At 39.4% G+C, this 108,885-nt stretch overlaps 2 protein-coding genes across 4 annotated transcripts in view; one reads left to right on the forward strand and one right to left on the reverse strand.

The window, feature by feature from the left end:
• The first annotated feature begins 21,023 nt into the window (after positions 1 to 21,023).
• Positions 21,024 to 94,552, forward strand: TNPO3 (transportin 3). 2 transcript variants are annotated; one of them, XM_019751530.3, is made up of 23 exons: positions 21,024 to 21,494; positions 46,230 to 46,430; positions 48,317 to 48,390; positions 49,713 to 49,869; positions 55,255 to 55,398; positions 57,777 to 57,952; positions 58,479 to 58,617; positions 59,825 to 59,971; positions 61,873 to 61,980; positions 63,701 to 63,792; positions 65,843 to 65,982; positions 67,205 to 67,396; positions 70,123 to 70,214; positions 71,024 to 71,100; positions 72,580 to 72,640; positions 74,856 to 74,996; positions 77,193 to 77,309; positions 78,208 to 78,302; positions 79,639 to 79,795; positions 82,630 to 82,797; positions 85,960 to 86,072; positions 92,643 to 92,734; positions 94,246 to 94,552. In XM_019751530.3, the coding sequence occupies exons 1-22, from the start codon at positions 21,375 to 21,377 to the stop codon at positions 92,701 to 92,703; spliced, it is 2,772 nt and encodes a 923-aa protein (XP_019607089.1). In that variant the 5' UTR covers positions 21,024 to 21,374; the 3' UTR covers positions 92,704 to 92,734; positions 94,246 to 94,552. The 2 variants fall into 2 exon arrangements, with proteins under 2 accessions (XP_019607089.1, XP_088656048.1); XM_088799922.1 differs by lacking the exons at positions 92,643 to 92,734; positions 94,246 to 94,552 and adding an exon at positions 88,965 to 89,099 and having other exon boundaries at positions 21,232 to 21,494.
• Positions 94,553 to 102,257: 7,705 nt separating this feature from the next.
• The window catches only part of IRF5 (interferon regulatory factor 5), a 10,851-nt gene continuing 4,223 nt past the window's right edge, over positions 102,258 to 108,885 (reverse strand). Inside the window, exons 2-9 of one of the 2 annotated variants that reach the window (XM_019751562.3) lie at positions 107,611 to 107,816; positions 105,687 to 105,876; positions 105,208 to 105,266; positions 104,706 to 104,739; positions 104,248 to 104,517; positions 103,617 to 104,009; positions 103,410 to 103,528; positions 102,258 to 103,104 (exon numbers count right to left, since the gene is read on the reverse strand). In XM_019751562.3, coding sequence (XP_019607121.1) covers positions 102,874 to 103,104; positions 103,410 to 103,528; positions 103,617 to 104,009; positions 104,248 to 104,517; positions 104,706 to 104,739; positions 105,208 to 105,266; positions 105,687 to 105,876; positions 107,611 to 107,805 — 1,491 coding nt within the window. In that variant the 5' untranslated portion in view covers positions 107,806 to 107,816 and the 3' untranslated portion in view covers positions 102,258 to 102,873. The remainder of the gene's footprint in view (positions 103,105 to 103,409; positions 103,529 to 103,616; positions 104,010 to 104,247; positions 104,518 to 104,705; positions 104,740 to 105,207; positions 105,267 to 105,686; positions 105,877 to 107,610; positions 107,817 to 108,885) is intronic. The other variant, XM_088799923.1, reaches the window with a different exon arrangement.

The raw sequence follows: 108,885 nt of genomic DNA on the forward strand, positions 1-108,885 counted from the left end.
TTGAGAACTTACAGTAGTGGAATGAGCACTTGACTAAGAAACAGTAAAACTTTGATGGAGGATCTTCGTTCTGTCATTTATTTTGAGCATGTAGCAATCTTCCCAAGACTGCCTGCTTCTCTAAAACAAGCATGGTTTACACCTACTTTTCAGAGTGCTTTTTGTATTAACCAAATGACATCATGTAACTAACGCACAAGAGTAATGAATAGCCCTCATTTGGGATTAAGTTTAATACTGAACAAGGCTCTTATTATTCATGGTGGGTAAATGTAGGCTTTAAAATTGTTTGCCTTAAAGCCTTGAATAGGCACTAGACAAAAGATATCCAAACCAAATGGCTGATAAGCTCATGAAAAGATGCTCAGCTTCATTAGTTATCAGGGAAATGTAAATTAAAACTAAAAGGTAATACCATCACCCACCCACCAGGATGACTAAAGTGAAAAACAATATATAAGAAAACTCTCACACATTGCTGATGAGAATGTAAATTAGTACAACACTTTGGAAATCTGTTTGGCAGTATCAATTAAAGCAATCCAATGAATGACCCAGCAATTCCACTCCTAGTTATAAAGCCAACCGAAATGTATAGGTATAGTCTCAAAAGCTATGTACAAGAATGTTTATAGAAGCATTCTTACAATAGCCCCAAACTGGAAATACCCCCAAATGTTTATTATTAATAAAATGGATAAATTGTGGTATATTTCTACAGAGGTATACTACAGCAATGAGAATGAACCATATGTAACAACACAGATTAGTTTCACAATGTTAAGCAAAAGTCATATACAGGAATACATATTGTTTGATTCCATTTATATGAAAATTAAAAGCAGAAAAAATTAACCTGTGGCATTAAAAGTCAGAGTAGCGGTGACCTTAGGGATGAGTTGTGACTGGAGGGGAGATATGAGGAGGCATTAGGGGTGCTGATAATTTTCTGTTTTTTAATCTGGATGCTGGTTACACGGATGTGCTGAATTCTAAAATTACTTGAACTATATAAATTTATGATTTGTGCATTTTCTATTCTTTTTTTGCATTTTCTATTCTTATTATAATTCAATTAATTTTTGAAAAGTTGATGAAATTTAAAAACCACATTGTTTATCCAGCCATGGACAGCTTTGATCAGATGCTTTGCTCTCTCTTCTTTTAGTGAAGAAGCCCTGGCAAGTTTAAGGCTCTATTTGTGACCACAGAGCAGAATAAAGTTAATAGGCCCCTACAGGGGTTAAGGTCATGACCTCAGCTCCAAGGTCCTGCCTCCCAAGAATAAGGGTGTGGTCAGGTCTACCCTTATGCAAAACACAAGAAAGGTATTTACATAGGTTGTCATTTTTCAGTTTTTCCTTTTCGTTTTTGAAGGGGAGTAGAGGTGATGTGAAAAGGGAATGAGAATGGATCACAGGCAATGATGTTTGTAAAAACACCTTGTAAGCTGCAAGGCATTATGGAAAAGTTATCCATAGAGTACAAGAATACGTGGGAGGACCGCCTTTGGGAGGCAGAAAGGAAAGGTAAAGGAGAAAACAATGAAGGGTTTCTCTGGTGGTTATTTTTTTTCCCCTGCGGTCTTTTACCCCTTTTTGGATCACGGAAGAGTTTGGGGTCCTTGTGAGTTCTTTCCGCCCCGCCCCTGGCGTTTTGTTCTCCTCACCAGGAGGAGTCCCATTCTCCGCCGCAAGAGGGCGGTATGGCAACACCGAGCTGGGCCCTCAACTGCAGAACTGAGAGGATTCTGCCCCAGTACTGTGAGTGACCAGGGTTTAATCTGGTTGTGAGGACTAGATCAAATCCTCATTTGTCCTCCCCTGCTCCAAGAGACCCATGGAGAAACTATTGAGCAGAAGGGCAGGGAGGCATTTGCACGTTGCATTTTATCCCCTGTGTATTCAAACATGGGGCATGGTTGTGGAAGTTTGCGAATGCTTTCTTCGGTGTGCTGGTGAAGAAAAATGTGCATTGCCTTTGCAGAGAGCTAAGAGACCAACGACAGGAATCCAAGTCTCTCTTGATCAGAGTTGTGGGGGCTCTCAAACTATTGATACAATGGGCTTTTTTTTTTTTTTTAATTTTTTTATTGGGGATTATTGGGGAACAGTGTGTTTTTCCAGGACCCATCAGCTGAATGTCAAATCATTGTTTCTTCAATTTAGTTGTGGAGGACGCCCCTCACTGGCCCATGTGGGAATCGGACGGTGACCTTGGTGCCATGAGCACCGCGCTCCAACCACTATACCAACCAGCCGCCCCACAATAGGCTTTTAAAGACACTTTCCATCAAAAATTTCCCCGTGGAGTGATTTCCCCTTCTGCTTTTCCTCTCCCCATGCTCCAGCCCTTGACTTCACCAACTCCACCTGAATGACAGACACAGGCCAGAGCCAGAAGGGACCTAAAAGACTGTTTACTTCTGTGTTTCCCAAATCATGCACGTGGTTCACCAGCATCAAAATCAGCTGGGTGCTTGTTTAAAATGCATATTCTAAGGCAGGACGCCAGACTTATTGCGTTAGAACCACTGGGTGGGCCAGAACTGCATTTTTAAACAGGCACACACACCGCCGCCCGCTTCATTGCACACTGCTGGTAGTGCACACTAAATACTGAGAAGTTCCTGTTTAGTTCCGGATCCTCAGTTTGCAGAGGAAAAACAACTCGGACAAAGGTCACGTGACTTGCCCAAGGTTACCCCGCCGGTTGGCAGTATCGCTACCACTTAAATCCAAATCCTGAACCCTGACCTCACGCCAACAGTTTTGCTCCATGTTTCTGAGAGCCTTAGAGTTTTGAAGAGGTGCTTGAAGGGTTCTGCAAATATTATATTGTAAAGTAACCCGCTTCAAAGAAAACTGTTAGCGTTGCAACTTCTTATGGTGTGAATCAGGATTTTTAGAAAGATCGTGTCAGTAGTTGTCATTCATTTATCCCCATGTAATATTACTGAGATGACCACGCAAGTCCCACTGTTAGTACTGACTGACTAAAATAAAGTAAACGATTGAAAGCCACTTTTATCTGTTTTATGTATTGGGGTTCTGTTTAAAATTTCATGTGACAAAACAATTCTGCTTCTCTATATAAAATGTATTGGGCAGCCCTTAAACTCCAAGGACACAGTGTTAAGCAGAGTGGAAAAAAACAAAGATTACCCAAATGAGAAGAAATGAAGCTGTTTATTCAGAGCTTTGCTAGAGCCAAGGAATAGGCCACCATTTCTTGCATTAAGCAGAGATTCAAAGGCAGGCAGGGGAGTGGAAAAGTTTTACAGTGAAAAAAAGGGAAGGCTTCAGGTGTGCTCTATTGGGTGTTGGCATGGAAGCTGGAGGTGGACTGACTAGAAAGGGGGTATCCTATAGTTTGGAGAGAATATTTGGCTTCTTCTGCTTGGTCCTGAGTTGTAAGTAGAGGCAAAAATTAGGGAAGCTGGCCCTTATTGACTCAGTCAAGTGCTGTCTGTTCTGAGCCAGTTGCTTGCAGAGATTGTGGTTTGACTTCCTGGACTATTGGCTGCAGAGGCTGGAAGTCCCAGTTCTACTGTCATGTATGTTCTGGCCATTGTCTGTATTTTCAATCTCTTGGCATTATATACACTTTAATGTAAGCCCCATCACAACCTCATGAGATTGCTAATACTATCTCAACTTTATGAATGAGAGATAGAGATGCAGAGAAGTTAGTAGGGAACGTGTCCAAAGTCAAACGCCTATGAAGAGGTAGAGCTGGGTCTTGAACCTAGGCACACTGACCTCTGAGCACTAGGTTTTTCATTAATATGCTATATTTCTGCCTCTGCCCTACAGAAAAAAATGCAGAAATTGACAAGCTCTCTAAAATTCAAATGAAAAGGCAAGACCTAAAATACCCAAAGCAACTTTGAAGAGAATAACAAAGTTGGAAGGCTAATATTACTGGATTTTAAGACTTCTTATAAAATAATAGTAATCAAGATAGCGTGCTATTCAGCGAGCTCCCAGGAGACAAAGACTTTAAAGATCATTGACTGACACCTGACGATTTTGTTTATTGAGAAAAATCATCAAAGACACTCTTCAACCTCATTGGAAGGGACCTTCTCAGGTGAATGAATGGACAGCTACCCTGTATGTAGACATCAAGGACTCCTTGAGAATGAGAAGCCACTGACAGCAAAAGTAGACAGCTATCTCAAGACACTGACAAAGCCTATATACCTATGGATTGATATTGAACCCAGAATCCATTTTGTTTGGTTGTCTTTACCTGTCTGCTAATGATATCAGTTATAATAATAGTTACACTTGTTCTTTGGGTTTTTCTGTTTTTGATTACTGAATATATATGAGTAACTGTTAATACTCTTTTCCTGGTTTATGTAAATGTTATACTAGACACCAAATACAGAACAATGAGACAGAAGGCAAAATTCAGATCATGATAGTTCACAGGATAGAAATGATACAGAGTGTTGTTGTTGTTTTTTCAGTGAAGGCCATAAGACCTGACTGCCTATCATTTGCCTGCCATTCTTGTTTTGGAAAAATTCAGCCTCAACTCAGATCCCATGGTTGTGGTATTTCCCCATCTTCAATGGTCAATAAGACTTTGTTGATACTGAGACTTCTTAGGAATGAGCCTTCGTAGCCCAGTGAGGCTGCACTATCTGACCGAAAGGTTGGGCATCAATGCATCCTTTGGGTTGATTTATCACCAAAAGGGGGGACTGTGGATGAAAAAAGAGGTTCTAGGGAGAGTAACTTCACAGGGTGATCTGATCATAAATTCCTAACTGGTCAGGGCATGATGGGTAGTCCTGCCCCAGGCATGTAACTCCTTTATTAAAAGACTTATCTTTGCCTTAAGCAAGTCTTGTACATTGTTTCTGTGCGTCCAGGTTACACCCTTAAGAGTGCACATAATCATATTTCATGATCTTGTAATCCGATCCCCTTTTTGCTTTCTCCCATGTCTGTTATCTTCCTGACTTTTCCTTCTTAATTTCAAATTCATAAAAGAAGCCGCAAAACTGTTATTCTCGAGGGCATTTGAACTCTTGCTCCCCACCATATGTCCTCAATTTGACTCAAATAAACTCTTATAAAAACTTGGAAACAACAACAATAATGACAACAAAATAGTGTGCTATTGACAACAAGAAAGACAATAGAACTAAATAGAGAGTCCAGAGATATATAGATATATATAATAAAAAATGGATTTTGAAAAAAAGACCCAAAGTAATTCAGCAGAGTAAGGATAGTTGTTTCAATGAATGAGGCTGGAACAATTGGATATATGTATACAAAAAAATGAACTTCAATCCGTACTTTATACCATAAATAAAAATTAAGTCAAAATAGACCTAAATCTAAAATCTAAAACTATTAAACTACTGGAATAAAACAGGATAAAATCTCTGTGACTTTTGATTACACAAAGATTTTGCAGATGACACCAAAAGCCTAATCAATAAAAGAAAAATTTGACAAATTGAACTTCATCAAAATTTAAAACTTCTGTTCTAGAAAAAACACTGAGGAAAGAATGAAAAGACAAGTCACACACTGGGAGAAAATAACTGCAAAACACATATCTGATAATATACTATTTATGTACCCATGCCTAACTCAACTCATTTGGTTTTCCTAAATAATACATGTATACAGTGATAGGCCTTTTTCCTTCTTTCATCCAGGTAGGAAATGGGCTCTTCTAGTTCTTTACCATTCATTCATTTACTTTGGCAGTGATGCCAGAAAAAGAAATAAAAGCATCTACAGTGTAAAGGAAGAGGTAAAATTGTCTCTATTTGCAGATGACATGATCTTGTATACAGAAAATCCTAAAGAATACACTAAAAAACTATTAGAACTAATAAATGAGTTCAGCAAGTTTGCATGATACAAGATCTATATACAAAATCAATTGTATTTCTATACACTTGCAATGAACAATCCGAAAATGAAATTAAGAAAACAATTCCATTTACAACTGCATCAGAAAAAAACCAAAATACTACTTAGGAATAAACAACAACAAAATGCAAAATTTATACTCTGAAAACTGCAAAACATTGTTGAAAGAAATTAAAGATAAGACCGAAATAAATTGGAAGAACTTCCCATGTTCGTGGATTGGAAGACTTAACATTGTTAATATGGTATTTTTCCCCAAATAATCAACTGATTCATTGCAATCCCCATCAGAATCCCAGCTGACTTCTGTGTAGAAATTGACAAATTGATTCTAAAATTCATACCGAATTGCAAAGGACCCAGAAGAACCAAAACAGTCTTGAAAAAGAAGCAAAGAGGAGGACACACTTCCCAATTTCAAAACTTATAACAAAGCAATGACAATGAAAACAGTGTGGTATTAGCAGAAAGATAGATGTAGAGATCCATGGCATAGAATTGAGAGTTCAGAAATAAATCCATACATCTATGGTCAACTGACATTCAACAAGAGTGCCAAGATCATTTAATGGGGAAAAAAAATAATCTTCTCAATAAATAGTGCTGGGGAAACTGGATATCCACATGCAAAGCATCAAGTTCTCACACCATATACAAAAATTAACTTAAAATGAATGTAAGATCTAAAATTATAACACTCTTAAATGAAAACACAAGTAAATCTTCCTGGCCTTGGATTTGGCAAAGGATTCTTAGGTGTGACCAAACGTATGAGCAATAACAACAAAATCAATAAATTGGACTTTACCAAAATTAAAAAAATTTTGTGCTTTGAGGGACACGGTCTTAGTTCTTTCGGGTTGCTATAACAAAATGTCACAGACTAAGCAGCTTATAAACAACAGAAATTTATTTCTCACAGTTCTGGAGGCTGAACGTCTGCAGTTAGGGTGCCAGCATGGCCGGGTGAGGGCCCTTTTCTGGGTCATGAACTTCTTCTATCCTTATGTGGCAGAAGGGACAGGGAGCTTTCTGGGGTCTCTTTTTTTTTTTAATTAAACTTATTGGGGTGACAATTGTTAGTAAAATTACATAGATTTCAGAAACTCATAGACACAGACAATGGTTTGGTGGTTGCCAGAGGGTAAGGGGGGTGGGGGGTGGGGGGTGGGAGATGAGGGTAAGGGGGATCGAATATATGGTGATGGAAGGAGAACTGACTCTGGGTGATGAACACACAATGGGATTTTATAGATGATGTAATACAGAATTGTACACACTTGGGGTCTCTTTTTATAAAAGCATAATCCTATTCATGAGGGCTCCACTCTCATGACCAAATCACCTCCCAAAGGCCCCACCTCTAAACACCATCACACTGGGGATTAGGATTTCAACATATTGATTTGGGGGACACACAAACATTCAGCCTATAGCAGACATCATCAAGAAAGTGGAAAAACAACCTATCAAAAGGGAGAAAATATTTGTAAATCACATAGCTGATAAGGGAATTTTATTCAGACTATATAAAGAACTGTTGCAACTCAGTAATAAAGAGATAATAACCCAATTAAAAATGGGCAAAGGATCCGAATAAGAATGAAATACTGGTCCATGCTACAATGTGGATACATATGGAAAACACGCTAAGTGTAAGAAGCCAGTCACAAAAAACTACATATTATATGATTCCCTTCATATGAAATGTGCACAACAAGGGACTCTATAGAGACAGAAAGTAGCTTGGTGGTTGTTTAGGGCTGGGTTGGGGACAGGAGGGCAAGGAGAGAAGAGATGACTAAAAGGTCTGAGGTTTCTTATGGGAAATTGTGGTGATAACCACTAACTACGGAGATCGTTGTACAGATCTGTGAAGCTACTAAAAATCGTTGAATAGTACACTTTAAATGGGTGAATTGTATGGTATGTGCACTGTATCTGCAAAATTCTGTTTAGCAGTAAAAAGGGAATTTATTAGAAAGACACAGATTCTTGTAACCTCAGGGCAGGACTGGGCCTATTGGGCTCTCACGACCTGGAACTCAGGCCCAGAGCAGAGTCTTCACAGCTTTCCCTAACTTGCCCCATCAACACCACCTTCGAACTCCTTAGAAAAACAAATCCTTGAGCCACACCCAGACCTACAAAAATCAGAAACTCTGGGGGTGCAGCCCCGCTTTAACTAGCCCTCTAGGTGATGGGTGATGATGCCTGCTCAAGTGTGAGCATCACCGGCCTAGAGCATTGTGGGAAAGCCGAGAAGATGCCCTCTTCCTCTGTTCCTTCTGGGCATGTGTGTCCTCAGTTGCTACAGACAGGCTTTCTGCATGGCTCATCCTCTCCCACACCCCACAGTAGTCTTCACAGTAGAAAGTGGCCATCAACCATTTCCAACAGTACATCTCTTGTGGTACACGAGGCAAATTGAGATTGGCATCCAGTTCCAAGTGCAAATTCTGGGGGAGGACCTCAGGTGGCCCTGCTTGGGTCAGCAACCTCCTTGAGGTTATTCCCAATGTCAGCCTTGGATGGAGGAAGGTTGGGGTTAGGAAGGGCCAGTTCCCAGAAAAGAAGAAAAGAAGGCAGAAAAAACAATGAGCATCGCTTATGGGCAGCAATAGAAGCAAATCTAGGGTTACTAACCTCACAGTTTGTCTGGGACTTTCCTAGTTTTAGCGCTGAAGGTCTCATGCTCTGGAAAACACCTCGGGCCTGAGCAAACTAGAACATGGGTCAAGTGAGAACTGAAGGGTGGGGCGGGAAAGGAGGGCTTTCACTTGGGGAGTGGTGCCCAAAAGGAAGAGAAAGAGTTGGTGAGATTCTCAAGTAGGGTATTTGGACATGGTTGGTGCATTTTTGGTTGTCACCATGGCTGGGGGGACAGGGGGTGCTAGTAACATTTCACACACTTGGATCAGACCCGCACAAGGAGCTCTTCTGCTGAGAAACTCTTCTGTAACCAAATGAAAGCATGGCTAATAACCTAGTTGCATAGTAGAATCATCTGGAAGCTTTAAAGGACCTAGATTGAGCTCTACATCTAGCCCCAGTGTTTCTGACTTAACTGGTCCAGGGAGGTTCTCAGGCATTGGTAGTTTTAAAAGTTCCTCCCCAGGTGATTTTAATGTGCAACAGGTTGCTAGGCACCATTGAGAATCAAAGTGACATTCAGAGAGGGAAGAGCCACAGAAGTTGGAGTCCTGCGAGGTGAAGTATTTGGAAAACGAGGGAAGAGGGAAGTTGGAATGTCTGAGGCTGTAGAGAGTTCCAGAAGCCTGAAGGACAATGACGAGGGCTTGGGGCTTGTTCATGGAAAAAGGCCCTGGAGTCCAGATCCAGCAGCATGGAACCAGAGCAGCTGTGTGCTCAGTGTCTGCTGGGTAGAGTGGCAGGGAAGGTGAGAGTCATACTGGATCTAAATATCTAAAATCTTCAGGAAGCAGGAGCTGGCTGGTAAGCACTTTGACCCTGGGAAACGGAGAAGCAGGCAGGCGGACAGTTGTGATAGTAGTTACAGGTGCCTGGCTTATTTACTGCCTCGGAACCTCAAATACTGTTGCTCCTGTATTTGAAAAGCCTGTTGGTTTTAGGTAAAAACCTGTGATTTCAAAATATCTCAATAAGCCCAGAAGCGACTGTTTGACTCCATATATTTGTAAAAATGAATTTAATTATGTGTTTACACTGAGCCAATTCCAAGGCACTTTCACTGATCTTACTTGATCCTTTTTGTTTGTTGGATGGATAGGTATCACGACTCCTTTGGACAGGTGAATCCAGCCAAGGAAGGTAGTTACTTGGCTTGAGTCACATGGCTAGAAAGAAGTGGTGCTGGGACTGGTCTGATTTTTAGAATAGCCCTCTTTCCACTACACCATATAAGAGAGTTATTTCTTTCTCTCTACAGAGAAGTGGAGCCTTCTGCATTTGTGATGGAAGTGCATTCCCCAGCCAGCTTGGGCAACAGTTTGGCCCAAATCACACCAGCCCCAGTGCATTGCCTAATACCCTAAATAAAACTGGTTTAAGGCTCAATAAACTGTGGATATAATATGATATCAAAATTAATCTTGTTGGAAGAAAGCTACTTTTTCCTTCCTCTGAAGAGAAGAGAAGAACCTAACAGAGGAAGGGATAAAAGGAGGGGTCAGGGGACAGCTTGGTGGACCTTTACTGACACATGTGTTTTTTCTCGTCCATTGTCCCTGCGTTCTCTGTACTGTATTTCCTTTTCTTAAACGAACTTCACCTTGCTAGTGTTCGGAAAAATTCAAATGTACTCAGTGCACGCGCACTCCAGCATATCAGAAGTGTACTTCAGAACACTTTTAAACAAGGCTCCTTTTGACTATGGACAGCTAACTTGTGCTCTCATATTCCATAGAAATTTGTGGTCTCTATTCGCCATCCTCCTCTCCCAGTCCCTCCCACCAGTTAGAATTTGCTTTGCAAGTGAAATCAGATGAAAAGCTAGCCATGAGTGACGGCAGTTCTGGACTGGAGGGACAGACAATGGCTGATGCTGTCCTCAGCATTGGAGTCCTGAATGTGGGTTTAATTGAGGGAAAAGAGATTTGTTGGGTGCTGGGTTTCAGGCTGTCTCCTGCTGTGCAGCTGGAGGAATTTGGTCTAGTATATGTACCTTAACAGTTGAGTAGTCATGAGAAGTTGGGCCAGAGAAGCATTTTCTTGGAAAACAGCCATCTAGATTCAGTGAATACTGATCCCTGAAGGTTATGGCTTCTTCAAGTTTATAGTGTCGTTATTTTGGGGGGAAAAAATTAGCTGTGCTGTTTTTAATAAACTATGTTTCTTAAAAATGTAAATGATTGTTATGAATGAAAGTCAAATAATATCAATATTAATGCATTTAACAAATATTTATTATGTGCCTGCCACATGCCAGGCACCTTTCAAAGCACTGTGGATATGACAGTGACTGAAACAGTCCCTATCTGCATAAAGCCTACGTGTTAATGGAGGGAGTAGCCAAAAACAAACAAACACAAAAAAACATGGAATATGTCAAGTGGTGATAAGTGCTAGGAAGAAACACACACAAAAATAAAGTATAGGGCCAGCCCGGTGGCTCAGGTGGTTAGAGCTCCATGCTCCTAACTCCGAAGGCTGCCGGTTCGATACCCACATGGGCCAGTGGGCTCTCAACCACAAGGTTGCCAGTTCAATTCCTCGAGTCCCGTAAGGGATGGTGGGCTCTGCTCCCTGCAACTAAGATTGAACACGGCACCTTGAACTGAGCTGCCTCCCGGATGTTGGAGCGCGGGCTCTCAACCACAAGGTTGCTGGTTCGAATCCCTCAAGGGATGGTGGGCTGCGCCCTCTGAAACTAGCAGTGGCAACTGGACCTGGAGCTGAGCTGCACCCTCCACAACTAAGACTGAAAGGACAACTTGAAGCTGAACAGCACCCTTCACAACCAAGATTGAAAGCACAACAACTTGACTTGGAAAAAAGTCCTGGAAGTACACACTGTTCCCCAATAAAGTCCTGTTAAAAATAAATAAATAAATGAATAAATAAATAAACAAATAAATATATAAATAAAGTATAACACAAACCACTCCGTATCCCATCACCAGAGACAACCATTGTTAACATTTTGTCAAGCATCCTTCCAGATGTCTTTCTTTGTCTATATACAGAGGGTGCCAAAAAAATGTATACACATTTTAAGGAAGGAAAAAAATATTAAAATTGTAATACTTAATATCTGATATTAACAAAAGATAAATACAAGCCATGTTTGACTTCTGCAACTACAAAAGGCGCTCAAAGTGGTTACCATCAGGGTAATTTTAATACAGGTCTTTTTCTTTCTTAAAATGTATATACATTTTTTTGGTACCCTCTGTATAAATATTGATAGACTTTCATATCAAGTCATTTTCACATGCTGAGTCATAATCTATGTCTTTTTCCAATAATATTTTCTGTCATATTTTCATGTCAATAAATAAAAATTGACTTCAATTTTTTTCCAGTTTTAATTTTTTTATCAATTTGGAAAATTTCAAACATATAGACAAGTAGAGAGAATGGTATAGTGAACACATTTACTTATCCCCTACATTTAACAATTGTTAACATTTTGCCATATTTGCTTCATCAATTGGAGGGGGCAGTAAAGTTTATATCTATTCAACTAAATTACAGACTTCACAAACATCTTACTTGTTCCGTTTCTACCCCAAGTGGGTGAATTGCAATTCAATGCTGACAGTAACTACCTGAAGTTAGTATCAGACTCCAGAGGCTTAACGGATCAGTTCCCCACAAGGCTGCCCTCACTTCAGATGTCAGTCTTATTTCAGGGATTCCCCAGGCCACCTGCATTTGTGGCCAACTTGCTGCAACTTCAGGGGTTCCCATAGTCCCCATAGGTTCAATAATTTGCCAGAACAATTCACAGAACTCAGGACAGCGCTATAAGTATGATTAAAGTTTTCATATAAAGGCTATTACATAGCGTGAGTTCTTGGAGGAAGGCAGAGTTCTCATTTCCTTTCTTGGTGGAGTTAGGGTGTGTCACCCTCCTGGCACATCAATGTGTCATCCACTGAGCTTCAGTGTCCAGAATTTTGATCAGGATTTCATTACTAGGAACAATTGAGTAAATACGTGGTCACGTGATGAAACTCAATCTCCAACTCCTCTCCTCCTGGGAGGTCAGTCTGGCCCAAAGTTATTGCCCTCTAATTGGTCTTTCTGGTGATCAACCTCCATCCTGAAACTAGGGGCAGGCCCACCTTGAGTCACTTTATTACAATAACAAAGACATTCCTGTCACTTAGGGAATTCCAAGAGTTTTTTAAGTACTATGCCAGAAACTGGGGGGCAAAGACCAGATAGTTCCTTTATGATACCACGTCGCTCCTAAATAGTATGTATCTCTAAATAAATAAGGACATTTTTCTATATAACCAAAATACTACTATCATATGTAACAAAATTAACAGTAGCCTGACTTGATTTTTAATGGCTATCTCCTATCTATCTAACGTATGCATTCACGTACACACTAATGTTCAGTTTCTTTAGTGATAGATATTCAGGATATTTCACTAAGCCAAACCACATAAGGGTGAACATTCTTATATATATACCTCTTTAACCCTACAACTTTCCTTTTACTACCTGAAAATTTTGTCACTGCTTGTTTCCAGCAGGGAGCTGTGAAATCCAACCTAAGGATATTGTCCTCTGTTGAAGCATGGCATATTCCTGCCCCTGGAGCAGTCAGCCCAGCTGTGCCTGAGTTTTTATTATCATTTGTGTGCCAAAGAAGTCTGATGTTATCTGATTATTTTGGGTGAAGATGAGGGTCTCCTCCTACTCCCCAAGGTCAGTGAAGGTAATGGCAGATGCTATAGACTGAATTGCATTCTCTCCCTGTCCCAAATTCATATGTTAAAGTCCTAACCCCTTCACCATGAGAATATCTGGACATAGAGTCTTTAGGAGGTAATTAAGATTAAATGAGGTCATGAGTGTGGTGCCCTATTCCAACAGGACTGTGGCTTTATAAGAGGAAGAGAGATCTCTCTCTCTCTTTCCCTCTGCCATGTAAGCACACAGTGAGAATGTGGTCATCTGCAAGCAAGGAGGAAAGCTCTCATCAGAGTCTGACCATGGTCTTGGAGTTACAGGCTCCAGAACTGTGAAAAAATAAATTTCTGTCACTTAAGCCACCCAGTTTTTGGTGTTTCTTTATGGCAGCCTGAACTAAGACAGCAGAGTATTCATCAAAACTATTTTGGAAGAGAGATCCAAGATGGTGTAGTAGATAAACGCTGTGCTTGCCTCATCCTGTGAACACTAACTTACAGAACAATCGACCTGGAGAACCATCTGAAGTCTAGCTGAACAGAAGTTTTATAACTAAGGATATACAGAATAAGTCACATTGAGACTGGTAGAAGGGGCAGAGATGAGAAACGAACTGGCCCCAAACTTCCATGTGGTGAATGAAAATTAGGAGGGATATCTCAGCCACAGAGGTTCTCCACAGAGGAGCAAAGGATCCCAGCCTCACACCAGGCTCCTCAGCCAGGAGTACTGATACCAGGAAGAGGAGCCCCCACAACATCTAGCTGTGAAAAACAGCAGGGATTCTGACTGACCAGGTGGAATGGAAGACTTTGGGGAAACCCAGACATTCTCTTAAAGGACCCACACAGACTCACTCGCAGGCACTCACCCTGGCTCCAGCAGAGGGACAGTGATTTGAGGGGGGTGTAGGAGACATATGGGGAAAGACTGAGTTGTGTAGCTGCAGGGTGAGACTGGAGGAACAGTTGCCATTTTCCCTGTGTGAGGTTCTTCTCCCGTGCAGCCGGCAGGCAGGCGCCACCTTTCCTGTGTTGAGCCCATCCTACACATTCCAGATCTGAATCTGATTGGTCTGGTGAATTCTGCTCGCTCTACTCTGGTGACTCATTGAGATCCCACCATACCCAACTTCATACCACCGCAGGCTTTATCAGCAGCTGAACCTTATGGGAACCAGCAGGTGGCATCAGGCCTTGGAATGTTCTGGCTTTTTGTGGAGCTACCCCAGACCCAGTACTGGTGGCACGGTCCTCTCCATGTGCCTCCAGGTCCAGCACAGGCAGAAACCAAACATGGATTACTTTGTACCTCCTACCAGGTAGTTCCTGGTCAATCACAAGCAGTGTATAACCTGACTCTGCACTTGAACCCCTCCCAAAAGGTCCCAGAACCAACATACTTGGAAATTGGCTTCAGACCACAGCACAGCACCACCCAATTAGTCCCACAAGTATCACACCCAAAGAGCAGTCTCAATAGGCACCAGAGCCCACTGGGGGGAATCCCACTCTGTGTGGTAAGCTCCCCACCACCCCACCACAGCCCATATGCTGTGGACATGGCCAAACCCCACTGCCAGTCAGCCTGAGGGTCAATCAAACCCACTGACGTGCCCAGAGCAATCAAGGCTCAACTATAACAGGAGGGTACACACAACCCACACAAGGGACACTCTGGGAGCACCCAGAGCAGGTGAACAGGTAGACTGTGCCAGTGGGCCCCACAAAGCACCTGCTACATAAGGCCACCTGGCAAGACTGGGGGATGTAGCAGATCTACCTAATATATAGATGGCAGCCAAAATGAATACAGAGAGGCTGCCAAAATGAAGACACAAAGAAATACATCCCAAATGAAAGAAAAGGAGAAAACTCCAGAAAAAAAACCCCCACAAAAACTAAATGAAATGGAGGCAAGCAACCTACCAGAGACAGTTCAAAACACTGGTTATAAAGATGCTCAAGGAACTTAGGAAGAACTTCAACAAAAAGATAGCAAGCATAAAAAAGGACATAGAGACCACAAAAAAGAACCAGTCAGATGTGAAGAATACCATACCTGAAATGAAGAATGCACTAGAAGGAATCACCAGCAGACTAGATGAAGAAGAGGATTGAATCAGTGACTTGGAAGACAAGTTAGCAGAAAACACCAAAATGGAGCAGCAAAAAGAAAAAAGAATTTTAGAAAATGAGGACAGTTTAAGAGAGCTCTGGGACAACATCAAGCAACATTCACATCATAGGGGTACCAGAAGGAGAAGAGAGAAAGCAACAGATTGAGAATGTGTTTGAAGAAATAATGACTGAGAACTTTCCTAGCCTGGTGAAGGAAATAGACAAACAAACTCCGGAAGTGCAGAGTCCCAAACAAGATGAACCCAAACAGGCCCACACCAAGATGCATGATGATTAAAATGGTAAAGGTTAAAGACAAAGAGAATACTAAAAGCAGCAAGAGAAAGGCAACTAGTAAATTATAAGGGAACTCCCATAAAAATGTCAGATGATTTTTCAACAGAAACTTTGCAGGCCAGAAGAGACTGGCACAAAATAGTTAACGTGATGAAAAGCAAGGACCTACAACCAAGATTACTGTACCCAGAAAAGCTATCATTTAGAGTCAAAGGACAGAAATAGAGCTCCCCAGACAAGAAAAAGCTAAAAGAGTTCATTACCACCAAACCAAGGAATGTTAGAGGGACTTCTTTAAAATGGAAAATATTTAAAAATCAAAAATATGAATAATAAGATGGCATTAGCTACATATTGATCAACAATTACTTTTGATGTAAATGGATTAAATGCTCCACTCAAAAGACATAGGAGGGCTGAATGGATAAGAAAACAAAACAGTTACCTATGCTGCCTACAAGAGAATCACTTTAGACTGGAAAATGCACAGAGATAGAAAGTAAAGGGATGGAAAAATATATATCATGAAAATGGGGGGAAAAAAGCTGGGGTAGCATACTTATACTAGATAAAATAGACTTGGAAACCACTTCAGGGTATTTATATGAAGAAACCCAAGCGCTACTTCAAGGGGACATGTGCATTGCAGCATTGTTTACAATGGCCAAGATGTGGAGGTAGCCTGGGTGTCTGTTGATGGAAGAATGGATAAGGAAGAGGCGGTATATATATACAATGGAATATTGCTCAGCCATTTGTGGCGACATGGATGGACCTGGAGGGTACTGTGCTGAATGGAGTGTCAGACAGAGAAAGATGCGATGCGATTTCGCTTATGTGTGGAATCTAAATAACAAAACAAACAAACGCATACATACAGAGAACAATTTGATGGTTGCCAGATATGAGGGGGGTTGGGAATGGGTGAAAAGGGGGAAGGGATTAAGAAACACAAATTGGTTGTTACAAAGTAATCATAGGGATGTAGGGTACAGTACAAAGAATATAGTCAATAATATTGTAATAACTATGTATGGTGTCAGATGGGTACTAGATTTATCGGGGTGATAGATGGAAGGGAGGTTGGGAGACAGGGTGAAAAAGGTGAAGGGATTAAGAAGTACAAATTGGTAGTTATAAAATAGTCATTGGGGATGTAAAGTAAAGCATAGGGAATATAGTCAATAATATGGTAATAACTATGTATAGTGGCAGGTGAGTACTAGGCTAGTCAGGGGGTTCACTTCTTAAATTATACACATGTGTAACCACTATGCTGTATGCCTGAAATTAATATAAAATAATATTGATGTAACTGTAATTGAAAAATTAAAAAGAGGGAAAAGTGAAGGGCAATAAGAGGTTAAAACAAATAAGCCACGGGGATGTAATATACAGCACGGGGAATATAGTCAATGATATTGGGATAGTGTGGTATTGTGTCAGATTGTTGCTGGACTTACCATGCTGATCACGTTTTTAGGTATGTAAATATTGAACTACTACGGTATACACCTGAAACTGATATAATGTTGTATGTTAGCTATATTTTTTAATAAAAATCTTTTGAAAGCTTTTTTGGTGGCAAGTGACAGAAACACAATTTGAATTAGGGAAAAAATACTCTAGGAAGGTTTTGAACAACCCAATGAAGAATAGGTATTGGAGGAATACCATTAGCCTCGGCCTCACTGCCTTTGCAACTTCCCCCTAAAGTGCACCTCACCCTGGGGTTTGGAGAAGCAGGGGTCAGGGGATGAGAGAAGAGAAATGAGGATTCTGTGAAGGTACAATCTATGCTTAGTGTAACCTGAAGTTCACCACAAGTCACAAGCACCATCTCATAGCAGATTTGAGGTTTTATGGAAGTTCCCTTGGCAGCACCATATGAAACTGGAGAGGACCTTGTTCATTGAGGTATGATATTCATATTCAACCTTTGGGTAAGCTCACCACAAGTGATTAAAAAAAACCACGAATGCTCTCTTTCCTTCTTTCCCTCAGAATATCATCTTCTTGCTTAAAGAAAATGTGTTTCATTTTCTTGAGGGTGTGGGGGCTCTTTTTGTTGCCAGTGGAGTTGAGCACATCAAACTTTGCATCAGAGTTCAGTGTTCCTAGTGTGCCATTGTACCTAAGGATTAAGAGTTATAGAGCTTTGGGTATTTCAAATATTTTATTTCAAATTTATTATTCTAACAATATTTGACCTCCCTGGAGCATTTGATGCTGCTTCCAGATGAGTAACGTGTTCAAGATAAATAAATGTATTCACTATACCATTTGCTCTACTTTTCTGATCTGTCCACAGCACATTCTTCTGATTCTCCACCTTCCCCTCTGGCTACTTCGTCCTAGTCTCTACTTCCTCTGCCAGTCCTTTAAATAGTGTTTACCTGTAGAGACCTGCCTTGTTCCCTTTTCTGCCTGGATCTTCTCAACCATCTCCTTGCCTTCACCTACCATCTTTATATACACTGATGACTCTCAAATCTGTATCTTCAATCCTGTCCCTGGCTTCATTCTCACACGTTATTCTGTCTGCTGACCTTGGTTGTCTCATCAGTGCCTCAATACTCAACATGGCTAAGATTAAACCGATCGTCTTTGCCCCTGCACCCCTCCCCACTACCATAAAAGCTGTTTCTTCTTCATTTCTCTCCTCTCCTCATACCCTACAGCACAATTACTACATTAAAAACCTTCCTAAATTAACCTGGGATACCTCTATGTCTATCTGCCAGCAGTTGACTCTCAGCCACCTGTACTCCTCACTGGGATTATTAGAACAGTTTCATAATTCTGTGCTTGCCACCTGGCCCCCTGCTCAAGCCATTTTGTGTTGCAGCTAGAATGATTTTTCTAAGACTAAAGAGCTAAGAGAAAAGTCACTTAAGATACTTACTATGCACCCACTATGTATTAGACAGTGACTTGAGGGCACAAAGATAAGTGAGACACTTTTTTTGTTGCTGTTGTTATTTTGCTTTTTTGTAACTGTTGGCCAAATGTCTATGTGGTATTTTAAAAATTCCTACTCATAGAACTTTTTAAAATGATGGTTTCATTGAAATGTAATTCACATACATGAAGTTGTATTCTTGTTTTCTTCCAAGTGTCTTTAGTATAGTCACAAAGTTGTGACTATCTAATCTAATTCTAGAACATTTCATCTCTCCTCTCTTTTCTGGCAACCATTAATTTACTGTCTCTAGAGATTTGCCTTTTCTGGACATTTCATATAAATGGAATCATACGGCATGCAGCCTTTTTTGTCTGGCTGCTTTCACTTAGCATGCTTTCAAGGTTTATCCACATTGTAGCATGTTATCAGTACTTCACTCCTTTAATACTTAATATTCCATTGTATATATACCACATTTTGTTTATCCATTCATCAGTTGATGGACTTGGGGTTGTTTCCACTTTTTGGCTATTATGAATAATGCTGCTATAAACATTCACATACAAATGGACTTGTTTTCATTTCTCGTGGTATTTACCTAGGAATGAAACTGCTGGGTCATTTGGTAATTCTATGTTTAAACTTTGGAGGAGTAATTGTCAGACTCTTTTCTAGAGTGACTGCACAAATTTGCAATTCTACTAGCAGTGTGTGAGGATTCCAGTTTTTCCATATCCTTGCCAACATTTATTGTCTCTCTTGTTTTAGCCATTATAGTGAGTGTGAAATGGTATCTCATTATGGTTTTGGTTTGCATTTCCCTGATGACTAATGATGTTGGCATCTTTTCATGTGCATTTTTGTATGTTCTTTGGAGAAATATCTTCCCAAATTCTTTGCCCATTAAAAAAATTGTTGAATTATGAGAGTTCTTTATGTACTCTGGATACTAATCCCTTATCAGACATATGACTTGCAAATATTTTCTCTCAGTTTGTGGGTTGTCATTTTGCTTTCTTACAAGTCCTTAGAAACCCAAAAGTTTTTAGTTTTGATGAAGTTCAATTTATCTATTGGTGCACTTTTTGTGCCATATCTAAGAAAACCATTGCTTAATTCAAGGTCATCAAGACACGTTCCTGTTTTCTTCCAAGAATTTCTTACATTTAGGTTCAAGGATTTTTATTTTATTTGTTTGTTTATTTGTTTGTTTATTTATTTAGTATATGGTACAAGGTAGGTCCAACATCATTCTTTTGCTTGTGGATATTCATAGAACTTTTTAACTGTGCTGAATTGCTTGTCTTTCTTTGCAATTAGATTGTAAATTCCACAAGGGCAGAGACCAAGGTGGTCTTACTAAATCTTTTTTTAATGAATGGATGAAGCCAAAGTATGAAGTTTCGTTTCTTTTCTGAAATTGTATCAACTCTACAGTAACACTATTTTCATCGTGGTGTTGGCAGTGAAAATCCCTTGAGAACCACAATTTAGAAACAAACTAAATCACAGGATAATAGGGATTGTAACTATTTCACAGGCTTTGGAGTGAAACTGATTTGGATTCAAATGCTGACTTTCATTTAAGAACTGTATTACATCACCTACTTCTTATTCTGTAAAATAGGGATTTAGTTGGTATATTTCTTAAAAGGATTGAGATCTTGTAACTACAGTGCTTTACACATTGTAAGCATTCAATAAATAGCATTTCTTACTTGCATAAATGTTGGGAAATCCATTAACATACCTTTTGTTGTAGTACAGATTTCAGGATTTCTATTTTCTTTTGTGAATTGAGAATTGTTAGACCACTGATTTTTGATTCAGAAAGGCATACACAAAATTACAATTCAATGTGGGAATGACCCTAAAGATGCATGCAAATACTCTGGAATTCAGTGTCCTGAGCAACAAACAGAAACACCCTTCTGAGTGTAAGAACTTAGTGGAAATAGGAGCTGAACAGGGACTCTACGCATTTTGGATTTATTTCAGTGTGGCACGTATTTCAGGTCTGTACAACAGTTATTTGATTATGTGTCTGTCTTCTCCACTAGAGTCAGCATAGAATCCTGTCATAGGTCATCTTTGGATCTCCAGTACAGTGGGCACTCCACGGATGGTTGGTTGAATTGACGCGTTTTGGCCACGGGGGTCAGAAAGGATTCTCTGAAGAGGCATGGAGAAGTTGGAAGGCGGAGGGAAGACCTCGGATCCATCGCCAAGGAAAGGAGAGCAGCTCAGGTATGGGACACACGTCGGTCCTAAAGCTCCAGTCGGACGCTAGGAACCGAGAGAATCACATGCGATCACTTCTTTCCGGCTCCTGGCCCTGCAGGGCCACTTCCGGGAGAGGGCGGGGAGAGAAGAGGAGGCGTGCCGGGGAGGAGGCCTTTTGCATTGCACCAGGCGGAAGTGTGCCAAAGGTATCGGTGTGGCCGTTTCCGGTCCGGGTTTCGCGGTTTTGATATACTGCTTGGTTTGTAGTGCCGGGACAGACTTCTGAGGACAAGTCAGCGGGTGAAGAGGTGGTCATCGGAGCCTCTAATCAGAAGTCTAGAGTCCAGTGGGAGGATCTGAAAAAAGGCCAGGAACCTGAATACTCTCTAATCTCTGTTTCCGAGGGGGCAACTTCCACGGGGAACCCCTCTGCCCTGGTAACGGCCAAAGAGGAGATGGCGCCAGTCCGGGAGCGCTTGTGGCCGACACAGTGAGGAAGCGCGAAGACGGAGCAACCCGAGAAGCCTCGGGAGAAGAGCCAGAGCCGTCGCTGCCGCCGCCACCGCCACCACCATGGAAGGGGCAAAGCCGACATTACAGCTCGTGTACCAGGCAGTACAGGCGCTTTACCACGACCCAGATCCCAGCGGAAAGGAGCGCGCCTCATTTTGGCTTGGGGAACTGCAGCGTTCGGTGAGGGGCCCAGAGAGGCCGTTCAGCTCTAAAGGGCCAGGGCGGGGTGGGAACTAGGCTCGAACCTGAGCTGGAGCCCGAGCCCAAGCCCGGCGGTTGGCCTCGTGAGGTCCTCCTTGGGGAGGAGCTATTGCCGCGGGGTGGGGCTGCGAAGCTGCATCTACGCGGCTTTTTGGAAACTAGTCGCTGCTGGTCGGTCGCGAACTGGCCCTTTCCCCACCCCGTAGAATCTGATTTGCAGGTCTTGTACTTTGTAGTGGCATCGTTTTTGTCCTCTTTAAGTTTTACCCTTGCTGCTTGCTTCTCAGGCCCCGCTTTTTTGTTTTGTCTTCCTTCAAGCAAATCCAACCCCAGTCTTTCTCCATCTTCTGCTTAGGGACGTTTTATCCACCTCCCATGGGTGTCCAAGTGTTGACGTTCAGGAATTCCTTCCCAGTCGTAGCCTTAACCTCACTGTTCCCTGCTGATTTTTCACTCCAGTTTGAGTTCATTATTCTCGCAACTTCTCAGGTTTCTAGATTCTTATACACGTGAATTTCCCGTGTTTTGGAGTGCAACGTAATGTAAAGGAAACAGAAATTTTGATGTCAGAAAAATCTTTGCAGTTCTCATTTTGCTGTGTATTTTTGTTCTTTAACCTGGTCTTTTCTGTTCTTCATAAGATGTGGGTATCACAGCTGCCTTGATTATTCCATGTAACTGAGCATCCAGTGAGGAGTTTAATTGCAACCTATTATATCTGTTGTATTTCTGCATTCTTTGATTCGCGTATCTTATGCTTCCTTCTCTAGTTTTCATACTCACTTTGTGCTTTGTGTGTGTGTGTGTGTGTGTGAGAGAGAGAGAGAGAGAGAGAGAGAGAACTTGATCTTGCTGACTTTACCTTTCTTATTTTTGCATTTTATATTCCCAGGCTTTTTGAAAAATTGTCCCTCCCTTTTCATTTCTTTTCAAAAACTAAATAACTGATACTTAAAGGTGCTCTGCCCTTCTAAATCAGCTCCAGCCTGCAAGTGCATAATATTTAAAATTTTGCAACTTTGACTTCGTGTTTAGTTTTTGTAATGTAAAGTAAGTGACAAGTTAGTGACGAGTCCCTGATCTTCATATAGTCTTGTAAGTTGGAGAAATGCTACACCATACCAAAAATCAGCTCTTCCCTACTAACCCTGCTTATTGTTATGTGTATTTTAAATCAGTATTTGAGTGCTTACCATGTACCAGTAACTGTGCTAGGCATTGGTATATGGAAATGAATCAGATAAAATCTGCTTGTCACATAGGATGTTTGTGATGATTAAATGAGTTAATACCTACAAAGAGCTTAGTAAAGTTCTTGGAACCTAGAGCTCAAATATGTTAGAAATTGTAGTCACTTTTCTCTTATTTCCACTACTGTCTGTTACAACCTTACATCATTATCATCACCATCACCATCGTCACTATGTACAGTCAGGGTCCCAACAGGAAACACTTTTATAGGATAATTCGAGGAGGGTTTATTTTATAAATGTACTGTTTATAAAGAAGCAGGTATAACGTGGAACCTAAAGAGGTAGTGTGGTAACCTTTAGCCATATTGTTAACATCTGTAGACCAGAAGGGATGGAGAGGGCGTGGTTACTCGAACTTAAGAAAAGTATGGAATTGGCTACCTTCGAAGGAGTGGAAGGTTTTGGTTGAAGGGACACAGCCAGCATGTGGTGACTGCCGGGAAGGAAGCTCTAGTCTCCTGGGATTCCCTATATTGGGCAAACCCAACCGGAAGCTGGGGGATATGGGAACATGCTGATAGAGTCCATATAGGTCAGCATACCGGGGGCAGAAAATGTGGTAGAGAGGGTGGAAAAGCGGACCTGGAAAATATCTTGCACAGCCACATATCATTTTTAGGCAACTTCAGCATCTGGATTGACAATTTAGATAACACTTTGGCCACTTAACTCCTTCATCTGTTTTTCTCAGCCATTTGGTCACACGGTCACATCTTGAATTTTGTCATGACTAAAAAGTCACCAGCCCCCCCAATCACTACCTCAACCACCTTGTCACACAGTCACACCCTGGATCTTATCATTATTAAAGTCACCCGGTCCCCACATCATTAACTCAGACATTCTGCTCTGATCACAACCCACTCTTCTTCCGGTTTGCTGGCTCAAGAACCTCAAGTAACCTCAGATAATAGTTTTTATTTTTTGAAGTCTTACGTAATTTTAATTTTTATCAAAATTAAAAAGTTTTAATTTTTAAACTTAAATTTAGAAATAAACTTTAAATATTTTTTTTAAAAAATTATAAAATGGAAATTTTACAAGAAAAAGGCCTAGGATAAAAAAGCGCAGTTATGTATAGACCTCCTATGAAAGATGAGAATTCAGGCTCCTTCCACTTCCTCTCATCCCTTATCTCTAACATAATTATATCACATTTTTGGTTAAATCAGTACACATTGTGAACTGTGTAGCATGTATTCCTGGTAATATTTCCTTTTTTGTGTAACTTTTTTCTGATGGTAAACATTACCTTTTTTTCACATTTGCTTCATTTTCTATATATCTGTAGTAATTCATCCCAAACTTTCTGTCAGTTAAGTGTGAATATCCTTTTAGTATAATCAAACTGGCAACCTCTTTCCTTTTTTGGCGGAATGAAACCTTTTCTGAGAGCCCTGCACCCCCTTGCTCAAATTTGGCCTGGTTGTTCTCCAGGTTTGTTGCAGAATTATCATCATGGGATCTCCATTTAACACTATTGTAGGGAATTCCCTTCACCTCTTTCTTGGATTGGATGTACTAATCCTCGATCCCATGGTCTTCTCTTGGATCACTCCCTCATTTGCTGGGCAGTTGAGAAGGATTTTCACCCTCTTCTGTCTTACTGTCTTTCTGTGGGTCTTCTGGACTGCTTATACTCTGACAGAAGTCCTTTAGTCTTCTGCCAGCGTGTTATACACTAGGCAGCCGGATGGGGAATGAGCCAGGGATGGACCTCACCACTAAGTACGTAGGCTTTAATTTCATCTCCCATTTTCAGTATGATAGTCCTGTCCTTTGGTGAGTCTGTTGTCCAAGAGTCCGCAGCTTCTCTACTTCAGTCTTCCCGAAGTAAACCTTGAGTCTTCTGTAATGGTAGGAGGATAGTAGCCTGGCCACTCAGAAACAGGGAGAAAATCTAGGAGTCTAACTGCTTATACAGATGTTGTACCCACTCATTCCTTTGTTTTCTGTTCCACCTGCGCATCTGCCTTCAGATATACCTGGTACTTCTAATTTCTGAGCCTAACTGGAATTTTGCAAATGTATCAGTTTGCCCCTTGGTGGCATTCTCATTCCATCCTCCCTCCCTACCCCTTAGGCTTATTTCAACTTAAACTTGCTAAAACAGTTAAGACTCATCCACTAGCTTTCTAGTTTCCACAGTTGTGTTAATATCAGTCCTGTTTCCATTCTCTTTGTTCTTGTGGGTTCCCCCCACCTCCCTAACCCAGCCTTTTTCTTTTTTAATCTCTTTACTCTGATTTTAGTGTGTTTTTGGAAGGGACCTGAGGGCAAACAAATGTCATGTTCAAACAGTTCAGTCATGTTAAACAGAAGTCCCTGCATTCATCTTGAATTTCATCAAAACCTTTTTCCGTGGACTGGCCCCTATTTTTTCTTTGTTAGTTCTTGTCTTTACTTCTGTTATCCACTTTGGATTCCAGGGTCTATCATTCTAGTTGCTTTCTTAAATATACATCAACCCTTCACCTCTGATTTGGTCAAACTTCAGCATGGGTATATCCAGCTGCTTCTCCCTTCTATCTGATTTAGGTGCTCTGCATCTCCTTTTATGAATTCTCAGGGGCCTTGATCTTTTCATTATCCTGTGTCGCACTCGCATCTTCAGACTCCCTCTTTATTGGGTCCTTCCCACCTGCATTCAGATAGCTGTAGTAGCTCCCATCGTAAGCAAATGGTTTTGGGGGATAAGGGGGTGGGACTATCACCTTTGTCCAATTTTGTGATTTCTTTGATTCTTTCTTACCTCTGCGCTTTTATTATTACTCTTTCCCAGTGCTTTCTTCAAATGAAGAAACTAACCCATCTTTTCAAAGCCCAGCCTAAATTCCACCTTCTCCTTGAAGTCTTAACTGATTCTTTTCCACTGGAAGTAATTTCTGCCCCCACTGAACACCTAGAGGACTTTATTTAATTCCATTTATTTATTTACTTATTTATTTATTTTTACTTTCTTGGAAATTCACCTCTTCTAGTAGTCTGGAGGATCCTTTTATTGCTTTACATGATCTGATTCCCATAGTTAAAGGAATAAACCATGGTTATTAAGAAAGAAACGCTCAAGATCCCTGACACACATGTTCTTAAAAATGGTTGTCAAATGACTAGCGGCTTGTAGGCACCTCCAAAGGACAGTTGGATAACTCCAGTGTGTCTTTACGAATTTCGTTTATTTTTGATGCGACTCTCTACCATATCCATGAGTAATTGAAAATAAACAACATTATTTAGCCTCCTGTGTTGGTGTTTTCAGTCTTTCCATTCTTTTTTTAAAACAACCTTTATGAAATAAGTTTATATTGCTGTCATTTATGCTTTGAAAGACTTGGATACAGGAAGAAACTTTTTGACTCAGTAGGCTTTTTCAAAGTAGTCACTAAGTGACACTTTAACCAAAAGTCTGTTTTAAGTGTAATAACAAGCATAGTGTTTTAATTTTTCAATTTTAAATTGGTAAGGGAGTGAATTTGCCTGGTTTGTTTCAAAACTACTTTGAAGAATACACGTTTTGAAAAACTGTTGTCCTTTCTTCCCTTCATCCCTCATTTACTAATCTTAAGAGTTATTCAGTATAGTTCTAATAACCTGGTGAAGATAAATTTGATACAAATGTGTAAGTTGGATATGGGGTTAGCCCATGGTATGAGTTAGCATCATTTCCCTTTTGTTAATATTTGTATAAAACAGCCATTTTCTGAAGAATCTGTATTCATTAATCTTTTTTTCCATCAGAATTCTTGCAAACAACCTATAGCCATGGTTTTGTTTTATGTGATAGGCAGATATCACTGATATCTTCAAAGTATTTTAAAAGACATTATTTTGCGACGGATCTTAAAGGAAACCTGTCTACTGCACCGAGTTGTTTCCTTTGTCTACTCTCCAGTAACCCAGATTAGTAGACAAATGTAGAAAGCAATGGAAGGAAAGACCATCTTTTTATAGGGCTAATGAATTTTGGATGGTACTCATTTGTTCTAAGTTTGTAATTTATATCATAAGGAGGAGATTACTTTTGCAGAGACAATCTAGTTCCATCTGGAAACTGAGAAGGAATGATGAAAAGCATAAAAAGCATGAATCAAATGAAATCAAATCTTTCTTTGATGGACTAAGTTGGCATTGTCATGTTTGGTTTATCACACATCCTTGGGAATTTGCTTTTAAGTTTTAGGAAGGTCATGGAGTATCAGCTTTAAACTGCTTTCCTAGTCATTTCCCTCTGTAATTTCTTGATTCTTTAGCTTACTTCTAAAATGTAAGGTCTTTGGTTTTTCTCTGTCTATTGCAGTCATTGATTTGTTTGAAAATCTAGGCATTTTTTTATGCTTATGCTCTCAGTCTCCAGTCAAGTGACCCTTAGAACATAACATGTTTTTGAAAGGAAAGCCTTCTAGAAAATAGAAAATGTTCCCAAACAACTTCTATGGATCAGTTAGTTCAGTGAACATTGGACTACAGTTGATCCTTGAACAATGCGGGAGTTGGGGGTGCTGACTCCTCGCGTAGTTGGAAATCCACATATATAACTTTTGACTCTCCAGAAACTACTCTTGATAGCCTACTGTTGACCGGATGCCTTACTGATAACAAAGTTGATTAACGCATATTTTTTATATTATATGTATTATATGCTGTATTTTTACAATAAAGTTAGCTTTATTAGAGAAAAAATATTAAGAAAATCATGAAGAGAAAGTACATCTACAGTATTTGCTGAAAAAAAAATCCGTATATAAGTGGACCCGTGCAGTTCAAACCCATGTTCAAGTGTCAGCTGTATTGTATGCTTTGCATTGCTGGAAATTATAAGTAAATGATGAAAACCAAAGACCTTTTTCCCAAAGAATTTACCAGTCTGGCTGTGTCATCTAATGTGGTAGCCGTTAGCCAGATGGCTATTGTGGCTATCTAAATTTAAATTAATTAAAATTAAATAATAGATAAAATCAGGTCTTGGACGGTACAAATATAGACATTTTATGTCTTTGGTGTATTGGAGCCTATCTATGAATGAGAATTTGTTGTTGTGTATCTGTGGGCATGGTAGTGTGTTACCTGGTGGCATTCATCCACATTTGGGTTAGTTTATTTCTTGTCTTCCCAGTCTTAGAGGAGAGTTGATGGTTTGATTCAGGATATAAAACCATCAGGGCACTGCTACATTTTCTAATTGTAACAGTTTTCTTCCAAAGCCCCCCAGACATTTCTTCAGCATTCTTTCCTGTTAATTTCACTGATGTTTATGAGGGAAATGGAAAATACATTTTATAGATTTTTTTTATTGTGGTAAATATTCTTAGCAATATTCATCATTTTAACCATTTTTAGGTGTACAGTTCAGTGGCATTAAGTACATGTTGTGCAACCATCACCATGACCCATCTCTAGAACTTTTTCATCTCCCCAAACGAAAACTGTGTACCTCTTTTTTCTTTTTCTTTTTTTTTTTTATTAGTTTCAGGTGCACAAGACAAAGCAAAACTTAGACGTTTATTGTGTACCTCTTTAACAGTAACTCTCTATTCTCTCCTTTCTCCCGCCCCAGCAACCACCATTCTACTTTTTGTCTATGAATTTGACTACTTCAGGTACCTTATATAAGTAGAGTCAGCTAAACAATATTTGTCATTTTATATCTGGCTTATCTCACTTAGTATAATGTTTTCAAGGTTCATGCTGCAGCATATGTGAGAACATTTTTTTTAATTGTGGTAAAAGTATACATCAATTCATTATTATAACCTTTTTTTTTTAAAAAAAGATTTTATTGGGGAAGGGGAGCAGGACTTTATTGGGGAACAGTGTGTACTTCCAGGACTTTTTTCCAAGTCAAGTTGTTGTCCTTTCAGTCTTAGTTGTGAAGGGTGCAGCTCAGCTCCAGGTCCAGTTGCCGTTTCTAGTTGCAGGGGGCGCAGCCCACAATCCCTTGTGGGAGTCGAACCGGCAACGTTGTGGTTGAGAGGACGTGCTCCAACCAACTGAGTCATCTGGGAGCTCAGTGGCAGCTCAGCTCAAGGTGCCGTGTTCAATCTTAGTTGCAGGGGGCGGAGTGGTAATCAAACCGGCATCCTTCGGAGTTAGGAGCACGGAGCTCCAACCGCCTGAGCCACCGGGCCGGCCCTATCTTAACCATTTTTAAGGGTACAGTCCAGTGGCTTTAAGTATATTCACGTTGTTGTGCAACCATCACCACCATCCATCTCCAGAACTTCTTTCATCTTTAAACTGAAACTCTGTACCCTTTAAACAGTTACCTCCCATTTCTCCAGCCCCTAGCCACCACCATTATGCTTTCTGTATCTCTGAATTTGACTAGATACCTCATATAAATGGAATGATACAGTATTTGTCCTTTTGTGACTGGCTTATTTCACTTAACATAATATCCTCAGGGCTCATCTGTGTGTCAGAATGTCATCCCTTTTTAAGGTTGAGTAATGATGTATGTACCACATTTTGTTGATCCATTCCTCTGTCAGTGAACACTTGTAGTGAGGAATGCGGTTATGACGAAGGGGGTTAAAATATGTGTTCAGTCCCTGCTTTCAATTCTTTTGCCCCAGAGGGGAATTGCTGGATCATAAGGTAATTCTGGGGTTTTTTTATTTTTTTTAGGAACTGCCATACTGTTTTCCAGATTTTGCAGAATTTTAAGCTCTGTTGAGCTTAAAAACAAATTTAATTCATAGAAAGTTGAGATTGCTCAGATTACCTCTCCTGTATTTTTCTAGCTCTGGTACTGAAATATTACCAGAGAGTGTTTTACTGCTGTATAGGTAAAGCTCCAGAGAGAAGGTATATTTCTCTTTTGAAGGTTCACAGTCCTGCTAAAGGGGATAATTTTGTAGTGTTTGGTGTGCAGAACCTTTTGAAAGTACTGATTTAATTTCTTTCTGGTAGAGTTTCTAAAATGAAAATATTATGAAATGTATATTTTTTCTCTTTTGATAACAAATTTTATAACAGAATTTACAGTATGGTTTTTACTTATTTTTTCTCAAGCCCATAGCACAATTCTTTTCAGTTTTTCTCCGTATTCATTGTTTCCTCGTTATATTTTCTGTCTCAATGATGAAATAATAGTAATTAAACAGATAGCCCTAAAGCAGAAGAATATACGTATTTGAAACTAGACTTGAAACTATACATTTTTGCATAAGCACTCAGAATTTTCTAACACTTCAGTGTAATTTTTGCAACACTTGAAGCTAGACATCTCCCATCTCTATAAGATTGAAAAACTTGGATCTTCAGCCCAGTGTTAACATGCTGGTAATACATGTGCTCATTCCTCTGGCATATGAGTCGTTAAGTAGGCACGAATAGAGACCAGTGATTAATTAAAGAAATACATTTTCTATCTTTTTGGCTTTCAGGAAGCCCTCACACATTTGCTACCCATTTGCTTCAAATGAAATGGTTTCAAGCTTGGCATTTTCTACTTTTAAAGCAGGGCTGCCTATATAATTGGAAAGGGCCACAGTGAAGCTATTATCAGGGAATGCATGCTTCAGTCACTCCCAATCCAGATTGATTTTAAACTTTTTATTTATTTTAAGTGTGTTTTTCCAGGACCCATCAGCTCCAAGTCAAGTAGTTCCAAGTTGATTTTATGTACCCAAATTTGTCTTTTTGTCACGGCCATTTTTGAAGTTAATATTCACATACATAGGTGACTGAGGATTTTAAATTTGGATAGAAATTCTTTGCACTTGTCATGAAAAAATTTTGGCAAGATTTCTCAGTACCATTACGTGTGGCTGATGGCTGTAGATTTGAGCCAGAATTCATTTGACCGAGGTCATTATGACATAGGGTTATTTGAAAACTCTTGTCCCAGAAACACTGGGATTGTATCAGAAACTGAGGAGACCATAGTGTGCAGTGCTGTCATTTGGTCTTGATTTCTTTTGTTGTGCTCAAGATAGAACAATGTATATGGGCACTGTAGTCTTCCAAAGTTGACTTGAAAAGTGAGTATTTATTTCTCCTGGAATTTCAATAGCTTATGATGTTTTACAGAATTATTTTTAGCCAGGAATCTCTTCCGCCTCACAAGGGAAATAATATCTCCCTTTTGATTTTTCAATTGTTATGGCGATGGCTGTGAAAATGTAACTTGTCTCCATAAATGAGCCTTTTTACCTCTAGAAAAGTAGTTTATGCGTACAAGGGTCTCAGAGCTTGCTAGCGGCTTTATGATTATGTTTTGTTTACATTCTGCTTTTGGAGGTGGTTGTTTACTCATCACTGCTGTGGTGAAGGTATTAGCTAAGTTTCATTTCACCATGGTTTCTGTATTTCAGGCCATCTTGCAAAACAAGTTGTTTTGAAAAATACCGTTTGTAGGTAGTGATGGTTATCTTTTCAGCCCCACTGCTTATATGTTTCTTAATATCCCCTCAAGCTATTTTTTCTCCCTGCTATCTAAGAAAACCATGAGAAAGTAAGTAACTTGTGACAGATCTAGCAATTTGTAAAATTCTTCTAATGGATTAGATACAAAAACTTGAGGTAGTTGACCGACTTTAAAAAAAATCACTCTCTATTTCTGGTAAACTAGATCTGTTCTTTCTTTACCTGTGTCACGAAAATGCTTTTTTTCTTGATTTGGGAAATTTTGATTTTCTAGATCTACCGCATTCTTACAGGGCATATATCTAAAGTGTGTTGTTTTACTAATAGTTGTGGTTTTTTTTTTAAGGTATTCTTTTCACGCTGTACTCTGACCTAGTTCTTCTATATATACTATATATACTATAAATATACTATAAACCTTTGTAAGTCTTTATTTAATAAATATATTAATTGAAATGTTTTAAAAAGTACAGCGACCTGACACTTTTATGTTACTTCTCAAATCTCATTGAAATATTTGTATTTCCAGAACCTCATTTTTTTATTTACCAAAGCCCTTCTGTCCTCAGTGAAGTATGTTAAGTAATTCTACTTAATATGAGGAGTTTTTGTGTAGGATTAACTAGCAGCCCTAATGCGCTGCTAATTCTTGGCAGCTCATGAATCGTTAGGGGCTCCTGTCTGGGTGTGCTTGCATTGTTTGGGGCCTGCTCAGTGATTTCCGTGGAGTCGGCAGTTTTAGAACTGTTGGTGTGGAAGCAAGTCTTGGAGCAACAGTGCAGCATTAAAGGCAAAAGGGGCAAGTATTTTGAGGATCTGCTGTGAAGTATAATGAAAGACTTAAGAGTATGTTAGTGAAAGGATTACTGGGCCATAGCCTGCCTGCTTCATAGTCATCACATAGTCATGGAAATATCTTTTGAAAAAATTGATAAAAAGGCCTGTTCTGCTACTGCTTTGTGAAATGGGAGATTGGAATTAGATGCTTAAATGGAAAATGTTCTCTTGTTGCAGCCTCTTTGAAATATGCTGTTAGTGGGAGCTGCAGCTTCCTCCTGCTGACTGAGCCCCAGGCTTCGGTTGAGATGGTCCTTTCAGAAATGTGGAGCTTAGTCCAAGCCTGGATTTCAGTGGGTAGCACCTGGCATCTGTGGCTAGAAAGTCCTATGAAGTGTAAGTGCTTTCTTCTCTCCTTTTAAAGATTCTCTTTTCCTTCTTCTCTTCCTTCTTTCTGCAGCTTAGCAGAGGGGAAGAACAGTGAGCACTGTACTGTAGAGCCTTGGGTACCAGGATTTGGTTGCATTTTCTTTATGATTCAGTGATGACAACAAGATAACTTGGTTTTGGATGTCAACAATTGAAAACCCTCCTGGATTTCAAACTAAAGTGATAAATTATGACTCCTTAATATATAGTGCTGGCAGTATCATCCCAGGTAATTTTTCATTGACTATTTACTTAGTAGCTCGTAATATTCAAGTTTGCCCGGTTTCTTTAGCCGTCACTCTTATCTTTTGTTCTTATTCCAAAAGACAAATATTTGAAAAGAGAGGCACATTTGGCCAGTGCGTGAGGCAGCATCAAGATAAACAGGGATGCTTGAAGCGTGAAGACAGCTCTTCTTTCACTTTGGTTCTACTTGAAACATTTGCACAAGGAGTAATTTGGGAATTTTTCTAAGTCCAGTTGCTCATAGAATTGTCCTAGGAAACTCATGTAGCTGCCATCTATATTTTAATTTAGTTATAAAATTTTTTTTAAATTGATAATAACATAATAGGCATTAGAAAGTGCAAGTTTTATATTTGGTTTAGTTGCCTGGGGCAAAGTGCTATTTTCTTTTTTCCTTTTTTCAGAAACGTTGGTAATATTTTAAAATAAGCTCATTCCAGAAAAAGACTCCCATTTTGGGGGTATTTTAATTTCCCTTCACTGACATTTTTAAATCTTCAGGTTTTAGTGAGGAAAATATTGAGCTGCTTCTTATTCCCCCCCAAAAAATATATATTTAAAAAGCAAAACAAAACCAACGCTACATCTGGGCAAGGCAAGTGAAGTTCTACAAACGAGGATTCTGAATGAAAAATGTCCTCTCAGGGCCTTTGTATTCTTTATCTATAAAGAACTTATTCGCTTGTTCTTTATTGCCCTTTCTGTCTCTAAGCATTATGGATTCTGTTCTTGCAGCTGACTCCCAATCCATTAAATATCTGAGCTACCTACCGAAAGGATGGGCTTTCTGTTTGGGAAAACAAAGAGGGGTTACAGACTCAGGAGATGATGATATCTTGTCATTTTGCTTCATATTTAGTCACTTAACGTACACTTTTTTTTTTTAATTAGTTTCAGGTATACAAAACAACATAATAGTTAGGTAATACTTTACTTTTTATTTTTATTTTTAAAAATACATACTTTATTTAAGTGCCTCTATGGCCAAAGGATTTGAGCTGCAGAGATAATTAAGGTTTACTTTTGAACAGTCTATAGTCTATTAGAAAAGGTGAGCAAAGGCCCAGGTAATTACAATACAAAGTTTTACAGTTGAGCTGTTACAAAGTCAAGGCTACCTTGGTGGTAAGGATTCCTGCCTCTAGTATTTTCTCTTCATCTCGAGCTTTCAGGAGTTTGCGTGTGATGTGTTTTGTTTGTTTGTTTGTTTGTATGTATGGGGTTGTGGGAAACCGGGATGCTCTGTGTTGCACTGATCTACCATAGTCTTGAGCAGTTCCACTGTCTACTGTTCTCAGTGGGGGGCTTTCTCAGTGATCCTGTCCTCCGTGACATTCATGTTCTGCCTTACATCCGGAGGGTCCTGTGCAGGACGCATTTTTTGACCCTTCCCTCAGTGGTAGGAGACCTCTGGTGGCATTGGTCTAGTATCATGAGTTCAAGACTGTTTTCTGCCCTATTCTGTAAGGGAAGGTGTTCTTTTCTTTTACGCTTACTACAGCAGCAGTGGGTCTTAGCCTGTGCCCTGGGGAGACATGACTTACTGCTCCTGCCACACAGCTTAAGGCTTTCGTTCAGTAGGGGTGAAGGGTCCAGTCAGACCTGTGCGCCTTTTCTGTAGTTGAGGCTACAACTCTCCTCCAGGACTGTGCCACCAAAGGAGGTTTTCTCTGGTCTGCTGCCCCATCCACAACGTTTCCCTCGAGATGTGGTTGAGGTCTATGGAGAAGAGCCTGGAGGTAATTGTGAAGTCCTCTTGTGCTAGCCCACACTCAGCCTTTCTCAGTTTGTTCATAATTTTAGCTGAATTGTTATTACCTAGTTGTTTGGTGCCCTGCATCTTTTCCTCCTTTGTTCTGCCACGGGTGAGCCAGTGATTCCCTCTTGGCCTTGGATAGTTTTTCGATTTCAGTCCACTTGGTTGCCCTGGAACCTCTGCTTTCTGATGCATTTAAGAAAAGTTATTTTTTAGTTCATTTGCTTTTGTTTATTGTTAAGTGGAAAGCAATATATTTGCTTATGTTTGTTAACTTGAAGAAAGCAGTGTTCCAACTTTCTACATTTTGGGTGGATATAGTACTCCTCTCAGGCATTTTTATTCATATATTTTAAACCCCACAAGATATTGTTTTATTTATTTATTTATTTATTTATTTAAGATTTTATTGGGGAAGGGGAACAGGACTTTATTGGGGAACAGTGTGTACTTCCAGGCTTTTTTCCAAGTCAGGTTGTTGTCTTTTCAATCGTAGTTGTGGAGGGTGAAGCTCAGCTCCAGGTCCAGTTGCCGTTGTTAATTGCAGGAGACGCAGCCCACCATCTCTTGCAGGAGTCGAACCGGCAACTTTGTGGTTGAGAGGACGCACTCCAACCAACTGAACCATCCAGGAGCTCAGCGCAGCTCATCTCAAGGTGCCGTGTTCAATCTTAGTTGCAGGGGGCAGAGCCCACCATCCCTTGTGGCAATCGAGTAGTTGAACCGACAACCTTGTGGTTGAGAGCACACTAGCCCATGTGGGAATTGAACCGGCAGCCTTTGGTGTTAGTAGCACAGAGCTCCAACCTCCTGAGTCACTTGGCCGGCCCAAGATATTGTTTTATATAGTCAGTGTTCATAAGAGATTTACCTACATACTTAGCCTTTCCATTACTCTTCATTTCTTCTTGATTTTTCATGTTTCCATCCAGAATTATTTTCTTTCTTCATAAAGAACATCCTTTATTATTTTTTTCTTTGTGGATCTATTGTTAGTGAACTCTTTCCTATTTTACTTTATTTTATTATTTTATTTTTATTTTATTCTTAAAGTGTCTTACTTTTGTTGCATTTTGGGAGGATTTTTTGCTGGGTATAAAATAACCAATTGGCATTTATTTTCTTTCAGTACTTTGAAGATGCTTAGTTCCCATTGTTTCTGTCGACAATTTAGCTATCGGTCTTACTATGTTCCTTTAAGGATAACACATCTTTTTTCCCTCTGGCCTTTAAGATTTTCTTCTTTGTCTTTGGTTTTTCAGTAGTGTTATTATGATGTGCCTGGGTCTGATTTTTCTGTCCTTAGGGTTTGTAGAGCTTCGTAAATCTGTGGCTTGGTATCTTTTATCAATTTGGAAATTTATCAGCCATTATCTTTAAATAGTGCTTCAGCCCATTTTTTTCTGAAATCCCAGGATTTCAGTTATATGTATGTTAGACTTTTTCACTATATCCCACATGTCACTTAGATTCTTCTCATCTTTATCTTTTTTGGCTTTGTTATTTTCTGTTGTAGTAATCTTTTCTTCAGTTGTCTGATTTGCTGTGTAACTCTTCCATTTGGTTCTTAATTTAAGCTGCTGTATTTTCCAGTTCTAGATTTCATTTGATTCTTTTTTATAGATTCCATTTCTTCATGGAAAGCCTCCAATTTGTCTCCTAATTCACTGAATATATTAATCAGTTAATTTTTCCAGCTATTGATTTTTAAAAATTCATAACTTGAAAGAATTTTACAGTGAACACCGATACACCCTTTTCCTTAATTTAACAGTGCCCTATTTGCTTTCTTTTTGTCTCTTTCTGTTTCTGTTTGCTCTCCGAGTGTATTTGTTTTAACCTTTTGGAATTAAATTGCAGCCCTCATAATGCCGTATCCCTAAGTTAATACATATCTGGTAAGAATAAGGACATTTTCTAAACTAAACTAAAACCATTGTCACTCTCAAAAAATTGAGTATTGATATAATGGTGCTATGTAATACACAGTCTATATTCAGATTTCCCAATTGTTTCAGTTACAGATTTCTAGCTTTTAACAAATTTTGTTTTCTCTAATCCAAGACTCAATCAAGGCTAATGCATTGCTTGTGGTTGTTATATCTCTCTAGTTCCTGGGTATTTTTTTTTCTTTTATGATAGTGACATTAAAAAAAATAAATCCAGGCCCATTTTGTCTTTGCTTTTAATATGCCCCACTATTTGGATTTGTCTGATTTTCTTAGGATTGCATTCACGTTAAACATTTTTTGGAAGAATACTACAGGGATGATAATTTGTGGTTTTCAGTGAATCACATCAGGAAGTCACATAAAATGTGTCCCATTATTGGTGATGTTATATTTTATCACTTTGGTTAAGACATCACAGTTTTTTTAGTCCTCATCTGATAATTTCGTTATCTAGATAGTTTATTTTTTATTGCCACGCCCCCCCCCCCCCCCCCGTTTTATTATTATGTAGCCTTGTTTTTGTTTGATAATACTGGGTATACTATTTATGGAAAGTTGAAGGGATTATAAATGATGTTTTTTTTCCTGCGATGATTTCTTTTGCTTCAGGCAGGTCTTTATGATATGACCAGATCCCTTTAATCTAAGAAGGGGTTGAACAGATTCTAGACTGTGTTCCTGTATTATTATTTTTTGTGTGCATGTGGCAAAATATACGTAACAAAATTTACCATTTTAAAGTGTACAGTTCAGTGGCATTAAGTACATTCACATTGCTTTACCACTATCACCACAGATCATTTCCAGAACTTTTTCGTCTTCTCCATCTGAAAACTCTGTACCCATTAAATGGTAACTTTCCCCATTATCCCATCCCTTCAACCCCTGGCAACCAAATTCTAACTTTGTTTCTATGAATTTGACTGCTCTGCGTAACTCATATTAATGGAATCATATAATATTTGTCCTTTTGTATCTGGCTTATTTCACTTAGCATAATGTTCTCAAGGTTTAGCCATGTTGTAGCATCATGTAATGGTACTTACGTACTTTTTAAAACTGAATAATTATCCATTGTATGTATATACCCACATTTTGTTTATCCATTCATCTATCAATGAAAACAGCATGGGAGTTGCTTTCAACTTCTGGTTATTGTGAATAACGCTGTGATGGACATGGATGTGCAAATATCTTCTCAAGGTCCTGTTTTCAGTTATTTTGGTTGTATACCCAGAAGTGTAGTTGCTGGATCATGTAATTCTGTTTTTAATTTTTTGAGGAACCTCCATACTGTTTTCTATACTGGCTGCACTGTTTTATATCCCCACCAACAGTGCACAAGGGTTCCAGTATCTTCTCATCCTCACCAATACTTACTTTCTGTTTTTTTGATAGTGGCCATCATAACAGGTGTTAAGTGATACCTAATTGTGGTTTTGATTTACATTTCCCTGATTACTAGTGATGTGTTGAGCATATTTTCATATGCCTATTGGCCATTTTTATATCATCTTTAGAGAAATGTCTTTCCAAGTCTTGCCTGTTTTAAAACTTGGTGATTTGGTTTTTTGTTGTTGAGTTGTAGGAATTCTTTGTATATTTTGTGTATTAACCCCTTATCAAATAGGGTTTTCAAATATTTTCTGCCATTCTGTAGGCTGCTTTCCCTTTTGTTGATTGTTTCCTTTGCCACATAGAATTTTAAAGTTTGATGTTGTCCCATTTGTCTATTACTGCTTTTGTTTCCTCTGTTTTTGATGTCATATCTATGAAATCATCATCAAATTTAACGTTTCCTTCTTTTATGTTTTCTTCTGGGAGTTACACTTGTAAGTCTTACATTTAGGTCTTTAATCCATTTTGAGTTAATTTTTGTATATGGGTCTAACTTCTTTCTTTTGCCACAGCTATGCAGTTTTCACAACACTATTTATTGAAGAGATGCTCTTTTTCCCATCATGTAATTTTGGTACCCTTGTCGAAGATCATTTGACTATATTTGCGAGACTCTATTTTGTTCCATTGATCTCTATATCTGTCTTTATCCTAGTGCCATATTGTTTTGACTACTGTAGTTTTGTAATGCTTTTGAACTTGGGAATGTGAGACCTCCAACTTTGTTCTTTTTCAAGATTGTTTTAGCTATTTGGGGTTCCTTGAGATTCCATATGGATTTTCTGATGGATTTTTCTATTTCTGCAAAAACCATCGTTAGGATTTTGATAGGGATTTCACTGAATTTGTAGATTACTTTTGGTAGTATTGACAGTAGTAAGTTTTCCAGTCTGTAAACACAGGGTGTCTTTCCATTTATTGGTGTCTTCTTTAATGTCTTTCAGCAGTATTATGTAGTTTTCAATGTAGTACAAGTTTTTTTGCTTTCTTATTTTGTTCCTGAGTATTATGTTCTTTTCGATGCTATTATAAATGCAGTTGTTTTCTTAATTTCCTTTCCAGATTGTTCATTATTAATGTATAAAAACAATTGATTTTTGGGTGTTGATTTTGTATTTTAGAACTTTGCTGAATTCATTATTCGTTCTAACAGGTTTTTGGGGTATCTTTAGAGTTTCCTACATAAAAGATCATGTTATATGTGAGTGGGCATCATTTTACCCCTTCCTTCCAATTTGGATGCCTTTTATTTTTCTTGCCTAATTGGTGTGACTAGAACTTCCAATACTATGTTGAATAGAAGGGGCAAAATTGGGCATCCTTGTTTTGTTCGTAATATTAGAGTTTTGAAAAGCTGTCAGTGTTTGACCATTGGATATGATGGCATTGTGAGTTTTCATATACAGTCATGTGTCAATAACAAGGTATGTTCTGAGAAATTCGTCATGAGGTGATTTTGTTGTTGTGCGAACATGACAGTATACTCATAAACCTAGGTGGTGTAGCCTACTGCACACCTAGGCTATGTGGCATAGCCTGTTTCTCCTAGGCTACAAACTTGTACAGCATGGTACAGTGCTGAATACTATAGGGAGTTGTAACACATGGTAAGTATTTGTGTATATAAACATATCCAAACATAGAAAATGTCACTGTGTTGTACACCTAAAACTAATATAATATTGTATGCCAGTTGTGTTTTAACAAAAATAAAGAAAAATAAGCATTAGAAAAGTACAGTAAAAATACGATTTAAAAGATAAAAAAAATGGTATACCCATTGTAGGGCACTTACCTTGAATGGAGCTTGCAGGACTGGAAGTTGCTGTGGGTGAGTCAGTGAGTGAGTGGTGAGTGAATATGAAGGTCTAGGACATTACTATATCCTACTATAGACTTTATAAATACTGTACATGTAGGCTGCACCGAATTTGTAAAACAATATGAGGTTAAGTCAAGCACAAGAAAAACGATGTGATCAAGAGATGGTAAACACAAGATGTGCGCGGTTAGACAATTAAGTTCGTGAACTTGTTGCATCGATGTTGCTGACCTTTTTTGATATCAGAGGGATTATTCATTATGAATTTGTACCAACTGGACAGTTAACCAAGTTTACTATTTGGAAGTGCTGAAAAGGCTGCATGAAAAAGTTAGACGACCTGAACTTTTCGCCAACAATTCATGGCTCTTCTATCACGACAATGCACCAGCTCACAGGGCACTGTCTGTGAGGGAGTTTTTAGCCAGTAAACAAATAACTGTATTGGAACACCCTCCCTACTCACCTGACTTGGCCCCCCAATGACTTCTTTCTTTACCCGAAGATAAAGGAAATATTAAAAGGAAGACATTTTGATGACATTCAGGACATCAAGAGTAATACGATGACAGCCCTGATGGCCACTCCAGAAAAAGAGTTCCCAAATTGCTTTGAAGGGTGGACTAGGCGCTGGCGTCGGTGCGTAGCTTCCCAAGGGGAGTACTTCGAAGGTGACCATAGTGATATTCAGCAATGAGGTATGTAGCACTTTTTCTAGTAGGAGTTCGCGAACTTAATTGTCCGACCGTGTATAAGGGTGCTGCCTACATAACATACGGTTTTACAGCAAACTTTTTTTTAGGTCAGTTGAAGGAGTACACTCTAAAATAATGATAGTTTAATAAATACATAAACTAGTAGCAGTTGTTTATTATCATTACTAAGTACTGTGTACTGTACCTAACTGTATGTGCTAGACTTTTACATGACTGGCAGTGCAGTAGGTGTGTTTATCACAGCATCACCACAAATATGTGAGTAGTGCATTCTGCTACAATGTTATGACAGCGACGACTCAGAGGAATTTTCCAGCTCTGTTATAATCTCATGGGAGCACTGTGTGTATGCAGTCCATTGTTGAAACATCATTATGTGGTGCATGACTGTATGGTCTGTTAGGTTAGAATAGTTCCCTTCTTTTCCTAGTTTGTTGAGGGTCTTTATCATGAAGGGGTATTAAACTTTATCAAATGCCTTTTCTGTATCAATTGAAATGTTTGTTTGTTTTCCTTCATTCTGTTAATGTGTATTACACTGTTTGATTTTCATATGTTTAACCATCTTTGTATTCCATGAATAAATTCTGTTTGGTCGTGGTGTGTAATCCTTTAATATACTACTGAATTCAGTTTGCTAGTATTTTGTTGAGTTTCGTTTTTTTTCTTTTCTTTTTGCATCAGTATTCATAAGGGATGTTGGTCTATAGTTTTCTTGTGGTATCTTTGTCTGGTCTTAGTATCTGAGTAATGCTGGCCTTATAGAATGAATTAGGAAATGTTCCCTCCTCTTCCGTTTTTTTGGAAGAGTTTGAGAAGGATTGGTGTTAAGTCTTCTTTAATTGTTTGGTAGAATTCACTAGTAAAGCCATCTGGTCCTGGGCTTTTCTTTGTTGGGAGGTTTTTGATTACTGATTCAGTCTCTTTAATAGTAGTGTAGTCTATTCAGATTTTCTATTTCTTCTTGATTCAGACTTGGTATGTTGTCTGTTTCTAGGAATTTGTCTACTTCTAGATTATCCACTTGTTGGTGTAGTTATTCATAGTATTTCTTACAATCTTTTATTTCTGTAAAATTGGTAAAAATGTTCTGTCATTTCATTTCTCTTTTTTTAGTTAATCTAGCGAAAAGCTTGTCAATTTCATTGATCTTTTTGAAGAATGAAATCTTGGTTTTTCTATTTTCTATATCTTTTATCTAATCTTTATTGTTTCCTTTTTTATGTTAGCTTTGGGTTTAGTTTGTTCTTTTTCTCGATCCTTAAGTTAAAGTTAGGTTGTTGATTTGAGAAGTTTTTTATTAATGTAAGTGTATATAGGTATAAATTTTTATAAGTTTTTACTGTATCTCATAAGTTTTGGTATATTGTTTCCATTTTCATTTTCTAATTTCCCTTTTTTAACCCATTGGTTATTTAAGAATATATTTGTGAATTTTCCAGTTTTCCTTCCGCTATTAATTTCTAGTTTCATTTCATTGTGATTAGAAAAGATACTTTCTATGGTTTCAGTCTTTTTACATTTATTAAGACTTGTTTTATGGCCTAACATCTGGTCTCTCCTGGAGACGGTTCAGTCTTTGAGATATATTTCCTGTTTCTTTCAGTAGGTCACATCTGAAAGTCTGGGGTGTTCACTCTCCTTGGCAAGCTCTGAATTTGTTTTCATCTCCTCAGTCCAATGAGGCTGCCCATAGCTCTTCAGCTTCTTAGCCTTTTGTCTTCCATTTTCAAATAGGCAAATGCCATGAGAGGAAAAGTGGAGCCAGATATTGGGATGGACTCTTCCATTCCGTGTCTCTGGAATCTGTAGCCTTGCGTTCTAGCTATCTTGGTCGTTTTTTAAAAACTTTTTTATTTATTTTAAGTGTGTTTTTCCAGGACCCATCATCTCCAAGTCAAGTAGTTGTTGCGATCTAGTTGTGGAGGGCACAGCTCACAGTGGCCCATTGTCTTGGTAGTTTTGATGTCTTCAAACAGGTTGTTTTTGGTATTTAATTTGTCTTGTTTTTGGCTAGGAAAGTAGTGTAATGCCAGCTAGTGTTTTATAACCAGAGTTGAAACACCTGATAAATGCTATGAGAGTGATAGCTTGAGGTTACTTAGGGAGCATATAGGGCATAAAACTAACTCCTGTGGGTTAAAAAGCTTCATTATGTTTTTTAAAACAATGTGGGTAAATTACATTTTTGTGAAAGAGATCTTAAAAGATCAGCATCTTTGTTTTTTAATTGTATATCTTGGAGGTCTTTCCATATTAGGAATGCAAATCCATCTTTATTTTTAAAGGCAATTCCAAAGGACATGTTAAAAAATACTCAAACATATTAAAGGTGCTTGAAAAATAAATCTTTGCATCATCCCTACCTTCAAGTTTACCAGTTTCCAGAAGGACATACTACGTCCTTTTTGTTTTGTTTTGACTTTTGAAGCCCTTCTTTTTTTTTGAAATCTCCTTTTAAGAAAATAGAAATATTTAAGTCAGAAATATATATAACCTAGAATGATACAGTTGGTATTTTTTGCTAGTTTCTGTCATTCAGATTAAAGAACAACATGGCACTACACAATGACTTTTTCACAAGGATTGACAGATTTCACTTAGGAGACAGACTTCATTCTAGCTCAATTTAATGGGCAATATTGGGGTTTTTTGTTTGTTTTGTTCTATTTTGTTTTTAAACCACACAAAACAAATGTATAACTTGGTGAATACTGTAAACGGGCATCCTTATACCCACCACCGAAGTCAAGAACTTTACTGGCCAGTCCAGAAGGCTTCCTTGTGCCTGTTTGACACAACTGCTTCCTCTCCCTGAAAGGAACCACTGCCGTTTCATAGGAAACCCTTCTTTGTGTTTCTTTATAGTTTTATCACCTACGTGGGTATTCTTCCACATTGCACTTCAGTCTTGCTGTTTATATTTAAAATACGTCTTTTGAATGTGTTTAAATCTTCAGGTTCTCTCTCTGTCTACAGATGATTTATCTGTCGAGTCTGGACCATTTGTGTTGAGCTTCCCTACAGTCTAGATTTTGCTGATTGCATAGTTGTGATATTGTTCTGTTTTCTGCAAATTGCCCCTGGATCGAGAAGCTTGATGAGACACAGAGTCAAATCTCTTGTCATTGTGGTGTCCTGTTCTTCCATCAGGAAGCACATACTGATTGTTCTCCTGCTCTCCTGCTATGAGACACGTTACCTCACAACGTAGTGACTGAAAACAGAAACCATTTCATTGTACCTCGTGACTGTGTAGGTCACGAATGCAAGCAGGTTTCCCTGGAAAATAGTTCTTTGCCCCATGAGGCACCCATTTGGTGGATGGGCTGATGTCAAGATTCTGCGATAGCTTCATTTGCATGCTTGACACTGTGGAAATGGCTGGGAGACTCCACTTAACGGGGCACCTATTGCATTCCATGACTTCTCAGACTTGGTCTCATTTACATTGTCTCTAGTAGAGCAGTCTCAGTTCTTCCATGAGGACATAACAGTAAATTGGAGGACATAACAGTAAAACCACCACAGTAACTAATAAATATTTTGGGGAGATACTTTGCTATATCATGTTTCACTTTCAAGTTTCACCTGCTAACTAGCATTTATCCATGAATCTTACCTCTATAGCAGTTATTGCTGTAGTGTTCTAATGGAGATTTTCTGCTTCTCTTATTCCTTCTACAGTCATTGCTAGCATTCTTCTGTAAAAAGATGTCTATATCCTACAATAACTTCTCCCCTGTTATTTATTTGTTCAGTTGTTATTCACATCAGTAAGGACTCATAGATATTCTTTTTTGAGTTATAATCAGATACTATTGTAATTAACTTTGTTATTCCAGGTTTTCTAGCTTTGGCCATTGGAAGCTCTTTCAGATTAGCTCCTAGGTCCTTTGGACTTTAGACTAGTTTTTAAAATGTTTTTCTGGCCTACTTTTCTTTTAGGTACATTATTCTTTTCATTATTTCCTCCCTCCACCCCATAGCTATAGATGGCATTTGACCTCAGTTGCTTATTTTTTGTGAAATGAGTTTTTCTGAACTTTTAGGAGGCGTGGCTAAGGATAGTATAATACCTCCAACTTTAAGGAGCTTCCTTTTCTGTTGTTTTCAGATAGTGTTTACAAATATGGTGGTTTTAGGTCTAAGATTTCCTGCCTTCTCCTTTTTCCCTTTGTCTCTAGTATACTTGTCCTGTATAATTTTGATTCTGTTCACAGCACTTTCTCCTCAGTTTGGAGCCCTGTCCTGGCTCTTCAGTTTCAAGAGTTTATAGAGGCTAGACTGTAGACCTCTTCTACTCACGAAAACCTCTTCCATTTTTCAAATACAGTTTTCAAATTGGCTCCCTGTGCTTTCTAGTGAATACCTGTTGGCTCTTTTGGTTTCCTCTGCTCTTAGATCCATTAGCTACCTTGTTGTTTCCCTCTGCTTTTACTGAAACTGGAATTGTACAAGTCTTGTAGATGTCACTGTTTTATTCCTAACTGCTTATATTCTTGGAGATAACTAGGGAACACCTAGTTTTGTTGTAAATGTCCATTGTGCTTTGTTTGGTTTTGCTGTTTAATTGCTCTGTTTTTATGAGGACATTTATGGTGATTGCAAGGCTTCATAGAATCTTTTTGCTATTTTTTAAAATATCAGTTTGAGTAAAATATATTTTGATGGCCTGTTAAATCATAGATGTGGTTGGGTTACCCGTTGGATAATGAATGGCTAAAAACTGTGTGGCTGGAAGATATTTTGCCACATGCTGGGATTCAAAGTCCCAAAAAAGTAATAAAACACATTTTATCTGGAAAGATGTTAATGTTTCGTGCTTATTTTCCACCAACTTACTGATTTAAAGCTAAGTTTTATGTCAGTAAACCTGTCATGAATTTCAGGGTCTCTGTTTTTAGTTTACTTTGTTAGCTTGTACAGGCTATTTATTCTGTTTCTGTTCCTTAACTTCCTGTTTATCTTTGGAAAAATCTTGAAGAATCACTGTGTATTATTTATGAAGTGCTCCATCTTCATAAGAAATTGACTAGGTAAATCTATGTGATCTCTCCTCACAGTTGGCTCTATTCATGTACTGAGACTGAAAAAAATCTTTTCAGTCCATCATTGCCAGTTCATTTTAGCCTTCTCCCAATGAAGAGGTGGTGTGGTGTAGAATTGCTTTAGAATTTGTCAGTTGTTAATTGTTGCCTATTGTGTACTGCACAATTTTGTTCTCAAAGTTATGTTTCAGAATAGGACTCCCTTCTATAACTATGACTAGCTGTTAGAAACCCAGTTCTATGCTTTGGTCTATTTATTATTTCTGTAGATATGTTTATATTCTCCTGTGAAAATGATTTTAGTAGCATGTATAACACTTTGCCAAATTTAAATACATCAAAAAATGAAGTATGTGAAATAGTCACTTGGGGTGAGATGGTTTTTCCGCTGTTATATTCAGGAACTAAAGATTGAAATGTAGGCCTGTTGAGACTACTATGAAATATATTCTCCTATTTATAGATACATTAAAATAGCTTCCACACTCAATTCTTAGAGTGAACAAGATGTATTTATTTTAAGTGGAAAAGAGAAGAAACATCCAACCTTAGGGTTGGAAAGTTATATAGTGACATTTTAGTTTTAGTAGGAACTTTTGAGACATTTTTCTTCATAATCTACTCCCTACATAATTAATGATTTTAATCAGCAAGATTAGATCTATTGATTCTATTGATAACTCTCATGCCTTTCTAGAATGAGAAGATTTTAGGTGATAACTTTTGAACAGGGCCTATAAATATGTAATTTGATGTATTGGCTGAATTAGTTGGGTAAGTTGTCAGATTTTTCTTTCATTATACGTTGGTCTAAATATGTTTTTATATATTGATGTTTATATATATATATATATATATATATATATGCTTGTATATATTGAGGTGATATGATATTAAAATTATTTAGAAAAGTAGTCCTTAAGACATTTTGTCTGATCTGCTTTTAGGTTCATGCATGGGAGATTTCAGACCAGTTGTTACAAATTCGACAGGATGTGGAATCATGCTATTTTGCTGCACAGACCATGAAAATGAAGATTCAGACCTCATTTTATGAGCTCCCCACAGACTCTCATGCCTCTTTAAGGGACTCATTACTAACCCATATCCAGAACTTGAAAGACTTGTCACCTGTCATTGTAACACAGGTAAATTCTATGCTTATCATTAGGGGAATTTGTGGGGCAATTTAGATTTATCAGGTTAATTTCGATTGATATCGCTAGACCATGTGAAGTAATGTTGACAATTTTACACTAATTGCTATATGAGGTGTGATCAAAAACTACGGTGAATGGTTAAAAAACATTAGTACAGTAAAAGACAAATTGCCATTAATCCCCCTTAAAATAGTTCCCCTCACTTTGAACACACTTATCCCGTCATTCTTACCACTTTCTGAAACAGTTCTGGAAGTCCTTTTTTGTGAGTTTCTTTAGTTGCGCTGTCATGACTGCCTTGATGTCCTGAATTGATTCAAAACGTTTACCTTTCATGGTCATTTTGACTTTGGGGAAGAGTCTGAAGTCGCATGGTGCCAGATCCAGTGAATAAGATGGATGAGGACACACTGTAATGATTTTATGTGACAGAAATCACCGTACCAGAAGCGATGTGTGACACGGAGCCTTTTCGTGGTAGTCACAAAATACGGTGAATGCTACTGCCGCAGGCCACCCAATGGAAAGGCAGGACTCTTCAATGCAGGAAGCAGGGCCTTGAACCTTAGTAACAGTGTGTGACAAGTTTCAACTTGTTTGGTGCAGTCGGGTGTGAGCTATGGTTGAGAGAAGATGTTTTAAAGTGTAATGTAAATCATCCTCCATCATTACAACACTCCGTGTCACACATCGCTTCTGGTACAGCAATTTCTGTCACATAAAGACATTATGGTGTGTCCTTATCCACCTTATTCACCAGATCTGGCACCGTGTGACTTCTGGCTCTTCCCCAAAGTCAAAATGATTCAGGACATCGAGGCAGCCACGACAGCGCAACTAAAGACACTCACGAAAGAGGATTTCCAGAACTGCTTCAGAAAGTGGCAAGAACGATGGGATAAGTGTGTTCGAAGTGAGGGGGAGTACTTGGGGTGGGGAATTAATGGCAATGTGTTTTTCTGTAATAATTTTTTTTATTTAAACATTCACTGTATTGTTTGATCACAGCTCATATTCTTTTAAATGAATAGAAAGTGAAAATTTGAATCTTTTATATTAATCTTAGAGTTCATTTGATTTTAAGCTAACTTAAATACCAGAAGTGGAGGAGGTGAGTATAGGTTTTCACTGGAAGCCATGTGCCCTCCCCCACCCCCACTATTAAAATTGCAGATGATGAAAGTACTGTATTATTCTGGGTCAGAGGTCTATATAGTTTCCTTTGGAAAAAAAAATCCTTTCTGGACTGATTGGCTAGTAAAAGTCCCATGAATGAAATGGTGAACTAGAGCATTTGGCCTTTCCCCCTTAGACAGGGAACTACGTTAGGAAGAAAAAGCTTCAGTGAATACATACTCACATGTGTTGACTGCCTGGCATAGAAGTGCCCTTGAAGAGGAAGGAGGCTTTTGCGTAAGGCTTCAAGATGAGAAATGGAAAGAGAAGGGAAATGGCAATCCATTACTTGAGGAGTGAGTCAATGCGCTGACTTTGTCAGTAGCTTTGGCCTTTTGGCAAAGTATAAGTTATCTGTCCATGAAGTTCTATGGTATTGCCAAATAAAAGTAAGTATTGATATATTCTGAGGAAAATCTGTAGTCTGTTCCTTCTTCTTCTTTTTGTTGGTTTTTTTGTTTTTGTTTTTTTTTTCATTTTTAAAGGTTACCTTTTAAATCCTAGGATTTGTAGCTAGCCTAGAAGAGTTTACGTGATGTAGATAGCTGTGTGGGTGAGGGGTGGGGGTGGGGGTGTCAGTCTTACTTGTCATGTTGTTTGGAAAAAATGTAGTTTCTTTACTTTTCAGTTAATAGTGATGATAACCCTATTTCTGTTCATCTGTTCTATTAATTTGTTTAATCTCTCTTGTGATTCAGCTGGCTTTAGCAATAGCAGACCTTGCCCTACAGATGCCTTCCTGGAAGGGATGTGTACAGACATTGGTGGAGAAGTAAGTAACTTGTATTGACTGGATGCTCGTATTTGGGATTACCATTAACCTACACTGAGAGATTTGTTAGCAGTAGCTAGACATTTGGACTGTTTCCCCAAATTCTTAACATAGACTTATTTATTATGAACCTTTGTTAGGTTAAAAGACAATCATTTAAAATTTAAATACTATAGAATTACGTTGTGTGGGACATAAAAGATCCTCATAATTTATACACATACATATCTCTTGAATTAACTGCAGCAAAGTCTTTCATTGCCTCGTGGACCACTCCCGTTAACAGCAGTTCTGTAAAAATATTGTCAGAATATTTAAGATTACATTAAATTGAAAATAGACCACATTCTTTGGTCTAAATATGTTTATATATATTGAGGTTGTATGATATTATGTAGACCAGGGGTGGGATTTGTTTCATGTCTATCAAAAGGACAGTATTGTTTGTAGATAGATGGAATCTCCTCCTCTGAATAAAGCATTTCCTCATGGTCTTGGCAAGATAACCTTGATATTTACTTGCATTTTTGGCATTTGGTCAGGAAATTATTTCTGAATAAAGTGGAAGTCTTGTACCTCCAACTATAGTGTGTCATTAAAGACTTTATATGAATAGTTTATGCTTTGTTTTAAGAAAATTTTTATTTAGAAAATTAACACATGCTCCTTGAAAAAATTCTAACAGTTTGGAAGCTTTCAAAGTAAAAGTGAACAACTTTCTCTTTCCATATTCCTGTGTTTCATAAGTTACCACTATTAATGATTGGCTATCTAGCCCTCTAAACTTTCCTTTAAGCATTTTATAGTAAATAAGTGCATACATTTTTTAGTATACATATGCCTGTGTATGTATTTGTTCATTCCTATGTAATATGTTTCATACACTTTTTTCACTTCATGCATTGTGGACATCTTTTCATGTTAGTGACGTAGATGTCTCATTATAATCACTACATATGTTCCATTATATGACTGTCTATAGGCTTTTTTATCCTGTCTGATTGGGGAGGACCTTTACATTTTCCCAGTATTTTTGCTATGATAAAAAAATACTGCAGTGCACATCTTTGTATACTTTATATGTTCGTGTGAGATTTTCCTGAGAGATAAACTTCTGGAGGTGAAATTGCTGGGTAAAAGATTATGCAAGTTGAAATTTTGATTTTCAGATACCTTTCCACAAAATGATATATAGTTTTTTTCTCCTCTTTAATAGTAATGAGAAGCTGCTTTTGTTGTCATGAGGATGTTCTTATGGCTGTTGTTACCTTACGTGGTGGTGTTTTTTTCAGACTCTAGGTAACACATCTCTTCTTTTCCAGGTACAGCAATGATGTAACTTCTCTGCCTTTTCTGCTGGAGATCCTTACAGTGTTACCTGAAGAAGTACATAGTCGTTCCTTACGAATTGGAGCTAACCGTCGCACAGAAATTATAGAAGATTTGGCCTTCTACTCTAGTACAGTGGTATCCCTATTGGTGAGTAGGTTTGAAATACTGAGTTGCTGCCTAGGGGCAAAAAAAACAATGGTGGTTATTTTATAATTCAGTTGCATTACTGTGAAATAGCTTTCTTTGCAAAATTTGGCAGTGGTATTACTGTAGCATTCATATAATGCTTTACAATTAAAAAATACTTTCAGAAACTATACTTTTTGAGCTTCTAAGTAATGCTGTGAGAGAGAGTGGTGTCATCTCCACCTTATGAATGAGAAACAGGCATTAGAATCATACAACTGTTAATTCAGAATTTGAACTTGGGCTTTCTGATTACATATCCCTTGTTCTTCATGTTACAAACTGTCGGCTCTTGATGAAGGACCATACTAAGGGAAGTGTGTATAAATTTACTTCAGGAAAGTATCCTCTGAAGGATGAGCTGAGCTTTTGATAAGGAGGTGGTACAAGACTTCACTTGACCTTTGAGCAATCTCACAATTATAGATTAGCTAATATTACACCATCTTTTAGAAAAGAGTTAAATGTGATCATGTCCTTTTCGATTAGATGGAAGTTTTAATGCTGTAAACTAGGGGTGGGTAAATTTATGATCCATGGGCTGGTCGTCTATTTTTGTAAATAAAGTTTTATTGGAACAGTCATGCCCATTCACTTACACATTGTCTGTGTCCACTATTTTTTACAGAGACCATATATGGTCTGCAAAGCCTAAAATATTTACTACCTCGCCCTTTGTAGAAAATATTTGCTCAACTTAGATGGTATTAAATCGATTATCTGGCCCACATCTTATTTTTAGGTCTTTATAGTCCAGCTCAGTGTTCTCAGTCATGTGGTTGTAGTAGATTATTTTTCAGGGATTTGTTTCAATACTTCTGCAACATCATAAAGCTTTTTATTTGAAAAAACAAAAGTTTAAAATTGTATTCAGTTTGGTATTAGAATTCACTGGTTAAATGTATTTTTCAACTAACCATTTGTTTTAAGAAATAATATTATAGAAAATTGGAAAATAAGAAGCACATTATGTTCATACTATCTGGAGATCACAGTTAACCATTTAGTACATATCCTCTGTGAACCTATGTACAGATCTTAAAAATCCCAATGAGATACTTTACCTACCCTTCTGTAGCCTGCTTTTTCAGTCATCCAGCTTTATCTTTCCATTTCAGTAAATTTTTATGTCATCTAAATATGTACCCAGACCATATTCATATTCCCAGTTTTTGGTTGTAAACAAAAAGTTGGCTAGGTATTTTGTTCCCAAAAAGGATTTATTTGGGAAAAAGAAAGGATTGCAATCCCGTACCCATAGACGTGGTGAGCCACATGCACGAAATGAAGTAAGAAGAGGCAGAAAGTTCTTTTCAGAGGGGAAGAGGAAGTCAAGGGGAAGGGCTGTTACAATCTTGGAACTCTGTTGTAACCCTAGAGTTCTTCCTGCGGGGCTGGTGGACCCACACAGGGTGTGAGAGCTCCTCCTACAGGCCCTGCCACTTCCTGTCTTGGTTAAGGTCTCGTCAATTTTGACACCCCATTGGTCCTAAAATGTGCTTCACAGCCTTTTTTCCAATCAATATCCAGTTTAGAACCATGCCTTGTATCAGGTTGTTATAACTCTCAATCACAGTCTCTCTTCCTCTTCCTTTTTCAAAACGACACTGATTTGTTGAAGAGATTGGACCAGTTGTTTTATAGAATATCTTACCTTCTGAATTTTCTGTTTGCCTTGTCTTTGTTTCATTTAGTTTGTTTTTCTGTTCTTTGTAATTTCTCTAATTGGAAGTTATATCTAAAGCAGCTCTTCTCTGTAGGGATTCCTCAAGAGAATTAAGCCTTAATGCCATAAGGCATCCATTATATGTAATGAATTTTCTCCTATGCATTAATAATGGTACCAGCTCTATACCACCCTTAGAATAATCGAGAAAATACTCAGTCATGTTCTGCAGGATTTAATTCTTCCCCAGAACCCTGGTTGAAAAAGACTGAAAGGCTGGATGGATTCCTTTTAAAGGTTGAACATTTTGGCTGGAATATATCCCAGGTATTTCATGTGCATTTTATCCCTACTTTGTGGACCGCTAAGTCCTTCACGAAGGCCACTGTGCGGGGCTGTAATGCTGCACCCATTCACCGTCAGGGGGAACAAGCATATTGTGCAGGTTCATCTGTAATCCAGGCTGAGTTTTCTTCTTCAGTTCTGGTCGTAATGAATACCCCAGGAGGCCATGCGCATGATTGAGGGGGATGAATCAAGGCAGGAAGAGCTGGTGTTGAGGGAATCTGAGCCACCTGCTCACGCAACCTGTACCTTCCAGACCTTTCTGAACTTAGTGTCTTATATGCCCTTCCCATTTGCTGACAGGTTGCTGCTGCTCATGCCCAACGTTATGGCCAGGTAGTTCAGACAGAGCTCCATGAGGGGACGCCCAGGCCATATGATCACCCGGTGTCCATGGTTAGATGTGCAGTCTCGACCAAGGCTCAGCAGCAAGCCAGACGCTGCTTCTCAAAAGGAAGGAAGTTCCCTGCACGAGAGGGCATAGATTTGCTACAAAATCCTAGATATTTGCACTATGATTTTCCTATTGGTGTTTCCCAGAGGCTCCATAAACTCATTACATCTAGAATCTCTAGGAAGTATACTCATAAATGAGTTTGGTTCAATCTAGTGTTACATTCCAGCCTCCCTTAGAACCCACTGCTACATAATATTCCCCAGGTTTCTTCAGATCCATATTAGCAAAGTTTTACAATTCTCTTGGTGTGCAAGTTATTTCCTCCTGTGTGCACCTGTCTCCCTAGAACCTGCTGAGATTTGACTTTAGTTATGGGTGTCACGGGATGATCGTGGTAGGGCATCCCTTTTCAAAGGTTCTGTCTCAGAAGATGTTATTTTAGGGCAGGGGTGTCCAAACTGTGGCCCACGGGCCAACTGCGGCCCGCAATCCATTTTTAATTGGCCCGCAGCAAATTCCAAAAGTATATTTAGTTTACTTAAATAAACCAGGTGAGGCAATACATTCTTCACCTCGAGTGAGTGGCCCGGCTGTTTGTGTATTTTACCGCATATGGCCCTTGGTAAAAAACGTTGAAAAAAGTTTGGACACCCCTGTTCTAGGGCTTTCAAGCTGAGGAAGGCTAGTCTTCTCAAACACTGGAAGGCAGGCTACTTCCACTGGTAAGGGAGACTCAAAGTGACCTGGGGGTTCAAGATTATCAGTTTCATTAGAGTCCAAACAGATGTCTGCATTCAAAGAATCCCATTCTTTATCAGTGTCCTAATTTTCACATGAGAAACTTGGTAAGAGTGTAAATTCAACTGTTGTTTTTAATTCAGCAAGCCACACAATTAAATTTTGTGTATGAGTTTCAGCAATATCAGCCCTGTAGCTACAAAAAATAAGAGCTTCGTTTGCAGCTGTCATGGAAACTCTCTGGTTCTCAGACTGTGACTTGAGCTGAGTTAATGGATCTGAGCTTGTCATTTTTTTGTAAGCACTCGAGTGAAGTCAAAGAACCCAGTTGACACGACCATCCTTATAGCCATCATTACTGCCACAGTGGTCAGTACAGCAGCCACAGGCTCCCAAGGCATGTGCTTGGCTTAGTTGGCACTTCCTTATAATTGACAACAGGTGATCGCTTGATTTGTTGTGGTGAAATCTGAAAAATATATCCCTGTGGTACCTAATAAGGTCGATAATTCTGTCGTGTAGTTTGTCATGTTACAGAACCCAGAGGAAGAAGTGAGGCCAAAATTGCCAAGAAAAATAGTGTTTGCCTATAATACCAGGTACCAAAGGCCTTTTAAAACCTTTCATTCAGTTAATGGTTCTATTCCATCCCATTTTCTCATCAGTATTGTACTTTTTCAGTCTATTCAAATGGACATGTTCTTAAATATATTGAACTTTTAAAGGTTTTTAATATTATTATTCTTGCTCTTATGGGTGAACTGAACTGAGCCTGGCCTCTAATATGTTTTTTTCCCTTCATTCTCCATTTTGTTAATCCAAGATCAATTCTCCTTTACTTCTGCTGTTTGTCTACTGATGAGCTCTTCTGGCATTTATCCTTCAGCTTTTGAGGCCTTACTTTAAGGGTTTTTAATAATATAGTTCTCAAAGAGGAACTGAAAGTAACTCTTAGTTCTGACGCTTTATGATATGTATTTGATTTAATTAGCAAAATTTCTTCTCCAAAGCAACTCGTTTTAGATGTAGGATTTTTCCAAAATTGTATCCTTAAGTTTGAGTTGGTAGTTAGAATGTACAGTCAAGTCCTTCCTTTTGTAAACATTATGCCTTAATAAAATTGAGATGTCATTTAGGAAGCATAAAAGCCAAGCAATTGTGTGTGAGTTTACATCAAGAGCTTCAGAGATTCGCCGTGTGTGTGTGTGTGTGTGTGTGTGTGTGTGTGTGTGTTTGCGTGTGTGTGTGTTTGTTTGCCATGAACTTACTTGAATCATTTCTGTTTTTCTTCTTTCATTTCAATTCTATTAAGTATAATTCAAACTAATTAATGAATATATAATCACTATTGCCTGATACTGCAAGCATAGGGGGAGCGTGACTACCTAGAAGTACAAATGTCAGCATTTAGATCATTATGAGATTCCATGCGTTCCAAACCCCATGGCAATTGTGTTTCTAACCCATTGCCTGTAAAAGTTATTTTAAACACTTTTTGTCCAGAAAATGTTATATTACACTTACTTTGAAAAAATATACATCACAACAGTTTGCAAAGAGAAACAATGGTGAGTTTTAGTCTAACTTTTCATTTTATCTCTTTCTAAGCTATCACATTTACTGTGTTTCCCTGAAAATAAGACCTAGCTGGACCATCGGCTCTCATGCGTCTTTTGGAGCAAAAATTAATATAATATAACACCTGGTTATATCACATGGTAGTGTGATTGACTTTCTGTGGAATGGCATATTTGCTTGAGTATCCTAGTGACGAAGCTGAAACATCAGCTTTTCATGTGGGAATATGCAATAGTATGACTAGCTTCTGTTTCTATTCTATAAAATCAACTGTATAGATGAGTATTACTTTAAAGACCATCCTATCGATAAGATTAAATCAATGCAGAAGTGGATCTAAGAAAGTTATTTCTGAAACAATCTATTTGGGGGCGAGTCTGTAACCTCTCTGTACCTCAACTTCCCAATTGAGAAAGTGGAAATAAGAATAATACCTACCTGTAGAGTTTTAATGGGGATTAAATGAATCAAGAGTGTTGAGAACAAAATCTGGCACTTACAAAGCACTTTGCTCCCTGTTACTATTGTCATCCTTCTCATTATTACACCTGAAAGGTGATTGTAATAATGGTTTATATATAAAGATTGACATTGTTTGTTTCGACTTTTTTCTTCTTTTCAGATGACCTGTGTAGAAAAAGCAGGAACAGATGAGAAAATGCTTATGAAGGTCTTTCGCTGTTTGGGAAGTTGGTTTAACTTAGGCGTTTTGGACAGTAACTTCATGGCTAACAATAAGTTACTAGCACTCCTTTTTGAGGTTTTGGTAAGTAATGGCTTTGTTTATCAAAGTATTTCTGCCACATAGTCCCAGTAACTAACTTTCTGGGACATAACCGTGTTTTCAGATTTCTGCACCGTGATTGGGAGGCATATAGTAGGAAAGCAGCAGTGTCCCTTGTTGCCAAGTACCTAATCAAGGTATTAGTTTTAATACTCAGAATAGAATGTAGTTAGGTTTAATAGGAAAGCAGCCTTATATGTAGACCAACGATTTACATATTAAAATCCAAGTAATGAAAAACCATTGGGTTCTTGTTTTTAAAGTATAAAGTTGTATTTTTAAATAACGTTCATCGGGTCTTAGAAACAGTTATAGATCAGAATATTATCTTTGTAGTAGAGATCATTAAAAATCAGGGTATATATAGGATGGATTTGGGGTATTTGAGATTAACAGAATAAGAAGTAATGCCTTTTTATATGTTTGTGCATTTCTTCCTTAAACTTTGAAAGTAACAGTGCCTAGTAATACATTCCTCTGTTTTGGTAGATAGCAGTAAGTGAGTGCTTAGAGTAAGTCTAGTTTTAGAACAAGAAACATAGCCATATCTTAAGCACAAATACTGAGCAGGTCCTTGCAGATGGGAATGACTGTGTCTTTCTCCTGGATGGTTTCCCTCCATGAACACATTATAGGCAAGCTCTGTGTATAATGGGTGTATGCTGGTACACTATCATTTAGAAGATGGTAGCATGCTGCTAGATTGATAGTGAATTAAAGAAAGAAAAGGAAGCACATTCTTGGAGACATTTTTGACGTTTCCTTATCGTTAGTGTATTTCTGCTGTCATTCTTTCACCAAAAGCTAAGACTCAGTTAGGATGCTGATAACTGTTTTGCTAGTAATTGTCTTTGTCTCCATGTCTCTCAGTGCCCTACCTCAGTCATGGTAATTTTGATTCTCCTCTCACCAAATGGTGTGAAGAATAGTCAGTATAAATAAATTCAAATCCTACTTTTGTTTAAAAAAAATGTATAAATATGTTTACATGTGAATAGAGGACAGTCTAGAATACACTTCAAACTTCAATACACTAGACGGTATAGAATGCATTTCAAAACAGTGGTGACTTCTGGGAGTTGAGACTGGGGTAAGGAACAAGCTAAGTACTGTGCCACGATTATGTTATCTTCTCTACTGATCCAGTGTCAGGACCCCTCTGTCATTTAAAAGAAGAGTTTTTCTAGAGTCACAGTCAAATACATTCTTGTTCCTACATTCATTCAGTGGTTCAAAATTATGCCATATTTTCGTTGGCTTTGTGTTTGGACTATGACTTTCTTATTATATAGCCTTTTCTCCTATGGTTCTTATTTAAAAAATTTTTTTTAAATACAATACTTGATACATGCAAAAGAAGAAATCTCAACATTTATTTAACTTTAAAACATAGTAATACAGTGAATATTTTTTAATCTACCACTCAGTCCCACCCCAAGATTCTGAATGTCTTTGTTTTTTATTATGCACAAAAGACTAGTATGTTTTCACTAAATTTACTCAACCTCTCAACTGCACTCTCCTAAATGGAAACCCTGGGGGCCTCCCTCCTTGAACCTTCTGATCTGCTCTAATTTGTATCAATTGCTCTTCAGATCTGCTCCCCAGCTGTCATCCTGGGACTTCTCTTTACTATGCTTCTGGATTGGATTAACTGTTTTTGAGCCTCCTCAAATACCTTCTTCAGAAGGATATGTGGGAAGTAAACTTCGAGTTTTTGCATGCCTGAGAAATATTTTTATTTTGCTTTCATTCTTGATTGATGGTTTAGCTAGGCATAGAGTTCAGTATTCTTTTCCTTCGAAATTTTCAAGGCCTCTTGTAAGCTGGCAGACATCATTGCTAATGAGAAGCTGGATAACTGTCTGATTTTTGCTCCTTTGTAAGTTACCTTCACCTCTCCTCCCCAGAAGCTTTAAGAACCTCTGTTTAATAATCTCAATACTTTGAAATATCACATTGATGTGTTATGTATGGGTCCTTGATCCTTGTGGGGACCCTTTCATTTTAGATAGTACTTGAATGTCAGAAAAAGGATGGAAAAAATTTCCAGAGATCAAATAGGGCAGGAAACACATGGCATTCCATTTGGAGGGACTGATAAGGAAAAAAAAACCACATGGATTTTAGAAGTCGTGTGACCATGACTGAGGTACAGAAAAGGCAGATTTACTTGGCATATAGGAGAATAATCAGAAATAGCACTGGGAAGATGGATGGATATTGTCCCGTCGAAGGCCATGACTATCAGGCTGATAGGCATTTGAATTGCGTGTTCAGAAACAGGCTATAATGATTTGTGTATGACTTGGATTATAGCTTAATGATCATACTTCTTCCCTATTCCTGCTATTCCTCAGCAACAAGATAAGACCTCGTCCAACCTACATGAAGCTGCTTCAGACTGTGTGTGCTCAGCTCTCTATGCCATTGAGAATGTGGAGACCAACCTGCCATTAGCCATGCAACTGTTTCAAGGAGTTCTGACATTGGAGACCGCCTATCATATGGCCGTGGCACGTGAAGATTTAGACAAGTAAGTGTTTAAGACGGTCCTGGGGTCACAAATACAGCTTGGTGTTTTTTTAAGTCATTTTTATTATCCATTTATCCTTTGTGATTCTTCGTGACTCTGTAAATATGCACACTGCGTCCTAAAGATGCTCTGCTATTCTCATCTGAACCCAGAGTGGCTAAATAGATGCAGAAGGGGAGCTTGTAAGCTTGGAAAATAGTAATTTTTTGCACTTAGAACAGGAAAGGCTCAAAGAATTAGGGATGAACTTTGAAGTACCGAGTGTGATTTGATGGGAATTTTATACGAGTGTTTAGTAACTGAGAATTTGAACTGACTCATGAGTGATTTGCTTATATGTATAAAAGCATACGATGTAAAGAAAGGTGGCTGTTACTGAGATTGTGAGACATACAGCATAACAAAATGATCACTACGTGTCCACTGGACTGAAGCTCCTTTTCTTCATTTGATTAACTGTCAGTGAGTATGTAAATGCAACACCCAGATTTCTAACTTGGTGCTCTCATTCCTCTTTCATCTACAGAGTTCTGAATTACTGCCGTATTTTCACTGAACTATGTGAAACTTTTCTTGAAAAAATTGTTTGTACTCCCGGCCAAGGTCTTGGGGACCTACGGACTCTGGAACTGCTTCTTATCTGTGCAGGACATCCTCAGTATGAGGTAGTGCTTATACTGTGCTAAAGCCGTCATCCAAGTTCTGTGTTGCATGTCATCTGTCTGCCATTGCCTCTCACCCAGCTTTTTATTCATGGGAAGTTGTGGTCTTGTTCTTAATGAATGTGTGTGGGAGTTTCCTCTGTACTGGATTTTTAAAAAATTATGTTTGGGCTTCTGCTTTGAATCCTTTTCTATTTTTTTACCTGGTTAGCTGGGCTGACTGGTGTATGCATGTCAAGGAATCCGTTAGTAAGAAAGCCTGCTACCTTTCTACTGAGCCCCCGCTCTAGCTTCAGTTACACTTTAGATCTCTACAGCTTCAAAACAAACAAACAGAAAATACCACATCTTAACTACACCTCCACAAGTCTTAACATCCCAAATTTGTCTCCAAATGAGAAAGGGATTAGAAGTACTTAAAAAGTCTCCTTTATTCCAAAATCTGTAAGACACCCCGCCTCTTTTAAATTCTCTAGATTTTTAAAAATCTCTTCATTTATTCAAGTAGTTTTGCCTCCTCTTAATAGTATAAGAACTCCCAAGTTGGGTGTTGTTTTAAATAGCTCTATTTTGGATCCTTGATGGGAAAAGAATGATATAGGGCCCTTCGTAAACGGAGTAGTTAATGTTTATTTGTTTAATGTAATCTCATGAGGATAGCTGGATTTGAATGAAACTCAAAACATTTTGGGGAGGAAGTATAGCACTGCATAATAATCATCACTCCTTTAAACAGTGTCATAAGTAAGATAAGCTGTGGATAAAGTCCCAGACTTTTTCTCCCTTTTCTCTCCTATTCAAGAGAGCAAGCAAATAAAAGTGGCAGAAAGTTGGTATGTTCAGGGATTTGCAGATGGATTATCTGATGAGAGGTGTTCTAATCTCAAACATGAAACGATTTCAGAATTTGGGAAAAACTACAAGAGACTTCCATTTTTCTATCTTTCTAAATTCAGAGTCCAATGCTATATTGTTGGAGAAGTTATTTCAGGGCTACACAGGGGAATGTAAAGCCTGTCATCCTAAATGGAGTTTTGGGTCTAACGTGGGAAGATAATTTGGGAGGATGAAAATGAATCTGCTAGAGAAAATGTGGCTTCTTAACTGGTTCCACTCATATTAAGTATATCTTGTTTCCTATATGGCCCTAGTAATAATAAAAGTCATCTTACTACATTTCTTTTTGTCTTTCTCTCTTTTAATTTAACAGGTAGTAGAAATTTCCTTTAACTTTTGGTACCGACTAGGGGAGCATTTGTACAAAACTAATGATGAAGTTATTCATGGCATCTTCAAAGCGTACATTCAGAGGCTGCTTCATGCCTTGGCTCGACACTGCCAGCTGGAACCAGACCATGTAAGATCTCACCTTCTTTATCTCAGTTTACTTCCCTTTTCAGTGCTAATTTGAAAGGGAACTTTTGAGAAAAAGCTAATGGAATCTGCAGGTTTTCTATCACTCTGTCGCTTACACTGAAGAAATCAATACCTGTATAATGAAGAGTTTTAGACCTAAAAAGAAATCAATCCTGCTGAGCCAGTTAATTCCCCTGGGAATGTGCCTTAATTCTACAGAAGAAAAAAAATAGCTACTTTATGTACAAAGCATTATCTATAAAAGTAAAAAATGGTAAACCGATGTACAACAGTAGAAGAAGAGTTACTTCAATTATGATGTTGCAGCAACTTGGTGTCCCATTATGCAGCCATTAAAAATAATACCTTGAAATAGTGACAGTTGGCATGCTAAATGGAAAAAAGGAGAATAGGAGAATACAAACGTTTATACTCAATAGTATGAAATATGTGATTGGATTTCACTAACAGAAGTGAAATATTTGAGGATGTGTAGAAGAACATGATTTCCCTCCCACATACATACATTTTTCTTAATATTATTTATGTTGATGTTATAATTTAAAAGAAAATACAGAAATAATTTATTTGCTTAAAATAAAATATACTAGAAATATTATAAAATAGTCTGTTCAGTAACTCTTCACCGTCCATTCTTTGGTTAGTCTCTTCAGATTTTACAGCATTTATTTCATCCTTTTTGTCGTTTGGTTGGTTGGTTTAATCGCTGTCCTTTAACTTAGGACCTGGAGAGAGTTTTCTTCCATTGCTTACAAGTATCTCTGACATGAAAACTCTATTCTCTTCATTTTAGTGTTAGCATTGTTTCAGTCATGGTATTTTGTGTCTCCACAGCACCTTAGTGATCTAGTCTAGTGGTTTTCAGTACTTTTTTTTAACTGAGGAATCCTGTCTTTAACTACATCTTACTTGGAAGCCTGATATGTATATAAAAGCAGGCCTGCTCTAGTTTAAATGGCTCTGCTTGCTCGATCCCCTTCTTCCCTTTGCTAGTTCCGTCGCACCATTTCCCTTGCAGGTCAATTCCCTGCACTTATAGGTGTATAGTACTTTATAATTCATTACCTCGTCTGAGATAGCCATCATTTCCTCCTCACTCCTTCACTTTAATTTCTTCTTCTTAAAGCAAGGAGGTTGCACTAGACCAACAATTCCCGGTAGTACTAAGGGCTTTTTCCAGATTTCATGGTCCATGCCCTTAACCATCTCACAATTGGTAAACCTGTGTTTACTCATAGGAGTGTATTGGGATAAGAAATATTTAAGATGCACGAAATGTAAATGATCTCTATTTTTTTAATGAAAAATTTCAAATATACAGCAAAAGTGAAGTTATTTTATAGTGAATATCTGTACACCTACTACCTAAATTTTACCATTAATATTTTACTATATTTGTTTTATTATGTATCTATCCACCTATATAAAATTCTATTTAAAGTCCAAAATTCTATTCTGTGGTAGTAAGTTACTGTGATAATGGTCAGTTTTAGTAGGTCTTGAACCATAAAGCTTCACAGGCTTATTTAGTACTAAAAAGCTAGACCTTATCTAGATAAGCTTATAAAGTCTTAAATTACCACCCTCACCACTCCAAGTTTTTCTAACAACAGAACAAGGTGTAGCTTGGAAATGAAAAAAAAAAAAAAAAAGTAGAAAAGCGCTTCTCATAGTAAAGGTGGTAGATTATAGGTTGCATTGACTTTACCTACCTAGAAATTTAGGAGATGCTCTACAGTAAAATATCCTGTGATTTAGGTGATTGGTCTTTTGTTCATTGGGACTAGACTACTTAATGGTTTTTTCTTCTTCTTGATTTTCTAGAGGTTGGTGAAAACCTTAGTGAGTTTAAAACAAATGTTATTCAATTTGAAATTTCAGGAGGGGGTTCCTGAGGAGACTGATGATTTTGGGGAATTTCGGATGAGGGTGTCAGACCTGGTGAAAGACTTGATTTTCCTGATTGGGTCTATGGAGTGCTTTGCTCAGGTAAGCCTGTTTGGAGATTCTTCCCAGTTTTAATGCTCACTTTAATTGTGTTCACTTCTGTGTCTTCTATAAATGTTCCATCTTTTTCTTCAATCTCAGTGGCTAAATAGGGCAATAGATATGCGGGTGCCTAGCACACTGCCTGGCATATAGTAGCTATGTTTATTTACTGTTTTACAAGCCATTGCAGTCTATGGATGGTTCAGTTACGGTTTGCTCTATGACTCTTGGTAATGAGGGCGGTTCCACTTGTCTAGTTGGAGTGGAACATCCTAGATAAGCCTGAAAGTCCCCAAGATACTGTTAGGGAATTTGGACCCAGACAGGAAAAAATAGCAAGTTTTTCTGCTTTAATAATTATGTGCCAACTCCTGGCAACTCTTATAGTTATTTGGCATTTCCTTTGTCCACACTTACGGTTAGATTCCCGTGCAGTTTCATCCCAGAGGTGACTATACTAGAGTAGAAGATTCATAGTCCTGTGGTTTTCCTGACAGTGAGTAACACTTTACCTCATGTAAGGTTGCAATCATCACCATTCCACATCACTTAACATTAGCATAATTTCAGGTGGTTTTCATATTGCTTAATCGTGCTCTGAGCTCTGAAATACGAGTTTTGATGCTTTTTCAACAATCCTGAACTAATCTAATTTTTTGTAACCCAGCCATTTTGTGTATTTTGGGACATAATATGATCTAGAAAGTATTAATAAAATTATAGCTATTTTTCTTTATATTAATCAAAGTGTGTTTATTGACCAAACTACAAAGGGTTGGGGATTCTTAGAAAACAGATTCAGTGAGATCCCCAGGTCACAGGCAGATGAACTGTGCTCAGATTTCATTTCTTCTCTCACTGGCTCTGTGGCTTTGAGCAAATTATTTGTTCTTCTCCAGACCTCAGTTTATAGTTTACGTAAGTCATGAGTGTTGTCCAAGATGTTTTCTGTGGAACACCAGTCCTATGAGATATTCTTTGGCAAAAAAGGTTCTGTTATCAATTAAAATTGGGAAATGACTTAAATAGTATATTAAAGGCTCTGTGAAGTTCCATAACAACAGTATTATTTAATTTTGTCTTACCCAGCTGTCTCTGTTATTTTACTACAGAAATCTTATTTAGACTAACACCCAGTCAGATTCCACAGATGGATAGACCCTGGGAAATTTCTGGACATCCCTGAATATTCTGCTTGATTTCCTTTTTCCCCCTCTTGCTTCGACATGGTATTGTAAATAGGTCCTTTTAGGCAGCTACTTTTTAGGAAGTATAGCTATACTACCAGTGTTGATGTAGAGAAGTAGTTAAAACAATAGAAATGTGAAGCCAATGCATATATGGAAGATTTATGTTGTATCTCAATGTTAAGTGTGTTTATGTATTTATCAGTTATTATCCGGACCAGGAAAAGACACTCATGTAATATGTTTTGTTTTTTCCATAATATTCATTTTGTGGGGGCAGACAGTAATCTTGGTATACTCTTGGGAATGTAAATGGGCTTATTTCAAATATTAAATTAGTAGTTACTTACAGAATAATGATTAGTGAGGCTGAGAAAAATAATATTCTCCCCTGGCTCTGAGAGACAATTAATTAGATTTAGAAACAAGGGGCTAGATTTATTTTAACTAACAGGATTTTTTTGTTTTGTTTGTTTTGGAATTATATTCTGTTTTCCTTTTAATGGATCCGTAATCCACCTCTTCTTCTCTAGTTGTATTCTACTCTGAAAGAAGGCAACCCACCCTGGGAGGTGACAGAAGCGGTTCTCTTTATCATGGCTGCTATAGCAAAGAGTGTTGATCCGTGAGTGTCTAATAAGTCTTTTGCTGGGAACTCTAAATATCAAAGGAAGGAAAATTATACCATTTTTCTCATGTGGTATATATTTGGAAACTCTTAGAACTTCTTACTTCTATAATTGCTACCTAGTCTGATGACTTGTAGAGTCTAGCCCAAAGTAGCATGCGTTGCTGATGTCCATGTTTAAACCACATTTGCTAGAGTTAAAATTATTTTGTTCTTGATGCTAGGAAAAGAATGCTGATTTATTTTTCCATCTAAGGATCCTTTATGAAAGTTGGTATAATCAAAAATATTGTTCTCCTTTTTTTCTGTCTTAGAGATTTCATTCATGAGTTTCAGAGAGGCAAGGCATAGGCACTGTTTTACCTAAAAGAATAGCAGAATCTAAAGGGCAGTTATTTTTGTTATTGCCATTGGAAATGTTTAAATTATTAGAAATTGATTTCTAATTGCTTAGCATGGAAATTCTATTTATGATTTTAACATGAATCCCTAAAAACAGAGTTTACTTTGTGCCATGAGTTTATAAATTGATGCTAGTAGTATCTGTTAAGTTTTCTTGTGTTATGATCAGATACCTGCAGTTGAGCTCTCTATCCAAGGCTTTGATTGGAGAGATGGATAAGGCATGTATTTGTAAAAAGTACAGTGCTCCTTTCTTAGCTGCCTTACAGGGCCTAGTCAGTGAAATGTGATACCGTTTCTAATCCAGTAAACATTCAAGGACACGAGTAGATTCATTTTTCTCAATTAAAAACTTCTGGTCCTGAATTACATCCTATACTGTTTGCTCTTAAACCCATTTTGGTGTCGTCTGGAACCTTCATTGACAGCCTGAAGATTATTAAAATCACTAATATTCTAACTGATATGTGTTGATGTGACAAAGGATGGGTAGAGAGTATCGATAATTAGCTTAGTGTCCCTGGGAAACATAAATGAGACAAGATTTTTTTTTTTTTTTCCTTATTTACATTTCAAGCCAACTACATGATTGTAAATTTTTAGTACATATAAAGGAATTAATAGACTTCGTTTATCAGGGAGTGCTCTTGCTGTGATCCAGGGTATTACATGTATTTTAAACATCTTTTATTTCTGGATTATGTTCTACCACTTTTGGGGGTATCCTCCACTCTACTTAAAAGAACTTCAGCCAGGGGCGGTCGGTTGGCTCAGTGGTTAGAGTACAGTGCTCATAACATCAAAGTCGCCGGTTCGATTTCCACATGGGCCAGTCAGCTGCGCCTTCCACAGCTAGATTGAAAACAACGACTTGACATGGAGCTGATGGGTCCTGGAAAAACACACTGTTCCCCAATATTCCCCAGTAAAAATAAATAAATAAGTAAGAAGTTCAGCCAGTATTCTTGGGGAGTGAATAAAGAGAAGGTAAAGGAAAAAATAAATTCATGGCACTATGGAAAGTATTTGGTTTACTTTGATTTTCCCTCATGTTCCACATCAGGGTACCTTTACCCATTCCTGCAGCTTGCATTCTTGTGCCTTTAGTTAGTGAGCTGGCCCACTCGTGCTTACCTGTTCTTAGAGTTTCCAGTATCCAGCTATAAGAAATCTTTTGGAGAATAACAGCTAATAGAAAGTGGTCTATGAGAACTATTCATTCATTCATGTAGCCATTCAGCAATGTTTATGGAGTGCCCACTATGTGCCAGGCACTGTTCTAAGTGCTGCAGATACAGAAATAAATAAAACATTCTTTAAAAGAAGACATTCATTCACAACAAATGCCTGCCTCTCCAATTTGAAGAGCCTTATTTGATAGCAGGATGTGTGTTAGAGACACTTCACTGGCATTCAGAAGATTAAAGAGCAGTATGCTTCTGAAACAGTGTTATCTTCCATTTCTTTCTTTTCCCCTTTTTTGAGGATTTAAAAAACTTCCGTGCCAAGTGCTGAGCACTTTTATCCAAATGGTTATTTATTTAGAAAGAAGCCCTTTAGCAATGATTTGTGTCATTGCAGCCTGTTACTGGGCCAGAACCTAACCTCTGAAATCAGTAACTGAGTGCTTGCCTTCTGTACTCAGGGAGAACAATCCCACACTGGTGGAGGTCCTGGAAGGAGTTGTCCGTCTCCCAGAGACTGTACACACGGCTGTGCGATACACCAGCATTGAATTGGTCGGAGAGATGAGTGAAGTGGTTGATCGAAATCCTCAGTTCCTTGGTATGTGTGAACTCACCCCTCAGCTGCTGCTGCTTCTGATTTTTCTGATTGTCTTCTTCCTCTTTTGCTCTTGTTTTCTCTATTTCTCTTATTGATAGGTAGAATGTTCCTAGGCACCAAGAGTAAATGTTATGAGTTATTACTTAGTTGATACAACATCTGTAACCTGATCAGACTTTGGAGAAAGGACCTATGAAAGATTAGATCTTTAGATAGGGCCAACTTTGCTGCCAGCACTCTGCTTCAGAATGAACATTTCTGTCTTTGTTAGTCTTTGGCATGTGCTTGAGCTAATCAATCAGACTCCTAAGGCTCTAACTTAAAAGCTAAAGCTAAGGAGGGTTTTTCAGTGTTACATACGCCATTTAATGTGTTTCCTGTACTTACCTTAATTAATTACCTTTTTCAACTTGATTTTATATTACACAAGATTTTTTTTTATTAACTGAAGCTCTCGTTTAAAAAGTAATGTGTGTTCCTTTTTTGTTTGTTTCTGTACATGATTTTTCTTAGGGGTTTTCCTTATAAAAATATTATTTTTATAAAGCAAGGTAAAAGTAGGATTTGCTTTATAGTAATTCATCTTTATAATCAACTTTCTTGGAACACTTAACTTGCATTTGGTAAAGTAAAGCAAAATAAATGAATTCTTCTAGTAGTGCTGAAGATCTGTCTGCATGTTTTTAAGACCTTTTGTAACTAAAGAAGTAAGTATTAAAGAGTCACCTTTAGGTAACTATCATTGTTCTGATTAACGTAGGCTATTTTTACAAAGTGATTCATCGTTGAGTATAATGGTAGCTCTCTGAGCTTTTACATTCTTTCTCACATTATCCTATTTTTAATACTTGGATGGTCATATCCACTAGTGATTTTCAAACTGAGTCGGTGGTTTTCAAAGTGCTCTGTAAAATCCTTAGCAACAACCATCAGTTGACTGCCATGAGGAAAGAAATGGAAGATACATGTGTAGATAGGACTCGGGTGGGGCTTCCTGATACTGTGTCCCTGAGATCAGCTCCATTTTTATTTGTTTTATATATTAGGGTTTGATAACATTTCTTTTTTTTTTTTTAATTAAAGTTTATTGGGAAAACATTTCATTCTTTAAAATGGTTCTTTTGCTTTAAAAAGAAGGGGAATGTAAACCTCTGTTCTAACAAATTGGAAGTTTTCCTTGACTTTCAAGTATATGATTTCTACTGTATGGTTTTCTCCTTAGACCCTGTGTTGGGCTATTTGATGAAAGGCCTTTGTGAAAAGCCTCTGGCTTCTGCTGCAGCCAAAGCCATTCATAACATTTGCTCTGTCTGCCGAGATCACATGGCTCAGCACTTTAACGGACTCCTGGAGATTGCCCGTTCCCTTGATTCCTTCATGTTGTCTCCAGAAGCTGCTGTGGGCTTGCTAAAAGGTATTTACTTATGCTAGTAACCAGGAACAGTCTCCTCTAAACCACTTCTGGGGGTTGTCTTACATCAATTACATCCCAGTTTTTCAGTTGCAGTTTACTTCGTGGTGGGGAAGGTGGCTTTTCATTCAGAGTAGAGGGTGTTGATTATGTGTACATGAGTTTTTTTTGGTAAGATTTTATTGGGGAAGGGGAACAGGACTGTATTGGGGAACAGTGTGTACTTCTGGGACTTTTCCAAGTCAAGTTATTGTCCTTTCAATCATAGTTGTGGAGGGTGCAGTTCAGCTCCAGGTCCAGTTGCCGTTACTAGTTGCCGTTGTTAGTTGCAGGGGGCGCAGCCCACCACCATCCCTTGCGGGAGTCCAACCGGCAACCTTGTGGTTGAGAGCCCCCATTCCAACCAACTGAGCCATCTGGCACTGGCCCATGTGGGAATCGAACCGACAGCTCTGGGCATTAGGAGCACGGAGCTCCAACCGCCTGAGCCACCGGACCAGCCTCTGTACATGCATTTTTAAACTATTTTAAAGCTATATAACTCATTCAAACTGCTTACACTATGTATAGCACAGACCTAGATTTGGAGTAGATACAACAGGTTTGAACTAAACATAGTTCCTTTTTGAGTTAGAGGAAGAATCAGAAGGGAGCTCAAATAAGCATTGCCGTACCAAAGAGGTAAGTGGAAGTTTAAAGGTAGTGTGCCTGGAGCAGTCCTGTAAGTAGAAGCCAAGCGTCCTGGTCTCTTAGTGGACTTCAACCATTACTGATCAGCTTACATTGAGTGATTGCCTGTCTAGAGGCAAACAGCCAGGGTGGTGATGAAGCTCAGAGTAATAGAAGAACTAGAGCTATTAAGGCCAGGAAAAAAGACTTAGGAGAGACTTTAAACATGATATCTATTTTTATATATTTGAAATATTACGTTGTAAAAGGGAGAATAGATTTATAAGGCCAAGAAAAAAGACTTAGGAGAGACTTTAAACATATCTATCTTTATATATTTGAAATATTACATTATAAAAGGGAGAATAGATTTATTCTGTGAATGATCAATTGTTGACAATTTACTACTCCTAGAGAGAAAATGCTTTCTAACTTGTCTTTCTGAAAACAGATTGGGGTGTCTCAAGAGGTAGTAAAATCCTTGCAGCTGGTAGTTGAGAAGGGATTGGGATATATCAAATAAAAGATTGGGTAATATGACCTGTGCAGCATATTTTAAGCCTCTGTGAGTGACAGACAGCCTTGGCAAGACTGGATGACCTTATGTCTGAACCAGTTCTGTTCTTTCCGCTTCTGTGACCAGGATCCTTATCAGCCAGTGTAACTACATTTTTCCAAGACAGTTTTTCTTTTTGTAGCATAGGTTTTTGTTGTTGACCTTCATAGGCATAAATAATAAGGTATTAAATCAGAGTCACATATTCTTTGCAACTACTACTGTGGTTATTGTTGCCATCTTATCATTTTCTAGTGAAATTAAACCTTCATGCTGAAGTGACATCTAACCTGTAATATTTTCTAGTGAAATTTAACCTTGATGCTGAAGTGACGTCTAACTTGTAATGGAATGTGGCATCCTAGTTTTCAGTGGTATTTTCTAGATATGCAAAATTCTTTTTAGTTACGTTCTTTTCTGTAGAAAAGAATTAAAAGGAAAAATCATATTTAAGTTAGATTCCCCCTGCCCCCCAAATTTTAAATAAAAGTCTACACATCCATGGCTAATAGACTGTCAAGAAGAATCAGTTCAGGTTTTTCATTCACATTTGAAGATTTGTGGATTGATTGCTGTTCTGTTGAATGAAATTTCAGGAGATGAGAAAAATCATAGTCAAGGAATGTTTTACCTAGAAGGGACCTAGTCTTATAGTCATCCTTAGTCATCCTTTGGTTTGGGGGGAGGTGCTTCAGGAGATGTTGGGGATTGGAATGAGGGAGGCTGAGTAGTAAGTGTCTGGGGCCTTCTAACCCCACTTTGACCTAACTACCTCTTTTTTTTTTTTTTTTTTTTTACCTATTTTATTGGAGTTCCAAGTTAAGATTTTATTTGGGGGAAACTGAGAGAGAGGGGCCTTTTGCAATTACCTTAAAATGAACAAAAAAGGCAAACTTAACTATTACTCTCTATTTAAAGCACTCATTTTACAGATAAAGAAACTGATGCCCAGAGAGAATGCCTTACCCAGCTCATGGGTTGTATTACGGTAGAACTAATATTAAATCTCTAATTTAAGCCCATTCTTCCAAAAAAAATTATGTTCATATTTCTCCAACTTCTCTAATGATAAGAATTGCCTATGGTACTCACCAAAAATGAAGACTTTCCCTGACCCTCTAAATCAGAATATCTGGGAAGTTTGGGAACCATTGGCTATGCTATGTAAAAATAGTTTTGGCATTGGCTTTGTGAAGGAGATTTTAAGGCTTTGAAGAAGTGGAAGGGGAGGTTGTTTAAGCATCTTTAATCCAATAGGCTACTGAGGAGAAAGAATTTAATACTAACTTCAATTGTAAAGTTCACTGTGAAAATCAGTATAGTGGTCTTAGCCAAATGAAGAAAAAACCAACCATCAGTAACAAAATATTGTAATTTAAAAAAAAACAGTGCTGATTTTTTCTAAAAGAATGGGACTGGTCAGCCTTTTCTGTTAATTATATGCCAATGAACTGCCTCAATTCAGCTTTTATTTTCTTCATTTGTATCTTCCTTTGTCTTTTAGGGACAGCACTCGTCCTAGCCAGATTACCTTTGGATAAGATTACTGAATGTCTTAGTGAACTATGTTCTGTTCAGGTCATGGCATTGAAAAAGGTGAGTCCAACTAAGTAAGGGAGTGGAACAAATGTTTACATGCTAGGGAAAGACATTTATTTACAGGTAATTTTTAATCTACCTGAAAAGTTATTAAAAGTAAAAAGTCTACCGAAGTAGCAGTATACATGGAATAAATACCTATATAATCAATAGATTTTCACTATATCAGTAATACGTTTAGAAGATATAATGGAAAAAATACCATTTAGCAACCAAAACCACAACCTGCCAAGTTTCCTTGAAAAATATTATAAAGATGTCAGTTCTTCTGAAATTACATTATTAGAGCAATAACAATGAACATACCAATGTGATTTTTAGAATATGACAAAATTATTCTAAAGTTCATCTAATAATATGCTAGTAGAAGTGTCTAAGAAATTTTAGGAAAGGAAAAAGGGGTAACTTGCCTATCTCTTAAAATGTATTACGAAGCTCTAATAATTCTAAAGCTTTATAATCTAAAATGAAATGTGAATATAATATAGATTATAGAATATATAATGTTATATATAATTTATATTTCAATACGTAATGTAAATAATATCTTAATTATAATAAAAGTAAATGGAAAAAAATTAAATGTTTTCCACTCTACAATAATCATATAGTACAATATTAGGAATAGATAGTCTTGGCCAGATGTCGTAAGATGGAGGAAAGTAATTTGACAATATCAATTAAACATTTGCACCATTTGAGTAACTTTCAAGAAATAGAGATTGAGGCAGAGGTTGGTGTGTAAGGGTATATGTTTCAGTGTTTACATGTGTAACGACTGGGTGTTAATGTCTCTGTCTCTTCAGCTGTTGTCTCAGGAGCCCAACAATGGCATATCCTCAGACCCCACTGTGTTCTTAGACCGTCTCGCAGTAATATTTAGGTAAGAAAGGAGACTCCAGAGGCCTGCCTTGGGTTAAAAGTGCAGATGAGACCATTATGTATTAAAGTAAGCAAGTTTTGTTTTGTTTCTCAAATTTCCAACTACCTCCTATAATCTCCTCTGTCAGGAGACTAATTAAGGCCATTACCTGAAGTCCTGGGGCAAAGGCAAATTCTAAGAAGTTGTTCTTGGTAGACTTTTGTCAAAAGAGCCTTTAAAATGTAATTCTTGGTCTCTAGATCAGTGTTTCTCAAACTTTCACCTGCACCCGAGTCCCCTGTAGGTCTTATCAAAACACAGATTGCTGGGTCCCGTCCCCAGACTGTCGGATTGATTAGATCTTGGATAGGACCCAAGAATTCACATTTCTAGTAAGTTCCCAGGTGATGCTCCTGCTGCTGCTTGCTTTTCCAAGGACCACACTTTCAAGCACACTGTGTAGCATGCGGGTACAAAAAATAATGAAGCCTTTTCAGTGACCAGGTGAAATTAATCCTTTTTTGAAGTCAAGAGGAGCCTAATGATTGACAGTGTTCAAAGAGTGATCCTGAGTTACGTAATTGATCATTTGTGAGACTCACAGGCATAACTAAAATATCAGAGTAATAGTTGTATAAAAGCCTTTGTGAATGCGTTAAAATAGGCATTGTTTTAGCTTATTCTTGTGAACAGTTGTCTTTTTCTGAGTTGGTGCAATGCTTTCTTTGTATAATAAGGAAAGTCCTGTTACATGCCACTCTGAGAGCCTATTAACAGTAGCACTTATTTCACAATAAATGAAAGAAAATCCGCAATAAATGGAAATGCTGTGATTTAAAGAAAATCAGATTTTTATTAAATTGCTGTTGCGCTTTTTAAAATTAAAGAATTTCTTTAAAGAGACTGGTAATCATACAGTTTTTTTTTTTTTTTTTCCTGCTTTCCTTCAAATTAGTGGATACCAGAACTAGACAGAATAGTAGGATTTGACATAATGTGTATGGGCCCATGTGTGTATCGTTGGGTTCAGATTAAAATCATGAGAACCATCTTGGGCAGACTATAGAGTTCCTAAAGCTTTTGACTTCATGCTGGGAATGGAGCAGTATTTCGGTTCTCATAGTGGATTCAGACAACCTGTATATATTTTTTATTAATTTGGAAGAGGCTACATATTCAGGTTTATAAAGGGAAAAAAATGAAAAAGATAATTGTAAGTGCCCCACACCCACAGCCCGTGTACCCAGAGTTAGATTGAGTGTACACGTTCTAGTGGGAGTGGCTTACAGGTGGCAAGAAAACTGACAGGATGACTTAAACTATATGCGTGTGTTTGTTTGAATGGAATAGGAGGAAAAGGTGTTGAGTCAAAAAAAAAATTTACTGTCTTTTTTTTTTTTTATTTGGTGAAAATGATACTAAGTAAACTAACAGGGACAGGGCTCTGGATCCTAGATAAAATTGCTCTTCTTTCACTAATTTGGGCTGTTGTCTCCCCAGACATACCAATCCCATTGTGGAAAATGGACAGACGCATCCGTGCCAAAAAGTCATACAGGAAGTAAGTACTAACAGATGCTGATGGAACAAGGCTCTCTTCCTTTTTCCTTACAATGCTGTGGGTAACTGAAGTGAGAGGTACTTGCTTCTGTGTGCAGAGGAAGATTCAGTTTGTTGATATGGTTTGTATACTAATGAAAGGAGGAATCGAACCATCCACATATTTTAGATTTCAGATTTTTTAAATTTTTATTAAATTTATTGTGGCATTGGTTAGTAAAATTATTTAGGTTTCAAGAGTACAGTTCTATAATACATCATCTATGTATTGCATTGTGTGTTCACTACCCAAAGTCAGTTCTCCTTCCATCACCATATATTTGATCCCCTTTACCCTCTTCTACACGCCTCCCCCCCTTACCCTCTGGTAACCACTAAACTGTTGTCTGTCTCTATGAGTTTTTGTTTGTCTTGTTCGTTTGTTGCTTTCAGTTTTATATCCCACATATGAGTGAAGTCATATGGTTCTCGACTTTTTCTCTGACTTGTTTTGCTTAGCGTGACAATCTGAAGATCCATTCATGTTGTCGCAAATGGCAGTGTTTCATCTTTTCTTTTGGCTGAGTCATATTCCATTCTGTATATATACCACATCTTTATCCAATCATCTGTTGAACGGTACTTTGGTTGTTTGCAGTTCTTGGCCACTGTGAATAATGCTGCAGTGAATATGGGGGGTGGGTACGTATATCTTTATTGACAAATGTTTTCATATTTTTAGGGTAGATAACCAGAAGAGGGATTGCTGGATCATATGGTGTTAGGTTGGTGCAAAACTGCAGTTTTTGCAATTGTTTTTAAACTTTATAATTTTAATTTTAATTATTATTATTATTTTTTTTTAAGGAGCGCGCAGCTCAGTGGCCCATGCAGGGATCGAACCAGCAACCTTGGTGTTATTATTATTAGCATCACGTTCTAACCAACTGAGCTAACCGGCCACCCGTTTTTAAACTTTTAAACCGCAATTACTTTTGCACCAACCTAATTCTTAATTTTTTGAGGAACCGCCATACTGTTTTCCATAATGGCTGTACGAATTTATATTCCTACCAGCAGTGTAAGAGGGTTCCTATTTCTTCACAACCTCTCCAACACTTGTTATTGGTTTTCTTCTTGATAATAGCCATTCTAAAAGGTGTGAGGTGATATCTCGCTGTGGTTTTGCTTTGCATTTCCCTAATAGCTAGTGAAGTTGAGCATTTTTTTCATATATCTGTTGGCTATTCATTTGTCTTCTTGAGAAAAGCATCTGTTCAAGTCCTTTGCCCATTTTTTAATTGGATTGTTTGTTTTCTTATTGTTGAGTTGTATGAGTTCTTTATATATTTTGCACTTTTAGCCCCTGATCGGAGGCGTTGTTTGCAAATATCTTCTCCCATTCAGTTGGGTGCCTGTTTGTTGATGGTTTCTTTTGCTGTGTAGCTTTTTCATTTGATATAGTCCCATTCATTTATTTTTGCTTTTACTTCCCTTGCCTTTGAGGTTATAATTCATAAAAATAATTTTAGATTTTATAAGAAAACAGGCTGTGGGCAAATGCATTAAAAAGCCAAAGAAATAGAGATTAACTGTGTAAATCCTAGAGTAGCTAGGAGGTCCGATCAATACTAGCAAAAAATTTTTGACAAAGCCAGTTAACCTTCATGGCTTTAGTTTCCCTGTTGATAACATACTTCCCTTATGCTTTTTCACTTAGGGTAAGGTGAGGATTAAAGGGCATGTTTTGAGAAGTGCTTTTCAGATTTGGGGAAGAAACAACAAATATCCTTAAGTGTTCAACGATACAAAATAATACCATTTCCTTAACTCTGGTCCTTTTGTTCAAGGTCTTCCAACTTCTTGGAACTGTCTTTAAACATCTTCCTCTATAACTCATACTAATTCTTTCCATTGTAACTCAGGAAGTTAATAAAAATTTAGGAAAATGTCTTTGTCTTTTGGTAAAGGTAGACATGCTCTTCTTTCTGTTCTAAAGATTCTCCATGCTTCTCTTTAGAAGTGGTTGTGTTTTGGTGATGGATAAGGTATTGAACCTCTGCACATATACACACACACACACCAGCCAGAATCGGGCCATGTGTGTTCCTATAAAGAAAACTTTTTCCAGATTATTTAAAAGCCAAATCAAATGTTACCAACTTGGGAGCATTGTTTTCTAGCTCTTAGTTGTTCATTTTTTGTGTGTGTGTGTGTGCTCTCTCATGGTGACTCAGATATGGCCAGTTCTATCCGAGACGCTAAATAAGCACCGGGCTGATAACCGGATCGTGGAGCGCTGCTGCAGATGCCTCCGCTTCGCCGTTCGCTGTGTGGGCAAAGGCTCTGCGGCCCTGTTGCAGCCACTGGTCACACAGGTAAGTTCTGTTCACGAGACGGGAGAAGTGAGGTGCGTGGGATGAAGTAGGAGCCATCAGAACAAAACTCTGCTGATGAAATAAAACACTTCCGTATTCATTTAACGCAGACGAGAAAATGTTGAGAAGAGTTAAGCAGTGCCTGTAGTAGGTGTGTTGTCCTAGGAGGGAGACAAGACAACCTGTGATCTGTTCTGTATAGTGATGGTCTAAACAGTAGTACATTCCAGTATCGAATTAGGACAAGAGAACGGCATTAGTGCTCGGCTCTTCTATACCAGGGCTAAGCATTTTTATATTCATTTCCTTTTTTAAAATGTGGTAAGTCAGACTTTGCAATTTCTTGGCCCTGAGGGATTTTCTTCTATCTTAACCTTCCTTAGTTCACATAAGGCTCTTATTTATCAAGATAGAAATTTGATTCTTAATCACCAAGATTGACGTGTAATTATGTTGGTGGGACTCCCTGTATGAGGTTCTCTAAGATCCTCTCTAGACCGACTCTATATGGGATACCGATGACTAGTGACTGTTCACTAAGTCGTTGGTGTTGATGTTAACCTTGGAGCAGAGCCACAACTAGACTGTGGCGAGTGCAGTGCCATGGACACAATTGAGGGAGGCAAGGCCCAGTGCCGATCTTGCATTTGCAGGACTCTGAGCAAGGGCCTTCTTAAATTTTACACTCACTTTCCGAGGAAAACTGCTCCAGGGCTGCAGGCTAGACCACACCCTCCCCACTTGAAGTGACCCTTCTCCATCTGGGCAGGGCACAGACAGTACAGATTTTAAGGAGGTAAACACTCTCAGGAGCTGACCATGACAGCGAGCACCTCCTTCAATTCTGCACCCTTGCGACTCACTCTCCAGGACACCCTCAGTCAGGGCCAAGCTAGTACAGTGTCAGTTTGACACTTGCGCTACCTTGCCTCCTTAAATTGTAGATTTGGTTCAAGTTTACATAGGTGCATATTTTAACAATTTTAATTTTTACTCTATTCTGTGTATATGTTTGCATTCAGGCTGTGTCCATCTCTGGTCAAGGGTCCCCTTTTGCTATTAGAGTATCCCTTGTGACTTTGGTATTGTTGTGTGTTTTTTTTATTCCTGCTAATTAAGTATGTAACCAATTCAGTAGAGTAGTGTAGCACGTTATGTAGTAAGTTTGTTCTATCTAAAGTCAGTACCTATGACAAAAATGAAAATTCTTAAAAATTCCATAAATCAGATGTCAGAAAACTACAGCTAGTGAGCCTGTAGTTTGTAGATAAAGTTTTTATAAGTAAAGTTTTACTGATAGCCTTACTTAGTAAGTATTATCTACTGGCCATTTTTGTGCTATAGTAGCAAAGTTGAGGAGTCAGAAGATGGTATGGCCAGCAAAGCTTAAAGTTTTTACTATCTGGCCCTTTAAGAAAATGTTTGCAAACCCCTGACTTAAATTATTATTCATTAAGTAGAGCATATAGTTTTTGGAGTAGACAACACTGAACAGATTGATAGTTCCCATCTCACGCTCATCCTATGGTAGATGCAGATAAGAGTCACTCTATCCTTCAGCCCCCACCAAGTTCAGAGTTGAATTTATATAATAAGATCAATATACGTGTATTGTGATGGCATTTTAAATAGATGAATGACCTCTTGATTTTTGGAGGATAATAGGGTAAAATTCCTAAAGAAATCATTTAATTTCAATATGTATTTTGTATTAAAATTTCTATTCTTTTGAGATTCAGATATTTCATTGGAAACACTATTTTTTACTTAAAAGAGTAAATAGAGGGGTTTAGGAGCAACTCAAAATTTAAACAATGCTTTCACAATCTCCTCCAAGATGAGGGCATTTGATATTTTTGTCCCTGCTATGGCTATACTAATTTTTTTTAAAGAGTTATTTTTAATGCAAATAAGAGCAGCCTTTAGATGTTGGAAAATTTGAGTATATTATGCCATGGTTTTTTAAATATTACACAAGCCTTGGATAATAGTTCTTTAATGGCTTCCAGCTTCAAGTATTATACAACTCTCTTGCAATTTGAAAATTATTGAGGAATTGAGCCCTGTTTCAAAAAATGTTGCCAACAAGCTCTTGAAGAGACCAATCTATTTCTAAATTTCTTCCTCCAGACAGCTTTCTAAGTTGGTATTTATCAAGAAGTAAAGAATTGAACTAATTGGTTTTGCCCTTGGCAGATGGTGAATGTGTACCACGTACATCAGCATTCCTGTTTCCTGTACCTCGGCAGTATCCTTGTGGACGAGTATGGCATGGAAGAGGGCTGTCGGCAAGGGCTGCTAGATATGCTCCAGGTGTGTTTTCTTTGCAGGAGACAGATGTGTTGGGTTTGGAGGGTCTAAAGGCCTAGCAGTGTGTGCTTCACCGTGTCTTTAATTCTGTTGCTTCTTTATGTCCCCTCCTGCCCCCCTGGCATGTTAATTTCCTAATCACAAGGAGGTAGAATTGTGCTAGTTGTTCTCTAGACAGGCCTGCTTGGGAGAATGAGATAGATGGGCCGAGAATAATGCTCACTGTAGATATTGCAGCCTCATTTATGCTCTCCAGAGATGGGGGGTTTTTGGAGGAGTGGGGAGGTAGGGAAATGGATTTAAAATAAAGGACCTCTAAGCTCAAGCATGATCTATTTTTAATTTCTTGCCTAGTAGAGCCAGTAAAGTAGTTTACTTAATTAGCAGGGGGGTCTTAGGGTAAATAGCAGACATTGAAAAAGGCTCCTGATATACTTCTTTTTCCCCCCTCCTAATTGCAGGGGGGAAATATATTAGGGAGTTAAATTAGGATGCTCCTTTTCCCAAGAGGTCTTTCCCTTTAAAACTTAATCTATTATTTCATACATTATTTTTAAAACTGTGCATCTACTCCCTTAGTGGACTGACCATATCTAGGACATGAGCACAGTCTTTACTCTCAGAAACTTCTAAAACTTAGACATGACATCTATCCACCGTCATAACAACTAATACCTGTACCCCCAACCCTTTCTGAAATGTGGATTTCATATGTGAAAACTCTTTATATCAACTGGGAAAGATTTCTGTCTTTTTCTTGATCTGATTCTTGTCAGGTAGTCTTTTTCTTTTCCTGTCGGTGCTTCCCTTCTGTTTCCTTTGTTTATGTTGTGATACTGAGGAAGTCTGAATGCTGTGGCATTTAAAACAAGCATTTGTTTTACAATCACTTCTGTTGTAGGCACTGTGCATCCCCACCTTTCAGCTCCTGGAACAACAGAATGGTCTCCAGAATCACCCTGACACCGTGGATGACCTGTTCAGGCTAGCTACCAGGTCAGTCTTTCCACAGAGCAGCCCTTTCCTTTACTGTTCGCCCCCGTCACGACTTATTCTTTCCACCTAACACTTGACTGTTTCCTCCTCTGTGAAATGAGGTAAGTGGAGTAGGTTGATTTTTGATTCATAACCCAAAGTTAAATTTTGAACCAGAATATCCCCGTAAGTGAGGACGAGGAGTTGGATGGAAACAGAGGAAAGTAGCTGAGTTCCCATCACGAAGGAGGGACATGCACAAGACAGTAAAAATGAGCTTGGTGAAAACATTGGACTAGATAGTCTTAGTTTTAACCTTTTATGCTGCTTTGATGTCATGCTTCACCTCAACTTTTTCCTTGAGGAGCTTGGCATCCTTTAGATATAATTACATCTCAGAATAAAAAATTCTTAGCATGTTAAAGTACCTTAGAAGTTATCTGGTACTAACTACACTTCCCAGCCCTACCCCTAGCCTGCCACCCCACTTAATGCTTCAATTCCTTTTGCCAGTGACACTGGTGTTATTGCCAAACCCTTGAATTCTTCTTAGTCCCTAGCTAAAGAATTTGAATTAGACCAATTATTGAACATAAAAGCTTTTTTTAAAAAAATACCATTATTAAATATATATAATTATATATGCAATATATATATATATATATATAGTATCATTTACAACTGTAAAGTAGTATTGACTTCACTTGCATCTCAGGTTGAACACTTTTTTGGTTAGTTTTTGGACAAGTTAGAAAAACTTTTTTTTTTTAAGTTGATATAAGAAAATTGTTGGGTGGGTTGTCAACCTCTTTTTCCCAAGACCTGTTCCTTGAAAAACTAATTTCTATAGACATTCTTTGTACAGATAGTTACCTTGTGAAATAAATTTGGAAAAATAGTGTATCTTTTTCTTGGAGATTCTGCATATACATTAAAGGATCTGAGAGACCTTGTGGAACATTGGAAGTATAGAATTTCTGTAAACACCCTGCTTTCCTCACCCCTTCCCTTATTATCAACATCCCCTATCAGAGTGGTTTATTTGTTAGAATTGCTGAACCTACATTGACACGTCATTATCACCCAAAGTATATGGTTTACATTAGGGTTTAGTCTTGGTGCTGCACCTTCGATGGGTTTAGACAAATGTGTGACATGTATCCACCATTATAGTACCGTACAGAGTAGTTTCACTACCCTTAAAATCTCCTATGCTCTGCCTATTCATCCCTTTGTCCCCCACCTCAATCCCTAGCAACCTCTGATCTTCTTACTATTTCCGTAGTTTTGCTTTTTATCCTGGCTGCTTTTATAGCCTAATCCTGTCATTCATACCTAGCCTGTCTTTCTGCACTAGGTTTATTCAGCGTAGCCCTGTTACCTTGCTGAGGAGCCAGGTGGTCATCCCCATCTTACAGTGGGCCATTGCCTCTACTACCCTGGACCACCGGGACGCCAATTGTAGTGTCATGAGGTTCCTACGAGACCTCATCCATACAGGGGTGGCCAACGATGTAAGTATAAACATTGTACCTTTCCTACTTTGCAGCTCATTATCTTCTCATATTTCTTCCTCTTTTTCTTAATGGTATCTATCTCCTTATTTGATCCGTATTGGTAGGCATATACCATAGTGGATCATTCACTAACCAAAATACCAACTATTAGATTTAAGACAACCTGTACTAAGTGCTGTACACTGTATAAAACAGCCTAAAATTATCTCTGCTTCCAAGCCATTTGTTTTCTAGTTAAGAGATAAGCAGGTATAAAGACAGCAAGAAGACAGTATTTAATTGTCAGGTGGGTGGTAAAAGTCATGATTACTATGAGATCAGAAGACGGAAAGCTGTTTGGAAAGAAGTAGATTGGGACAACTTTTCTGGAAGAGGAGGGACTTCAACAGGGCCATAAGCTATAAGTAAAATTGGGATAGATTGGAGCAGGAATGGTAGTCTAACCGGAGGTATATATCCTGAGCAGAGAAAGTTAGGAGAGCACTAAGTGTGGTAGTAGACAGTTAAGAGACCTGTTTGGCTGGAGTAGTAAAGTGGCTCATAGAGTTTTCAAAGTTAGATTTGACTAGGTGTGGAGTGGAATTGAAGGTAAGGGAAGTGAAGAAGTAAGCGAGTATGTGAATAGGCTTTATTATTATTAAGAAGTTTGGCAGTAAAAGGAGAGAGAAAGAAAACAACTAGAAGTGAAAGGCAGTTTAAAAGTTATTTTTTTCAAGATGTTAGACATATTTGTGTATTCAAAGACTAGAAGAAGGAAGAAAAATACATGTTTTTGATAGAAAACATTAGATACCTGATAGAAGTCTTTGATTCTTATTTCAGTTGGTTTTTAAAAAGGAAATAGGAATATTTGTTTTTTCACAGAAAAAAAGATTAAGAAAATTGTTACTCTTCATCTTTAATCATTATTTCTCTTCTGCCTTCTATTCATGAAAAATCTTGGGGTTAAGGTTAATTTTGGCTGAAACCCATGTCCATTTCCTTGATACTAAACTTTTTAATTTTATTTTTCAATTAGAGTTGACATTCAGTATTATTTTATATTAATTTCAGGTGTGCAGCTTAGTGGTTAGACATTTATATAATTTATGAAATGATCCCCCCAATTAATCTAGTACCCCCTGGCACTATACCTAATTATTATTATATTACTGGCTATATTTCCTATGCTGTACTTTACAGCCCCCTGACTGTTGTATAATACCAATTTGTACTTCTTAATTCCTTCACCTTTTTTACCCAACCTTACAAGCCCTCTCCCATTTGACAACCATCAGTTTGTTCTCTGTATCTATGAGTCTGGTTCTGTTCGTTCATTTATTTTGTTCTTTAGATTCTACATATAAGTGAAATCATATCGTATCTGTCTTTCTCTGACTAATTTCATTTAGCATACTACTCTCTAAGTCCATCCATGTTGTCACAAATGGTAAGATTTCGGGTTTTTTAATGACCAAGCAATAGACTATTGTGTATATGTGCCTACCACGTCTTTATCCAGTCATCTATTGATGGGTACTTAGGTTGCTTCCGTATCTGGGCTATTGTAATAGCGCTGCAATGAACATAGGGGTGCATATATCTTTTAAAATTAGTGTTTTGGTTTCTTCGGATAAATACCTAAAAGTGGGATAACTGGGTCATAAGGTAGTTTTATTTTTAATTTTTTGAGGAACCTCCATACTGTTTTCCATAGCGGCTGTACCAATTTGCAAGCCATCCAGCCCTGCACAAGGGTCCTTTTTCTCCACATCCTCGCCAACACATATTGTTTGTTGATTTTTAATGATAGCCATTCTGACTGGAGTGAGGTGATATCTCACTGTGGTTTCTATTTGCATTTCTCTGATGGTTAGTGACACTGAGCATCTTTCTTTGTCTATTGGCCATCTGTACGCCCTCTTTGGAGGAATGCCTATTCGGGTCCTCTGCCCATTTAATTGGATTGTTTGGGTTTTTTTGGTGTTGAGTTGTATTAGTTCTTTTTAAAATTTGGATATTGACCCCTTATCAGATATATCATTGACAAATGTCTTCTCCATTCAGTAGGCTGTCATTTCATTTTGTCAGTGGTTTCCTTTGCTGTGCAAAAACTTTTTAGTTTCATGTAGTCCCATTTGTTTTTTTTTTCTTTGGTTTCTCTTGCCTGAGGAGCTATATCAGAAAAAGAGTTACTAAGAGCAATGTCAGAGTTTACTGCTTATGTTTTCTTCTATCTATGAGTTTCATATGTCAGGTCTTACATTTAAGACTTGAATCCATTTTGAGTTTATTCTTGTATATGGTGTAAGAAGATAGTATAATTTGATTTTTTTGCATGTATCTGTCCAGTTTTCCCAACACCATTTATTGAATAGACTGTCTTTATCCCATTGTATGTTCTTGCCTCCTTTGTCATAGATTAAATGACCACATAGGCATAGGTTTATTTCTGGACTCTGTTCTGTTCCATTGATCTGTTATACTGGGGTTGCCAAAAAAATGTATACAAGTGGACACTTGGGTCAACGTTGTTCAAGCAGTAGTTCGCTGTAATCAGAAGTGTCTGAACGCTGATGGTAACCACTTTGAGCACCTCTTGTAATTGCAGAAGTCAAATGTGACTTGTATTCATCGTTTGTTATCGGTACATATTGAGTATTACAATTTTAATACAGTCTTTCTTAAAACGTGTGTACATTTTTTTGGCACCCTCTTTGGCACCCATGTATAATGTATGTACATGTAATATATGTACTTTTTAAAGAGAAATTGCTAGACTAAAAGGAAAATAGTACGTGGTCTTTGGAAATTTGGAATTAGAACTTATCCATTGTTCCTGTTTCCTGCAGCATGAAGAGGACTTTGAATTACGGAAAGAACTGATTGGACAGGTGATGAACCAGCTTGGACAGCAACTTGTAAGCCAGCTGCTCCACACATGCTGCTTTTGTCTCCCTCCCTATACTCTACCAGATGTCGCCGAAGTACTCTGGGAGATCATGCAGGTTGACAGACCGGTAAGATTATTTTCATAAGCACCCATTCTCCCAGTCCTACGCTTGGGTTCCTTGAGGCCGACTATTACTTTGAAACCAGCCCTGTCATACATTTGTGGAACTTAATTTAGGCATATTGGTGAGTTTAATTATTAAATGAAAGGGGCCTATAGGAGGCCAGTAATTCATCACTGGGTTCTCAAAAATGTGTTTGTGTCACTGTCGTATATTACCAGAAGTGAATACTAAGCATTGAATTCAGCTGTGTGGCTGGCCATTGAGAAAGTTGTTCACTTGCGGAAATGCCCATATATCAGTTATATAGTGTTACAGGTTATTCAGGAAATATGAATACACTTTAATCTCCTTAGATAGTACTGTATGGTTCCCTGGTAATAAGTCTAGCCAGAGCGTTTGGAGGCACGTAGGTATAAAACTAACCCACAGTATATAGTTGGATTTGTTTCCCCTTTGGGTTTATTTGCTTCCTGCTTCAGTTCTTGAACCAAGTTCTTCCGGTTCTTTATCACCTGAGCATGGAAATGTTTTTAGGCTCTCCAGCGATATCCAAGTAATGTCATTCCTGGGCACATGATCACAAATCAGGTTATGTGTACTGCATGGAAGTTTTGAGCATAGTGGTAAAGTGTAACATGGTCTATAAATTATTTTTTTGGTGGGATTTATAATTTTTAGTACTAATGTAAAAGCAGTTCAGAAAAATACACAGTTGGACCTAGTTAAAGTGAGCTGTCTTCCAGAACAGAAAAGTGTGGATACATAAGTATCAGTATATATCTTGGCGGTGTCTCCTGCTTTATATCCTTTCTGGCAGTTCTTAGCCTCAATTTCAGCAGTTTCACAAAAGGGAGTGCACTTTCACTGCTAGACTCTAATAGAACTGGGCCAGGAGTGCGGCCTAGTCTTGGATTTGTGTGTTCACCTCCAAAACTCAGTGATGAGTTGTATAGTCTTAGTGGGCATATGCTTTACTTGACCCTTGGCTCATCAAACAGAAAACAGCTACGTGTAGGTCAGATGCTTAAGTAGATTTCTAACATTGTCTTTAGGTTTATACTTCAGAGCAGCCACATGAACTTTAATTCTTACACATCAAACTCTGTGAGGCTCCTGTGTGACTTGGGTTTCTTCAAATAGCTCCGTAGATTTTCCGTGTAAGTTTAAGTGCTTCAGGAATGAGTAGTACCAATAGTTCCCATTGCTGGTTGTTCAGTACACATGTTCTGTTTCAATCTAATACAGTAATATTTTTGTGTTTTCCTAAAGAAAATACTATGTGAGCCTTTGGGGACCAACAACTTTAATCCCAAAAGCATTTGACATGAGAAATAAAATTACCATACCTTTTAAGAAATATATTTGGTTCCCAAATATACAAAACCTTATTACATAAATTTAGTTTTACAAAAACATTCTTGATTTGTAAACATATTAGTAAAATGTTAACAGAAGAAGAAAATGAGAACAGCAAGTTTGGGCAGGAATAGAAACCAGGTAGCCATGTGTTCTTAAGAGTTTACTAGTGTATATACCCACGAATTGTCGAGTAATTTAAAGTGATAGGTATAGCTGATATTTATAGAAAAGTTTTTGTAAAGGCACTCTTAGATAAATTTGGGTTGTTTATACCCTATAAACTGATTGAAATTTTAATTAAGGATTTAAGTCCAAAGAAAATTTACATTCTTGTGCACTTAATCATACCAGTTTCAAAGTTCAACATCCAAATTTTCAATAGAAGATGACATACCAGCTTCATCTCTTGACTTGAATGAACTATTAAAGCCCTTTAGGTGGGGTGGCCGGTTGGCTCAGTTGGTTAAGAGCTAATAACACCAAGGTTGTAATAACACCAAGGCGGTGCTCATAACACCAAGGTTGCCAGTTCGATCCCTGCATGGGCCACTCTGAGCTGCGCCCTCCTTTAAAAAAAAAAAAAAAAAAGCCTTTTATTCTGTTTCCCCCTTTCTTTGTTGGATACCTTTCTGACAAATTTATTCAGTATTTTCAACCAGATTTCTCAGATTCCTTTACTGGAAGATGATATGGCCCATTATATGCTAGCTAATTATTTTTTGCTTTCTAGTTTAGTTTCTTACTGTTCTTGTTTTGGGGGATACTATAGTTAACCCATCGGTGACTTTTGGATGCCAAAACTTTGTCAATTAAGGGTTCTTCCTGAATCTTTTGTCTCAGCTTGTTTTTGTCTGAGTAAAGTGTTATCTTCCTTCGGGGCAACCTTTGGAGAATTACACAGTACTTTTTAGCATTTATAGTGGAATATATACTTTTGCTCTGGTCTATTATGATCATAAATTAACATAATGAGAAAATATATAATGTAAAAATTTAGCTTAAAACTAAGACGAAAGTATACATCCTCCTTAAGAAACGAATGAAGAAAAATTAGAGCTGACTCAAAGAACAACTTAGCTGAAAATAAGAACCGAAAGGAAGTCTTCAGAATTTTGAATTTTAGTTTGAAGAGGAAGGAAGTCAGGGGGTGAGGACAAGCTGGTTTTGTGCTTATAAAAGGTATAAAGAGACTATGCTGCGATATAAATAAATTATTTTAAATAGCAATCAATAACTATGAGTAACAAAAAACTTTTCTAACCCAGAGAACAGGCAGGTATCACAAAAGAACTTATGGATACAACTTCTACTGAAAGAGATGATCTTAGAATCCTTAAGATTCTGGATTCATATTATGTATATATTTTTTGACATGTTTACTTACACTTTTTGTCCTGCTGTTTCTGGTAACTGCACCTTTGCTTTGGATTGCCTTTAATCTTTACGCTCAAGAGTTTCCTGGCAGCTATTCAATTTTTAAAATATTACATAAGCTTAATGACAGGAACAGAACAATAGCCTCATCCAGAAGAGACTTCCTTTCCAAGGTAGAAGGGCGCTGTCTGAAATGATGCCTGCCACCTACCCTTCCCCTTTGAAGGGAAGTCCAGGCATGCCTTTGTAAACTATTCCAACCCCCAGAGGATTGGAAGGCCTAAAGATAGTACTTTTGTTCATTGCTTTACTTGGTTCCAATTTGGGGCAACTAATGCCACTAAGTAAAACCTGTGGGTTTTTGTTATTACCTATAGAGTCCCAGTTGAGTAAGCCCTGCCTCCTTTTAAAACTCTTATCCCTCTTCTTCAGACTTTCTGTCGATGGTTAGAGAATTCCTTGAAAGGTTTGCCAAAGGAGACAACTGTAGGAGCTGTCACAGTGACACACAAACAATTAACAGATTTCCACAAACAAGTCACTAGGTGAGTGATACTGGATATTTTTCTTTTCTTTTTCTTTCTTTTTTTTTTTTTTTTAATGAATATGAACAATAGCTGGGGTGTATAGAAAAAAATATATCTTTGTTTCTTATACCATTTTAGTTACAGATCTGCCCAGGAGTATGTTTCATGTGTGCCTTTGTATATTCACAATTTAGTGTCCATGTAGTCTTAAATTGCACAAACTAGCATTGGAAACCAACCTTGGGGAAAATATCACCATGCAGTATATATTTGTGTCAGTTTTATTGTGCATGTGTATTAATTGGTATAAGATCTTAAGGGGTAAGTGGAAGCATTATTTCTTCCAAAAGAAAAATGCACTGAGCAGCCCACAACACTGCAGGAGATCTGTTCTTTTTTGATTATTTGTTTTTGTTTTGAAGTCCTGAGTTCTCATCCATATTCAGGGGTCAAGAATACAGGTCCCTGAATAGTTGAAGCATTGGTAGTAAAACATACAGTGATATAGACTGCAGTAAATTGGAAAATTTTCGCTATGCCTAAAGATACCCAAATTCTCATTTCATGCAGAGTAAATAAAACATCTCCTGGGATGCATTAGTCCCCTGAGCCCCTTGCTTACAGCTCAGTTAAAATGTTAAGTGTACATAAGTGGGTTTTTTTTTACTGTGAACATAATAAACATTTTAAATATAGCTACACAGTGTTCCTAATTACTATTTTATTACAGGTGTTGCTTGATTTCCTTACAGTGCCTCTATTACTAGACATTTGGTTTTGGTTTTGGTTTTTTCATTTTTAACAACAGCAACTTAAATTGGATTTAACTGTGTTACCTTGCCCTGATATTCCTTTTTCTATCTAGAGCCTTGAGAATTTTGACTAAATTTTAGGCAATGGCTTATATTCATACAGTTGTAAAACAATTTGTAGATCTAAGAATGAGTGTTGCAAACGAGGTTGGTTATAGTGAAAAAACTGGAAATATTCTAATTGCCAATCAATAGAGAATAATTAACAGTACATATACTAGTAAGTAGGCACTAAAAAGAAGTAAAAAATGCATGATACAGAAAAATATATAAGATATAGTATAAAGGGAAAACATAACAGTAAAGTATCATGTAACCCAACAGGCACTTAAAATTTTTTTTTATTTTTAATGGTGGTAAAATACACAAAAAATTTATTATCTTAACCGTTTTTAAATGTACTGTTCAGTGGTGAATGTCCAGTATTTTTCATTTTGCAAAACTGAAACCATACCCATTAAACAACAACTTCCCATTACCCACTTCTCCCTGCCCCTGGCAACCATCATTCCATTTTCTGTTTTTATGAATTTGACTACTCTAGATACCACATGTAAGTGAAATCATATAGTATTTATTTGTTCTTTTGTGGCTTGCTTAGCATCATGTCCTTAAGGTTTATCTATGTTGTAGTATATGTCAGAATTTCCTTCCTTTCTAAGGCTGAGTAACATTGCATTTTATGCGTAGACCACATTTTGTTTATCCAGTCGTGAGCTGGTGGACATTTGGGTTGCTTCCTTGACTTGGCTATTGTGGGTAATGCTGCAGTGAACATGAGTGTACACATATCTCTTTAAGACTCTGCTTTCAATTCTTTTGAAAGGTTTATAGATTCTATACCTGGAAGTGGAATTGCTGGATTATGTGGCAATTCTATGTTTAAGCTTTTGAGGAACCTCCATACTGTTTTCCATAGTGGCTGCACCATTTTACGTTTCCACCAACAGTGCACAAGGTTCTAATTTCTCCATATCTGTTTTTACTTTTTGTTGTCTGTGCTGTTGATGTCATATTGCAAGAGATCATTACCAAATCTAATGTCACGAAGCTTTTCCCCTATGTTTTCTTCTAAGAGTTTTACAGTTTTAGGTCTTTCATTTAGGTCTTTGATCCATTTTGAGTTAGTTTTTTTGTATGATGTATGTTAAGGGTCCAACTTCATTCTTTTGTATGTGGCTATCCAGTTTTCCCAGCATTGCCCTTTTGCACATTGAATGGCATCTTATTGAAAATCACTTGACCATATATGCGAGGGATTTATTTTTGGGCTCTTTATTCTAGTCCACTGGTCTGTGTGTGTGTCTTTATGTCAGTACCATACCGTTTTGACTACTATGGCTTTGTAATAAGTTTTGAAATTGGGCAGTATGAGACCTCCAGCGTTGTTCTTTTTCAGGATTATTTTGGCTGTTCGGGGTCTTTTGAGATTCCATATGAATTTTAGATAGATTTTTCTATTTACACACACACACAAAAAAATTTCAGTTGGGATTTTTGATAGGGATTGCATTGAATCTGTAGATCACTTTGTATTGTATTGACATCTTAACAATATTAAGTTCATGAACACAAACTGTCTTTCCATTTACTGGTGTCTTCAATTTATTGCAGCAACATTTCGTAATTTAAATATTATTTTTGATGCTATTACAAATGAACCAACTGTTTTATTATATATGTTATATATATGCATATGTGAGAGAGATACATATGCAGGCTACTTTGTGCGTAGTAAATGTCTGGAAAGATACACAACTAGGACTAAGATGGCAGATAAGGGAGACTTTCCCTTTTTCATAATCTCTGTACTATTTACATTTCTTCATGAGAATGTGGTATACTTTTATAATTAAAACCAGATCCAGTTTTTAAAAGGGAGAGAAAAATGAAATAAATTTTAGGCAGTGGTACAAGAGCTAATCTTTTCTGAGGATTGATTTCTTAATGTCACTTTTCAAAATGGTTTACTTTTTCATCTCCCAGGATATTTCCAATAATTTTGTTAATGTTAAAAGCCAAAACCTTTGAGTGCTATTTTGTAGCTTACTAAGTGGCTTAACTTCATGCCCCAGAAGTAACTGACTTTTGGCCATAGATCAAGTGACATGCATGACTGGAAAATAGCATGTGACTGCCTGCCTTCGTGACACATTTTGCCAGAAGAGGGGATTTCTCTTCTACTAGGTAGGCGTATATTGACTGGGATGACCTCACAAAATTATTTTCTTTCTTTTTATGATGAATCTTCTAGTATAATTAGTATTCCACCTAAAGCTGTCTCAGGGGAAAGAGGTGTAACAGTTGCTTCTCTCTGCTTTTGTTTTGCCCTGTTGCATCTAGTGTTGGTCAGTAGAAGGGCAAGATCATTTTGGCTCTGATTTCCTTAGAACAAATCGGAGCCTGAGAAGAACCTCAAAGAACAGATTAGAGTTAGGGATGTTGGTTTGAGTCTTGCCACTTGCTGTCACTTTGAACTTCAGATTATTCATCTGTAAAATAAAGTTAGTAATAAATCTCATAGAATTATTACAAGATACCAATTAGAAATCTAAAGATCTGGCACATAGTAGGTAATCAGTGAATGTTAACTTTCTCCTTGGAAAGAACCTGCCAGAATGTCACCGTATACTTGCAAAACTAGCTGGAGCATGTCTCCTGCCAGCTCTAAGGCAACCACCCACACATTCTGGAATAAGTCTTTACCAAGCCCATATTCCCTCATCTGAGCTAGTATATGACAGTAAAAAACAGTAGAGTAAGTCTGAAATAAAAGTTATGGACATTCCCAAATTTAAGTAAAATCTTGGGGCAAGGTAGAGGAACCCAAATAATGCAGTGCTGTGAACAAAAATTATCAGCGATCTTTGCCCTGTGATATGAGAAAATAAGGAGCACTACCAGCCTGGCCTACTTGATCTCTCATTGCTAAACAAGTCCGGCCGCTCCTCCTGTGGTAGCTGTGCCGTATGGTGGGAAATGAACAGAAGTAAGAGGTAATGTTGAGGTGCTAGAGAAAGGGTTTGAGATAGCTCACCTCTTCTAAATAAGTCTTTCTTTAGTATACGTGTTGCCCTTAAACCTTCTGTTCTCTGCATGACTCAGTCTCCCTTTTGGTTTTAAGGTCCTGCAACTCCTGCCTCAACATGCTGCTTTGTTTGCCATCCTAGCAGGGAGGGTGAACTGGTTCAGTTTCATTTCAGCAAGTCCAAGCCTGTTTTTCAAATGGTACTGGTAATTAATTAATTCCTTAGCATTTTTAGTTAACTTGAAGAAAGCTGGGATTTTTCATTCTAAAATATCATTTTTGCTTTCCAAACACCACTAATTATGACTAAAAGAAATTCTGCCATCATTTCCCATCTCTCCATTTTGGTGTTTATTCTGACTCTTATCAGAGTATGATGAACGGATTGGGATTGTGGGACTAGAAGCCCAAAAATAGAACCTAGAAAAATAGTGGCAGCTTTTGATAGACAGATAGATAGACAGACAGACAGGCAGGCAGGCAGGCAGACAGATAGAATTAAGGCAGGAAGCGAAAAATAGTTATAGCTCTTAGGAGTTTTTAAAAAATACACTTCTTTGGGCTTAATCACCGCAGACACTTAAACATTTGGCTGAAGCTCTTGACACTAAAGCAGTTGCTGACAGGATTGGGAGCAGAAGCTGAGCTGATTTTGTGGCCCATCCCTCATTTCACCCAGTGCTCCTGTACTTGCATTTTGGTTTCAATACTTTTTCTGGTGTGTCACAAAAGAGGCTAAGGATGGAGTTATCATTTCTCTACCAGATTAAATCATGATCTCTGGTTGAAGAGTAGAATTTAAAATATATAAAGTATTACAATAGCAGAAGAGTCTCTAGCACTCTCCTAAGTTTAACTGTTTCCTATTGTCTTAGTCCCTTAATACCACACCACATAGCGGCTTCTCTTGGGTTACATACGAGGTCCGACAATTCAGTTCATGAACTTGTCTTAGAAAAAGTGCTACATACCTCATTGCTGAATATCACTACGGTCACCTTAGAAGTACTCCCCTTGGGAAGCTATGCACCAATGCCAGTGCCTAGTCCACGCTTCAAAGCAATTTTGGAACTCTTTCTGGAATGGCCATCAGAGCTGTCCTCGTATTACCTTGATGTCCTGAATGTCATCAAAATGTCTTCCTTTCAGTATTTCCTTTATCTTTGGGTAAAGAAAGAAGTCACTGGGAACCAGATGAAGTGAGTAGGGAGGGTGTTCCAATACAGTTATTTGTTTACTGGCTAAAAACCCTCACAGACAGTGCCCTGTGAGCTGGTGCATTGTCGTGATGCGAGAGCCACGAATTGTTGACCAACAGTTCAGGTCGTCTGACTTTCACGCAGCCTTTTCAGCACTTCCAAAGAGTAAACTTGGTTAACTGTCCAGTTGGTACAAATTCATAATGAAGAATCCTACTGATAAAAAAGGTTAGCAGCGTCGCTGTAACAAGTTTGTGAACTTAATTGTCAGACCTTGTATCTTCCTTCATGAGTGATACGGGCTCACTCTGACCCTGGCTGCCTCCTTAACAGTCAGTATTGATCTGGGAATAGACTGAGAAATGTAATAATACCTTCATTGAAGCATGTTAAATTCACAAAGAGCTAATGGCAGGATTCCAATAAACAAGAAGACCTTCCTCATTTTCACTACGTTTTTAGGATGGAGACAGACTGAAAAAAAGTGTCTAGGATATTCTGTTGAGCCAAGTCCTGCAGTCTAAATCAAGGTTCTTAATGATGTTTTAGACCTTATAATAGGTGGGCAAATCCAGATGTGGGCACTTATGGCAGTAGTTCTCATTTTTCCTTCTTTTCTGTTGGATCACTGTTAGCAGTTCCCTCCGCTGGTGTTTAGCCATTATGAGAAGGAGAAAGAGCTTTCTTTTCATATTGAATCCTAGGCTGTAGGCTGTGGTCCCTGAGTTTTTCCGAACCAGAGAGGGCCACAGAAGGGTGAGCATATTAGGAAGTGCTTCCTTTGTAAGTGCTTGGACAAAGGAGGCCTTTTGAAGAAACACAGTCAGATGAATGTTGGGCTATTCAGTACCACCAAGGATTCTCCATGCTTGTCTGAGGACCATGTTCTGCTTCCTCCTCCTCCCTTTCTACACGCCTTAACCCTTTCCTCTCTCCTCTCCCTCATCCTCCCACAGGAGGAAGCCCTGAGCAGCCTGTTCAACTAGAAAACCGATGACTGATAGAGACTTAGTAGCTGGACTGGGCTTTGTAAACAAAATTTGCCTTTGGAAGAGAATGAGGAAGTCAGGGAGCCTAAGTTAGCTCAGCTCGTAGTATTAAATAATCTGCCTTAGGTGAATATGCTTTTACTTGGGGGGTTCTGGCTTATTGTATTTACGTCAAAGATTTTCACCAAGTGTTGTTGTTGTTGCTGCTGCAGCCTACATTTGTTGAATACTATTTTGTTCACTGCTCTATTAGTCTAAGCATTTTGCATGTAAGAACTGATTTAATTCTCAGAACATTATGAGGGAGATAATAGATGAGGAAACTGAGGTAGATTGGTAACTTACCCAAGGACACAGTGGAACCAAGATCAAAACTAGGCAATTTTTCTCCAGAGCCCATTCTTTGAGTACCGCACAGCTTATACTTATTCTCAGGTTCAGTAGTTAATATTTACCCTTGAGTTGCAGAAAGATCGAAAGCAGAGGCAACGTTGCAGTGGTTTTTCAGCATATTGTATCTTTTTCGTCAGTGAGGGACCAACCTACCTTTTCTTTTCTAGTGCTGAGGAATGTAAACAAGTTTGCTGGGCCTTGCGAGACTTCACCAGGTTGTTTCGATAGCTCACACTCCTGCACTGTGCCTGTCACCCAGGTGAGTGGTCTGTGGTTCCCAGCTTGGTGTGGGGGTGGGGGGGTGCGTGTGTCTTTGAATTCCCATCGGGGGACTAGGACTCTAACTGGAGTCAGGGAGGGACCTAACAATTCAGCACTGCTGTGCGGCTGGGAAATGCAGAGTCCCAATTTTCTTGGGCCAAGACAGCCAGATAATTGTCAGCTTCTTTTGGATGCCATTTTCACCCCCTTAAGAAAGTTAGTGTTGCAGAAGTATTTTTTAACCTGGCGACTTTGGTGAAAATGGTGCTGACCTAAAGTTGACTGTGGTACATGGCGTCACTTTCCTAAAACTGACCTTTCAGATTTATGAGCAAAGATGCTTATTCTTATCACTTTTACAATTTGAACACTGAAATGCAAAGTTTTGACGGAGGCGAGACGTATAGGAAAGGAGCTGCCATATCTGTCTGGCTCCTGGTCATCAGTTTTCTCCGTGTGCGTCCTGTCTCCTGATTCTGAAGCACAGCAGGAAGCTGAGCTGAGGAAAGAAAGGACTGGGTATTGGCGTTCGGGTACCAGTTTCCTGGCTGAGAGAAGAAAACTAGGTCTCCTCTAAACCTACCCTTTGACATCTTAAGCAGAATGTATTGTGTCAGGAGACAATTCTCGATGCATGTACAGCACTCACTGGTGGTTTCTGGGATTGAATGCATTAGTAGGTGATGTGCTATTCAGCAGGCCTTACCACGCCAGAAATTCTACGTTTGGTTCTTTAATGAGTAGTGATATCATTTGGGATCCTCAGGTTTTGCAATGTCTGTAAAAGCGAATGTTGCTACACATCGGGTGGGCAGCTGTGAGAGTTCATAGCTAACATTCACGGAGCCCTTCCTGTGTGTCAGGTACTGTCCAAGAGCTTTATATGTATTAACTAAGATAAGCCTCATACAGCCTCATACAGTTTCCTGGCTCAGTTACTATTATTGTTCCCATTTTGCAAATGAGGAAACTGAGGCTCCAAGATGTTAAGCCATTTCCTTATGGTCACAGTCAGTAATTGACAGAGCCACGATTGAAATACAGACATTCTGGTGCCACAGTCCTCTTTTAACGACTCTGCTTTACACAACTGCATTAGTGTCCTTTCCAGAGAATCTAAATCATTGGGTTTTACACTTTTGTTAGTAGGCAAAGCCTTCTTTCAAAACAAAACCTTACGTGAAACGCCAATGTTTAAGTCGACTGAAGTGGAGATTTTCTGGTTGGTTTGGAGTGGGCATCCTGGACCTCCTGGCTCACTCTTTACCCCCACATGTTGTCCCTGGTTTCCACAGCAAATTCAGGATTGGAAAGGCGCTGCAGACAGTATTTCAAAGCAATAGCTCCTTCAGGTCACAAGTAAAAAGTCCAACTTCTTTTTTTACTGAGTTCTTATGGTAGAGGCCCGAGTGAGGTACCTGAACAAGTATATAAACTTCTGCCTTGACTGTATAAAATGCTCTCTGTCTCCTGGACCACAAGTATTGACCTTCTTCTCTCTTTTGTCAGGAATGTCTTTTTTAATTAGAAGACAGGAAGAAAACAAAAACCAGACTGTGTCCCACAATCAGAAATCTCCATTGTGGCAGAGGGGCCTTCACCGCCACCAGGGCGTCCCACCAGACGGGGAGAGACTCCAGCCTTCTGAGGCGATCCTAAGGAGTTCCTGTTTGGGGGTGTGAGGGAAAATCAGCGCGGTTTTAAAAAAGATGGCTGCAGCCTGTCCGGCGTGGTGGGTGGGGAGCTGGTTTCCTGGTGAACTTGTTTCTCAAAGGAAAATTAATTTTAAGGAAATAAAAAAGGAAAAAAAGAAAAACTAAAACCAGAACTGAAACATTCGCCTGGTAGCAAATGAAACACACACATACATACACTTACACACATGCTAACACATGTGTGCATACACAGAAAAAATAAAAGTACAGACTTTCTGTGAAACACGAAACGGAAAACATGAATTCAAATGAATTAAACAGCTGTAATTGGAAGATAACGGTCAGGATCATCTAAGGTTTTGTATTGTTTTGTCCTCTTTTCTCTCCCATAGTCCCCTTTGTCCCATTTCCCCTTCTCTTTTAACAAAGTGAGTAGAAATTTCTCCCATCCTCCCCAACCATTTCTTACAACCTTTAGAGTTGTTTGGACAGAGGAGGAAGCAAGGAGCTTTTTCTGTTTTTATATCGTGGTCACATCAGTGATACTAGGACCTGCAAGGGCCAAAATTTGTGTGTATCCCAACTTGGACCACCCCATTCAGTCTCTAAATCCACTTCCAATCCACATTGGGTTGTTGTCAGCCTTGGAGATGAGCCAAAATTGGGGTGAGTTTGATATAAATGTACATTCTAAGTTTTAGTTTTTTTTAAGATTTTTTGTTGTTGTTAATGTTTCACCCACAGACATGAAAGAGAAAAAAAAGAGGGTGGGAATATGGAAAAAAGTGTTTACAGGGCTAACTGCTTTTTAGTTAAAAAATGTGGAAATTATTTGACTCCATGGGTATGAGGCGGGAGAGGGAAGCCCAAAGCAGATCTTAATGATTTAAAGGAGTTGCAGCCCTGCACAGGCACTAGATATGAAGGCATTGTTCTGTCTGGTGTTGTAGCCATCTCAAGAACAAATCAACAACAACAAAAAAAAAAAGAAAAAGAAAAAAATAAATTTTTAAAATTTACTCAGTGTTTGTTTTCACTTCCTTTCACTGCCTCATAGTTCTAAAATGGTGCAGCTAGACCACTTCAGTGAGCAGTCTTAGTTGTTATCTAATCGTCTGTATATGGAGTTTGAAAGGCAGTCCCCTGGCCTTAATGCCATAAACCTTCATATTTCAGGGGAGTGGCTCATTCTGCATCTTTTATTCTGATTCATCCTAAAACTCTTCATTTTATCTTTTCATGTAGCCTCAGTGGAAAAGAGAATGGGTCATTCAGCATGTTAAACAGAAATGTGGTATGTTCTTTCTACAATGGCCACCCAAGTAGATTGATTATTTCCTAACCTACTGAGTATTTGGTCTGTAAAAAACACCTATATTGAAGTACAATGGACATACAGTAAGCTGCACATATTTAAATTATATGTACAGTTGATAAGCTTTGACATAGGATACACCCATGAAATCATTAACAATCAACATAGTGAACCTATTCTTAATCCCAGAAGTTTTCTTATGGCTCTGCCTATCCTCTCCCATGCCCAAGTGGCCACTGATCTGCTTTCTGTCATTGTAGAGTAATTTGCATATTCTTGAGTTTTATGTAAATGGGATCATATAATAGGTTACCACTGTTGGGCTTTGAGCTAATAACCTTGACTGCAGAGCTGCATCTAGTATTTGGAATCAGTGAAACAATCTTTCCTGCATCACATCAATTATACTCAGAGTTATACTCTAAAGAGGCATCATTGGAAGGAGAGGAAAAAACTTGAATGTGAAACGGTGTTTAGAGTAAATTATCGAATTCTGGGGATCAGCACAACACCCTAGATATCCCTTTCATTTTCTGGGTAAGCAATACTTTAAATCCTGGTCCAGTCCTAGGTTATTGCAATAGGTAGTTGACTTTGCTCTGTTTAAGGAATTTGGGTTTTATAACAGAAAATTATATCGGGGACTGAAAAAACATGGAAGACTTAATACAGCTCTCCCTGGCCACTGAAAAATAGTATGTGGAATGCATATTCTCATTAATGTCGAGAACATCACAGCTCTAGCTTTGGAAACCAGAACTCTTAGTAATAGTGTCAGGCCCTCACTGCTTACTGTACGTCTCAGATCGCTTCAGACTAGTTCTTAAAATGGTCATTACTTTTTGGTATAGTAAGGACACCCACCTATATTTTAATTTAAAAAGACTGTTTGGGATCAGGTACCCTAATGTAGATACTGTGTTCCTGCATGATGTTGTCTAGTGAGAGTAGAATGAGAGTCTTGCACCTGAACTTAACCTGTCAGAAAGTCTCCACAGAATTGTCTGTTCCCCCTTTCCCCAACTGGCTTAGCCAAGGAATTTTAGTCATGATTATGTGAAACAGATCACCCATTGGGGCTATTCCAGTGAGATGATACTAAAGGAAAGTAACTTGTAATTTTTATGTGCCTGTACTATAAAGATCAATAACTGAGAATGTAGGATAAAGAAAAACTTGAGCTTTTGAATGGCATCAGTACCTCATGAATGGAATGTACGTGTCCATCTTGTGTGGCCCTGGTTTAACTGCCCTGATTGTGCAAAGGCCAAAATCCAGAGAAGTTAAAAATCCAAGATTGTGCAAGATGTGCCTGATTTTCTCTGGATACATTATCAGCAAATGAGAAAATTGCTTTCAAGAACATTCCTCTGACAAAAATACACTGGACAACAAAAGCACATAGATCAGGAGCAGGAGAATGAAATTCAAGTGTTCTAAGAAGCTTGCATTATCCCTAAAAAAGACAAAGTCTCTTCTGGTCAAGATGGTAAATGCTGTGCTGGCCTCCTATCACAACTACATCAAAATTACAACTAAACTACAGAACAACCACTATGGAGAATTGCCTTAAGTCTAGCTGAACCGAAGTTCTACAACTAAGGAGATACAGAAGAAGCCATGTCTAGACTGGTAGGAAGGGCAATGACACAATGAGCTGGTCCCACACCTGCCTAGGACCATTAAAAATCAGGAGGGATATCTTGGCTGCTGAGTTCCCCCCACCACCACCCCCAGGAGCAAGGAGTCCCAGCCCCACACAAGGCTGCCCAGGGTTCCAGTGTTGGGAAGAGAAGACCCCACAGCTGTTTTGAAACCACAGCAGAGTATGTAAATGAGACGGGGCTGCTGGAATCCCAGGCGCTCCTCTTAAAGGCCCCACACACGGACTTACTCGCTGACAGACTTGCTAGCTCTGAGCTCCAGCAGTCAGGCAGAAGCTCGAAAGGTGCCGGGTACCTAAGTGGAGGAACTGAATTGTCTGGCTTCTGGTCAAGGGCTTGAGGGGCAGCTTTCTCCCAGACAGAATTGCTGGCAGAATCTATCTTTCCTCTGTTCAGTCCTCACCCAAGCCAGTGTGCAGACGCAGGCAGGTACCATATCTGAGTTTTCATAACCTGGCTAACACCATTCATCCTGCCCTGCTGATTTCCTGAGACCCGGCCCCACCCAACTTGTGGGCCCACCCAAACTGTTTCCAGTGGCTTTTCCATACAAACACCCTGTCTTGGCTCATGCTCCCGACTTTCCTAAAATCTCTCAAAGGTTCACAAGCCCCAAACAAGCAGTATTGGCCTTGGCATGCCCCGTATCTCTTGCTAAGCAGCCCCAAGTCCAGTACTAGTGGCAGTTGGCCTTAGTTTGCGGCTTAGGCCCTTCCAGGCAGCTCCAAGCAAGGCACAGGCAGTGACTAATGGCCTGCAACAGAGCACCTCTCAAGAAACCCCAGAACCAACACACCCAGTGGCCAGCTTCAGACCACACTAGAGCACCACCCAACCACCGCCACAAACGACACACCCAAACAGCAGATGGGTCAGGCACCAGCGCTCTGCTAAAGTGAATCCTGCTTGATAGGGTCAGCCCCTGCACAATAACTCCTCCACTGTGGTCAGTCCTCACAACCAGTCAGCCTGAGGGTGAATCCCTCTCATTGACATGCAAACAGCAACCAAGGCTGAACTACAGCCTGAGGACACACACAACCCACACAAGGGACACACCTGGAGCACCTGGCTCAAGTGACCAGGGGTGCCACTGGGCCCCACAGGACACCTACTACATAAGGTCATTCTGCTAAGAGCGGGAGACATAGCAGCTCTACCTAATACATAGAAACAAAAACAAAATGGGAAACAAAGAAATATGTCTCATGTGAAAGAGAAGAACTCCAGAAAAAAATAAAATAGAGACAAGCAATCTACCAGACAGTTCAAAACACTGGTTATAAAGATGTTCAATGATCTCAGTGAGAACTTCAACAAAGAGATAGTACACATAAAAATGAAGATAGACAACATAAAAATAAATGGGTTCAATCACTGAAATAATACATTAGAGGGAATCAGCAGTAGATTACATGAATCAGAGGATTGAATCAGCAATTTAGAAGATAAGGTAGCAGAAAACACCCAATCAGAATGGCAAAAAAAAAATTCCAAAAAGAAGAGCGAGAGCAAGGAATTAAATAACTACTTGAAGAAATAATGATGGAAAAATCCCCTAACCTGGTGAAGGAGATAGACATACAAGCCCAGGAAACACATTTCCAAACAAAATGAAAATAAAGAGGACCACACCAAGATACATGATAATTAAAATGCCAAAGTTTAAAGACAGAGAATCTTAAAAGCAGCAGGAGAAAAGCAGTTACTACAAGGGAGCACCCATAAGACTGTCAGCTGATTTCTCAACAGAAACTTTGCAGGCCAGAAGGGACTGGCACAAAATATTTCAAGTGATGAAAAGCCAGGACTTAACAACCAAGATTACTCTACCCAGCAAAGCTACCATTTAGAATTGAAAGACAGATAAAGAGCTTCCCAGACAAGAAAAAGCTAAAGGAGTTCATCACCACCAAACCAGTACATATTACAAGGAATGTTGGAGGAATTTCTTTAAGAAGAATAAAAAGAAAAGATAAAAAAAATATGAATAATAAAATGGCAATAACTACATATCTATCAACAATTACTTTCAATGTAAATGGATTAAATGCTGCAATCAAAAGATAGGGTGACTGAATGGATAAGTAAACAAGACCCTTACTTAATATGCTGCCTACAAGAGACTCACTTCAAATTGAAAGACACACAAAGACTGGAAGTAAAGGGATGGAAAAAGATATTTCATGAAAATGGAAATGGAAAAAAAAATAAACTGGGCTAGCAATACTTACACCAGACGAAATACTTTAAAATAAGCGCTATAACAAGATACTTAGAAGGACCCATTAATCCCACTTCTGGGGATTGAACTTCAACACTAGCAGAGGCCACCAGCACAGCCAAAGGCTACTCTGAAGCGAAGCGGAAGTCCAGCATCGCTAAGGAGCAGTGAGTTGCAACACGCATTGTCCTGCCTTTAACCTGTGGAATGGGGCATGTCTGTCCACAACTGGCTACTGCAACACACATCTCTGAAATGAGAAGCAGGTGTGCTGTTTCTGTCTGTTTTATTTTTAAGAAGAAGTAAGTAGAAGCCCAAGGAAGATTTCCGGCAGCCATTGAGCTGCCTGCGGACATCTGTCCACACGTGGTCACCTAGTGCAGATCTTCCAGGCTTCTAGAATTCATCTATTCTCGGTCTCCCTGCTCTACTGTTCGTCAAGGGTTGCAAACTCAAATGCCTTCGGGGACAAGGCAGTGAAAGGAGTGAAGCAGGCTCCGAGAGGACTATTGAACTGGGAGGACATTCCCATCTAAAGGTTCAGCTGATTATTGCCATTGGGGAATGGAAGACAATGTTTCCATGTTTGCCAGTTTTCTGAGAGGCTGAAAATCTGATATGTGCCGTCTAATCTTAAAATGTTGATAACAACAAAAAAAATGTTGATAACTAATTTCAATGTAAAGAGGAAACAGAGTGGCACAGCTAGTGGGGAGGATTTGTAAAGGACTGAAAACTAAGACTAAAGACAAAAGGAACGATATAAGCACTGCTCTAATTGATAAAATTTCTTAAAGGGGTATGAGTTAACAATTCTGAAACCTCTGTACATATGTGCTGCATGGAAAAGGGCGTAGTGAAGTCACTTCGTAGTTGAAAAACCTGACAAACACGACCTTAGCCAGGTAATGAAGGTCAATATCAACAGTGATAAATCATGGTGATTGTATGTCCCCTCAGTATGATGTGGTGAGAATGACACTTCACCTCTGTGGCCTTCCTTACAAAAACCGTGAGAAACACAACAGATAAACCCAAAGTGGGGGATTTTCCAAAATGTACCCTCAAAGTCAAAAACAAGGAAAGAAATCCTTAGACCAGTGGAGGCAAAGGAGCTGTGATGACTAAATGTAATGTGATAACTTGGATGGGATCCTGGAACAGAAAAAGGATATTAGATTAAAAACTAATGAAATCTGCATTAAAAAATGGAATTTAGTTAATAAGTGTATTCATATCATTTCATTAGTTGTGCAAATATACCATAGTAATATAAGGTGTTAGCAATTGGGGAAACTTGGTGTGGGGTTTATAGGAACTCTCTTAGTAACTTTTCTGTAAATCAAAAACTATTCTAAAATTGTTTATTAAAAAAAAAAACCAGCACAGGCTGCTTCACCATATAAAGGTGCTCAGCCTTGCCCATAACAAGAAATGGCACTAAGATACTATTTCTCACCTGTCAGGTTGGCAGCAATCCAAAAGATTAACAATATAGTTGGTTGGCGAGACTGGGGAAATAGGCACCCTCAGATTTACAGGATTTTGCCAATATCTAGCAAAATTACACGCACCCTTCGGCCCAGAAATCCCATTTCTGGGACTCCATACCTAAGATACACCAGCAAAAATATGAAAAGATGTAAGTAGGCACATGCCTATTCACTGTAGCATGATGTATACGAACTAAAGACAGAAACTCAAATTCCCACTAACAGGTAATCAAAACAGAAAAAGCTGCATCCCGTTGAGCCTCAACAATGGACAGTCTAGATCAAAGTACCCTTTTACAGGAAATATAGGAGCCAATGTATGTTAACAACAGACATGCAGCTAGCATCCAGGCAAAAGCAGTATGCAGAAGAACCAATTCAGTATCTTCCACAATTACATTGCAAGAGAAGAAAATCTATCTAATGCCTTAAATGTGTAAACAATAGATACTTGATAAAAGTTGATGTCTTCCCATTAGGTGTGATGATATTGTGGTTTTGTTTTTGTCAAAATGGTCCTTGTCTTAGATATATCCCGACTACACATGAAATGTTATGTGTAGGATTTGCTTCAAAATAATCTCAGGGTGGGGGTGTGGATGGTAGTTTAAATGAAAAAGACTGACTATGAAGTGGTAATTGTTGAAGCTACTGCATGGGAATTTCATACCATTCTCCCTACTTTCACAAATGTTTAAAATCTTCCTAATAAAAAGATAAACAACCAAATTGATCAGGCCAGAAAATTACATCTATGAGCCACATTCAAACAATCACCAACAGTTTGCATGCATTGTCCTAATATATTTAATAGTATATGGATATACAGGAGGATAACAGATTGTCATGGTCCTAAGTATAGTTGAAATACCAGCCCTTCCTTTTTCACCATTCCTTACGGGGAAATTTATTTGGACAGGATTTTCTATTCTGAACACACTTACAAATCCACACCCTTGCTTTAGCCAGCTTCCTTCTGGAAAGCAGCCAGCCAGGTGAGTGCTTATGGAAGCCCTACTGACTCATCAGCCTGGAAGGCAGGCCCTCCCTGTGTCAACGGCCCGAGATGGAGGGCAGGTCCTAGGGAAAAAAGGGCTAGCTGGCATCAGAAATGGATGATAGAGCAGCATGGAAGCAACTGGTACTGGATAAAGTAACGAAATAACTGAGTCTGTTTTTAACATTTATTAATCCAAAAATACATAAAATTCCACTTTCTACACTGGGTTCTCAGACTCTCAAGAAAGGAGGTAGCTGCCAGCCTTAAGTATCTGGTATAATACCTAAGTGCTCGTACTGATCTCAGGAAGGGGAAAGAAGAAGAAGCGAGGCTCAAACTAGGGAACCCCAAAATCAAGCCAAGGCTCTGCAGAGGCCCTGACATGGGGACCTGGCCCAGAGCACTTGGCTCTTTCTGCCAAGGGAAATGGGGGCACTCTGGGGCAATTTCCTCTGTACAACTAGGTCCCTGGGGTCGGGGAAGCCCCTGCCCTGCTCACGGTGTTATGGCTGAGTTCCTCCAGAGCCAGCAGACGAGAGCTGGCAGAGGATAGGCATGTCCAGAAGACAGTCCCCAAGCAAAACTGGCTTCCAGTTTCCGTCACCTTCCATCTGCAGGGAGAACCTGGAATGCGAGCCTCTCTCCCCTCTCCTGTTTGGCCCAAGTCCATTCCCAGGAGACGCAGACACAGGACCCTGCAGCCAGTCAGGTGCCCACTGGGGCCGTCACCTCCACATCAGCCCACACAGCCACCCAAGAAGCCTGTTTCAGTCACTGTCTGTGGCCTCATTGCATGCCAACTGGGTGCATGGGCCAGGGCCCAGGGCCAGCAGGAGGGGCCTGGACTACTGGCTGCAACTGCTGCTGAGACTGCCAGATGTGATGCAGCTCCTTGAACTGTTCCACCATGCGGTCTTTGAGGTCTGGGTTTGAGATCTGTAACCGGATGCTATCAGCTGACCAGGAAAGCTCCCCTGAGAACATCTCCAACAAGAGCCGAGCAGCTACAGGCACCACCTGGGAGCAGAGGAGAGGAGCCAGGACAGGGAGAATCTTGGCAGGGCTGTCAAATCCAGCTGTGCGTGAGGGCATCCACCAGGGGGCGGGGGGTGGAATGCATCCACCAGGAAGAAGGAGCACAAATGTCCACCTCATACAAAGGCTACTTACGTGTGGACAGCCCTTGGTCTTGCCTATCTCTGGCCGCCAAGTTTACACTGCCTGGAGACCCTGAGCCTCCACCGTGGGACAAGGGTTTGTCCCAGGATTACCCAATACTCAAGCCAAAGCAGGGTTGGGAGCGTTGGGAGATGGTGACATACCTGTACAGTGATGAGCTTCTTCTCTCGGGGTTTGCGGTCTGGCCACTCCTCCCCAAAGCAGAAGAAGATTTCGAATGGTGGTGGGGTGTTGGTCTGGCCCTTCTGGAACAGGATGAGCTCTGCAGCGAGACCAAGACGCTTAGTCAGAGGCTAGACCCATGCCCCTGGATGAGAGGAGGCCAGATGGAACACGGTGTGGGCCCTCACCATTGAGAAAATGCTCCAGGCTGAAGAGCTTGGTCTTGACCTCCCGCTGGATGGGGTTGGGCTGTGACGCATCCGCTGAGGCACAGGGCCCGCTCCAGAACACCTTGCATTGGCACAGGCGGATGGCGTACAGATCCTGGCCTTGCAGCTGGAGGATGAGCCCACGGTCCAGCACGTCCAGCAGCTGGTTGGTGTAGAAGCGCTGCTTGTCGCTGGGGATGTCCTCGGGGCTGGGGAAACGCACCTGCTCCAGGCTCACCGGCCCGAAGAGCTCCACCTGCTCCTGGGTGGCCTCCAGCTGGCTGTAGAAAAGCCGGCAGCCATGGGGGTTGCTGATGGTGAGAGCACGGGGTGGCCGCCCCCGGTACTGGAACTTGATCTCCAGGTCAGTCACTGTGGGGCAGAGGGGCAGGACCGCGCCGTCTGTGAGCCCCACGCCTCCCCATTCTACAGCCCCCTGACTTTCTCTGCCCAGGTGCTAGGTCGTGTGGTCAACTCTCCTACTTACTTCCCCCCACCCAAAAAGGGACTGGCATGGCGTCTTTGTTCTTCGTCATCCTCTATCCTCCTTGCAAACCAACCCCCGCCCCAGCACAGCTTTACCCTCCCCAGCCCACCCATGGGTCCTTACGAGGCAGCATGTGGGGGCTGATAAGCAGTTCAGGCAAGAGTTGTTCGCCTGCAGGAGGCAGGCCAGCAGCCAGCGGCCCAGGCGGCTGGCTCGGCAGGACCTCAGGGAGAAGCACCCTAAAGTCAGCGGTGTCGTCAGCGGCAGGGACCAGGAGTCTGGGGTCTGGAGCAGGGGGACCCACCACCACAGACGGCTGGAGAGTGGGGGGCCACTTGACATCCTCTTTGGGTAAAGAATAGGGTGCCATGGAGGAGCCGGGCTGCACTGCTTCTACAGGGGGGCGGGGAAGAGGGGGTGGACAGAGCTTTAATGCCGCTTCTAGGAACTGCTTCCCGGGCCCACCTACTCCCAGCCCTGGGCCTCCCCACCAGCCTCCCTTCATCCCCCTCCCAGGGATCTATGGTATCTGAGGCTTTTCCTTATACTAGGCCTCCAACCACTCCACCTCCCTGCCTCACCTGTGATGCTCAGGCTTGGTAACATCCTCTGGAGCTGAAGGGAAGACACAGGCAAAGGAGGCGGGAAGAGGCCAGAGAGAGAGAGAAGGGAGGACAGGTTATTACATTGATCTGATGCTAAAGCAATAACACATGAGAACCACAAGGCAATTCCCCCGGTTTCACCTTAGCCCAGGCCAGACTCTGCCTCCAGCCCCAGCTCTGCCATCCCAGGCAGGCCAGTGAGCTCTCAGTACCAAGGTTTCCACATCCACCTTCTGAACAGGTCTAGTGTGTACTAAGCCCCAACTGCTGTGAGGCTCAGTCAGGCAATGTGTGAGCAGGTTTTGTACCAACAAAGCCCCAGGGGGTTCAAGGTGGTGACTTTGTTTCTATCCTCAGAATCCCAGCATGCTCCAGAGAAATGGGGCTACTCGGTCCTAGAGCAGAGGAGAGCAGAAATGTTCCCAGCAGGCCCACCAAGTCAGGACGGGCGGACACGGGGAGAGGGGCCCTCACTCACCTCTTCCTCTTCTTCCTCCCCGTCTCCTGCACAAGTGCAATCCTCACTGGGCTGTGACTCTGCAGATGGAGGGAGAGAAAAGAAAGACAGGAAGGGAGTCAGTGGGGGAGGAGGAGGAAGGCCCCAGGGGCTCTGCATGGCAGCTCCTGCTGTGGCTTTTCCCCTGCCCAGAGCTGCCCAAACACAGTGAGGTGAAGGGCTGCACAGCCATCAGGAATCAGTAAGGACCTCCCCAACCCCATGGCACTCAGCTCCCTGGGCCAAGAGCCACACCCAGGAATGGCTGGCCGAGGAAGATGGCCTGGGGCTCTGGTCCATGCCAAGCCACTCTTGGCCCCACAAATGACCTATCCCAGACCACTCCTTGGGAGCCCTGGCTGTAATGACCTAGCAGCATGTGCCCAACCACTGCACCCTGGAGGGCCCTGGTTCTTCCTGCACAGCCTCCTAGGTGGCCCACACAGGGCCAGGAACGATACCTGCGGAAGCAGGGCCATTGGAGCAGACCTCGTAGATCTTATAGGGCTGAGGCGGCATGTCCCGGGGCCCATCATAGATGAGGCGGAAGTCACGGCTCTTGTTAAGAGCGCAGCGCAGGTTGGCCTTCCACTTGGCGGGATCAGCCTCGTCTACCCCCTCGGTGTACTTCCCCGTCTCCTTGGCCCAGGCCTGGGGCAGGAAGAGAAGACAGGCGACCACAGAGAACCTCAGCCCTCACCAAAGCCCAGCTCCTCCTGGCTGATGGGAGTCGCTGCTGTGTGGGGAGACTTTCAGCCACATACTGAGTGCCCCTCTGCCAGGTGGGAGATATGACACCAGTCCTTCCCAGCCCCTGGGGCTCCAACAAGCTACAGGAAATCCAGGTGCTTTGAAAGGCATTGCATTCACGGCTCCTGGAGGGTAAATAAGTACAATCTCTAAGGAGGCTGGCGCAACATGGTGGGTAAGAGCATGGGGTCTGGAGCAGGACTGGGTTTGAATCCAGAAACTGCCACCCACCAGCTGTGTGCCAGGGGCATGTCACTTTGTCTCTCTTTGCTTGGTCTCCCCATCATAGACCCCACCTCATAGGGTGGTCGTGAAGACTCAAGGGTCCATAAAGTTCTCAGAACTAATTGTGCCTGTTCTTAGGACAGGCTCCATATACTTCCATTTGACTTCTAGGAATTTATCCTACAGAAGCATCCCCACAAAATTCTGCACATACAAAGTCATTTATTGCAGCACTGTTTGTAAAAGCAAAAGACCCCAAGTAACCTAAGTGTCCATCAACAGGGGCTGGTTAAATTATGGCCAATCTGAAGAATGAGATAGGAGGCAGTAAGAAAAAAGGGGGAAGCGTTTGATATACAGGCATGATGTGGTCTTCAAGAAATATAAGGTGCAGGAGAGTATGCATACATCTGTCATTTTGTGAAAAGTGTTTGTAGAAGCACAAAAACCTCTCACGCAGGATAAACAAGAATCTGATAATACTAGTTGCTTCCAGGGAGAGGGTGGCTTGCTGGGGACTGGGGTAGGAGAGAGACTTTTTGCTGCAAACCATTTTATGCTTTTTAAATTTTGAGTTGTGTGACCATGTTAACTGTTCAAAAATAAGAAACAGATTTGAAAAGAATCTTGAAAAGGTAAGTATAAAGTACAAAGACTAATATCAAAGCTTTATAAAGTACAAAATATAATAGCCAAAGCTTTAAAAATAAGCATTCTCTTTGGCCCAGCAATGTTGAATGCTAGGAACTAACCCCAAAGAAAATCATTTAAGATGTGCAAAGGGTAAGAGTTCAGAGGCAGTACCTAGCAATGTGGTCTTTAACACTGATACACTAAAAGCAACCGGAAGTGTCAAAAACTGAGACGGGGTGAATAAACTGTGCTAAACTCCTCCCATGGAACCTTCAGCAGTCTCTAAAAGTGATGTGGCATATGTTGGAGAGAAAAGCTGGTTCTGATGTTGGGTGAAAAATGTGGGTTACAAAATAGCGTATCTAGCTTGATTCTACCTTTGCATCTCATATATACACATATGCAGAGAACTAAAAGTATAAGCAAAAAATAGGCAGAGTAGTTACAGGGGAATTCTGTTGTCTTCTTTTAGCATATGTGCACACCAAACAGGCACAGTGCATGTGTACTCACGTGGAATGAGAGTGAGACAAGAAAAAGGTAGAGGAAGAAAAGTGACAGGAAAAGCTCCTGGGGTTCCATCAGTCCCCACCTTGCTCTGGGATCAGGTTAGAAAAGGTATACACCCTGTGGTCATGCCTGCATCCCCTTAGTCCAGGCCTACGATCAGCTGCAGCAAGGCAGCTGGGTAAGTGGCCAGTTTGAGATTTGGGGCGCCCCCCCCCCCCAGGGAGGGGATGCCTCAGAGGTCCAGGCAATAGCCCATCCAAGGCTTACCTTGAAGATGGTGTTATCTCCGTCCTGGCTTGGGCCGTGCCGCGTGGCATGGCGCCAGGGGATGTAGAAGAATTTCCTTTCACCATTGACCCACTGAAGCCCTGGGTACTGGCAGCTGTTCACCTGGGCCACCAGCCAGGGCTTCAGCCTCACGCGGCGGGGCGGAGGGGGGGCCCCCGGGGCAGGCTGGTTCATGGCAAAGGAGTCTGCAGAAGAAAGCCAGAGGGGAGTATCAGCAGATTTGCAGCTCAAGGCTCCTTTGGCAGAGGGACATGGGGATACTCAGGGCACCCAGCTAGTGGCTTTCCCTTCCTCTCATCACCAGGGGCTGGAGCCTCTCCAGTGGGTCCAGGTGCTCAAAGCCAATTCCCTTTTCCTTCGGCTTCCTTGCCACTGGGCCCCTGCTGTGTTTGGGGGCAAAGGAAGGAGGGGGTTACAGCTGTAGTGAATGCTGTGGGTGCCCCACCCAGACTCCCTTTACCAGACAAAGCATCACTTCCCCAGCTGTCCTGAGGCTGGCACAACACAGAGTCACAGGGCCGCCCACTGCAAGACCTGCCTCGCTGCCTCCCTCCCCACAGGGCACAGCACATAGCTAATGCACAGTTGATACACAGGGACAAAAGGAGGGTCCCCTTGCTCTCAGTGAAGCAAACTGGGGCTATGGGTGCTCCAGAGCTTCCTGAGGGGTCAGGCTAAAGCCAGCCTCCAGCTGATTCCATATCCTTGCTTAGCTTTCTCCCTGCCCCACCCTGCTCCCTTCCCTCACTAGGAAATCTGGCCCAAGACTGAGGCAGATGTGTACACGGAGGCCGGTTTCCACACCCAGTCCTCAGAGCCTGCTTTCTTCCTGAGTCTCCCTCAGGGATCCTGAAAGAAACCTGGACACCCTGAGAGAAATCCTATCAGCCAACTCAGTCTACTTCCTGCCTCACCAGGACAGCGGCCACCAGACTTAGAGTCTATCCTTCTAAAGCCATCAACTTCCTAGACTCTGGTTCCTCCCCGACCATTCATTCATTCATTCATTCATTCATTCATTCATTCAGTAATTAGTAAGCACCTAACATTTGCCTGGACCCACGCGGCCCAGAGCTGCGGGAACTACAGAGGCGAAGACTAACAGCCGCCCATGGGGAGCCAATGCCACCTCTCCAGGCCAGTCCCTGCGTCCCTAGTCAGAGGCCAGCTGGCCACGTGGAACCCTTGCCTCCTCCCCTCCACCTGCCAGCTGCTCTCCAGACACAGGACCTGAAACTTCTCTTCACTGTCTTG

Source organism: Rhinolophus sinicus, chromosome 8 (assembly GCF_057876585.1).
Source record: "Rhinolophus sinicus isolate RSI-liver-muscle chromosome 8, RSI-T2T, whole genome shotgun sequence".
NCBI classification, from domain to species: domain Eukaryota; kingdom Metazoa; phylum Chordata; class Mammalia; order Chiroptera; family Rhinolophidae; genus Rhinolophus; species Rhinolophus sinicus.

Coding starts and splice junctions, on each gene's coding strand:
- TNPO3 (XM_019751530.3), top strand. CDS start 21,375: ATGGAAGGGGCAAAGCCGACATTACAGCTCGTGTACCAGGCAGTACAG. Junction 55,399..57,776: donor CACTCCTTTTTGAGGTTTTG/GTAAGTAATGGC, acceptor GCTATTCCTCAG/CAACAAGATAAGACCTCGTC. Junction 86,073..92,642: donor TTCCACAAACAAGTCACTAG/GTGAGTGATACT, acceptor TTTCTTTTCTAG/TGCTGAGGAATGTAAACAAG.